The 123,081-nt window shown below is 44.8% G+C and overlaps 3 protein-coding genes and 1 long non-coding RNA gene across 4 annotated transcripts; 2 read left to right on the top strand and 2 right to left on the bottom strand.

Moving 5' to 3' along the window:
• Positions 1 to 40,025: 40,025 nt before the first annotated feature.
• On the top strand, positions 40,026 to 49,499 carry bphl (biphenyl hydrolase like). Its single transcript, XM_035763406.2, has 7 exons — positions 40,026 to 40,385; positions 41,061 to 41,164; positions 45,779 to 45,945; positions 48,285 to 48,438; positions 48,551 to 48,682; positions 48,808 to 48,931; positions 49,123 to 49,499. Exons 1-7 carry the CDS (start codon positions 40,309 to 40,311, stop codon positions 49,211 to 49,213), a joined length of 849 nt encoding a protein of 282 aa, XP_035619299.1. The 5' UTR covers positions 40,026 to 40,308; the 3' UTR covers positions 49,214 to 49,499.
• Positions 49,500 to 49,666: 167 nt separating this feature from the next.
• Positions 49,667 to 53,352, bottom strand: LOC118376665 (oocyte zinc finger protein XlCOF6-like). The gene is made up of 2 exons (XM_035763404.2): positions 52,979 to 53,352; positions 49,667 to 52,602 (listed from the first exon to the last, which is right to left on the bottom strand). Exons 1-2 carry the CDS (start codon positions 53,202 to 53,204, stop codon positions 50,555 to 50,557), a joined length of 2,274 nt encoding a protein of 757 aa, XP_035619297.1. The 5' UTR covers positions 53,205 to 53,352; the 3' UTR covers positions 49,667 to 50,554.
• A 43-nt stretch (positions 53,353 to 53,395) lies between these two features.
• Positions 53,396 to 55,506, top strand: LOC118376667 (uncharacterized). Its single transcript, XR_008063916.1, has 3 exons — positions 53,396 to 53,736; positions 53,874 to 53,949; positions 55,326 to 55,506. It is a non-coding gene; the product is annotated as an uncharacterized LOC118376667 (long non-coding RNA).
• Positions 55,507 to 55,643: 137 nt separating this feature from the next.
• LOC118376664 (solute carrier family 22 member 23-like) lies at positions 55,644 to 121,225 on the bottom strand. The gene is made up of 11 exons (XM_052461474.1): positions 120,398 to 121,225; positions 119,736 to 120,279; positions 117,479 to 117,582; positions 116,810 to 116,964; positions 78,784 to 78,970; positions 78,182 to 78,309; positions 67,458 to 67,560; positions 60,590 to 60,816; positions 60,102 to 60,134; positions 59,069 to 59,192; positions 55,644 to 58,608 (listed from the first exon to the last, which is right to left on the bottom strand). Exons 1-11 carry the CDS (start codon positions 120,556 to 120,558, stop codon positions 58,170 to 58,172), a joined length of 2,205 nt encoding a protein of 734 aa, XP_052317434.1. The 5' UTR covers positions 120,559 to 121,225; the 3' UTR covers positions 55,644 to 58,169.
• Between the last annotated feature and the right edge of the window lie 1,856 nt (positions 121,226 to 123,081).

The following is a 123,081-nucleotide window of genomic DNA, read 5'->3' on the forward strand; positions in this document are numbered from 1 at the left end:
GGACCCCACTCCATTAAAGTCATAGTTCCTCCCCTTCGCGTCCTGGGATAATCCACCCTCGCCGCCGACCATCGCCTAATAGTCCTCACCCAGAACCCCACTGAACTGAGGAGCAGCTCGTGACTGAGGGGAAGCTCGGGACTGAGGGGCAGCTCGGGACTGAGGGGCAGCTCGGGACTGAGGGGCAGCCCGGGACTGAGGGGCAGCCCGGAACTGTGGGGCAGCCCGGAACTGAGGGGAAGCCCAGTACTGAGAGGAAGCCCACTACTGAGATGAAGCTCAGGCAGGTAGTAGGCTCCGGTAGATCCTGGCTGGCTGGCGGATCTGGAAGAGACTGGTTGACTAACAGCTCTGGCTGCTCCATGCAGGCTGACAGCACCCTGCAGACTGGCAGCTCCTTGCAGACTGACAGCTCCTTGCAGACTGGCAGCTCTTTGCAGACTGACAGCTCTGGCTGTGTCATGCAGACTGACAGCTCTGACTGCTACATGCAGGCTGACAGCATCCTGCAGACTGGCAGCTCCTTGCAGACTGACAGCTCCTTGCAGACTGACAGCTCTGGCTGCTTCATGCAGACTGACAGCACCTTGCAGACTGACAGCTCTGGCTGCTTCATGCAGACTGACAGCACCTTGCAGACTGACAGCTCTGGCTGCTTCATGCAGACTGACAGCACCTTGCAGACTGACATCTCTGGCTGCTTCATGCAGACTGACAGCACCTTGCAGACTGACAGCTCTGGCTGCTTCATGCAGACTGACAGCACCTTGCAGACTGACAGCTCCCTGCAGACTGGCAGCTCAGGCTGCTCCGAACAGGTAGGAGGCTCCGGCAGCGCTGTAGAGGAGGAAGGCTCTGGCTGTGCTGAACAGGCGAGGCGCACTGAAGGCCTGGTGCGTGGTGCTGGAACTGGTGCTACAGGATCGAGGACACGCACAGGAAGCCTGGTGCAGGGAGCTGCTACCGGAGGACTGGTGTGTGGAGGTGGCTCTGGATAGACCGGACCGTGCAGGCGCACTGGAGCTCTTGAGCACCGAGCCTGCCCAAGCGGGCTATGCACCCGCACTGGAAACACCATGCGCTCCATAGCATAACACGGTGTCTGCCCGGTCTCTCTAGCCCACCGGTAAGCACAGGGAGTTTGCGCAGGTCTCCTACCTGGCATAGCCATACTCCCTTTAAGCCCCCCCCAATAATTTTTTTTGGCTGCTTTTCGGGCTTCCATCCGCGTCGCCGTGCTGCCTCCTCATACCAGCGCCTCTCCGCTTTAGCCGCCTCTAGTTCTTCCTTGGGACAGCGATATTCTCCAGGCTGAGCCCAGGGTCCTTTTCCGTCTAATATCTCCTCCCAAGACCAGAAGTCCTTATATCGCTGCTCCTCACAATTAACAGGGAGAGTAGGCTCAGGTCTGACTCCTGACTCTGCTACTCTCTCCCTGAGCCCTCCCCCAATAAATATTTTGGGGTGACTTTCGGGTTTCGCTCTGAGCCGCCGTGTCTTTCTTTTCGACTCCATTCTCCTATAGCCCTCTTCGCACTGCTCCAGAGAATCCCAGGCGGGCTCCGGCATTCTCTCTGGGTCGGCCACCCACTTGTCTATTTCTTCCCACGTCGTATACTCCAAGCCTCTGCTGTCCATAACGTCCTCCCTTCGCTGCTGCCTGTTAACACGCTGCTCGGTCCGAGTGTGGTGGGTGATTCTGTAACGGCGTTCTTCGTTTGTAGAAAGAGAGTCGGACCGAAATGCAGCGTGGTGGTTACTCATGACTTTAATGAAAAAAGTGACACATGAAATAACTATACATATACAAAAACAACAAACGGAACGTGAAACCTAATTACAGCCTATCTGGTGAAACTACACAGAGACAGGAACAATCACCCACGAAATACACAGTGAAACCCCGGCTACCTAAATACAGTTCCCAATCAGAGACAACGAGAATCACCTGACTCTGATTGAGAACCGCCTCAGGCAGCCAAGCCTATACAACACCCCTACTCAGCCGCGATCCCAAATACTACAAACCCCAATACGACAATACAATAACCCCATGTCACACCCTGGCCTGAACAAATAATAAAGAAAACACAAAATACTAAGACCAAGGCGTGACAACCAAATAATAAAGAAAACAAAGATAACTAAGGTCAGGGCGTGACATTAATGAGGGGGGGAAACAATTTAATCCATTTTAAAATAACTTCATAACGTAACAAAATGTGTAAAAAGTCAAGGGGTCTGAATACTTTCTTAAGGCACTGTATACTGAGAACAGAGAGAGAGACAGAAGGAAAGAGTGTCACAAGAAAGGACGAGTCTCAAGAGATGGATAGTTGAAAGGAAGCAGAGAGAGACCACGAGGTGGAGATTGATAGAGAGAAGAACCAGGGAGAGTGGAGGACAGTCAACACTCGGGAAGGTGAGAGAGAGATAAAGATGAGCGGAGGAGAGCGAAGGCTCAATAGGTGAGGGAAAGAGAGAAGAAAGAGAGAAAAGACTTTGACCAGCTAGTCCTCTAGCTGGTGTAGGAACACAATGTCAGATGAAATGTTATTTGTCACATACACGTGTTTCATAGATGTTATTGCGGGTATAGTGAAATGCTTGTGTTTCTAGCGCCAACAGTGCAGTAATAACTAACAAGTAATATCTAACAATACACACAAAGCACACGGCTGCACCATGCTCAACGCAGATAACGATGCCACCCAGCCCCGCCCAGTAACAGTCATGATGTACACCACCACCAATGCAACACTACAGGAAACACCTGCCACACTGGGAACACATCAGTCAATCAATGAATGATCAAGTCATCAATACAGTACATCAATCATCATTCATATATTCAAATACCAGCGAACCAGTCATCCCTTCCCTTTGAGGCTGGACTCGTGGATGAATATGATGTGGTCCTTAAAGAACTGGTTTCTGGGGACGGAAAGGAGATAGAAACCCAAACTTTGAGTTTGGTTTAATGTAAACCGTTTAGGGATTATACTGTAATAAACGTAATGTATATGTAAACTACCCACACACACGAGCGTGAGCACACACACACAGAACACACACTTACAGGCTTTGTTTGGAGGCATCAGCAGCAGGAAGACGGAGGAGAATGACGAGCTGAAACACAAGTCAACAATAGACCCAATTATACATTTAACTATAAGCAATGTGTCAGAATGTTAGCCAACCTGCCTAGTGATAAGGCTCTTTATCATAGTTAGAAGTGTGTGTGTGTGTGTGTGTGTGTGTGTGTGTGTGTGTGTGTGTGTGTGTGTGTGTGTGTGTGGTGAATGTGCACCTGACAGCTGATGGTGAGCCCATGGCCCCAGCGAGCAGAAACTACTCTGTCCCGATATGACTGCACCTCCGCAAAAACCCCTCGGCCCTCTGGGACAGACTGAGCCGCAGGAGTCCTCCAACAGGACAGTTCAGTCAGTCACATGTGCACACACCACCAACGGACAGAGGGACGCATGCATTTAGCTATTGTATCTATGGAACTGGGAACTGTCTAATGTTAGAGAAGATGTCCTACCATGTATACTGTATATACATACAACTGATGACTGATGGGACTTCTTTCTGCTGACATTCATTCAGAAATATCCTTATGACATTTTCTAATTAACCTTCTCAACTGGTCATCACAATAATGAGTCATCATAATCAGCATAGTTAACTACAATACAACACAGTCAACACCAATCATCATCATAGCAACTGCTGATATCCTGGTCATAACCACAAGTTACCACACAATCCTAACCAAAACTGTGTGCAGTGAATTAAAGGGTGGTGAAAAACACACTGCAGTGAAAAAAGATCAGATTCATATTCATATTGATAAGCGTAATCAATTTCTTCTAAAATTGCCGATGTAAACTTGACCAGGTTGCGAGCTAACCTCTACCCTATCCAAAACCACAGAGCCATCTTCCCTGAAATCAATCAGTCAGTCTACCCGTTGACTGTTGAGTATGCAAATAAACCCTCCAGCTGACTGGCTATTAGCTTGCAGGACGACAAACAGACATCTGAGTCATTACGCTATTGCTTCTCAACTGTTCATCAGTTGATTAATAGGTACAATGGTAAAGTATTTTATAATAGTGTGACGACTTGCCAACGATTTATAGTTGATGGTTGTAATTATCGTTATATTTATTGGCCCAAGTGGGATTAGGACGTTAGCTGTGTTATAGCTGTCATAAACCATTCATAGTTCTGTTGTAACTTTATCATAAGCCAGTCTTAGTTCTGCTGTAACTATATCATAAGCCATTCTTAGTTATGTTGTAACCATATCATAAGCCATTCATAGTTCTGTTGTAACTTTATCATAAGCCATTCTTAGTTCTGTTGTAACTTTATCAAAAGCCATTCTTAGTTCTGTTGTAACTATATCATAAGCCATTCTTAGTTCTGTTGTAACTATATCATAAGCCATTCTTAGTTCTGTTGTAACTTTATCATAAGCCAGTCTTAGTTCTGCTGTAACTATATCATAAGCCATTCTTAGTTATGTTGTAACTTTATCATAAGCCAGTCTTAGTTCTGCTGTAACTATATCATAAGCCATTCTTAGTTATGTTGTAACTATATCATAAGCCTTTCTTAGTTCTGTTGTAACTATATCATAAGCCATTCTTAGTTCTGTTGTAACTATATCATAAGCCTTTCTTAGTTCTGTTGTAACTATATCATAAGCCATTCTTAGTTCTGTTGTAACTATATCATAAGCCATTCTTAGTTCTGTTGTAACTATATCATAAGCCATTCATAGTTCTGTTGTAACTATATCATAAGCCTTTCTTAGTTCTGTTGTAACTATATCATAAGCCATTCTTAGTTCTGTTGTAACTATATCATAAGCCTTTCTTAGTTCTGTTGTAACTATATCATAAGCCATTCTTAGTTCTGTTGTAACTATATCATAAGCCATTCTTAGTTCTGTTGTAACTATATCATAAGCCATTCTTAGTTCTGTTGTAACTATATCATAAGCCATTCTTAGCGCATCAACTATGGATGAGAAAGGGTTAGTGAAAGGCGATAGCAGCATTGTTTTGAGTCTTTGTGTTTAACATGTGCTTTTAATATAAGTTGTTGGCTGATCAGACTGGGTCGTGATACTGTATTAGAAGTTCTCTCTTCAGCGTAATAGTAGTGAAAACACACTAGTGTACACACAACAACTAACTGACATGCTGTCACAGACTGAGAAAGTGTACAGAGATCGGGACGTGGTTTTCATGCTGGCTTTCAATGAGAAAAGATGAAAGTTCTGAGGCAATAGGGAAAGGGGGATACCTTGTCAATTGTACAACTGAATGTCGTGTGTGTACGTGTGTTTGTACACAAATATGTTATAGTCTGTGCAACTTAAACAGCTGTAGTCAACAGCACTGAATGAAAACTAGTTGCTAACCACACAGCTCATTTTGGCATTCTCAGTTCGAGATTGGTTGTCTCTCTATCTTTTTTTTCTCACACACACGCACGCACACACACATTTCCCGCTCTTTCATATACATAATTGAACATCTGAATTTAGCCCTATCTGAAAAACCAGAGTAACATTTAATAGAGTTACACTTTCATGTCATGAATAAATATAGAAAATAATAAAATGCAAATAACAATATACCTAACTGACCACATTCAGCTGCAAATGAAATGACATATATTTTGTTGAAAAGCTGTTAAATAATTCAAACACAGTAACATGCAGTATCAAATCAAACAGAAATTCACAGTGTTTTGGCAGCTGCACCTTCAATTACATAACTTTTTGTCGAACCCCGTTGTCTTGTGAGTGATACCAGAAGTCAGTACTACTTTCCATATAACAATTGAAAATGGGGATAAGAAAGTTTGACTTTCACAACAATTTCAGTGTTCTATTTTAGGAGTCGTAACAGAGAAGTGTGTGTTGTTGACATGATCCGGTCATAAATACTATACCATGTAAGTTGCGTTTGACTCAAAGTTTATTTACGTATTATTATTTACGTATTGTTTTCTTCCACAGATGTCGTAAAATCTCTATTGTATAGTATACACACAAGTTTACATAATCCTACTGTTTAATTATGCAATAAGACATGAGGGGTGTGGTATAAGGCCAACGCGGAGTGCCTTGATAGAGCCATGGTATATTGGCCATATACCACAAAATGATTACCAAAGTAATTAAAACAGTAAAAAGTATTGTTTTTGTCATAGTCATAGTATTCGGCCTGATATACCACAGCTTTCAGCCAATCAGCATTCAGGACTTAAACCACCCAGTTTATAATGTAGAATAACCTTTTCCCTGTTAAAGTAACCATTTTACTCATGGTTATATCAAGTTGAGAGAGATAGATCATGGCTGGCCTACGACTAGGGTCAAGTGACTATTTGTTGTTCAAGGACAGTCTGAGATATAAGCAGAGTAGGATCTAGATTGATCTCTACTACTTCTCATTGCATTAGCCTGCTGAAACCACATATTCTTCCATACCAACATAACACACAGTGAGGCGGTAGCATCTAGATTGACCAAGTAACACTGCTGATCTAGCCTATCACACAGCACGAGGCCGTGAACCTAGAAGCTTTAACTGCAGGGCCACGTTCAGTTAACATACGTTCTTGAATGTTCTAGATAGAAATGCCATGAGTAGAGCTGATGTGATTCCTAATTCTACATGTTAGAGATACGGGTTTGTTCTACATAGTCTATTTCTATCGGAACGTTCCAAAACTTTGCGTCCTGCTGAACATGCCCTAGGTCAGGGGTCTGGTCACCATGGTAACAGGGTGAGGCGTGACAGATGTGGTCTCCTCTTTAGGATGAGTGCAGCTGTTTCATGGATGGACAGGATGTGGGTGATATTGTGTTTCGCCAAGAGCTCCCTGTCCCACACATCTGCAGAGGATAGAAACTACAGAAAATTACATAAGAAAAATATACTTTTATCCAAAGTGACTTACAGTACAGGAAGTGATAACATTTTGAGTATATGTACATGATCCCTGAAGGAATCTAACCCATGGCCACGACCCTAGAGTTGCTAGCGCCATGCACTTACCAACTGAGAAAAATCACATAGGCCCTGTCCTCCAATCACAAAGACCCCATGTACTCCAGTCCTAAATAAAGAGTTTTCTGCTCAACAACAACAATCAACTCCCCAAGGATCTCCAAGCAAACAAGCTCTCACAAACAGGCTTTTCTTTATTTGAACTGAAAGAAAAACCGGAAAACCAATGTTTCTAAAACAGGCCAACACCTTGGCCCAAAAGCAAGAAACAGTAAATGTTCTAATCAAATTCAGTCTTTAAAAGGAAGCTTAAGGTTCTCTACCTAGGACAGATGTGCCCAGAGCATGTTTTCTCACACTGGGGAGGTCTGATGGGCCATGAGGTGATATATAGAAGGACTACATAGGACTAAACTCACTCTGAGAGAATTAGGCCCAAGCCTGATTATAAAATGGGGCCCAAACCATGCACAGTGTAGGAGTCAGTCAATTGATATTGGCTGGTGTAATCAATTATATAATATTGATCATCAAACAAATGATTTAGAAGCAAAATATGTTCACAGGGACATTCCTTAAGATAAAAATAACAGACATATTACATGAAGATACCCTTATAACTGTGCTTGAGCTGGTCTATGGAAAGAGCTGGTGAACTGAAGTGTGTTGTGTGTAAGGGACACCCCCATAAAGGGACACCCCCTGCTACACACATGCCTACGCCACACACACACACAGTGAGGGGAATGACTTTCCTCTGAAGTTTTCCAGCTAGGCATCAGGAAGTACCTAGAATGCACCAAGAGTGTGGTTACATTTTTATTCTCAAATTATTCTATAGCCTATAATAAAGAGATTCCGTTAATTGTAGTTTATTTATTACAGTAGGCTATCTCTTTGATCATTGCAATAGCAGGCTATTTAACTGAAGTCCATGTAGCCAATTTTCTGCCAATCAAAGGCAGATGACACACGTGCTCCAATCACATTACCGCTACCTTGTTGATTCCATTTCTCACTTCCTGGGAAGGAAATCTCCCGCTGCCAGCTCCGTCATTCAAAGGCATCAGGTTGGGCAAAACTAAACATAGCGGTGTTCGCCTTAGCAATCTCACTGGAATAAAAAACTCCTCCATTCCGGCCATAATTGAAAGAGATTGTGATGCCTCAAAATAGGGCTACTTAATGTTAGATCCCTCACTTCCAAGGATCTTCATGTTTTTCCTCATAATCCTGGACTATCGGACCACCATTTTATTACGTTTGCAATCCCAACAAATAATCTATTCTTATTTTCAATGATGGCCTAGGAACAGTGGGTTAACTGCCTTGTTCGGGGCAAAACGACAGATTTTTACCTTGTCAGCTCGGGGATTCGATCTTGCAACCTTTCGTTACTAGTCCAACACTCTAACCACTAGGCTACCTGTCGCCCGGGACACAGAAAATCCCCGAACTCTGAAACAAGCTTCCAGAAAATTGGAGCGGCAATGGCGCTACACCAAACTGGAAGTCTTCCGACTAGCTTGGAAAGACGGTACCGTGCAGTACCGAAAGCCTTCACTGATCATCCTATTTTTCCAATTTAATTGAGGAAAATAAGAGAGCAGCATTCCCCAAGAGTGGATGGCTTTCACTTCGGCAGTGATAAATTCATGAACTAATTTGAGGAAAAGATCATGATCATTAGAAAGCAAATTACGGACTCCTCTTTAATATCTGCGTATTCCTCCAAAGTCCAGTTGTCCTGAGTCTGCACAACTCTGTCAGGACCTAGGATCAAGGGAGACACTCAAGTTTTTTAGTACTATATCTCTTGACACATTGATGAAAATAATCATGGCCTCTAAACCTTCAAGCTGCATACTGGACCCTATTCCAACTAGATTATGCTACCTGTTTGGCCCTGTCCGAGGGTATCGTTGGAGGGGACCACAGTGTCTCCTGACCCTTCCTGTCTCAGTCTCCAGTATTTATGCTGCAGTAGTTTATGTGTTGGGGGGCTGGTTCAGTCTGTTATATCCAGAGTATTTCTCCTGCCTTATCTGGTGTCCTGTGTGAATTTAAGTATTGGTTCCTCTCTAGGTTTCTTCCTAGGTTCTGTCCCTTCTAGGGAGTTTTTCCTAGCCACCGTGCTTCTACACCTTGGGGTTTTAGGCTGGGTTTCTGTGCAGCACTTTGTGACATCAGCTGATGTAAGAAGGGCTTTATAAATACATTTGATTGATTGATCAATGTATTATATACTGATACAAAAATATAAAGCAACAATTTTACTGAGTTGCAGTTCATATATAGAAATAAGTCAATTGAAATAAATTAATTAGGCCCTAATCATGTGTGGGCCTGGGGGGGGATAGGTCCACCCACTTGGGGGCCAGGCCCACCCACTGGGGAGCTGGACCAGCCAATCAGAATATTTTTTTCCCCACAAAAGGCATTTAATTGCAGACAGAAATACTCCTCAGTTCCATCAGCTGTCCAGGTGGTTGGTCTCAGATGATACAGGTGAAGAAGCCAGATGTGGAGGTTAGTTTTATTTGATTTACACAGACAGGGGCACGGTCCAACACAGACATCATTTACAAATGCAGTATTTGTGTATAGTGAATCCGCCAGATCAGAGGTAGTAGGGTTGGCAATGAGTTACAGTGTAATGATTGGTGGGTGAATTGGACTGTAATCCTGTCCTGCATGAGCATTCAACATGCAATGAATAGGAGTAAAAAGTACATATTTTCTTTAGAAATGTAGTAGAGTAAAAGTAAAAGTAGTCAAAAATAGAAATAAAGTAATGTACAGATACCCCCAAAAACAACAAGTATTCTTACTTAAGTACTTCACAACACTGCTAATTTTAGTGTCCCGGATTTTCATTTACTATGTTACTTTTTGTCTATGAGACCAGTCTGGATAGACAGAGAGACCCACCCGGATCCACCGGGACTAGAACAGAACCCAATAATCCATATCCTTCCTCAATTGTGCTGGATTTTTAACCATCTGCTGCATATATTTACATAAGTGAAGGCTACAAGTGTAACAAAGAATGAATCCTGACCAGATGGAGGATTTACTACAAGTAGCCTACCAAACAAATGGATCATATTTTGGGATGTCCAGTATGGTTTGGACATTCATTGGGGTTGAGATAACTAGAGATTATTTTCTGCTGTTGCTGTTGTTATTGTTGTAGACTATTCTAGGGAAGTCATCGTCGTGTCATTTACAGTAACCTAACCTTTGCCTTCAATGTTGTTACACCTCCACTGTTCTGTGATGTATTTTTAGCAGGGCTTTGTGTCTAGCCTCAATGTGTTCCTGTGTGTGGTTACTGTGTACGGCATGCGTTGGAGGGCTACCGAGAGCGGAGGCGTTTACAATAAGAGAGAGAGTTTCTTAAAGAAGAATGGCCTTTATAGAGATGTGTGTGAGAGAGAGAAAGAGAGCGAGAGATAGAAATGATGTGTGTGTTGGATTCAGTGGTACTTGGGGAGAAGAAATGCACTGTATGTAGGCCTGGCCTACACTGCTGAAAGTAAGAGGGAGGGGGTTTGAGGGAGGTCACAGAGGTGAGTAGGCAGAAACGGGTAGTGGGTTCATATTATTTGAGGAAATGGCTCTGAAACAAGGAAGAGGGGGGATTTTCTCTAAAAGGTGGAGGGGAATGGAGAAAGGAGGTAAATAACATAGGAGTGCGTTTCAGAGAGCTCAAAATACATATACAGAAAAGCATGTGAGAGAGGAGTGTATGACAGATCTATAGGCTACGAGTCGTATATGAAGGTCCTGTAATGAAGGCTCATTGACACTAATGGTGTGGCTTGACTAACATTTAATGTTAAAAATGCATTATATTTTGTCAAGCAATATAAACATACACAGACAATAGACAGCAGACAGACCCACACAAACAACGACAACACCCCTGCCTTGCTCCCACCTCCTCCATGGCCTACAAGACTCTACTACATGTAAACTCAAACTGCCTTCATGGCCTGCAAGACTCTACTACACGTGAACTTAAACTGCCTTCATGGCCTGCAAGACTCTACTACACGTGAACTCAAACTGCCTTCATGGCCTGTAAGACTCTACTACACGTGAACTCAAACTGCCTTCATGGCCTGCAAGACTCTACTACATGTGAACTCAAACTGCCTTCATGGCCTGCAAGACTCTACTACATGTGAACTCAAGTTGCCTTCATGGCCTGCAAGACTCTACTACACGTGAACTCAAACTGCCTTCATGGCCTGCAAGACTCTACTACATGTGAACTTAAACTGCCTTCATGGCCTGCAAGACTCTACTACACGTAAACTCAAACTACCTTCATGGCCTGCAAGACTCTATTACACATGAACTCAAACTGCCTTCATGGCCTGCAAGACTCTACTACACGTGAACTCAAACTGCCTTCATGGCCTGTAAGACTCTACTACACGTGAACTCAAACTGCCTTCATGGCCTGCAAGACTCTACTACACGTGAACTCAAACTGCCTTCATGGCCTGCAAGACTCTACTACATGTGAACTCAAACTGCCTTCATGGCCTGCAAGACTCTACTACATGTGAATTCAAACTGCCTTCATGGCCTGCAAGACTCTACTACATGTGAATTCAAACTGCCTTCATGGCCTGCAAGACTCTACTACACGTAAACTCAAACTACCTTCATGGCCTGCAAGACTCTATTACACATGAACTCAAACTGCCTTCATGGCCTGCAAGACTCTACTACACGTGAACTCAAACTGCCTTCATGGCCTGCAAGACTCTACTACACGTGAACTCAAACTGCCTTCATGGCCTGCAAGACTCTACTACACGTGAACTCAAACTGCCTTCATGGCCTGCAAGACTCTACTACATGTGAATTCAAACTGCCTTCATGGCCTGCAAGACTCTACTACATGTGAACTCAAACTGCCTTCATGGCCTGCAAGACTCTACTACATGTGAATTCAAGTTGCCTTCATGGCCTGCAAGACTCTACTACACGTGAACTCAAACTGCCTTCATGGCCTGCAAGACTCTACTACATGTGAATTCAAACTGCCTTCATGGCCTGCAAGACTCTACTACATGTGAATTCAAACTGCCTTCATGGCCTGCAAGACTCTACTACATGTGAATTCAAACTGCCTTCATGGCCTGCAAGACTCTACTACACGTAAACTCAAACTACCTTCATGGCCTGCAAGACTCTATTACACATGAACTCAAACTGCCTTCATGGCCTGCAAGACTCTACTACACGTGAAATCAAACTGCCTTCATGGCCTGCAAGACTCTACTACACGTGAACTCAAACTGCCTTCATGGCCTGCAAGACTCTACTACATGTGAATTCAAACTGCCTTCATGGCCTGCAAGACTCTACTACATGTGAACTCAAACTGCCTTCATGGCCTGCAAGACTCTACTACATGTGAACTCAAGTTGCCTTCATGGCCTGCAAGACTCTACTACACGTGAACTCAAACTGCCTTCATGGCCTGCAAGACTCTACTACATGTGAATTCAAACTGCCTTCATGGCCTGCAAGACTCTACTACATGTGAATTAAAACTGCCTTCATGGCCTGCAAGACTCTACTACATGTGAATTCAAGCTGCCTTCATGGCCTGCAAGACTCTACTACACGTGAACTCAAACTGCCTTCATGGCCTGCAAGACTCTACTACATGTGAATTCAAACTGCCTTCATGGCCTGCAAGACTCTACTACATGTGAATTAAAACTGCCTTCATGGCCTGCAAGACTCTACTACATGTGAATTCAAACTGCCTTCATGGCCTGCAAGACTCTATTACACATGAACTCAAACTGCCTTCATGGCCTGCAAGACTCTACTACATGTGAATTCAAACTGCCTTCATGGCCTGCAAGACTCTACTACATGTGAATTCAAACTGCCTTCATGGCCTGCAAGACTCTACTACATGTGAATTCAAACTGCCTTCATGGCCTGCAAGACTCTACTACATGTGAATTCAAACTGCCTTCATGGCCTGCAAGACTCTATTACACATGAACTCAAACTGCCTTCATGGCCTGCAAGACTCTACTACATGTGAATTCAAACTGCCTTCATGGCCTGCAAGACTCTACTACATGTGAATTCAAACTGCCTTCATGGCCTGCAAGACTCTACTACATGTTAATTCAAACTGCCTTCATGGCCTGCAAGACTCTACTACACGTGAACTCAAACTGCCTTCATGGCCTGCAAGACTCTATTACACATGAACTCAAACTGCCTTCATGGCCTGCAAGACTCTATTACACATGAACTCAAACTGCCTTCATGGCCTGCAAGACTCTACTACATGTGAACTCAAACTGCCTTCATGGCCTGCAAGACTCTACTACATGTGAATTCAAACTGCCTTCATGGCCTGCAAGACTCTATTACACGTGAACTCAAACTGCCTTCATGGCCTGCAAGACTCTACTACATGTGAATTCAAACTGCCTTCATGGCCTGCAAGACTCTACTACATGTGAATTCAAACTGCCTTCATGGCCTGCAAGACTCTACTACATGTGAATTCAAACTGCCTTCATGGCCTGCAAGACTCTACTACATGTGAATTCAAACTGCCTTCATGGCCTGCAAGACTCTATTACACATGAACTCAAACTGCCTTCATGGCCTGCAAGACTCTACTACATGTGAATTCAAACTGCCTTCATGGCCTGCAAGACTCTACTACATGTGAATTCAAACTGCCTTCATGGCCTGCAAGACTCTACTACATGTTAATTCAAACTGCCTTCATGGCCTGCAAGACTCTACTACACGTGAACTCAAACTGCCTTCATGGCCTGCAAGACTCTATTACACATGAACTCAAACTGCCTTCATGGCCTGCAAGACTCTATTACACATGAACTCAAACTGCCTTCATGGCCTGCAAGACTCTACTACATGTGAACTCAAACTGCCTTCATGGCCTGCAAGACTCTACTACATGTGAACTCAAACTGCCCTCATGGCCTGCGAGACTCTACTACATGTGAACTCAAACTGCCTTCATGGCCTGCAAGACTCTACTACATGTGAACTCAAACTGCCTTCATGGCCTGCAAGACTCTACTACATGTGAACTCAAACTGCCTTCATGGCCTGCAAGACTCTACTACATGTGAACTCAAACTGCCTTCATGGCCAAACTGCCTTCAAGACTCTACTACATGTGAATTCAAACTGCCTTCATGGCCTGCAAGACTCTACTACATGTGAATTCAAACTGCCTTCATGGCCTGCAAGACTCTACTACATGTGAACTCAAACTGCCTTCATGGCCTGCAAGACTCTACTACATGTGAATTCAAACTGCCTTCATGGCCTGCAAGACTCTACTACACGTGAACTCAAACTGCCTTCATGGCCTGCAAGACTCTACTACATGTGAATTCAAACTGCCTTCATGGCCTGCAAGACTCTACTACATGTGAATTCAAACTGCCTTCATGGCCTGCAAGACTCTACTACATGTGAATTCAAACTGCCTTCATGGCCTGCAAGACTCTACTACACATGAACTCAAATTGCCTTCATGGCCTGCAAGACTCTACTACACATGAACTCAAATTGCCTTCATGGCCTGCAAGACTCTACTACATGTGAATTCAAACTGCCTTCATGGCCTGCAAGACTCTACTACATGTGAATTCAAACTGCCTTCATGGCCTGCAAGACTCTACTACACGTGAATTCAAACTGCCTTCATGGCCTGCAAGACTCTACTACATGTGAATTCAAACTGCCTTCATGGCATGCAAGACTCTACTACACGTGAACTCAAACTGCCTTCATGGCCTGCAAGACTCTACTACATGTGAATTCAAACTGCCTTCATGGCCTGCAAGACTCTACTACATGTGAATTCAAACTGCCTTCATGGCCTGCAAGACTCTACTACACGTAAACTCAAACTACCTTCATGGCCTGCAAGACTCTATTACACATGAACTCAAACTGCCTTCATGGCCTGCAAGACTCTACTACACGTGAACTCAAACTGCCTTCATGGCCTGCAAGACTCTACTACACGTGAACTCAAACTGCCTTCATCGCCTGCAAGACTCTACTACACGTGAAATCAAACTGCCTTCATGGCCTGCAAGACTCTACTACACGTGAACTCAAACTGCCTTCATGGCCTGCAAGACTCTACTACATGTGAATTCAAACTGCCTTCATGGCCTGCAAGACTCTACTACATGTGAACTCAAACTGCCTTCATGGCCTGCAAGACTCTACTACATGTGAACTCAAGTTGCCTTCATGGCCTGCAAGACTCTACTACACGTGAACTCAAACTGCCTTCATGGCCTGCAAGACTCTACTACATGTGAATTCAAACTGCCTTCATGGCCTGCAAGACTCTACTACATGTGAATTAAAACTGCCTTCATGGCCTGCAAGACTCTACTACATGTGAATTCAAACTGCCTTCATGGCCTGCAAGACTCTACTACATGTGAATTCAAACTGCCTTCATGGCCTGCAAGACTCTATTACACATGAACTCAAACTGCCTTCATGGCCTGCAAGACTCTACTACATGTGAATTCAAACTGCCTTCATGGCCTGCAAGACTCTACTACATGTGAATTCAAACTGCCTTCATGGCCTGCAAGACTCTACTACATGTGAATTCAAACTGCCTTCATGGCCTGCAAGACTCTACTACATGTGAATTCAAACTGCCTTCATGGCCTGCAAGACTCTACTACATGTGAATTCAAACTGCCTTCATGGCCTGCAAGACTCTATTACACGTGAACTCAAACTGCCTTCATGGCCTGCAAGACTCTACTACATGTGAATTCAAACTGCCTTCATGGCCTGCAAGACTCTACTACATGTGAATTCAAACTGCCTTCATGGCCTGCAAGACTCTATTACACATGAACTCAAACTGCCTTCATGGCCTGCAAGACTCTACTACATGTGAATTCAAACTGCCTTCATGGCCTGCAAGACTCTACTACATGTGAATTCAAACTGCCTTCATGGCCTGCAAGACTCTATTACACATGAACACAAACTGCCTTCATGGCCTGCAAGACTCTATTACACATGAATTCAAACTGCCTTCATGGCCTGCAAGACTCTACTACATGTGAACTCAAACTGCCTTCATGGCCTGCAAGACTCTACTACATGTGAACTCAAACTGCCTTCATGGCCTGCAAGACTCTACTACATGTGAACTCAAACTGCCTTCATGGCCTGCAAGACTCTACTACATGTGAACTCAAACTGCCTTCATGGCCTGCAAGACTCTACTACATGTGAACTCAAACTGCCTTCATGGCCTGCAAGACTCTACTACATGTGAACTCAAACTGCCTTCATGGCCTGCAAGACTCTACTACATGTGAACTCAAACTGCCTTCATGGCCTGCAAGACTCTACTACATGTGAACTCAAACTGCCTTCATGGCCTGCAAGACTCTACTACATGTGAATTCAAACTGCCTTCATGGCCTGCAAGACTCTACTACATGTGAATTCAAACTGCCTTCATGGCCTGCAAGACTCTACTACATGTGAACTCAAACTGCCTTCATGGCCTGCAAGACTCTACTACATGTGAATTCAAACTGCCTTCATGGCCTGCAAGACTCTACTACATGTCAATTCAAACTGCCTTCATGGCCTGCAAGACTCTACTACACATGAACTCAAATTGCCTTCATGGCCTGCAAGACTCTACTACACATGAACTCAAATTGCCTTCATGGCCTGCAAGACTCTACTACATGTGAATTCAAACTGCCTTCATGGCCTGCAAGACTCTACTACATGTGAATTCAAACTGCCTTCATGGCCTGCAAGACTCTACTACACATGAACTCAAATTGCCTTCATGGCCTGCAAGACTCTACTACATGTGAATTCAAACTGCCTTCATGGCCTGCAAGACTCTACTACACGTGAACTCAAACTGCCTTCATGGCCTGCAAGACTCTACTACATGTGAATTCAAACTGCCTTCATGGCCTGCAAGACTCTACTACACGTGAATTCAAACTGCCTTCATGGCCTGCAAGACTCTACTACATGTGAATTCAAACTGCCTTCATGGCCTGCAAGACTCTACTACATGTGAATTCAAACTGCCTTCATGGCCTGCAAGACTCTACTACATGTGAATTCAAACTGCCTTCATGGCCTGCAAGACTCTACTACATGTGAATTCAAACTGCCTTCATGGCCTGCAAGACTCTATTACACATGAACTCAAATTGCCTTCATGGCCTGCAAGACTCTACTACACGTGAACTCAAACTGCCTTCATGGCCTGCAAGACTCTACTACATGTGAATTCAAACTGCCTTCATGGCCTGCAAGACTCTATTACACATGAACTCAAACTGCCTTCATGGCCTGCAAGACTCTACTACATGTGAATTCAAACTGCCTTCATGGCCTGCAAGACTCTACTACATGTGAATTCAAACTGCCTTCATGGCCTGCAAGACTCTACTACATGTGAATTCAAACTGCCTTCATGGCCTGCAAGACTCTACTACATGTGAATTCAAACTGCCTTCATGGCCTGCAAGACTCTATTACACGTGAACTCAAACTGCCTTCATGGCCTGCAAGACTCTACTACATGTGAATTCAAACTGCCTTCATGGCCTGCAAGACTCTACTACATGTGAATTCAAACTGCCTTCATGGCCTGCAAGACTCTATTACACATGAACTCAAACTGCCTTCATGGCCTGCAAGACTCTACTACATGTGAATTCAAACTGCCTTCATGGCCTGCAAGACTCTACTACATGTGAATTCAAACTGCCTTCATGGCCTGCAAGACTCTATTACACATGAACTCAAACTGCCTTCATGGCCTGCAAGACTCTATTACACATGAATTCAAACTGCCTTCATGGCCTGCAAGACTCTACTACATGTGAACTCAAACTGCCTTCATGGCCTGCAAGACTCTACTACATGTGAACTCAAACTGCCTTCATGGCCTGCAAGACTCTACTACATGTGAACTCAAACTGCCTTCATGGCCTGCAAGACTCTACTACATGTGAACTCAAACTGCCTTCATGGCCTGCAAGACTCTACTACATGTGAACTCAAACTGCCTTCATGGCCTGCAAGACTCTACTACATGTGAACTCAAACTGCCTTCATGGCCTGCAAGACTCTACTACATGTGAACTCAAACTGCCTTCATGGCCTGCAAGACTCTACTACATGTGAACTCAAACTGCCTTCATGGCCTGCAAGACTCTACTACATGTGAACTCAAACTGCCTTCATGGCCTGCAAGACTCTACTACATGTGAACTCAAACTGCCTTCATGGCCTGCAAGACTCTACTACACATGAACTCAAACTGCCTTCATGGCCTGCAAGACTCTACTACACGTGAACTCAAACTGCCTTCATGGCCTGCATGACTCTACTACATGTGAATTCAAACTGCCTTCATGGCCTGCAAGACTCTACTACATGTGAATTCAAACTGCCTTCATGGCCTGCAAGACTCTACTACATGTGAACTCAAACTGCCTTCATGGCCTGCAAGACTCTACTACATGTGAATTCAAACTGCCTTCATGGCCTGCAAGACTCTACTACATGTGAATTCAAACTGCCTTCATGGCCTGCAAGACTCTACTACACATGAACTCAAATTGCCTTCATGGCCTGCAAGACTCTACTACACCTGAACTCAAATTGCCTTCATGGCCTGCAAGACTCTACTACATGTGAATTCAAACTGCCTTCATGGCCTGCAAGACTCTACTACATGTGAATTCAAACTGCCTTCATGGCCTGCAAGACTCTACTACACATGAACTCAAATTGCCTTCATGGCCTGCAAGACTCTACTACATGTGAATTCAAACTGCCTTCATGGCCTGCAAGACTCTACTACACGTGAACTCAAACTGCCTTCATGGCCTGCAAGACTCTACTACATGTGAATTCAAACTGCCTTCATGGCCTGCAAGACTCTACTACACGTGAATTCAAACTGCCTTCATGGCCTGCAAGACTCTACTACATGTGAATTCAAACTGCCTTCATGGCCTGCAAGACTCTACTACATGTGAATTCAAACTGCCTTCATGGCCTGCAAGACTCTACTACATGTGAATTCAAACTGCCTTCATGGCCTGCAAGACTCTACTACATGTGAATTCAAACTGCCTTCATGGCCTGCAAGACTCTATTACACATGAACTCAAATTGCCTTCATGGCCTGCAAGACTCTACTACACGTGAACTCAAACTGCCTTCATGGCCTGCAAGACTCTACTACATGTGAATTCAAACTGCCTTCATGGCCTGCAAGACTCTATTACACATGAACTCAAACTGCCTTCATGGCCTGCAAGACTCTACTACATGTGAATTCAAACTGCCTTCATGGCCTGCAAGACTCTACTACATGTGAATTCAAACTGCCTTCATGGCCTGCAAGACTCTACTACATGTGAATTCAAACTGCCTTCATGGCCTGCAAGACTCTACTACATGTGAATTCAAACTGCCTTCATGGCCTGCAAGACTCTACTACATGTGAATTCAAACTGCCTTCATGGCCTGCAAGACTCTATTACACGTGAACTCAAACTGCCTTCATGGCCTGCAAGACTCTACTACATGTGAATTCAAACTGCCTTCATGGCCTGCAAGACTCTACTACATGTGAATTCAAACTGCCTTCATGGCCTGCAAGACTCTATTACACATGAACTCAAACTGCCTTCATGGCCTGCAAGACTCTACTACATGTGAATTCAAACTGCCTTCATGGCCTGCAAGACTCTACTACATGTGAATTCAAACTGCCTTCATGGCCTGCAAGACTCTATTACACATGAACACAAACTGCCTTCATGGCCTGCAAGACTCTATTACACATGAATTCAAACTGCCTTCATGGCCTGCAAGACTCTACTACATGTGAACTCAAACTGCCTTCATGGCCTGCAAGACTCTACTACATGTGAACTCAAACTGCCTTCATGGCCTGCAAGACTCTACTACATGTGAACTCAAACTGCCTTCATGGCCTGCAAGACTCTACTACATGTGAACTCAAACTGCCTTCATGGCCTGCAAGACTCTACTACATGTGAACTCAAACTGCCTTCATGGCCTGCAAGACTCTACTACATGTGAACTCAAACTGCCTTCATGGCCTGCAAGACTCTACTACATGTGAACTCAAACTGCCTTCATGGCCTGCAAGACTCTACTACATGTGAACTCAAACTGCCTTCATGGCCTGCAAGACTCTACTACATGTGAACTCAAACTGCCTTCATGGCCTGCAAGACTCTACTACATGTGAACTCAAACTGCCTTCATGGCCTGCAAGACTCTACTACACATGAACTCAAACTGCCTTCATGGCCTGCAAGACTCTACTACACGTGAACTCAAACTGCCTTCATGGCCTGCATGACTCTACTACATGTGAATTCAAACTGCCTTCATGGCCTGCAAGACTCTACTACATGTGAATTCAAACTGCCTTCATGGCCTGCAAGACTCTACTACATGTGAACTCAAACTGCCTTCATGGCCTGCAAGACTCTACTACATGTGAATTCAAACTGCCTTCATGGCCTGCAAGACTCTACTACATGTGAATTCAAACTGCCTTCATGGCCTGCAAGACTCTACTACACATGAACTCAAATTGCCTTCATGGCCTGCAAGACTCTACTACACATGAACTCAAATTGCCTTCATGGCCTGCAAGACTCTACTACATGTGAATTCAAACTGCCTTCATGGCCTGCAAGACTCTACTACATGTGAATTCAAACTGCCTTCATGGCCTGCAAGACTCTACTACACATGAACTCAAATTGCCTTCATGGCCTGCAAGACTCTACTACATGTGAATTCAAACTGCCTTCATGGCCTGCAAGACTCTACTACACGTGAACTCAAACTGCCTTCATGGCCTGCAAGACTCTACTACATGTGAATTCAAACTGCCTTCATGGCCTGCAAGACTCTACTACATGTGAATTCAAACTGCCTTCATGGCCTGCAAGACTCTACTACATGTGAATTCAAACTGCCTTCATGGCCTGCAAGACTCTACTACATGTGAATTCAAACTGCCTTCATGGCCTGCAAGACTCTACTACATGTGAATTCAAACTGCCTTCATGGCCTGCAAGACTCTACTACATGTGAATTCAAACTGCCTTCATGGCCTGCAAGACTCTATTACACATGAACTCAAATTGCCTTCATGGCCTGCAAGACTCTACTACACGTGAACTCAAACTGCCTTCATGGCCTGCAAGACTCTACTACATGTGAATTCAAACTGCCTTCATGGCCTGCAAGACTCTACTACATGTGAATTCAAACTGCCTTCATGGCCTGCAAGACTCTACTACATGTGAATTCAAACTGCCTTCATGGCCTGCAAGACTCTACTACATGTGAATTCAAACTGCCTTCATGGCCTGCAAGACTCTACTACATGTGAATTCAAACTGCCTTCATGGCCTGCAAGACTCTACTACATGTGAATTCAAACTGCCTTCATGGCCTGCAAGACTCTACTACATGTGAATTCAAACTGCCTTCATGGCCTGCAAGACTCTATTACACATGAACTCAAATTGCACCACTCTGCGCTTTTTTGTCACTCACACTGTTTCAATATTAAAATAATAATACATTTCATTCTTCCACTGTCCCAATGATGGAGGATCATTTGATTTCCAGTTTTTAAGCAAAACATTTTTCAGAATGATTAATTAAGGAGAAAAGTGCGATGCACACACTCATATGCCGTGGCTTGAAATATGCAGATAGATGGATTAAAAGTATTTTTATATTGTAACACTTTTGACAGACAACTTTCTGACTTCGCTCATAACTTTCAGACTTTTTAGCACTCCCAGAAGGCATGAATCATTGAGTCACGGTTAGTTTTGTACTTTAGACATGACTCATTCTGTACATTAGTAATACTTAAGTGTATATTTTAGTTAACAGTAATTTAGTTTGTTATGTTCCAACATTCCCTCCATCTTGAGCCAACATCAGTTCTTTTCAGGTCTTGGTTCCAATAGTTAATATTTGTTTTCTAAGAGATTGTCAGTTGAATAGGCTCTCTGCAAGGTTTTGTATATCTTACCCATCATATGACCTATAATTTTCTGACCCAAATAGAATTCCCTCAATTTTGCTCTGATGTCCAAAAGATTTCAGATTGAAATGTTGTGCTCTACGTTGGCCAGTCCAAAATGTATTTTTAATTATGTAATGGAAATAATTGTATTTCCTTTTACCAAGTAATTTAGTCACTATGCCTTTAATTTGAAATCTGGGCCAATTTACCAGGTGAATTCTAAAAAGCTACGGATTGTTCCATAGGGGTGTGATATTGGTTCTTGTAGAATCCATTTAATGTTCTTCCATATTGTTATGGTGTTCTTAACTATGAAGTTGTTAATGTTCTTCCATATTGGTATGGTGTTCTTAACTATGAAGTTGTTAATGTTCTTCCATATTGTTATGAGGTTCTTAACTATGAAGTTGTTAATGTTCTTCCATATTGTTATGGTGTTCATAACTATGAAGTTGTTAATGTTCTTCCATATTGTTATGGTGTTCATAACTATGAAGTTGTTAATGTTCTTCCATATTGTTATGGTGTTCATAACTATGAAGTTGTTAATGTTCTTCCATGTTGTTATGGTGTTCTTAACTATGAAGTTGTTAATGTTCTTCCATATTGTTGTGAGGTTCTTAACTATGAAGTTGTTAATGTTCTTCCATATTGTTATGGTGTTCTTAACTATGAAGTTGTTAATGTTCTTCCATATTGTTATGAGGTTCTTAACTATGAAGTTGTTAATGTTCTTCCATATTGTTATGGTGTTCATAACTATGAAGTTGTTAATGTTCTTCCATGTTGTTATGGTGTTCTTAACTATGAAGTTGTTAATGTTCTTCCATATTGTTATGAGGTTCTTAACTATGAAGTTGTTAATGTTCTTCCATATTGTTATGAGGTTCTTAACTATGAAGTTGTTAATGTTCTTCCATATTGTTATGGTGTTCATAACTATGAAGTTGTTAATGTTCTTCCATATTGTTATGGTGTTCTTAACTATGAAGTTGTTAATGTTCTTCCATATTGTTATGAGGTTCTTAACTATGAAGTTGTTAATGTTCTTCCATATTGTTATGGTGTTCTTAACTATGAAGTTGTTAATGTTCTTCCATATTGTTATGAGGTTCTTAACTATGAAGTTGTTAATGTTCTTCCATATTGTTATGAGGTTCTTAACTATGAAGTTGTTAATGTTCTTCCATATTGTTGTGAGGTTCTTAACTATGAAGTTGTTAATGTTCTTCCATATTGTTATGAGGTTCTTAACTATGAAGTTGTTAATGTTCTTCCATATTGTTATGAGGTTCTTAACTATGAAGTTGTTAATGTTCTTCCATATTTTTATGGTGTTCTTAACTATGAAGTTGTTAATGTTCTTCCATATTGTTATGAGGTTCTTAACTATGAAGTTGTTAATGTTCTTCCATATCGTTATGAGGTTCTTAACTATGGAGTTGTTAATGTTCTTCCATATTTTTATGGTGTTCTTAACTATGAAGTTGTTAATGTTCTTCCATATTGTTATGAGGTTCTTAACTATGAAGTTGTTAATGTTCTTCCATATTGTTATGGTGTTCATAACTATGAAGTTGTTAATGTTCTTCCGTGGTCCTTCTGTGGCTCAGTTGGTAGAGCATGGCGCTTGTAACGCCAGGGTAGTGGGTTCGATTCCGGGACCACCCATACATAGAATGTATGCACACATGACTGTAAGTCGCTTTGGATAAAAGCGTCAGCTAAATGGCATATATTATATTATATTATGTTGTTATGGTGTTCTTAACTATGAAGTTGTTAATGTTCTTCCATATTGTTGTGAGGTTCTTAACTATGAAGTTGTTAATGTTCTTCCATATTGTTATGAGGTTCTTAACTATGAAGTTGTTAATGTTCTTCCATATTGTTATGAGGTTCTTAACTATGAAGTTGTTAATGTTCTTCCATATTGTTATGGTGTTCATAACTATGAAGTTGTTAATGTTCTTCCATGTTGTTATGGTGTTCTTAACTATGAAGTTGTTAATGTTCTTCCATATTGTTGTGAGGTTCTTAACTATGAAGTTGTTAATGTTCTTCCATATTGTTATGAGGTTCTTAACTATGAAGTTGTTAATGTTCTTCCATATTGTTATGGTGTTCATAACTATGAAGTTGTTAATGTTCTTCCATATTGTTATGGTGTTCTTAACTATGAAGTTGTTAATGTTCTTCCATATTGTTATGAGGTTCTTAACTATGAAGTTGTTAATGTTCTTCCATATTGTTATGAGGTTCTTAACTATGAAGTTGTTAATGTTCTTCCATATCGTTATGAGGTTCTTAACTATGGAGTTGTTAATGTTCTTCCATATTTTTATGGTGTTCTTAACTATGAAGTTGTTAATGTTCTTCCATATTGTTATGAGGTTCTTAACTATGAAGTTGTTAATGTTCTTCCATATCGTTATGAGGTTCTTAACTATGGAGTTGTTAATGTTCTTCCATATTTTTATGGTGTTCTTAACTATGAAGTTGTTAATGTTCTTCCATATTGTTATGAGGTTCTTAACTATGAAGTTGTTAATGTTCTTCCATATTGTTATGGTGTTCTTAACTATGAAGTTGTTAATGTTCTTCCATGTTGTTGTGAGGTTCTTAACTATGAAGTTGTTAATGTTCTTCCATATTGTTATGAGGTTCTTAACTATGAAGTTGTTAATGTTCTTCCATATTGTTGTGAGGTTCTTAACTATGAAGTTGTTAATGTTCTTCCATGTTGTTGTGAGGTTCTTAACTATGAAGTTGTTAATGTTCTTCCATATTGTTGTGAGGTTCTTAACTATGAAGTTGTTAATGTTCTTCCATATTGTTGTGAGGTTCTTAACTATGAAGTTGTTAATGTTCTTCCATGTTGTTGTGAGGTTCTTAACTATGAAGTTGTTAATGTTCTTCCATATTCTTGTGAGGTTCTTAACTATGAAGTTGTTAATGTTCTTCCATATTGTTGTGAGGTTCTTAACTATGAAGTTGTTAATGTTCTTCCATGTTGTTGTGAGGTTCTTAACTATGAAGTTGTTAATGTTCTTCCATATTGTTATGAGGTTCTTAACTATGAAGTTGTTAATGTTCTTCCATATTGTTATGAGGTTCTTAACTATGAAGTTGTTAATGTTCTTCCATATTGTTATGGTGTTCTTAACTATGAAGTTGTTAATGTTCTTCCATATTGTTATGAGGTTCTTAACTATGAAGTTGTTAATGTTCTTCCATATTGTTATGAGGTTCTTAACTATGAAGTTGTTAATGTTCTTCCATATCGTTATGAGGTTCTTAACTATGGAGTTGTTAATGTTCTTCCATATTTTTATGGTGTTCTTAACTATGAAGTTGTTAATGTTCTTCCATATTGTTGTGAGGTTCTTAACTATGAAGTTGTTAATGTTCTTCCATATTGTTATGAGGTTCTTAACTATGAAGTTGTTAATGTTCTTCCATATTGTTATGGTGTTCTTAACTATGGAGTTGTTAATGTTCTTCCATATTGTTATGGTGTTCTTAACTATGAAGTTGTTAATGTTCTTCCATATTTTTATGGTGTTCTTAACTATGAAGTTGTTAATGTTCTTCCATATTGTTATGAGGTTCTTAACTATGAAGTTGTTAATGTTCTTCCATATTGTTATGGTGTTCTTAACTATGAAGTTGTTAATGTTCTTCCATGTTGTTGTGAGGTTCTTAACTATGAAGTTGTTAATGTTCTTCCATATTGTTGTGAGGTTCTTAACTATGAAGTTGTTAATGTTCTTCCATATTGTTGTGAGGTTCTTAACTATGAAGTTGTTAATGTTCTTCCATATTGTTGTGAGGTTCTTAACTATGAAGTTGTTAATGTTCTTCCATGTTGTTGTGAGGTTCTTAACTATGAAGTTGTTAATGTTCTTCCATATTGTTGTGAGGTTCTTAACTATGAAGTTGTTAATGTTCTTCCATATTGTTGTGAGGTTCTTAACTATGAAGTTGTTAATGTTCTTCCATGTTGTTGTGAGGTTCTTAACTATGAAGTTGTTAATGTTCTTCCATATTCTTGTGAGGTTCTTAACTATGAAGTTGTTAATGTTCTTCCATATTGTTGTGAGGTTCTTAACTATGAAGTTGTTAATGTTCTTCCATGTTGTTGTGAGGTTCTTAACTATGAAGTTGTTAATGTTCTTCCATATTGTTATGAGGTTCTTAACTATGAAGTTGTTAATGTTCTTCCATATTGTTATGAGGTTCTTAACTATGAAGTTGTTAATGTTCTTCCATATTGTTATGGTGTTCTTAACTATGAAGTTGTTAATGTTCTTCCATATTGTTATGAGGTACTTAACTATGAAGTTGTTAATGTTCTTCCATATTGTTATGAGGTTCTTAACTATGAAGTTGTTAATGTTCTTCCATATTGTTATGAGGTTCTTAACTATGAAGTTGTTAATGTTCTTCCATATCGTTATGAGGTTCTTAACTATGGAGTTGTTAATGTTCTTCCATATTTTTATGGTGTTCTTAACTATGAAGTTGTTAATGTTCTTCCATATTGTTATGAGGTTCTTAACTATGAAGTTGTTAATGTTCTTCCATATCGTTATGAGGTTCTTAACTATGGAGTTGTTAATGTTCTTCCATATTTTTATGGTGTTCTTAACTATGAAGTTGTTAATGTTCTTCCATATTGTTATGAGGTTCTTAACTATGAAGTTGTTAATGTTCTTCCATATTGTTATGGTGTTCTTAACTATGAAGTTGTTAATGTTCTTCCATGTTGTTGTGAGGTTCTTAACTATGAAGTTGTTAATGTTCTTCCATATTGTTATGAGGTTCTTAACTATGAAGTTGTTAATGTTCTTCCATATTGTTGTGAGGTTCTTAACTATGAAGTTGTTAATGTTCTTCCATGTTGTTGTGAGGTTCTTAACTATGAAGTTGTTAATGTTCTTCCATATTGTTGTGAGGTTCTTAACTATGAAGTTGTTAATGTTCTTCCATATTGTTGTGAGGTTCTTAACTATGAAGTTGTTAATGTTCTTCCATGTTGTTGTGAGGTTCTTAACTATGAAGTTGTTAATGTTCTTCCATATTCTTGTGAGGTTCTTAACTATGAAGTTGTTAATGTTCTTCCATATTGTTGTGAGGTTCTTAACTATGAAGTTGTTAATGTTCTTCCATGTTGTTGTGAGGTTCTTAACTATGAAGTTGTTAATGTTCTTCCATATTGTTATGAGGTTCTTAACTATGAAGTTGTTAATGTTCTTCCATATTGTTATGAGGTTCTTAACTATGAAGTTGTTAATGTTCTTCCATATTGTTATGGTGTTCTTAACTATGAAGTTGTTAATGTTCTTCCATATTGTTATGAGGTTCTTAACTATGAAGTTGTTAATGTTCTTCCATATTGTTATGAGGTTCTTAACTATGAAGTTGTTAATGTTCTTCCATATCGTTATGAGGTTCTTAACTATGGAGTTGTTAATGTTCTTCCATATTTTTATGGTGTTCTTAACTATGAAGTTGTTAATGTTCTTCCATATTGTTGTGAGGTTCTTAACTATGAAGTTGTTAATGTTCTTCCATATTGTTATGAGGTTCTTAACTATGAAGTTGTTAATGTTCTTCCATATTGTTATGGTGTTCTTAACTATGGAGTTGTTAATGTTCTTCCATATTGTTATGGTGTTCTTAACTATGAAGTTGTTAATGTTCTTCCATATTTTTATGGTGTTCTTAACTATGAAGTTGTTAATGTTCTTCCATATTGTTATGAGGTTCTTAACTATGAAGTTGTTAATGTTCTTCCATATTGTTATGGTGTTCTTAACTATGAAGTTGTTAATGTTCTTCCATGTTGTTGTGAGGTTCTTAACTATGAAGTTGTTAATGTTCTTCCATATTGTTGTGAGGTTCTTAACTATGAAGTTGTTAATGTTCTTCCATATTGTTGTGAGGTTCTTAACTATGAAGTTGTTAATGTTCTTCCATATTGTTGTGAGGTTCTTAACTATGAAGTTGTTAATGTTCTTCCATGTTGTTGTGAGGTTCTTAACTATGAAGTTGTTAATGTTCTTCCATATTGTTGTGAGGTTCTTAACTATGAAGTTGTTAATGTTCTTCCATATTGTTGTGAGGTTCTTAACTATGAAGTTGTTAATGTTCTTCCATGTTGTTGTGAGGTTCTTAACTATGAAGTTGTTAATGTTCTTCCATATTCTTGTGAGGTTCTTAACTATGAAGTTGTTAATGTTCTTCCATATTGTTGTGAGGTTCTTAACTATGAAGTTGTTAATGTTCTTCCATGTTGTTGTGAGGTTCTTAACTATGAAGTTGTTAATGTTCTTCCATATTGTTATGAGGTTCTTAACTATGAAGTTGTTAATGTTCTTCCATATTGTTATGAGGTTCTTAACTATGAAGTTGTTAATGTTCTTCCATATTGTTATGGTGTTCTTAACTATGAAGTTGTTAATGTTCTTCCATATTGTTATGAGGTTCTTAACTATGAAGTTGTTAATGTTCTTCCATATTGTTATGAGGTTCTTAACTATGAAGTTGTTAATGTTCTTCCATATCGTTATGAGGTTCTTAACTATGGAGTTGTTAATGTTCTTCCATATTTTTATGGTGTTCTTAACTATGAAGTTGTTAATGTTCTTCCATATTGTTGTGAGGTTCTTAACTATGAAGTTGTTAATGTTCTTCCATATTGTTATGAGGTTCTTAACTATGAAGTTGTTAATGTTCTTCCATATTGTTATGGTGTTCTTAACTATGAAGTTGTTAATGTTCTTCCATATTGTTATGGTGTTCTTAACTATGAAGTTGTTAATGTTCTTCCATATTGGTATGAGGTTCATAACTATGGAGTTGTTAATGTTCTTACATATTGTTATGAGGTTCTTTGGGAGGAGTCATGTCATTCTGAAGAGGTTTATTCTACCTGTTAGAATAAATATAAACTTTGGGAGGAGTCATGCCATTCTGAAGAGGTTTATTCTACCTGTTAGAATAAATATAAACTTTGGGAGGAGTCATGTCATTCTGAAGAGGTTTATTCTACCTAGATTTATGGGAATAAGTATTTAATATTTTTTGTGGTCCACTTAAAGGATTGCTGTAGATCATGAGTTATTTTTTATTTTTTTCCACATCCTGAGATTTTAGAGTATTCTGAAAATATTTTTTAACAAAAGGGGCATTGAGTTTTCAATATTAGTCAGGTATGTCAGGCTAAATTATTTTAGCTGTAAAGTTGAAGGCTTCCAAAGTTTTGAAAAGAAAAGGCCATGCCTTTTCGGCATTAACAGCAGTTATTCATAAATCTAAATCATGTATTTTAGCAGTATTAAATTATACTGAAACATGTTTTTGTATTTGTTTGTAAGTGTGTATTGAATAAAACCTGTTTGATTAATATGTCTCAAGTCTGGTAAGACTTTTACCATTGTGTTACATATGAGTTTTATTATTATTTTATTGTCACAATATATGGGTCTGTAATGGGTCTGCAGGGGACTCTCCAGATTTTTCTGATTTTAATATAACTTAAATAACTTTTTGGAAGCACTGAATTGAGTGACGTGTGTTGTCCTTCTGTGGCTCAGTTGGTAGAGCATGGCGCTTGTAACGCCAGGGTAGTGGGTTCGTTTCCCGGGACCACCCATACGTAGAATGTATGCACACATGACTGTAAGTCGCTTTGGATAAAAGCGTCAGCTAAATGGCATATATTATTATATTATTGTCATTTGAGTAAATAGAGGCACTACTTTGTCCCAGAATGTCAAACAAAAATCTATGTGAAACCCGTCCCACAGCTGTTACTTTTCTCCACGGTAATGTTTTAACAGTGAATATTTATTTTTGATTGATTCTATTTTTAGTGATGATTTTTTGTCTGCTTTAGGGTTTTTGAGTCTAAGAAAGATGTAGGATCAGTCCAATTGCAAAAACTATTAGGACAGTGACCATTTTTTTTATTGTTTTGTACTCAGAATTATACCATGCTGAAATGATACAATGACTATTAGGTTACAGTGCAGACTGTCAGCTTTAATTGTTGTGTATTTTCATCCATATCGGGGGAACCGCTTAGAAATTACACCAATTTTAGGGGACAAAAAGTACAGTGCATTCGTAAAGTATGCAGAACCCTTGACTTTTTCCACATTTTGTCATGTTACAACCTTATTCTATTCCTAATTCTTTCCTCATCAATCTCCACACAATACCCCATAATGACAAAGCAAAAACTGTTTTTTAGAAATGTTTGTACATAAGTATTCATACCCTTTACTCAGCACTTTTGGCAGCAATTACAGCCTCCAGTCTTCCTGGGTATGATGTTACAAGCTTGGCACACATGTATTTGGGGACTTTCTCCCAATTTTCTCTGCAGATCTTCTCAAGCTCTGTCAGGTTGGATGGGGAGTGTCACTGCACAGATATTTTCAGGTTTCTCTAGAGATGTTTGATCGAGTTCAGGTCCGGGTTCTGGCTGAGCCACTCAAGGACATTCACAGACTTGTCCCGAAGCCACTCCTGTGTTGTGTTGCCTGTGTGCTTAGGGTCGTTGTCCTGTTGGAAGGTGAACCTTCACCCCAGTCTGAGGTCCTGAGTGCTCTGGAGCTGGTTTTCACCAAGGATCTCTCTGTACTTTGCTCCATTCATCTTTGCCTCGATCTGACTAGTCTCCCAGTCCCTGCCACTGAAAAATATCACCACAGTATAATGGAGGCCACGGTGTTCATGGGAACCTTCAATTCTGCAGACATTTTTGGTACCCTTCCCCAGATTTGTGCCTCGACACAATCCTGTCTCGGAGCTCTACGGACAATTCCTTCTAAATCATGGCTTTGTTTTTCTCTGACATGCACTGTCATCTGTGGGACCTTGTATAGACAGGGGTGTGCCTTTCCAAATCATGTCCAATAAATTGAATTTACCACAAGTGGACTCCAATCAAGTTGTAGAAACATCTCAAGGATGACCAAAGAAACAGGATGCACCTGAGCTCAATTTTGAGTCTCATAGAAAAGGGTCTGAATACTTATGTAAATAAGGTATTTAGGTTTTTTATTTGTAAGACATTTTCCTGTTTTCTTTTAGTCATTATGAGGTATTATGTGTAGATTGATGAGGAAAGAAATGTGTTTCATCCATTTTAGAATAAGGCTCGAACATAGCAAAATGTGGAAAAAGTCAAGGGGTCTGAATACTTTCTGAATACACTGATTAGGTGAATCCAGGAAAAAAAGCTATGATCCCTTATTGGTGTCACTTTGACCCCTTATTAAATCCACTTCAATCAGTGTAGAATGAATGGGAGGAGACAGTGGGAGGATACAGGTTAAATAAGGATTTTTAAGCCTTGAAACAATTGCAACATGGACTGTGTATGTGTGCCATTCAGAGGGTGAATGGGCAAGGCAAAATATTTAAGTGCCTTTGAACGGGGTAGAGTAGTAGGTGCCAGGTGCACTGGTTTGTGTCAATAACTACAACACTCCTGTGTTTTTCATGCTACAACTACAACACTCCATGTGTATCAAAAATGATCCACCACCCAAAGGACATCTAGACAACTTGACACAACTGTGGGAAGTATTGGAGTCAACATAAGCCAGCATCCCTGTGGAAAGCTTTCGATGCCATGTAGAGTCCACGCCCTGACAAATTGAGGCTGTTCTGAGGTAAAAAGAGGAGGTGCAACTCAATATTAGGAAGGTGTTCTTAAATGTTTTGTACACATGTAACGGATGTGAAACGGCTAGCTTAGTTAGCGGTGTGCGCTAAATAGCGTTTCAATTGGTGACGTCACTTGCTTTGAGACCTTGAAGTAGTAGTTCCCCTTGCTCTGCAAGGGCCGCGACTTTCGTGGAGCGATCGGTAACGATGCTTCGAGGGTGACTTGTTGATGTGTGCAGAAGGTCCCTGGTTCGCGCCCGGGTATGGGCGAGGGGACGGTTTAAAATTATACTGTTACACACACAGTGTGTATGTTGTTGAGGGTGGGGCTCAAGCCAATTTTAACTGCACACTTGTTAGTGTACATTGATTTAATACATGTCATATGTTCTTCCCCCAACACCACTTTCCATCAATTTGTATAGCAGATCCTCACGCCAAATTGAGTGAAACGTTTTTTTGAAATCAACAAAGCATGAGAAGACTTTGTTTTGTTTGACAGTTAGCGTGTGCATGGTGTATATGTGGTCTGTCGTACGGGATTTTGATAAGAAGACCATTTTACTTTTGCTCAGGACATTGTTTTCACTGAGGGAGTCTGCTGTTGATAATACTGCAGAGGGTTTTTCCGAGATTGCTGTTGGCGCAGATTCCACTGTAATTATTGGGGTGAAATTTGTTTGTGTATTGGGGTGATCAGTCCTTGGTTCCAAATATTGGGGAATATGCCAGAGCTGAGGATGATGTTAAAGAGTTTAAGTATAGTCAATTGGAATTTGTGGTCTGTATGTTTTATCATTTTTGCTTAGGATACCATCAACACCACAGGCCTTTTTGGGTTGGAGGGGTTGTAATTTGTCCTGTAGTTCATTCAATGTAATTGAAGAATCCAGTGCGTTCTGGTAATCTTTAATAGCTGATTCTATGATTTGTAGTTGATCATGTACACTGAACAAAAATATAAATGCAACATGCAACAATTTCAAAGTTTTTACTGAGTTAAGTCAATTGAATTCATTACACCCTAATCTATAGATTTCACATGACTGGGAATACTGATGCAGCATCACAAACATGCTCAATGGGTGACATGTCTGGTGAGTATGCAGGCCATGGAAGAACTGGGACATTATCAGCTTCCAGGAATTGTGTACAGATCCTTTGAGAATGGGGTCGTGTATTATCATGCTGAAACATGAGGTGATGGTGGCGGATGAATGGCACGACAATGGGCCTCAGGATCTCGCCACGGTATCTCTGTGCATTCAAATTGCCATCAATAAAATGCAATTGTGTTTGTTGTCCGTAGCACCAGATGAGCTTCCCAGTTTCTGACAGTTTGTGCAGAAATTCTTTGATTGTGCAAAACCAAAGTTTAATCTGCTGTCCGAGGGGCTGGTCTCAGACGATCCTACAGGTGAAGAAGCCGGATGTGGACGTCCTGGGCAGGCGTGGTTACACCTGGTTTGCGGTTGTGAGGTCGGTTGGACGTACTGCCAAATTCTCCAAAATTATGTTGGAGGCAGATTATGGTAGAGAAATAAACATTAAATTCAGTTCTGATGGACATTCCTGCAGTCATCCAATTGCATGCTCCTTCAAAACATGAGACATCTGTGGAATTGTGTGGTGTGACAAAATTGCACATTTTAGAGTGGCCTTTCTATTGTCCCCAGCACAAGGTGCACCTGTGTAATTAGCATGCTGATTCGTCAGCTTTTTGATATCCAACACCTGTTGGTGGATTATCTTGGCAAAGGAGAAATGCTCACCAACAGGGATGTAAACAAATTTGTGTGCAGAATTTGAGCTAAATAAGCTTTTTGTGTGTATGGAACATTTCTGGGATCTTTTATTTCAGCTCATGAAACATGGTTTTGTGTGTTCCAATATTCCCAGAAGTGGTTAGATTCAATAGATTCTTCAATTGCCTTGAGCTGATTTTTGATGTGTTGTTCCTTATTTTTTCTTAGTGTATTTCTGTACTGTTTTAGTGTTTCACCATAGTGAAGATGTAGGCTCAGGTTTTCTGGGTCTCTGGGTTTTTGGTTGGATATGTTACAAAATTTCTTTATTAGGGTTTTGTATTCATCAAAATGTTTTCATTGTTGTTAATTCTCCCGCCCTCCCTGCTGCCATCTTTCTGTCACAGGAGGAACTAAGGTCTGACACTCAGTCCTGTAATGTACACTGGAGTAATATACACTGTAGTAATATATCTGTCTTTTCTTCTGCCTCGCAGTCCATTTGGCATAAGCAAAACAATCTCGACATAATCAAATGATTTAGACACTGAATAGGGCAGTTTTACATGCACACACACAGACAGAGAGAGAGATCAATAGACACCCCGCCCAGACAAGTGGGACCCCGACCCCAACCAATCAACACTCCCCCAAGTCAACCAAGTCAACACCCCATTTAGGCCCCCTCAGATCAGACCTATGCCCCTCCTGCTCACCCCATGCCTCCCACTCCCGCAAAGAAGGCCTCAACATGGAAGTCACACATACGCCCAGGCCGTGAGCAGGCAAACAGGCCCAACCCCAACCCCCACTCTTACACTAACCCAAGCCAATAGCATGTACCAGATGCTCAGCAGGCTCTGCTCACACTTACTGGCCTGAGGCCAAACCACATGACCAACAACATTGGACACTTTATGGAACACAAAGCCTTCACTATCTCATCCTGGAATATCCAATGTCATCTGCATTTGGCCTAAAGAGCAGGAACCTGGACTTCACCAAAGAAATCAGAATACAGACATTGTCATCCTGCAAGAAACATGGTATAGAGGTTGCCCTCTAGGTTACAGAGATCTGGTAGTCCCATCCTGTCACGTGTGCTCCCTCTCCGGCCTCGAGGTCACCAGGCTGCTCGTTATGGCACACACCTGTCACCATCGTTATGTGCACCTGCACGTCATCACTCACCTTGACTCCATCACTTCCCTGATTACCTTCCCTATATATGTCACTCCCTTCGGTTCCTCCCCTATATATGTCACTCCCTTCGGTTCCTTCCCTATATATGTCACTCCCTTTGGTTCCTTCCCTATATATGTCACTCCCTTCGGTTCCTTCCCTATATATATCTCTCCCTTTGGTTCCTTCCCTATATATGTCACTCCCTTCGGTTCCTCCCTATATATGTCACTCCCTTCGGTTCCTTCCCTATATATGTCACTCCCTTTGGTTCCTTCCCTATATATGTCACTCCCTTCGGTTCCTTCCCAAAGGGAGGGACATATATAGGAAGGAACCGAAACCTATTACAGGGACTGAATAAACCCAGGCTACAGGGAAGGAATATAGGTATAGTATATACGGTTCCCAATCAGAGACAACGAGAATCATCTGACTCTGATTGAGAACCGCCTCAGGCAGCCAAGCCTATACAACACCCCTACACAGCCGCGATCCCAAATACTACAAAACCCCATACGAAAATACAATAACCCCATGTCACACCCTGGCCTGAACAAATAATTAAAGAAAACACAAAATACTAAGACCAAGGCGTGACAGTATTCACCCTGCATACCCTAATTCACAAACAAACAAACCAAAAGAAAGGCAAAGTCTTCTCATGCCTTATTGATTTAAAAAAAGCCTTTGACTCAAGCTGTGAACGAGCTCAAGCTGTGAACGAGCTGAGAGACAAGGCAAGAAGGGCCTTCTATGCCATCAAAAGGAACATAAAATTTGACATACATATTAGAATCTGGCAAAAAATACTTGAATCAGTTATAGAACCCATTGCCTTTTGTGGTTGTGAGGTCTGTGGTCCGCTCACCAACCAAGAATTCACAAAATTGGACAAACACCAAATGGAGAGACTGCATGCAGAATTCTGCAAAAATATCCACTGTGTACAATGTAAAACACCAAATAATGCATGCAGAGCAGAATTGGGGCGATAACCGATGATTATCAAAATCCAGAAAAGAGCCCTTAAATTCTAAGGGATTCCCAAACCTTCCAAAACAAAGCCATCACCTACAGAGAGATGAACCTGGAGAAGAGTCCCCTAAGCAAACTGGTCCTGGGCCTCTGTTCACAAACACAAACAGACCCCACAGAGCCCCAGGACAGCATCACAACTAGACCCAACCAAATCATGAGGAAGAAAAAAGATTATTACTTGACACATTGGAAAGAATTAACAAAACAAATGAGGAAACTAGAATGCTATTTGGCCCTAAACAGAGAGTACACAGAGGCAGAATACCTGACCACTGTGACTGACACAGTCGTAAAGAGGGCACGACAAAGCCTATTCCCCCTCAGGAAACTAAAAAGATTTGGCATGGGTCCTGAGATCCTCAAAAGGTTCTACAGCTGCAACATCGAGAGCATCCTGACTGGTTGCATCACTGCCTGTACGGCAACTGCTCGGCCTCTGACCGCAAGGCACTACAGAGGGTAGTTCGTACGGCCCAGTACATCACTGGGGCTAAGCTGCCTGCTATCCAGGTCCTCTACACCAGGCGGTGTCAGAGGAAGGCCCTAAAAATTGTCAAAGACCCCAGCCACCCCAGTCATAGACTGTTCTCTCTACTATCGCATGGCAAGCGGTACCGGAGTGCCAAGTCTAGGACAAAAAGGCTTCTCAACAGTTTTTACCCCCAAGCCATAAGACTCCTGAACAGGTAATCAAATGGCTACCCGGACTATTTGCATTGTGTGCCCCCCAACCCCTCTTTTTATGCTGCTGCTACTCTCTGTTTATCATATATGCATAGTCACTTTAACTATACATCCATGTACATACTACCTCAATTGGGTCGACCAACCAGTGCTCCCGCACATTGGCTAACCGGGCTATCTGCATTGTGTCCCACCCACCACCCGCCAACCCCTCTTTTACACTACTGCTACTCTGTTCATCATATATGCATAGTCACTTTAAACATATCTACATGCACATACTACTTCAATCAGGCTGACTAACCGGTGCCTGTATGTAGCCTCGCTACTTTTATAGCCTCGCTACTGTATATAGCCTGTCTTTTTACTGTTGTTTTATTTATTTACCTACCTATTGTTCACCTAATACCTTTTTTTGCACTACTGGTTAGAGCCTGTAAGTAAGCATTTCACTGTTGTATTCAGCGCACGTGACAAATAAACTTTGATTTGACCCAAACTTAAGGAAAGCTTTGACTATGTACAAACTCAGTGAGCATAGCCTTGCTATTGAGAAAGGCAGCTGTAGGCAGACCTGGCTCTCAAGAGAAGACAGGCTATGTGCACACTGCCCACAAAATGAGATGGAAACTGAGCTGCACTTCCTAACTTCCTGCCGAATCGTATTAGAGACACATATTTCCCTCAGATTACAAAGACCCACAAAAAAATTGAAAACAAACTCAATTTTGATAAACTCCCATATCTACTGGGTGAAATACCACAATGTGCCATCGCAGCAGCAAGATTTGTGACCTGTTGCCACAAGAAAAGGGCAACCAGAGAAGAACAAACACCATTGTAAATACAAGCCATATTTATGTTTATTTATTTTTCGTTTTGTAGTTTAATTATTTGCACTTCGTTACAACACTGTATGTAGACATAATATGACATTTGGAATCAGAGCGCAGGTAAACCTAGCCAATGGGGTGTTAAGGGGAACACACAACACAGAAAGCATTCTGCTCTCATCTCGCATAAAGCAGCTCGTATAATCACACATCACACTATGCCCAGGGCATGTTATCTTCAGCCTTGATCAGGTATTCCCAAACTGGGGTACGCCCAATGCCGTCGGGAGTACACCAACAAAAATGTGATTAAATTAATATATATATATATATATATATATATCATCATTATTTATTTATGAGAAAAAAAACATCTTCACATAAACAGTACATTTCTTTTTATTTTTTCTTTATTTAACCAGGCAAGTCAGTTAAGAACATATTCTTATTTTCAATGACGGCCTGGGAACAGTGGGTTAACTGCCTGTTCAGGGGCAGAACGACAGATTTGTACCTTGTCAGCTCAGGGGATTGAACTCGCAACCTTCCGGTTACTAGTCCAACGCTCTAACCACTAGGCTACGCTGCCACCCTACCAGGAGATACATTTGGGTGAGGTTTTCTTCTCGCCTGAGTAACCTCTTTTCCCTGCCAAAAATAAAATTAAATCATCTAGTGTTCAGCGAAATAACAGCACAATGTCAAATACAGGTAGCCTAGTCAAATAATTAACATCCAATCACATTAACTGTTACTCTCTCGCGGGAAACCTTCACTCTTGCGCAGACATTTAGAAACGCAACATGACAATTTGAAAAATAAGCCAAGGTAGTTTTTTGAGTGAGAATAAAGACAACTTTCGAGTAGTAAGACATGTATAAAAGCAACAGATATCATTACGGTAATAATAAGGGGCTAGAAGCATCTTATATGGTGAGCGACTGAGTGGCTAGGACAGGCAAGCCCCATACTATTGTGGAGGACTTAATTCTTCCTGCTGCCGCGGATATGGCTGGGATAATGCTTGGGGAAAGGCCTCAAACAACTATACAGACAATGCCTTCATCAAACAACACTGTTTCACAACGCATCAGTGACATGGCAGGAGATGTTTTGAAACAATTACTGCATCGCATACAAGCCCGGGAATTATATGCATTACAGTTGGATGAGTCGACAGACGTGGCGGGCCTGGCACAGCTCCTGGTATATGTCTATTATGTTTATAGGGGGCCAATTAAGGAAGACATCCTCTTCTGCAAACCACTGGAAACCAGGACAACATGAAAGGATATTTCTAAAGTACTGGACAGCTTTGTGACATCAAATTACTTTGGTGGTCAGGATGTGTTGGAATCTGTACTGATGGTACCATGACAGGGAGACATAGTGGAGTGGTAACGCACATGCAAGCTGTTGCTCACGACACCACTTGGGTGCATTGCAGCATCCACCAAGAGGCTCTTGCTGCGAAGGAAATGCCTGACAGCTTGAAAGATGTTATGGAAACTACAGTGAAAATGGTTAACTTTGTTAAAGCAAGGCTCCTGAACTCTTGTGTATTTTCTGCATTATGTAATGATATTGGGCAGCGACCATGTACTGCTTTTACAACATATGTGCGCTGGTTATCAAGGGGCAAAGTATTGACGCGTTTTTTTTTTTAATTGAGAGAGTAGCTTAAAGTTTTCTTTACTGACCATAATTTTCACTTGTCTGACCGCTTGCATGATGGCGAGTTTCTCAGACGACTGGCCTATCTGGGTGAAGTTTTTTCACACCTGAATGATCTGAATCTAGGATTATTAGTCCTCTCAGCACCTATATTCAATGTGCAGGACAACATTGAGGCTATGATTAAGAAGTTGGAGACCTTTTCTGTTTGCATTAACAAGGACAACACACAGGTCTTTCCATCACTGTATGTTTTTTTGTGTACAAATGAACTCAAGCTTACAGGACAATGTCAAATGTGATATAGCGAAGCACCTGAGTGAGATGGGTGCACAATTACGCATGTACTTTCCCGAAACGGATGACACAAACAACTGGATTCCTTATCCCTTTCATGCCCTGCCTCCAGTCCACTTACCGATATCTGAACAAGAGAGCCTCGTCGAATTTGCAACAAGCGGTTCTGTGAAAATGTAATTTATTCAGAAGCCACTGCCAGATTTCTGGATAAGGCTGCGCTCAAGAGTTTCTTGCCTTGGCAAATTGGCTGTTAAGACACTGATGCCCTTTGCAACCACGTACCTATGTGAGAGTGGATTCTCGGCCCTCACGAGCATGAAAACGAAATACAGGCGGGCACAGACTGTGTGTGGAAAATTATTTAAGACTGAGACTCTCCAATATTTGAAGGGGTACGGGACTATAAAAAGTTTGGGAACCACTGGCCTAGATGGGGGCTGTAGTGATACTATATCATTTAACTGTACCACTGTATAATTAAATAGTATACTTAGAGAAATAAGGACATGTAATATCCATTAGAGCGGTCACTTGACTATCTTGTCACTACAATAGACCATTTTTTGCTAAGGTGATGGCTAGAAGAGATCGAGGTTTGGTCAAAACATCAGATTTTACTTTTCGTAGCAGGCTAGAACTTAAACAGCATGTTAGGATAATTTGGCTACGGTAAGGAAAAACGGTAAACATTTCAATTTTTGACGTTAATTTAACAAGAGCTGTATCCCATCTAGCCATGACCCTTTGGCTAATATGAGCGAGTGAAAGATTTGCCTCCGTACTTTCGCCAAAACGCACACTTGTGTCGAAATTGTCGGCAGGTTCTTCAAGCTATTCATTCACCAAAACAAACTTTGCTTTACACGTTTACCTGTCAATATAGTTCAGCTGTGACACAGTCAAATGAGAAATTGTGCGAGGTGAAACCCATTTAGAAACGTTTTGTCAACGAAATGGCGATGTTATTCTGGGAAAGAGGACTTCGCAACGCTGTTACCAAAAAGGCTATGCAAGGAGTCCAGCTCTACTGGTAATACATGCAGTTCAAGTGTCCGTAAATACGATGTGCATTCTACGGTAGCTAGCTAGCGAATTATTTGCAAATATTACAACAATGGTTCGTGTTTAGCAATGAAAATACTTAGAATAGTCTTTGCCTCCAATACAGCTGTCATGCATGTTGTCTGGCTATCAGTGCAGTTTAATATATTCACAGACGATGGCGCTATTTACCAATCTCAGGCTCCAGTTGCAGTGTATGAAATTTAATATGCATTTGGTTTGAGACCAATCAAATTTCAATCAAATGTATTTATGAAGCCCTTTTTACGCCAGCCGATGTCACCAAAATGCTGTACAGAAACCCAGCCTAAAACGCCAAACCGCAAGCAATGCAGATGTAGAAGCACGGTGGCTAGGAAATACTCCCTAGGAAGAAACCTAGCGAGTAACCAGGCTCTGAGGGGTGGCAAAGCCTCTTCTGGCTGTGCCGGGTGGAGATTTTAACAGTACATGGCTAAGATGTTTAAACGTTCATGGTTGTCGAGGGTGCAACAGGTCAGCACCCCAGGAGAAAATGTCAGTTGGCTTTTCATAGCCGATCATGATACTGTATGTCACAGATTATCAGTTAAAATAGGCATGAATTGTCAGTATTTATTCATCAAGTAGATCATCTGTCTAATTGTGTTTGTTTTCCCCTCAGTACGTCAGTGGTATCAGGCAGAGAGCGTGTGAATGGGGTGGATCTGTTCTACCAGCAGACTGGAAAAGGAGACCATGCTGTTTTACTACTGCCTGGAGCTCTGGGTAGGTAACAACACTCGTAACATGGTCCCCAGGCTTTCAGTGTCTGGTGCACAACACTACCGACCTTTGTCACTTCCCCAAGCCTTGTCGAGTGACTGTCTAAAGTTGTAGATGATGGTCTCTTTCAAATATAGAGTAGCCTAAATCATATGTCACACTACTGATTAAGGCCTCTGCCCATCAGAGCATCAACATTAGTAATTGTGACTTTGATATTGAGAGGAGACTGAGGACTTCAAGCGGCAGTGGTTCCCAAACTTGTTATAGTCCCGTACCCCTTCAAACATTCAACCTCCAGCTGCGTACCCCCTCTAGCACCAGGGTCAGTGCAATCTCAAATGTTGTTTTTTGCCATCATTGTAAGCCTGCCACACACATACTATACGATAAATGTATTAAACATAAGAATGAGTGTGAGTTTTTGTCACAACCTGGCTCATGGGAAGTTGCAAAGAGCTCTTATAGGACCAGGGCGCAAATAATATAATAATAATCATTCATTTTTCTCTTTATTTAGCCATCTTACATATAAAACCTTATTTGTTCATCAAAAATTGTGAATAACTCATCACAGGTTAATGAGAAGGGTGTGCTTGAAAGGATGCACATAACTGCATGTAGAGAGTCTGTCTTAAATAATTTTCCACAGTCTGTGCCTGTATTTAGTTTTCATGCTAGTGAGGGCCGAGAATCAACTCTCACGTAGGGACGTGGTTGCAACGGGCATCAGTGTCTTAACAGCCAATTTGCCAAGGCAAGAAACTCTGAGTGCAGCCTTATCCAGAAATCTGGCAGTGGCTTCTGATTAAATTTTCACAGAACCACCGATGAGGCTCTCTTGTTCAGATATTGGTAAGTGGACTGGAGGCAGGGCATGAAAGGGATAACGAATCCAGTTGTTTGTTTCGTCCGTTTCGGGAAAGTACATGTGTAATTGTGCACCCATCTCACTCAGGTGCTTCGCTATATCATATTTGACATTGTCTGTAAGCTTGAGTTCATTTGCACACAAAAAAATCATACAATGATGGAAAGAACAGTGTGTTGTCCATGTTAATGCAGACATAGAAGAGCTCCAACTTCTTAATCATAGCCTCAATGTTGTCCTGCACATTGAATATAGTTGCGGAGAGTCCCTTTAATCCTAGATTCAGATCATTCAGGCGAGGAAACACTTCACCCAGATAGGCCAGTCATTTGAGATGCTCGTCATCATGCAAGCGGTCAGACAAGTGAAAATGACAGTGGCAAGAAAAAGTATGTGAACCCTTTGGAATTACCTGGATTTCTGCAGAAATTAGGGAAAACATTTGATTTGATCCTCATCTTAGTCACAACAATAGACGAATACAGTGTGCTTAAACTAATAAAACAAAAAAATGATTGTATTTGTCTTGTCTATATTGAATACATAATTTAAACATTCACAGTGTAGGTTGGTAAAAGTATGTGAACCCCTAGGCTAAGGACTTTTCCAAAAGCTAATTGGAGTCAGGAGTCAGCTAACCTGGAGTCCAATTAATGAGACAAGATTGGAGATGTTGGTTAGAGCTCCCTATAAAAAAAAAATCAGAAAATTTGAGTTTGCTATTCACAAGAAGCATTGCCTGATGTGAACCATGCCTCGAACAAAAGAGATCTCAGAAGACCTAAGATTAAGAATTGTTGACTTGCATAAAGCTGGAAAGGGTTCGAAAAGTATCTCTAAAAGCCTTGATGTTCATCAGTCCACAGTAAGACAAATTGTCTATAAATGGAGTAAGTTCAACGTTGTTGCTACTCTCTCTTGGAGTGGACGTCCTGCAAAGATAACTGCAAGAGCACAGTGCAGAATGCTCAATGAGGTTACGAAGAATCCTAGAGTGTCAGCTTAAGATGTACAGAAATCTCTGGAACATTCTAACATCTCTGTTGACAAGTCTACGATACGTAAAACACTAAACAAGAAAGGTGTTCATGGGAGGACACCGCGGAAGAAGCCAATGCTGTCCAAAAAAACATAGCTGCATGTCTTAAGTTCATAAAAAAGCACCTGGATAATTAAAACATTTTTTTTCACCTTTATTTAACCAGGTTAGCCAGTTGAGAACAAGTTCTCATTTACAACTGCGACCTGGCCAAGATCGAGCAAAGCAGTGTGACACAAACAACAGAGTTACACATACACATGGGATAAACAAACGTACAGTCAATAACACAATAGAAAAAGTCTATATACAGTGTGTGCAAATGTAGTAACATTAGGGAGGTAAGGCAATAAATAGGACATTGTGGCGAAATAATTACAATTTAGCAATTAAACACTGGAGTGATAGATGTGCAGAAGATGAATGTGCAAGTAGACATACTGGAGTGCAAAGGAGCAAAAAAAAGAATAACAATATGGGGATTAGGTAGTTGGGTGGGCAATTTACAGATGGGCTATATACAAATGCAGTGATCGGTAAGCAGCTCTGACAGCTGATGCTTAAAGTTTGTAAGGGAGATATGTCTCCAGCTTCAGTGATTTTTGCAATTTGTTCCGGTCATTGGCAGCAGAGAACTGGAAGGAAAGGTGGCCAAAGGAGGAGTTGGTTTTGTGGGTGACCAGTAAAATATACCTGCTGGAGCGCGTGCTACGGGTGGATGCTGCAATGGTGACCAGTGAGCTGAGATAAGGCAGGGCTTTACCTAGCAAAGACTTATAGATGGCCTGGAGCCAGCGGGTTTGGCGACGTATATGAAGCGAGTACCAGCCAACGAGAGCATACAGGTTGCAGTGGTGGGTAGTACATGGGGCTTTGGTGACAACTGATGGCGCTGTGATCGACTACATCCAATTTGCTGAGTAGAGTGATGGAGGCTATTATGTAAATGACATCGCCGAAGTCAAGGATCGGTAGGATAGTCAGTTTTCCAGGGTATGATTGACAGCATGAGTGAAGGAGGCTTTGTTGCGAAATAGGAAGCCGATTATAGATATATTTTTAGATTGGAGATGCTTAATGTGAGCCTGGAAGGAGAGTTTACAGTCTAACCAGACACCTAGGTGTTTGTAGTTGTCCACATATTCTAAGTCAGAACTGTCCAGAGTAGAGATGCTAGACGAGCGGGCGCGGGCAGCGATCGGGTTGAAGAGCATGCATTTAGTTTTGCTTGCATTTAAGAGCCGTTGGAGGCTACGGAAGGAGTGTGGTATGGAATTGAAGCTTGTCTGGAGGTTTGTTAACACAGTGTCCAAAGAAGGGCCAGAAGTATATAGAATGGAGTCGTCTGCGTAGAGGTGGATCAGAGAATAACCCGCAGCAAGAGCGACATCATTGATGTATACAGAGAAAAGAGTCGGCTCGAGAATTGAACCCTGTGGCACCCCCATAGAGACTGCCAGATGTCCGGACAACAGGCCCTCCGATTTGACACACTGAACTCTATCTGAAAAGTAGTTGATTAACCAGGCGAGGCAGTCATTTGAGAAACCAAGGCTGTTGAGACTGCCTATAAGAATGTGGTGATTGACAGAGTCGAAAGCCTTGGCCAGCTCGATGAATACGGCTGCACAGTATTGTCTTTTATCGATGTAGGTTATAATATCGTTTAAGACCTTGAGCGTGCCTGAGGTGCACCCATGGCCAGCTCATTAACCAGATTGCATAGCGGAGAAGTTATGGTGGGATTCGAAATGGTTGGTGATCTGTTTGTTAACTTGGCTTTCGAAGACTTTAGAAAGGCAGGGTAGGATAGAAATAGGTCTGTAACAGATTGGGTCTAGAGCGTCACCCCCTTTGAAGAGGGGGAAGACCGCGGCAGCTTTCCAATCTTTAGGGATCTCAGACGATACAAATGAGAGGTTGAACAGGCTAGTAATAGGGGTTGCAACAATTGCGGCGGATAATTTTAGAAAGAGATGGTCTAGATTGTCTAGCCCAGCTGATTTGTAGGGGTCCAGATTTTACAGCACTTTCAGAACATTAGCTATCCTCTGGCAAAATATTCTGTGGACAGACTAAACTAAAGTTGAGTTGTTTGGAATGAACACACAACACTACAGTGGGGTAAAAAAGTATTTAGTCAGCCACCAATTGTGCAAGTTCTCCCACTTAAAAAGATGAGAGAGGCCTGTAATTCATTCATCATAGGTACACTTCAATTATGACAGACAAAATGAGAAAAAGAAATCCAGAAAATTACATTGTAGGATTTTTTAATTTATTTATTTGCAAATTATGGTGGAAAATAAGTATTTGGTCACCTACAAACAAGCAAGATTTCTGGCTCTCACACACCTGTAACTTCTTCTTTAAGAGGCTCCTCTGTCCTCCACTCGTTACCTGTATTAATGGCACCTGTTTGAACTTGTTATCAGTATAAAAGACACCTGTCCACAACCTCAAACAGTCACACTCCAAACTCCACTTTGGCCAAGACCATACAATTTAAAAAAATATTTTTTTAACGTGAATCACATTTTTATTTGGCTTCCCCCCGACGGCATTGCACATACCCCAGTTTGGGAATACCTGGCCTACGGTATAGAAAACTTCATAAAAACACATAGTAAGTTGTTTTGGGTCCTCATCAGAACAGACATAGACCCTCTATAAGGTTGGTTACCAGCAGTGTGTGTTCCTGTAACAGGAAGTGCTCAGACTGACTTTGGGCCGCAGCTGAAGTCTTTGAGTAAGGACCGCTTCACTGTGATTGGTTGGGACCCTCGCGGGTACGGAAACTCCCGCCCCCCGGAGAGAGACTTCCCACTGGACTTCTTTGAGAGGGACGCCAAGGACGCTGTGGACCTGATGCAGGTCAGAGTTAAACCAATCAGGAATCGCATTGGGAAGATGCTTTAAAATGTTGCTGTATAGTGTGCCTCTCAATATTGCAAGTCAGCACACAAGATGACTTTCTCCGCAACACAGAGAAACAGGACTACTCTGGAGAACATGAACTACACAGTTGCCTCTCTCTTGCTCTTTGTATGTGAGGACAGTCAGCCAAGTATATTTCCTTATTTATCTGTGAATGTGTGTATGTCTTTCCCTCGTTGTTTATCTGTGAATGTGTGTATGTCTTTCCCTCGTTGTTTTTCTGTGAACGTGTGTACAGTTGTGGCAAAAGTTGAGAATGACACCAATATACATTTTCACAAGGTCTACTGCCTCAGTTTGTATGATGGCAGTTTGCATATACTCCAGAATGTTATGAAGAGTGATCAGATGAATTGCAATTAATTGCAAAGTCCCTCTTTGCCATGCAAATGAACTGAATGGATATTGCTGCCAGTAAGATTGCACCTAAATCAACCATTTATCGGATCATCAAGAACTTCGAGAGCGGTTCAATTGTTGTGAAGAAGGCTTCAGGGCACCCAAGAAAGTCCAGCAAGCGTCAGGACCGTCTCCTAAAGTTGATTCAGCTGCGGGATCAGGGCACCACCAGTACAGAGTTTGCTCAGGAATGGCAGCAGGCAGGTGTGAGTAAATCTGCACGCACAGTGAGGCGAAGACTTTTGGAGGATGGCCTGGTGTCAAGAAGGGCAGCAAAGAAGCCACTTCTCTCCAGGACAAACATCAGGGACAGACGGATATTCTGCAAAAGGTACAGGGATTGGACTGCTAAGGACTGGGGTAAAGTCATTTTCTCTGATGAATCCCCTTTCCGATTGTTTGGGGCATCTGGGAAAAAAAGCTTGTCCGGAGAAGACAAGGTGAGCGCTACCATCAGTCCTGTGTCATGCCAACAGTAAAGCATCCTGAGACCATGCATGTGTGGGTTTGCTTCTCAGCCAAGGGAGTGGGCTCACTCACAATTTTGCCTAAACACAGCCATGAATAAAGAATGGTACCAACACATCCTCCGACAGCAACTTCTCCCAGCCATCCAGGAACAGTTTGGTGACGAACAATGCCTTTTCCGGCATGATGGAGCACCTTGCCATAAGGCAAAAGTGATAACCAAGTGGCTCGGGGAACAAAACATCTGTATTTTTGGTCCATGGCCAGGAAACTCTCCAGACCTTAATCCCATTGAGAACTTGTGGTCAATACTCAAGAGGCGGGTGGAAAAACAAAACCCCACAAATTCTGACAAACTCCAAGCATTGATTATGCAAGAATGGGCTGCAATCAGTCAGGGTGTGGCCCAGAAGTTAATTGACAGCATGCCAGGGCGGTTTGCAGAGGTCGTGAAAAAGAAGGTTCAACATTGCAAATATTGACTCTTTGCATCAACTTCATATAATTGTCAATAAAAGCATTTGACACTTATGAAATGCTTGTAATTATACTTCAGTATTCCATAGTAACATCTGACAATAATATCTAAAGATGCTGAAGCAGCAAACGTTGTGAAAATGTATATTTGTGTCATTCTCTTTTGGCCACGACTGTATGCTTTTCCCATCATTGCTTATCTGTGAACGTGTGTATGCCTTTTCCCTCATTGCTTATCTGTGAACGTGTGTATGCCTTTTCCCTCATTGCTTATCTGTGAACGTGTGTATGCCTTTTCCCTCATTGCTTATCTGTGAACGTGTGTATGCCTTTTCCCTCATTGCTTATCTGTGAACGTGTGTATGCCTTTTCCCTCATTGCTTATCTGTGAACGTGTGTATGCCTTTTCCCTCATTGCTTATCTGTGAACGTGTGTATGCCTTTTCCCTCATTGCTTATCTGTGAACGTGTGTATGCCTTTTCCCTCATTGCTTATCTGTGAACGTGTGTATGCCTTTTCCCTCATTGCTTATCTGTGAACGTGTGTATGCCTTTTCCCTCATTGCTTATCTGTGAACGTGTGTATGCCTTTTCCCTCATTGCTTATCTGTGAACGTGTGTATGCCTTTTCCCTCATTGCTTATCTGTGAACGTGTGTATGCCTTTTCCCTCATTGCTTATCTGTGAACGTGTGTATGCCTTTTCCCTCATTGCTTATCTGTGAACGTGTGTATGCCTTTTCCCTCATTGCTTATCTGTGAACGTGTGTATGCCTTTTCCCATCATTGCTTATCTGTGAACGTGTGTATGCCTTTTCCCTCATTGCTTATCTGTGAACGTGTGTATGCCTTTTCCCTCATTGCTTATCTGTGAATGTGTGTCTTTTCCTTCATTGCTTATCTGTGAGCGTGTGTGTATCTTTCCCATGGTAGGCGTTGAGATTTCCAAGGTTCTCTCTGCTGGGCTGGAGTGACGGAGGCATTACTGCTCTGATTGCAGCAGCCAGGAACCCCTCCCTGGTCAATAAGATGGTGGTGTGGGGCTCCAACGCATATGTCTCACCACAAGATGTAAAGATCTACAATGGTGAGGTCCTCTTATTGGTGTGTGCGAGCATGCTTTGGAGAGACTGGATGAGGCAGCTCTGCATGTGTTAGGGTTTGTGTAATACAGCTTGTGTGTGTCCATGTGTCTTCAGCGATCCGTGATGTGTCTCAGTGGAGTGAGAGGATGAGGAGGCCCATGGAGGAAGTGTATGGGGCAGAGCTCTTCATTAAGACCTGGGAAGGATGGGTGGACGGGATTGGACAGTTCGCCCAGAGACCAGAAGGTAAGGGCAGCAACATCTTTGCAGCAAAGATTCCAATTTTCCAGTTCCACTTGTCAGTTCCTGTGTTAGGGAGTATCTGTATAGATCCTTACTTGTTTGTTTTCTGTCTGTCCTGTATTGTTCAGGAAGCATCTGTATGGAGCTGTTGCCTCAGATCAGCTGTCCCTCTCTCATCATCCACGGAGAGAAGGATCCCATGGTGCCCAGCTTCCACCCTCAGTATCTCCTCAAACACATCAAGGGTTCAAGGTGAGCTGATTCCCCCATTACATTCCTTCTCTTTTGTTTTCCTATCCTCCCTTCTGTATGTTTTTCTCTCTTATAGAGAGAGGCATTGTATGAAAGAAATGATGTACAGTCAGAATGTATTATGTCAATGTTTAACTACAACCACTATTGATACGTACAACCTCCACTGTAACATCTTCTTTGGTGTCCAGGTTGCATCTGATGCCGGAAGGGAAACACAACCTGCATCTGAGGTTTGCTGCCAAGTTCAACAAGCTGGTTGAAGACTTCCTGAACCAGTGATGGACATAGGAATAGGGTGCCATTTGGGACGCAGCCTAACATTTTGCAGTATGTAGGGATTAGGGTACCAATTCGGTTACACAAATCCTGCACCCACAGGAAATGAGAAGCTTTCAGGCCTGGGTCTGTGTTCAAGAGTGGACAATATTGAAGGAGCACTATAGAAAGCAACAGTAATAATCAATCGGAGTCTGGTCCATTAATTAACTGACTTATCACTGAATTACTGGTATATGAGCCAAAATAAATACCCATCCACATGACTATTGCAAATGTTATGTATTAATTCCTTGTGTAATAAGTTTTTGTTTAACTTTTTGCATCATTTGTATTGTTGTGTCCAGTCCTCTTTTGTACTGTTGTGTGTCATATATGGCATGTTATGTAAATGTTGCATTTGCACTAACTGTTATGCCATGTAAAACAAAGCAAAAGAAAAGTTGGAAAATGATAGTAATTCAATTACAATTTTAATCAGACATTTAGTAAACAGCAGGGGTGAAAGTAAGGTGGTGTGGTACGGCGTCCCAGCACAATAAATAGTTTGGGTACGCCGTACCAGTTAAGCATGAACCTATCACAATGATTAAAACAAAATGTCAAGAAAATTAGCAAATGGACTTAAACTGGTGGTATAGACTATGCTCCAATATGCGATGTGGTCAGATGAGAACACTGACATTTTGCCAAGGTAGAGATGAGTGGCTGACACAGATGCGTGCGGACAGCAGTGAATGGTTCAATTCTGGCCTAATGACAATCACCAAATGTCATTAGACTTTTTGGTGTTTTGTGTTACAGATGACTGGAAAGGGTCACCACTGTTTGCAACAAGGGCTCGACTTGGACTGAAATAGGTTCCGGTACTTTTGAGCTAATATTTTATAAGAGGAACAGGAGCTCAAGCAGTAGAAGATTTGAAGTACCAGTACTCAGTTCATGTGAGGTCCTGCCCAAGTCAACCACTGGTTTGGAGGCTGGAAATATGTTGAGTGAATGAGCTTGGAGCCCTTTGAAGTGATTGTTTGATAATCAGATAAAAACATAATGACTGGTTGTGTTTATACCACAATACTAGTTAATACATTTTAAAAGTTATGAAAAATCTTCTAGGTCCACACACATCCTTTTGAATGAATAGTAATTCTATGATTAGGCCAATACATTTATTGGGTCTATAGGCACAAGCGTATGTTGGTCCCGTAGTGGGAAGAAATGAATTGTACTTTCACCGCTGGTAAAGTCTTTATATGTACAGTGTGTTCTCTGACAGGCACAACAGTGGCAGTTACAATGAGCCTAGCCATCTTTTGATGGACACATTTTATACCTGACCGAGAACTACATGCTCTCCCTCTTGTGAATGTTATTCATGTGTGATTTCAGGGAACTCATCTGATTGAAGCATTTATCGCAATAGTTACAGCGAAACGGTTTCTCGCCAGTGTGAATTCTCTGATGGCGTTTAAGATCACTTGTTGATAAAAAGCATTTACCACACGAAGGACACATGTATGGTTTCTCCCCTGAATGAGTCCTCATGTGACCATTCAGGTGTTCCTTCCTGCTAAAGCTTTTCCCACAAGTGTTACACAGGTACGGTTTCTCTCCAGTGTGAATTCTCTCGTGGAGTTTGAGTTGGCTTTCTTTTGGAAAAGCTTTTTCACACATAGTGCACTGCAGCATTGCCTTCTGTTTGTGACTCTTCATATGCTGCTTAAGGTTTCGCATCTGATGGAAGCTTTTGCCGCAATCGCTGCAGAGATATGCTGGAGGCTCCTCTCCTTCCTCTCCTGTCTCCCCTGTGTGTACCCTCATATGGCTTAGCAAATTACCCTCGTAGTTGAAGCATTTGTTACATTCAACACACCTGTATGGTTCCTCACCTGTGTGAATTCTCTCATGCTTTTTCAAATCGCTCGAATAGATAAAGCATTTCCCGCAGACATCACACTTGTACGGCTGCTCCCCTGTGTGGCTCCTCATGTGGTCTGTCAGTCTAGTATTGTGGAGGAAGCATTTGCCACATTCATGGCAGCAGTAGGGTTTCCGTGTTGTGTGTATCTTCATGTGCGTTTTCAGACCTCCCTTAAGAGTGAAGCTTTTGTCGCATTCCTTGCAGCTGTATGGTTTCTCACCAGTGTGGATCCGCTGGTGGCGTTTTAAATCACAGTCTGATATAAAGCATTTCTCACATAGAAGGCACCGGAATAATCTCTCTCCTGTATGAGTGCGCATATGCCCGATCAAGTCCGATTTACGGCTGAAACTTTGACTGCAATCGCTGCACACGTATGGTGTCTCTCTATTGTGAGTTTTTAGGTGTTGTCTTAGACCTGCTTTAAATGTGAAACATTTTTCACACATAGGACACTGAAGTCGTTGCCCTGTGTGGCTCCTCATATGCTCTTTTAGTGTTGCCTTCAGACTGTAGCTTTTTCCGCACTCCTGGCAGCTGCATGGTTTCACTCCGGTGTGAATTAGCTGATGGCGTTTTAGAACCACGGCTGATATACAAGATTTCTCACACACAGGACATTTAAATAGGCTCTCCCCTCCTGTGTGGGATCTCATATGCTCTGTCAGATGTCCCTGGCGTGTGAAGCCTTTGTCACACTCAAAACATTGATAAGGTTTCTCTCCATTGTGAGTCTTCATATGCCTGACCAGAGCTCCCTTGCCTTTGAAGGACCTGGAGCATTCTTTGCACTTATATGGCTTTTCATCTTTCTGATGAATTTTCCGGTGATTTCCTAAATGGCTTCTGCTAATGAAGCATTGACTGCACACAGGGCATTTGTATGGTGTCACTCCTGTGTGAGTGTTTATATGCCTGTCCAGGATTTCCTTGTGGTTGAATGATTTGCCACATTCAGTACAGCTGTATGGTTTCTCACCGATGTGAATAATTCTCTGATGTATTTTTAACTGGCCTGCCCTGGTGAAGCTTTTCCTGCACACAGTACACATGTGTAACCGCTTCTCTGTGTGAGCCCTCAACGGTGCTTTCAGCTCACTGGTTATCTTGGCCTCAGTGCAGACTTTAGAGTCTGGATGTAGACCAAGTTCAGAGAGGGGCTGAGAGTCAATGATTGGTTCTGATACTCCGTAGTCCTCTCCATCATCAGGTTCTGTTTTGATTCCGACAGTGGTGTTGGTGGGTAGAGGGTCCCTTTCACTGTCCTGATCACAGTCACGTTCCACATAGGGAGGAGGAAATATAAACTGTGTGACCTCTGTGGTATCCTGACTGGCCTTGAGTTCCTCCTGTTGCTCTGTAATCAATGTGTGCTCTGTCTCCTCCTGTACCCGACTGGGGCTCCACTCCTGCTCACAGTGTGGTTGTTGATGCTGCTTAGGTGGAATCTCCCGAGTTAGCTGCTGGGGGTCTGGGGAGAAGGATGGGAAATAAGGTTCTACACATTCGATAAATAACTCAAACACAATTCACATCAATTCAAGTTGGCTACCTTCACAATTATTTAGGCCTATGCCCAGCTTCTTAACCTGGGGAAATACAGTTTGTTTGTCATGCTAATTTTTTGGGGCAATGACACCGAATACAAGGATTGGAATGTTAGCAGCAACAACAAAAAAAACAGGTTCTGACTCAGGCATGCTGGAGTGGCAAAGAGTGACATCATCGCTTTAAGACTGTCAGTCTACCGCCCTTCTACTACTGCGACGAATGCAACCGTGGATTAATATGTGCATTTAGCAGTGATCTGTATTGTTTTAATCGTATGCTGTTTACTAGTCACAAACCTGCTCCCAAATCCAGAATAATCCTCCGCAGACGACCATTCTCCTGCTTTGAGCTGGATATCTCTTCCAAGTACTCTATTATCGTCTTTTCCACTATCCTGAATATATCAACTGCCGCTGATTTTAATCGGTCATGGTACTCGGTTTTATTTTCTCCAAATAGCTCAACAGCTGCCTTTGTTAACCGTTCGGTGATAAACAGATTCAACAGCTGTATTTTGGACATTTTGAGAAAATATTAACGCTTTAACAACTTAAATTAAACCTAAAGACACTCGTCAACTTCTAACCACCTTAGCATTTTTCATGCCGAAATTCCGAGCCTGCAAAGATTTCCGGCTTCGAAAAGATGTTGACACTTTGAGGACCGAATGACATTCAAGCAAAGGCGGGAACAATACATAGCTAGCCAATCATGTTTATCATGACGTTCAGAATCACGTGCAAGTGCTTCTATCGATTGCTTACGCGTTCCAGAAACCAGGAAGTGACTTGATTTACGGGCGCACATGAGTAGGTTGAACAAATTCAAATGAATCGTCTCGTCGTAGCTACTTGTCTTCCTACAAACATCTATTCAAAATGAACATATCAGAAAATGGAGCAGTAGGCGATGCCATTACAGTGCACGATATCTCAGAGAAGATTCTGGAGCAAACGGTTCACTTTCACGTCATGAAATTCAATGTTTTTCTCTTCTTTGGTTCGGCTCGAACCCAGTCTTGTCCAACTTGGTTGTTTCAATGGAAAGTACATTTGTGAGTAGCCTACTGTACAACAAATACACGGTTACAAAGCAGACTAGCTAACAGAGATTGGAAGCTAGCTAGCTTCACTGTGTAATGTTTCTAGCTAGCTACGTTAAAGGTATTATATCAGGTGTGTGTGTATTCAGGATTCGATGCCGCTGTCTACCTTAGTCCTGGAGGACCCATCTGACACCACCCAGAATTCACTGGCGCAGAAATTGAGTAAGCACCCCTTTCTTCATCTTCCTGTCAATATCCTATCTCTCGGAAGATTGGCTGTATCCTCCACAGACTGTGAAGGGATTGTCCAGCTTCATTCTATCATGATGGTGCTGTCAAGACAACTGGGAATTTGGGAGAAAAAAATCATCAGGTCAGAAAGTCGGAGCTCTATAAAGACGGAGCTATATCGGTCCGCAAATACAGGACTACAAAATATATATTTTTGTATTAACTGTTTTTTTCTTCTTCAGATTTTCCAGGTGGTGCGGCAGCACCTCTACTTCCCGAGGCTATGGTCGGACCTCGTTTTTTTTCTGAATTCGCAGTTGTCTTGAACTCACTGAAGTTGGAATCAGTTCCCAGTTGTTTTGAACGGCAGCATAAGACAGGCCACATATTTACACACACGCACAAACTTATCCAAGATGCCACAACATTGTGCTTACAGTCAAATTTGTCTAACAATCAATTATACATGGATTTATACTGAACAAAAAAATAAACTCAACATGCAACAATTTTACTGAGTTACAGTTCATATAAGGAAGTCAGTCAATTTAAATAAATAAATGAGGCCCTAATCTATGGATGGGAGGGCATAGGCCCACCCACTGGGGAGCCAGGCCCAGCCATCTGAATGAGTTTCTCCCCACAAAAGGGCTTTAATACCAAAATAAATACTCCTCAGTTTCTTCAGGTGGCTAGTCTCAGACGATTTTGCAGGTGAAGAAGCTGGGTGTGGAGGTCCTGGGATGGGGTGGTTACATGTGGTCTGTGGTTGTGACGCTGGTTGGACGTACTGCCAAATTCTCTAAACGTTGGTAGAGAAATTAACCTTCAATTCTCTGGCAAGACTCTGGTGGACATTGATGCAGTCAGCATGCCAATTGCACACTCCCTCAACTTGAGACATCTGTGGCATTGTGTTGTGTGACAAAACTGCACATTTTCGAGTAGCTTTTTATTCTCACCAGTAGAAGTTGCACCTGTGTAATGATCATGCTGTTTAATTAGCTTCTTGATTAAATCCATCCACCTGACAGGTGTGGCATATCTTGGCAAAGGAAAAATGCTCACTAACAGGGATGTAAACAAATTTGTACACAACATTTGAGAAGCTTTTATGTGTATTGAACATTTGTGGATCTTTAATTTCAGCTCATGAAACATGGGAACAACACTTTATATGTTGCGTTTATATTTTTCTTCACTATAGTTGCTATATGTTATTCAGAATCAGAACATTTACAGAAAGCTAGACACTTAAACCACTAACCAGTATGATTCTCTTTTGTTGGTGTCAGCTTACACGATTTGAAACATCACTAACTAACTCGTCACTAATCCAGCTGTCCTCCTTATCCTTTGTTTTCCAGCTATGAGGACTAAGAAACGGGTGTTTGTGAGCTACAATCTGCCCATGACCGACTCCAACCTGTCTCTGCTGGTGGAGAATAGGATAAAGAAGGAGATGGAACTTCACATGGATACATTTTAATCTTTCCCCCATTTATATTGACTTTTTACCAAAATAATACAATGGAGAGAACAACATTACCTACCTGTCTAGACTGTTTGTCACTTGCTGTTTTAGCACTTGCTTGAGATCTAACCAGAGACTGTCTCTGTTTAGAGGCTGCAGACACACAACATTTCCTGTGCCCACTGCCCACCTACAAACTTAGACATCACATGTATCACCTCGATAGTGTTCATTTATTGACAAACAATACATTAAGTGGTTTATTATCAAAACAACATTTATGGTTTTAATATGTACAAGTGCATCATATAAAAAAAACATTTAGAAAATATTAGTGGTTGACAATCACTCATGGAATTTCATTTATTTTACCACAATATTTCATTGATAAACATTTACAAACTACCAAATAAACAATACAAGGTGTCCGTCAAAATATGTGCCATTTGCATCAACTATGGTTCATGGTAGAAATGTATAGAGTATACTTGGCCTTTAAGGTCCTCTATGTACATTGTGTGACAAAATTGCCCTATGAAAATAATTGATGATATGATAGTCCATACATCAGGGATCATTAACTAGATTCAGCAGCGGCTGATTTATTTTGGTTGAGTGGATGGTCAGGGGGCCAGGTCATACTTAAAAATAATTTGTAGACTGCAAATTGACAAAGAAGCCAAAATAGATATATTTGTCGAAAACAAATCATTTCAAACCTTGTTTACATTTGTATACGGTCACATATCTCTTATGCGTGGGAATACTTTGGAACAGACTTCTAAAATTAAAATCAGTTGGAGCTGATTTGCTGGTGTTTCTACGGTCTTTTCAGAAAACTTGGGGAGCCAAATAAAATCACCTGAGGTCGCCAATGTAAGGTGTGTATTAATAGTTTGTATGTTAGAGTAGAGTTTGTATACAAACACCCTGTAAGTCACAGCTGTTCGAACTAGATCACACTATTGTACTAACCTAATAAACTAGACACTAACCATTTCAAAACCCTGATAGACATTGTGCTTTGTGGCATGGCCAGCCATTATTTAACCGTGCTGAAGAGACGGGTTGAAACAAGTCCTAAAAACACTAATATACTAACATTATTTACCACAGTGTTGAGAACAGGGACAGTAAAGGTCAGAATTAGCTAAATTAAAGGTATTTCAAGCAAAAAGAATGCCCTTGGCAACATGACAAAAATAAATACTGAATTACTGAACGATTCTTTCAAAGTAGCCTGTCCCATTTTAATTTTATTTTTTAAACAAAATAACCATCATGATAAAGCCATTCAGAAACATGTTTCATAGTGGAGACAGGCTCAATCTCAAATTGTACCCTATTCCCTATGTAGTGCACCAAGTAGTGCACTATGTAGTAAACAGGGTGCTATTTGGGACATATTCTGCACATACTAGTAACTAACTAGTATTGTCCACTCAACACCATAGAATACGGAAATAAAAACACCATGAAAAGGTCAAGTTCAAATCCTTTTCCATCACAGTTTTTAGGTTTCCGACTGTCACTCACAGCATTGTGTTGACAACCATCATTCACCAACATTACATGGGGGAAGCAATACTCTGTTTTCTAAAGTCCTCATAGTGATTCCACTCCTACTAAGCATAAAGTGCCAACTTGGACTTTTGACGGGGGTGGGAGGCACAAATTCATAAATAAACCCATCAAGTAGGCAACAGTATATAGGCCTACCCTTTTATTCAATTTAGAGCGCAGCAGTTTCACCTAAAACAGGTTGGCTGACAAATATTGTATTACGTTTGATTTAGCTTTGAATTTTAGTGCAAAAAAAATCAGTAGAGGGAAATTAAATGCATAGAGCACACGCCACTGTTGAAAGCCATGACGTTTCAAATGAAATATAGAATACAGTGTCTGTTCTGCTGCTCTATACATTTGTCTCTATGCGGTTTGAGTACACTACTCTGCTGATAACTTACAGACACCATGGCATCCCTCCTCAGCATGGAACCATGCTGCTCATTCTACACACTGACAACCCTTGGCAACAACTACCCTATGGGCACTAATGCATGTAAGTCATTGTAATGAGTTTCAGTTAATTGCAAAGACATACTTTCCCATATTTTGTTCCAAGATCCTGTTCTATTGCAGGCCCTCAAAGTCTTACTAAATCATATTGAGTGTCCAAAATAGTACCCTATTCCCTATAGATAGGCCTCGGGTCATGAGTAGTGCACTATGCAGTCCCTGGTCAAAAGCAGTACACTATATAGGGAATATGGTGACATTTAGGACGCAGAGAATCACTACTCTACAGGCTAACCCATCACCATATTACATTACGACCCATTTAAATCCAACCATTGATGCCCTCCTGGGGCATCTGAATAGTCATTCGTTTTTTCTTTTGGCCAAATCTTGGATGTCCATGATTGGGGAAGCTCGATTTCCCCCTTTCAGACTAACACAACGTGGAGAGATCGCATCATGACTCTAATGAGAGGGATCATTTGTCCATTAAACCCACCAGAATGGGAATGTTTTAAAATTAAAGAGTTCCTCATGGAAGAATCTGACAAGCGGAATTATTCCATGTTCTCCTGACTGCATGATCACATCAGACCAGGCCAGTCATGACAGTGACCAGGAGTGGGACAGTTTATTTGGGACAGTCCCTGCCATCCCTACAGCACAGTCTCGTCCTATCCTCTGTCTGTGTGTGTCAGAGAGGAGTGTGTGTCTGCTGCTACGACGACCCTCCCACCCCATTTGACACCATAATATTACTGATCACCCCCCCTCCGGTAACATACAATGTCGGCACTGCTGCAAGAGCAGTCGCCGCTGCTGTTGTGGCGCCCCCGGTGGCCGTAAGATGCTGCGGCGTGTCGTGGACCCGGGAGTATAAGTCCCTATCCCCAGGCTTGGTGAGAAGGAGGTGCTGCTCTCCAGGCCGGTGGGTGAGGAGGGGCTGGCGAGTGTAGCTCTCCCCGTCCGCGAGGCTCTCTGGCAGGGGCTGGTTGCGCGGCTCGGGCAGCAGTAGGAGACAGATGATGCACAGCAGGGTGCAGGCAGCGAAGATCATGTGATGCAGGAAGTAGCCCTTCTGGTTGTGGAGCTCCATGATGGGGGCCGTCAGCATGCCGAAGCCAGCACTGGCCAGGACCAGGCCCAGACTACCACCCCTGAGGGAGGAAGAGAGACAGAGGGAGAGTCAGTTTTACACTTAATTTCCTGCAATTCTACACAGTTTACTATACTACTATCTGTGGGCCGCCAGTTGCCCGTCCCTGATCTACATTCTAGAACAGCAGTCTCTGTCAAATTGCATTTATATGACACATACAGACTACACCAAAAGATGGCGCTAGTAGGCCACTCTAACACAAACCTAAAACTTGGTGAGTAGCAGTGGAGGCTGCTGAGGGGAGGATGGCTCATAATGGCTGGAAGGGGCGAATGGAATGGTGTCCATGTGTTTGATGTTGTTGTTGATACCTTTCCACATGTTCCGCTCCAGCCATTACCACAAGCCCGTCCTCCCAATTAAGGTGTCACAAACCACCTGTAGTGTGTAGTTATAGGAATCAAATAACTAGGTGTGTGTGGGTGCAGTCAGAGCATACATAGGTGTGTGTGTGTTACCTGATGACGGTGGGAGTGATCTCAGCGCAGAAGAAGATGCTGAGGGTGCTGACGGCACGAGAGGAGAACATTCCAATGATGGAGAATGCCACAGAGAACTTCCTGTTTAGCGTGTCCCTCAGAACTAACCATACAAGAGGAGGAGGGACACGAGAGGAGGTGAGACACATACATCATAAGTATAAACATTTCACTTAATAAAAACCAAACACAGTGGTGTACTGACTCGCCATTCATTTTATTTAATGACTGTTTTGTATATTCTACAACACAAAATCAACAGATGGAGCCTGAGGCTGGCCTGTAGAGCACCTGACCGGCATATACTCTTAGAAAAATGGTTCCAAAAACAGTTATTTGGTTGTCCCAATAGGTCAACCCTTTTTGGTTCTAAGTAGAACCCCCTTTTTTTAACCTTTATTTAACTAGGCAAGTCAGTTAAGAACTAATTCCTTTTTACAATGACAGCCTAGGAACAGTGTGTTAACAGCTTTGTTCAGGGGCAGAAAGACAGATTTTTACCTTGTCTGCTCGGGGATTCAATCTAGCAACCTTTCAGTTACTGTCCCAACGCTCTAATCACTAGGCTGCCTGCCTCCCCAGGTTAAAAGGGTTTAACCTGGAACCTAAAGGGTTATACCTGGAACCTAAAGGGTTATACCTGGAACCCAAAGGGTTTACCCTGGAACCTAAAGGGTTATACATGGAAACAAAAGGGTTATACCTGGAACCTAAAGGGTTTAACATGGAACCTAATGGGTTTAACCTGGAACCTAAAGGGTTATACCTGGAACCTAAAGGGTTTAACCTGGAACCTAAAGGGTTATACCTGGAAACTAAAGGGTTATACCTGGAACCTAAAGGGTTTAACCTGGAACCGAAAGGGTTATACCTGGAACCTAAAGGGTTATACCTGGAACCTAAAGGGTTATACCTGGAACCTAAAGGGTTATACCTGGAACCTAAAGGGTTATACCTGGAACCAATGAGTGCATTCTTCCAATCAGTATGATTGTATAAAGTCAAACTGTACCTGTGTCATGGCGAAGGCTGTACTTGCCAATCACTATATTCAAACAAAGGCCAGGGTAGGGGGAATAAAAATAGAGAAAATTAGCATGAGCATAGCCATTAGAAGAGCTCATTATTTGTCTGAGTGATACTGTTGATCTGATATAATGAATGAAGAACAGAGGTAATGATGCAGAAAGTGACATTCTACGAGTAATGACTTCTCTGAAGCACTGTAAGTCCATTATCTGAGTATGACACTTGTCTATGACAAATTATAATTATAATGGGATGATTTTGCTTTGTGTTTACCCATGTAAAGAGCGATTTGTGAATGAAGAATTATGAGGGGGATGCCTGCATTGGTCACTTGTTAAAAGATCTGACAAAACATGGGCTTTCATAAACTGAAGGTTGACCTAAATGTTTACTACATAGAGATAAGATGTATATATCTGTGTTTCATCTGTGTGTGTGTGTGCATAACACGTGTGTGTGTCTCCAACTCACAGTTGAGCAGACCCAGCTGCAACAGTGATGCCAGGGCGGTGATGATCATGAAGGTGAGCAGTCCGCCCCGACGACCCATGAATGCCACGGCCGGGCACAGTGCCAGGCACGTCGCTACGGCGATGCCAGTCATAGTGTAGTAGTCAGCGTGAAACATGGCCGACACAGGAGCCTCCGGGTCCATCATACTGCGGGCAAAACAGTGGTGGATACCGTACCCAGTCAACCTGAGGAAAGAGAGATATGTAGGTGAGTTGGACTCTCTGGCAGAAGGGTATTCTCTCCTGGTCTAGGTGAGTTGGACTCTCTGGCAGAAGAGTATTCTCTGGACACTCTGGCAGAAGGGTATTCTCTCCTGGTCTAGGTGAGTTGGACTCTCTGGCAGAAGGGTATTCTCTCCTGGTCTAGGTGAGCTGGACTCTCTGGCAGAAGGGTATTCTCTCCTGGTCTAGGTGAGCTGGACTCTCTGGCAGAAGGGTATTCTCTCCTGGTCTAGGTGAGCTGGACTCTCTGGCAGAAGGGTATTCTCTCCTGGTCTAGGTGAGTTGGACTCTCTGGCAGAAGGGTATTCTCTCCTGGTCTAATCTCTCCTGGTCTAGGTGAGCTGGACACTCTGGCAGAAGGGTATTCTCTCCTGGTCTAGGTGAGTTGGACTCTCTGGCAGAAGGGTATTCTCTCCTGGTCTAGGTGAGCTGGACTCTCTGGCAGAAGGGTATTCTCTCCTGGTCTAGGTGAGCTGGACTCTCTGGCAGAAGGGTATTCTCTCCTGGTCTAGGTGAGTTGGACTCTCTGGCAGAAGGGTATTCTCTCCTGGTCTAGGTGAGTTGGACTCTCTGGCAGAAGGGTATTCTCTCCTGGTCTAGGTGAGCTGGACACTCTGGCAGAAGGGTATTCTCTCCTGGTCTAGGTGAGCTGGACTCTCTGGCAGAAGGGTATTCTCTCCTGGTCTAGGTGAGCTGGACTCTCTGGCAGAAGGGTATTCTCTCCTGGTCTAGGTGAGCTGGACTCTCTGGCAGAAGGGTATTCTCTCCTGGTCTAGGTGAGTTGGACTCTCTGGCAGAAGGGTATTCTCTCCTGGTCTAGGTGAGTTGGACTCTCTGGCAGAAGGGTATTCTCTCCTGGTCTAGGTGAGCTGGACTCTCTGGCAGAAGGGTATTCTCTCCTGGTCTAGGTGAGCTGGACTCTCTGGCAGAAGGGTATTCTCTCCTGGTCTAGGTGAGTTGGACTCTCTGGCAGAAGGGTATTCTCTCCTGGTCTAGGTGAGTTGGACTCTCTGGCAGAAGGGTATTCTCTCCTGGTCTAGGTGAGCTGGACACTCTGGCAGAAGGGTATTCTCTCCTGGTCTAGGTGAGCTGGACTCCCTGGCAGAAGGGTATTCTCTCCTGGTCTAGGTGAGTTGGACTCTCTGGCAGAAGGGTATTCTCTCCTGGTCTAGGTGAGCTGGACTCTCTGGCAGAAGGGTATTCTCTCCTGGTCTAGGTGAGTTGGACTCTCTGGCGGAAGGGTATTCTCTCATGGTCTAGGTGAGCTGGACACTCTGGCAGAAGGGTATTCTCTCCTGGTCTAGGTGAGCTGGACTCCCTGGCAGAAGGGTATTCTCTCCTGGTCTAGGTGAGTTGGACTCTCTGGCAGAAGGGTATTCTCTCCTGGTCTAGGTGAGCTGGACTCTCTGGCAGAAGGGTATTCTCTCCTGGTCTAGGTGAGCTGGACTCTCTGGCAGAAGGGTATTCTCTCCTGGTCTAGGTGAGCTGGACACTCTGGCAGAAGGGTATTCTCTCCTGGTCTAGGTGAGCTGGACTCTCTGGCAGAAGGGTATTCTCTCCTGGTCTAGGTGAGTTGGACTCTCTGGCAGAAGGGTATTCTCTCCTGGTCTAGGTGAGCTGGACACTCTGGCAGAAGGGTATTCTCTCCTGGTCTAGGTGAGCTGGACTCCTGGCAGAAGGGTATTCTCTCCTGGTCTAGGTGAGTTGGACTCTCTGGCAGAAGGGTATTCTCTCCTGGTCTAGGTGAGCTGGACTCTCTGGCAGAAGGGTATTCTCTCCTGGTCTGGGTGAGCTGGACTCTCTGGCAGAAGGGTATTCTCTCCTGGTCTAGGTGAGCTGGACACTCTGGCAGAAGGGTATTCTCTCCTGGTCTAGGTGAGCTGGACTCTCTGGCAGAAGGGTATTCTCTCCTGGTCTAGGTGAGTTGGACTCTCTGGCAGAAGGGTATTCTCTCCTGGTCTAATCTCTCCTGGTCTAGGTGAGCTGGACACTCTGGCAGAAGGGTATTCTCTCCTGGTCTAGGTGAGCTGGACTCTCTGGCAGAAGGGTATTCTCTCCTGGTCTAGGTGAGCTGGACTCTCTGGCAGAAGGGTATTCTCTCCTGGTCTAGGTGAGCTGGACTCTCTGGCAGAAGGGTATTCTCTCCTGGTCTAGGTGAGTTGGACTCTCTGGCAGAAGGGTATTCTCTCCTGGTCTAGGTGAGCTGGACTCTCTGGCAGAAGGGTATTCTCTCCTGGTTTAGGTGAGTTGGACTCTCTGGCAGAAGGGTATTCTCTCCTGGTCTAGGTGAGCTGGACTCTCTGGCAGAAGGGTATTCTCTCCTGGTCTAGGTGAGCTGGACTCTCTGGCAGAAGGGTATTCTCTCCTGGTCTAGGTGAGTTGGACTCTCTGGCAGAAGGGTATTCTCTCCTGGTCTAGGTGAGCTGGACTCTCTGGCAGAAGGGTATTCTCTCCTGGTCTAGGTGAGCTGGACTCTCTGGCAGAAGGGTATTCTCTCCTGGTCTAGGTGAGCTGGACTCTCTGGCAGAAGGGTATTCTCTCCTGGTCTAGGTGAGCTGGACTCTCTGGCAGAAGGGTATTCTCTCCTGGTCTAGGTGAGTTGGACTCTCTGGCAGAAGGGTATTCTCTCCTGGTCTAGGTGAGTTGGACTCTCTGGCAGAAGGGTATTCTCTCCTGGTCTAGGTGAGCTGGACTCTCTGGCAGAAGGGTATTCTCTCCTGGTCTAGGTGAGCTGGACTCTCTGGCAGAAGGGTATTCTCTCCTGGTCTAGGTGAGTTGGACTCTCTGGCAGAAGGGTATTCTCTCCTGGTCTAGGTGAGTTGGACTCTCTGGCAGAAGGGTATTCTCTCCTGGTCTAGGTGAGCTGGACACTCTGGCAGAAGGGTATTCTCTCCTGGTCTAGGTGAGCTGGACTCCCTGGCAGAAGGGTATTCTCTCCTGGTCTAGGTGAGTTGGACTCTCTGGCAGAAGGGTATTCTCTCCTGGTCTAGGTGAGCTGGACTCTCTGGCAGAAGGGTATTCTCTCCTGGTCTAGGTGAGTTGGACTCTCTGGCAGAAGGGTATTCTCTCCTGGTCTAGGTGAGCTGGACTCTCTGGCAGAAGGGTATTCTCTCCTGGTCTAGGTGAGCTGGACTCTCTGGCAGAAGGGTATTCTCTCCTGGTCTAGGTGAGCTGGACACTCTGGCAGAAGGGTATTCTCTCCTGGTCTAGGTGAGCTGGACTCCCTGGCAGAAGGGTATTCTCTCCTGGTCTAGGTGAGTTGGACTCTCTGGCAGAAGGGTATTCTCTCCTGGTCTAGGTGAGCTGGACTCTCTGGCAGAAGGGTATTCTCTCCTGGTCTAGGTGAGCTGGACTCTCTGGCAGAAGGGTATTCTCTCCTGGTCTAGGTGAGCTGGACACTCTGGCAGAAGGGTATTCTCTCCTGGTCTAGGTGAGCTGGACTCTCTGGCAGAAGGGTATTCTCTCCTGGTCTAGGTGAGTTGGACTCTCTGGCAGAAGGGTATTCTCTCCTGGTCTAGGTGAGCTGGACACTCTGGCAGAAGGGTATTCTCTCCTGGTCTAGGTGAGCTGGACTCCCTGGCAGAAGGGTATTCTCTCCTGGTCTAGGTGAGTTGGACTCTCTGGCAGAAGGGTATTCTCTCCTGGTCTAGGTGAGCTGGACTCTCTGGCAGAAGGGTATTCTCTCCTGGTCTAGGTGAGCTGGACTCTCTGGCAGAAGGGTATTCTCTCCTGGTCTAGGTGAGCTGGACTCTCTGGCAGAAGGGTATTCTCTCCTGGTCTAGGTGAGTTGGACTCTCTGGCAGAAGGGTATTCTCTCCTGGTCTAATCTCTCCTGGTCTAGGTGAGCTGGACACTCTGGCAGAAGGGTATTCTCTCCTGGTCTAGGTGAGCTGGACTCTCTGGCAGAAGGGTATTCTCTCCTGGTCTAGGTGAGCTGGACTCTCTGGCAGAAGGGTATTCTCTCCTGGTCTAGGTGAGCTGGACTCTCTGGCAGAAGGGTATTCTCTCCTGGTCTAGGTGAGTTGGACTCTCTGGCAGAAGGGTATTCTCTCCTGGTCTAGGTGAGCTGGACTCTCTGGCAGAAGGGTATTCTCTCCTGGTTTAGGTGAGTTGGACTCTCTGGCAGAAGGGTATTCTCTCCTGGTCTAGGTGAGCTGGACTCTCTGGCAGAAGGGTATTCTCTCCTGGTCTAGGTGAGCTGGACTCTCTGGCAGAAGGGTATTCTCTCCTGGTCTAGGTGAGTTGGACTCTCTGGCAGAAGGGTATTCTCTCCTGGTCTAGGTGAGTTGGACTCTCTGGCAGAAGGGTATTCTCTCCTGGTCTAGGTGAGCTGGACACTCTGGCAGAAGGGTATTCTCTCCTGGTCTAGGTGAGCTGGACTCTCTGGCAGAAGGGTATTCTCTCCTGGTCTAGGTGAGCTGGACTCTCTGGCAGAAGGGTATTCTCTCCTGGTCTAGGTGAGCTGGACTCTCTGGCAGAAGGGTATTCTCTCCTGGTCTAGGTGAGCTGGACTCTCTGGCAGAAGGGTATTCTCTCCAGGTCTAGGTGAGTTGGACTCTCTGGCAGAAGGGTATTCTCTCCTGGTCTAGGTGAGTTGGACTCTCTGGCAGAAGGGTATTCTCTCCTGGTCTAGGTGAGCTGGACTCTCTGGCAGAAGGGTATTCTCTCCTGGTCTAGGTGAGCTGGACTCTCTGGCAGAAGGGTATTCTCTCCTGGTCTAGGTGAGTTGGACTCTCTGGCAGAAGGGTATTCTCTCCTGGTCTAGGTGAGCTGGACACTCTGGCAGAAGGGTATTCTCTCCTGGTCTAGGTGAGCTGGACTCCCTGGCAGAAGGGTATTCTCTCCTGGTCTAGGTGAGTTGGACTCTCTGGCAGAAGGGTATTCTCTCCTGGTCTAGGTGAGCTGGACTCTCTGGCAGAGGGGTATTCTCTCCTGGTCTAGGTGAGTTGGACTCTCTGGCAGAAGGGTATTCTCTCCTGGTCTAGGTGAGCTGGACTCTCTGGCAGAAGGGTATTCTCTCCTGGTCTAATCTCTCCTGGTCTAGGTGAGCTGGACTCTCTGGCAGAAGGGTATTCTCTCCTGGTCTAGGTGAGTTGGACTCTCTGGCAGAAGGGTATTCTCTCCTGGTCTAGGTGAGTTGGACACTCTGGCAGAAGGGTATTCTCTCCTGGTCTAGGTGAGTTGGACTCTCTGGCAGAAGGGTATTCTCTCCTGGTCTAGGTGAGTTGGACTCTCTGGCAGAAGGGTATTCTCTCCTGGTCTAGGTGAGTTGGACTCTCTGGCAGAAGGGTATTCTCTCCTGGTCTAGGTGAGTTGGACTCTCTGGCAGAAGGGTATTCTCTCCTGGTCTAGGTGAGTTGGACTCTCTGGCAGAAGGGTATTCTCTCCTGGTCTAGGTGAGTTGGACTCTCTGGCAGAAGGGTATTCTCTCCTGGTCTAGGTGAGTTGGACTCTCTGGCAGAAGGGTATTCTCTCCTGGTCTAATCTCTCCTGGTCTAATCTCTCCTGGTCTAATGGTTAAGACATTGCACACTGGGCAAAGACGTCAATTTAATATCTATTTCACGTTGGTTGGAACAATGTTGATATAACCAGGTCATAGCCACAAACTGTACCGGCACACCACCATGTCATAGCCACAAAGTGTACCAGCAAACAGCCTTGTCATAGCCACAAACTATACCGGCAAACAGCCTTGTCATAGCCACAAACTATACCGGCAAACAGCCTTGTCATAGCCACAAACTATACCGGCAAACACCCTTGTCATAGCCACAAACTATACCAGCAAACAGCCTTGTCATAGCCACAAACTATACCGGCAAACAGCCTTGTCATAGCCACAAACTATACCGGCAAACAGCCTTGTCATAGCCACAAACTATACCGGCAAACAGCCTTGTCATAGCCACAAACTATACCGCAGCCTTGTCACAAACTATACCGGCAAACAGCCTTGTCATAGCCACAAACTATACCGGCAAACAGCCTTGTCATAGCCACAAACTATACCGGCAAACACCCTTGTCATAGCCACAAACTATACCAGCAGACAGCCTTGTCATAGCCACAATGGCTATTTTATTTATTGTTTATTTTCATTTTTTATTTTACCCCGTTTTTCTCCCCAATTTCATGGTATCCAATTGTTTTAGTAGCTACTATCTTGCCTCATCGCTACAACTCCCGTACGGGCTCGGGAGAGACGTCCTCCGATACACAACCCAACCAAGCCGCACTGCTTCTTAACACAGCGCGCATCCAACCCGGAAGCGAGCCGCACCAATGTGTCGGAGGAAACACCGTACACCTGGCAAGCTTGGTTAGAACGCACTGCGCCCGGCCCGCCACAGGAGTCGCTGGTGTGCGATGAGACAAGGATGTCCCTACCGGCCAAACCCTCCCTAACCCGGATGACGCTAAGCCAATTGTGCGTCGCCCCACGGACCTCCCAGTCGCGGACGGTTATAACAGAGCCTGGTCGCGAACCCAGAGTCTCTGGTGGCACAGCTGGCGCTGCAGTACAGCCCCCTTAACCACTGCGCCACCCGGGAGGCCAATGTACTGTTTCTCAATGGGAAACCTACAGACACAGACAGACTTACGAGTTGACACAGAGCACAACAATGTTCTTCCACAGGTTTCTGGTGCTGGTCATCTTGACGATGCAGGTCCTCTTTGGCTTCTTATGCAGCTCATGCTCCAGCTCTGATGGTGAGATAGAACACAGTGTGAGACCTTTACACTGGCAAGGAAACAACACACACGCACGCACAGCCTCCACACCACACAGATTATACAGTAATGGTCTTCTGTGGGTTGATGTGTGTGTATGAGATCCAGCTGTATTAATCTGCTCCCTGCGTTAAACTCATTTCTCATGGAGTGTATGTGTCTGGCATCAAGCCTTGCAGATATATTTCATCATATGAAACCAAATCCCTGCAGTTGCACATATAAAAATGAACGAGTGTTTGTGTGTCTGACAGTGTCTGACTGACTGAATCCATGGCAGACACATTTCATCACTGAAATCAGAGACCTGCAGTTACATGTTGTTTATAACAACAATGTGATCCGTGTAAATGCAATAGACAATGGTGTGTTGTTGTTGACTCTACGTGAGAGTTCCCATATGTATATACTGCACGATCAGCTGCTAACCCCTCTCTGTCTCTCTACCTCTCTACCTCTCCGTCTCTCTACCTCTCCCCTCTCCCCTCTCTGTCTCTCTACCTCTCCGTCTCTCTACCTCTCCCCTCTCTGTCTCTCTACCTCTCCCCTCTCTGTCTCTCTACCTCTCCCCTCTCTGTCTCTCTACCTCTCTACCTCTCTGTCTCTCTACCTCTCCCCTCTCTGTCTCTACCTCTCCGTCTCTCTACCTCTCCGTCTCTCTACCTCTCCGTCTCTCTACCTCTCCCCTCTGTCTCTCTGTCTCTCTACCTCTCTGTCTCTCTACCTCTCTGTCTCTCTACCTCTCCCCTCTCTGTCTCTCTACCTCTCCCCTCTCTGTCTCTCTACCTCTCTGTCTCTCCCCTCTCCGTCTCTCTACCTCTCCCCTCTCTACCTCTCCTTTTACTCTCTGTCTCTCTACCTCTCCTTTTACTCTCTGTCTCTCTCCCTCTCCATCTCTCCTTTTACTCTGTCTCTACCTCTCCCCTCCCTGCCTCTCTACCTCTCCTTTTACTATCTGTCTCTCTACCTCTCCCCTCTCTGTCTCTCTACCTCTCCCCTCCCTGCCTCTCTACCTCTCCTTTTACTCTCTGTCTCTCTACCTCTCCGTCTCTCTACCTCTCCCCTCTCTGTCTCTACCTCTCCCCTCTCTGTCTCTACCTCTCCCCTCTCTGTCTCTCTACCTCTCTCTGTCTCTACCTCTCCCCTCTCTGTCTCTCTACCTCTCTCTGTCTCTACCTCTCCCCTCTCTGTCTCTACCTCTCCCCTCTCTGTCTCTCTACCTCTCCCCTCTCTGTCTCTCTACCTCTCCCCTCTCTGTCTCTCTACCTCTCTACCTCTCCCCTTGCTGTCTCTCTACCTCTCCCCTCTCTGTCTCTCTACCTCTCCCCTCTCTGTCTCTCTACCTCTCCCCCTCTGTCTCTCTACCTCTCCCCTCTCTGTCTCTCTCCCCTCTCTGTCTCTCTACCTCTCCCCTCTCTGTCTCTCTACCTCTCCCCTCTCTGTCTCTCTACCTCTCCCCCTCTGTCTCTCTACCTCTCCCCTCTCTGTCTCTCTCCCCTCTCTGTCTCTCTACCTCTCCCCTCTGTCTCTCTACCTCTCCCCTCTCTGTCTCTCTACCTCTCCCCTCTCTGTCTCTCTACCTCTCCCCTCTCTGTCTCTCTACCTCTCCCCTCTCTGTCTCCCTACCTCTCCCCTCTCTGTCTCCCTACCTCTCCCCTCTCCGTCTCCTTACCTCTCCCCTCTCTGTCTTTCTACCTCTCTTTTTACTCTCTGTCTCTACCTCTCCCCTCTACCTCTCCTTTTACTCTGTCTCTACCTCTCCCCTCTCTGTCTCTACCTCTCCCCTCTCTGTCTCTACCTCTCCCCTCTCTGTCTCTACCTCTCCCCTCTCTGTCTCTCTACCTGTCCCCTCTCTGTCTTTCTACCTCTCCCCTCTCTGTCTCTCTACCTCTCTACCTCTCCCTTGCTGTCTCTCTACCTCTCCCTCTCTGTCTCTCTACCTCTCCCCTCTCTGTCTCTCTACCTCTCCCCCTCTGTCTCTCTACCTCTCCCCTCTCTGTCTCTCTCCCCTCTCTGTCTCTCTACCTCTCCCTCTCTGTCTCTCTACCTCTCCCTCTCTGTCTCTCTACCTCTCCCCCTCTGTCTCTCTACCTCTCCCTCTCTGTCTCTCTCCCCTCTCTGTCTCTCTACCTCTCCCCTCTCTGTCTCTCTACCTCTCCCCTCTCTGTCTCTCTACCTCTCCCCTCTCTGTCTCTCTACCTCTCCCCTCTCTGTCTCCCTACCTCTCCCTCTCTGTCTCCCTACCTCTCCCCTCTCTGTCTCTACCTCTCCGTCTCCTTACCTCTCCCCTCTCTGTCTTTCTACCTCTCTTTTTACTCTCTGTCTCTACCTCTCCCCTCTACCTCTCCTTTTACTCTGTCTCTACCTCTCCCCTCTCTGTCTCTACCTCTCCCCTCTCTGTCTCTACCTCTCCCCTCTCTGTCTCTCTACCTGTCCCCTCTCTGTCTTTCTACCTCTCTTTTTACTCTTTGTATCTCTACCTCTCCCCTCTCTACCTCTCCTTTTACTCTCTGTCTCTCTACCTCTCCTTTTACTCTCTGTCTCTGTCTCTCTCCCTCTCCATCTCTCCTTTTACTCTGTCTCTACCTCTCCCCTCCCTGCCTCTCTACCTCTCCTTTTACTATCTGTCTCTCTACCTCTCCCCTCTCTGTCTCTCTACCTCTCCCCTCCCTGCCTCTCTACCTCTCCTTTTACTCTCTGTCTCTCCCCTCCCTGCCTCTCTACCTCTCCTTTTACTCTCTGTCTCTCTACCTCTCCCCTCCCTGCCTCTCTACCTCTCCTTTTACTCTCTGTCTCTCTACCTCTCCGTCTCTCTACCTCTCCCCTCTCTGTCTCTACCTCTCCCCTCTCTGTCTCTACCTCTCCCCTCTCTGTCTCTCTACCTCCCTCTGTCTCTACCTCTCCCCTCTCTGTCTCTCTACCTCTCCCCTCTCTGTCTCTCTACCTCTCCCCTCTCTGTCTCTCTACCTCTCCCCTCTCTGTCTCTCTACCTCTACCTCTCCCCTCTCTGTCTCTCTACCTCTCCCTCTCTGTCTCTACCTCTCCCCTCTCTGTCTCTACCTCTCCCTCTCTGTCTCTACCTCTCCCCTCTCTGTCTCTCTACCTCCCTCTGTCTCTACCTCTCCCCTCTCTGTCTCTCTACCTCTCCCCTCTCTGTCTCTCTACCTCTCCCTCTCTGTCTCTACCTCTCCCTCTCTGTCTCTCTACCTCTCTACCTCTCCCTCCCTGCCTCTCTACCTCTCCTTTTACTCTCTGTCTCTCTACCTCTCCCCTCCCTGCCTCTCTACCTCTCCTTTTTACTCTCTGTCTCTCTACCTCTCCGTCTCTCTACCTCTCCCTCTCTGTCTCTACCTCTCCCCTCTCTGTCTCTACCTCTCCCCTCTCTGTCTCTCTACCTCCCTCTGTCTCTACCTCTCCCCTCTCTGTCTCTCTACCTCTCCCCTCTCTGTCTCTCTACCTCTCCCCTCTCTGTCTCTCTACCTCCCCCTCTCTGTCTCTCTACCTCTCCCCTCTCTGTCTCTCTACCTCTCCCCTCTCTGTCTCTCTACCTCTCCCATCTCTGTCTCTCTACCTCTCTGTCTCTCTACCTCTCCCTCTCTGTCTCTCTACCTCTCCCATCTCTGTCTCTCTACCTATCTGTCTCTCTACCTCTCCCCTCTCTGTCTTTCTACCTCTCTTTTTACTCTCTGTCTCTACCTCTCCCCTCTACCTCTCCTTTTACTCTGTCTCTACCTCTCCCTCTCTGTCTCTACCTCTCCCCTCTCTGTCTCTACCTCTCCCCTCTCTGTCTCTACCTCTCCCTCTCTGTCTCTCTACCTCTCCCCTCTCTGTCTCTCTACCTCTCCCCTCTCTGTCTCTCTACCTCTCTACCTCTCCCCTTGCTGTCTCTCTACCTCTCCCTCTCTGTCTCTCTACCTCTCCCCTCTCTGTCTCTCTACCTCTCCCCCTCTGTCTCTCTACCTCTCCCTCTCTGTCTCTCTCCCTCTCTGTCTCTCTACCTCTCCCCTCTCTGTCTCTCTACCTCTCCCCTCTCTGTCTCTCTACCTCTCCCCCTCTGTCTCTCTACCTCTCCCCTCTCTGTCTCTCTCCCCTCTCTGTCTCTCTACCTCTCCCCTCTCTGTCTCTCTACCTCTCCCTCTCTGTCTCTACCTCTCCTCTCTGTCTCTCTACCTCTCCCCTCTCTGTCTCTCTACCTCTCCCCTCTCTGTCTCCCTACCTCTCCCCTCTCTGTCTCCCTACCTCTCCCCTCTCTGTCTCTCTACCTCTCCGTCTCCTTACCTCTCCCCTCTCTGTCTTTCTACCTCTCTTTTTACTCTCTGTCTCTACCTCTCCCCTCTACCTCTCCTTTTACTCTGTCTCTACCTCTCCCTCTCTGTCTCTACCTCTCCCTCTCTGTCTCTACCTCTCCCCTCTCTGTCTCTACCTCTCCCTATCTGTCTCTCTACCTCTCCCCTCTCTGTCTCTCTACCTCTCCCCTCTCTGTCTCTCTACCTCTCTACCTCTCCCCTTGCTGTCTCTCTACCTCTCCCCTCTCTGTCTCTCTACCTCTCCCTCTCTGTCTCTCTACCTCTCCCCCTCTGTCTCTCTACCTCTCCCCTCTCTGTCTCTCTCCCCTCTCTGTCTCTCTACCTCTCCCCTCTCTGTCTCTCTACCTCTCCCTCTCTGTCTCTCTACCTCTCCCCCCTCTGTCTCTCTACCTCTCCCCTCTCTGTCTCTCTCCCTCTCTGTCTCTCTACCTCTCCCTCTCTGTCTCTCTACCTCTCCCTCTCTGTCTCTCTACCTCTCCCCTCTCTGTCTCTCTACCTCTCCCCTCTCTGTCTCTCTACCTCTCCCCCTCTGTCTCCCCTACCTCTCCCTCTCTGTCTCCCTACCTCTCCCCTCTCTGTCTCTCTACCTCTCCGTCTCCTTACCTCTCCCCTCTCTGTCTTTCTACCTCTCTTTTTACTCTCTGTCTCTACCTCTCCCTCTACCACTCCTTTTACTCTGTCTCTACCTCTCCCCTCTCTGTCTCTACCTCTCCCCTCTCTGTCTCTACCTCTCCCCTCTCTGTCTCTCTACCTGTCCCCTCTCTGTCTTTCTACCTCTCTTTTTACTCTTTGTATCTCTACCTCTCCCCTCTCTACCTCTCCTTTTACTCTCTGTCTCTCTACCTCTCCTTTTACTCTCTGTCTCTGTCTCTCTCCCTCTCCATCTCTCCTTTTACTCTGTCTCTACCTCTCCCCTCCCTGCCTCTCTACCTCTCCTTTTACTATCTGTCTCTCTACCTCTCCCTCTCTGTCTCTCTACCTCTCCTTTTACTCTCTGTCTCTCTGTCCTCCCTGCCTCTCTACCTCTCCTTTTACTCTCTGTCTCTCTACCTCTCCCTCCCTGCCTCTCTACCTCTCCTTTACTCTCTGTCTCTCTACCTCTCCGTCTCTCTACCTCTCCCCTCTGTCTCTACCTCTCCCTCTCTGTCTCTACCTCTCCCCTCTCTGTCTCTCTACCTCCCTCTGTCTCTACCTCTCCCCTCTCTGTCTCTCTACCTCTCCCCTCTCTGTCTCTCTACCTCTCCCCTCTCTGTCTCTCTACCTCTCCCCTCTCTGTCTCTCTACCTCTCTACCTCTCCCCTCTCTGTCTCTCTACCTCTCCCCTCTCTGTCTCTCTACCTCTCCCATCTCTGTCTCTCTACCTCTCTGTCTCTCTACCTCTCCCCTCTCTGTCTCTCTACCTCTCCCATCTCTGTCTCTCTACCTCTCTGTCTCTCTACCTCTCCCCTCTCTGTCTCTCTACCTCTCCCCTCTCTGTCTCTCTACCTCTCCCCTCTCTGTCTCTCTACCTCTCCCCTCTCTGTCTCTCTACCTCTCCCCTCTCTGTCTTTCTACCTCTCTTTTACTCTCTGTCTCTCTACCTCTCCTTTTACTCTCTGTCTCTCTACCTCTCCATCTCTCCTTTTACTCTGTCTCTACCTCTCCCCTCTCTATCTCTCCTTTTACTCTGTCTCTACCTCTCCCCTCTCTACCTCTCCTTTTACTCTCTCTCTCTCCCTCTCCATCTCTCCTTTTACTCTGTCTCTACCTCTCCCCTCCCTGCCTCTCTACCTCTCATTTTACTCTCTGTCTCTCTACCTCTCCCCTCCCTGCCTCTCTACCTCTCATTTTACTCTCTGTCTCTCTACCTCTCCCCTCTCTACCTCTCCTTTTACTCTCTGTCTCTCTACCTCTCATTTTACTCTCTGTCTCTCTACCTCTCCCCTCTCTACCTCTCCTTTTACTCTCTGTCTCTCTACCTCTCATTTTACTCTCTGTCTCTCTACCTCTCCCCCTCTCATTTTACTCTTTGTCTCTCTACCTCTCCCCTCCCTGCCTCTCTACCTCTCCTTTTACTCTCTGTCTCTCTACCTCTCCCCTCCCTGCCTCTCTACATCTCATTTTACTCTCTGTCTCTCTACCTCTCCCCTCTCTGTCTCTCCATCTCACCTTTTACTCTCTGTCTCTCTACCTCTCCCCTCTCTATCTCTCCTTTTACTCTGTCTCTACCTCTCCCCTCTCTATCTCTCCTTTTACTCTGTCTCTACCTCTCCCCTCTCTACCTCTCCTTTTACTCTCTGTCTCTCTCCATCTCTCATTTTACTCTGTCTCTACCTCTCCCCTCCCTGCCTCTCTACCTCTCCTTTTACTCTCTGTCTCTCTCCCTCTCCATCTCTCATTTTACTCTGTCTCTACCTCTCCCCTCCCTGCCTCTCTACCTCTCCTTTTACTCTCTGTCTCTCTACCTCTCCTTTTACTCTCTGTCTCTCTACCTCTCATTTTACTCTCTGTCTCTCTACCTCTCCATCTCTCATTTTACTCTGTCTCTACCTCTCCCCTCTCTACCTCTCCTTTTACTCTCTGTCTCTCTCCATCTCTCATTTTACTCTGTCTCTACCTCTCCCCTCCCTGCCTCTCTACCTCTCCTTTTACTCTCTGTCTCTCTCCCTCTCCATCTCTCATTTTACTCTGTCTCTACCTCTCCCCTCCCTGCCTCTCTACCTCTCCTTTTACTCTCTGTCTCTCTACCTCTCCTTTTACTCTCTGTCTCTCTACCTCTCCATCTCTCCTTTTACTCTGTCTCTACCTCTCCCCTCCCTGTCTCTCCATATCTCCTTTTACTCTGTCTCTACCTCTCCCCTCCCTGTCTCTCTACCTCTCCTTTTACTCTGTCTCTCTACCTCTCCCCTCCCTGCCTCTCTACCTTTCATTTTACTCTCTGTCTCTCTACCTCTCCTTTTACTCTCTGTCTCTCTACCGCTCCCCTCCCTGCCTCTCTACCTCTCCCCTCCCTGCCTCTCTACCTCTCCCCTCCCTGCCTCTCTACCTCACCTTTTACTCTGTCTCTCTACCTCTCCCCTCCCTGCCTCTCTACCTCTCCTTTTACCCTGTCTCTCTACCTCTCCCCTCCCCGTCTCTGTACCTCTCCCCTCCCTGCCTCTCTACCTCTCCCCTCCCTGTCTCTCTACCTCTCCCCTCCCTGCCTCTCTACCTCTCCTTTTACCCTGTCTCTCTACCTCTCCCCTCTCTGTCTCTCTACCTCTCCTTTTACCCTGTCTCTCTACCTCTCCCCTCCCTGCCTCTCTACCTCTCCTTTTACCCTGCCTCTCTACCTCTCCCCTCCCTGTCTCTCTACCTCTCCCCTCCCTGTCTCTCTACCTCTCCCCTCCCTGCCTCTCCCCTCCCTGCCTCTCTACCTCTCCTTTTACTCTCTGTCTCTCTACCTCTCCCCTCCCTGCCTCTCTACCTCTCCCCTCCCTGCCTCTCTACCTCTCCCCTCCCTGCCTCTCTACCTCTCCTTTTACTCTCTGTCTCTCTACCTCTCCCCTCCCTGCCTCTCTACCTCTCCTTTTACTCTCTGTCTCTCTACCTCTCCCCTCCCTGCCTCTCTACCTCTCCTTTTACTCTCTGTCTCTCTACCTCTCCCTCCCTGCCTCTCTACCTCTCCCCTCCCTGCCTCTCTACCTCTCCTTTTACTCTCTGTCTCTCTACCTCTCCCCTCCCTGCCTCTCTACCGCTCCTTTTACTCTCTGTCTCTCTACCTCTCCCCTCCCTGCCTCTCTACCTCTCATTTTACTCTCTGTCTCTCTACCTCTCCCCTCCCTGCCTCTCTACCTCTCCTTTTACTCTCTGTCTCTCTACCTCTCCTTTTACTCTCTGTCTCTCTACCTCTCCTTTTACTCTCTGTCTCTCCCCTCCCTGCCTCTCTACCTCTCCTTTTACTCTGTCTCTCTACCTCTCCTTTTACTCTCTGTCTCTCCCCTCTCTGTCTCTCTACCTCTCCTTTTACTCTCTGTCTCTCCCCTCCCTGCCTCTCTACCTCTCCTTTTACTCTGTCTCTCTACCTCTCCTTTTACTCTCTGTCTCTCTACCTCTCCTTTTACTCTCTGTCTCTCTACCTCTCCTTTTACTCTCTGTCTCTCTACCTCTCCTTTTACTCTCTGTCTCTCTACCTCTCCCCTCCCTGCCTCTCTACCTCTCCTTTTACTCTCTGTCTCTCTACCTCTCCTTTTACTCTCTGTCTCTCCCCTCTCTGTCTCTCTACCTCTCCTTTTACTCTCTGTCTCTCCCCTCCCTGCCTCTCTACCTCTCCTTTTACTCTCTGTCTCTCTACCTCTCCTTTTACTCTCTGTCTCTCTACCTCTCCCCTCCCTGCCTCTCTACCTCTCCTTTTACCGAAAAGTTGCAAGTTCGAATCCCCGAGCTGACAAGGTACAAATCTGTCGTTCTGCCCCTGGACAGGCAGTTAACCCACTGTTCCTAGGCCGTCATTGAAAATAAGAATTTGTTCTTAACTGACTTGCCTAGTAAAATAAAGGTAAAATATATATATATTTTTTAAAATTACTCTTTGTCTCTCTACCTCTCCCCTCCCTGCCTCTCTACCTCTCCTTTTACTCTCTGTCTCTCTACCTCTCCCCTCCCTGCCTCTCTGTCTCTCTACCTCTCCCCTCTCTACCTCTCCTTTTACTCTGTCTCTCTCCCTCTCCATCTCTCATTTTACTCTGTCTCTACCTCTCCCCTCCCTGCCTCTCTACCTCTCCCCTTCCTGCCTCTCTCCTTCCTGCCTCTCTACCTCTCCCCTTCCTGCCTCTCTACCTCTCCTTTTACTCTCTGTCTCTCTACCTCTCCCCTCTCTGTCTCTCTACCTCTCCCCTTCCTGCCTCTCTACCTCTCCTTTTACTCTCTGTCTCTCTACCTCTCCCCTCCCTGCCTCTCTGTCTCTCTACCTCTCCCCTCCCTGCCTCTCTACCTCTCCTTTTACTCTCTGTCTCTCTACCTCTCCCCTCCCTGCCTCACTACCTCTCCCCTTCCTGCCTCTCTACCTCTCCCTTCCTGCCTCTCTACCTCTCCCCTTCCTGTCTCTCTCCTTCCTGCCTCTCTACCTCTCCCCCCTCCTGCCTCTCTCTGTCTCTCTACCTCTCTTTTACTCTCTGTCTCTCTCTCTCTCCCTCTCCCTGCCTCTTTTACCTCTCTCTCTACCTCCCCCTCCCTGCCTCTCTACCTCTCCTTTTACTCTCTGTCTCTCTACCTCTCCCCTCCCTGCCTCTCTACCTCTCCTTTTACTCTCTGTCTCTCTACCTCTCCCCTCCCTGCCTCTCTACCTCTCCTTTTACTCTCTGTCTCTCTACCTCTCCCCTCCCTGCCTCTCTACCTCTCCTTTTACTCTCTGTCTCTCTACCTCTCCCCTCCCTGCCTCTCTACCTCTCCTTTTACTCTCTGTCTCTCTACCTCTCCTTTTACTCTCTGTCTCTCTACCTCTCCTTTTACTCTCTGTCTCTCTACCTCTCCCCTCCCTGCCTCTCTACCTCTCCTTTTACTCTCTGTCTCTCTACCTCTCCTTTTACTCTCTGTCTCTCTACCTCTCCTTTTACTCTCTGTCTCTCCCCTCTCTGTCTCTCTACCTCTCCTTTTACTCTCTGTCTCTCCCCTCCCTGCCTCTCTACCTCTCCTTTTACTCTCTGTCTCTCTACCTCTCCTTTTACTCTCTGTCTCTCTACCTCTCCTTTTACTCTCTGTCTCTCTACCTCTCCTTTTACTCTCTGTCTCTCTACCTCTCCTTTTACTCTCTGTCTCTCTACCTCTCCTTTTACTCTCTGTCTCTCTACCTCTCCCCTCCCTGCCTCTCTACCTCTCCTTTTACTCTCTGTCTCTCTACCTCTCCTTTTACTCTCTGTCTCTCTACCTCTCCCCTCCCTGCCTCTCTACCTCTCCTTTTACCGAAAGGTTGCAAGTTCGAATCCCCGAGCTGACAAGGTACAAATCTGTCGTTCTGCCCCTGAACAGGCAGTTAACCCAGTGTTCCTAGGCCGTCATTGAAAATAAGTTTGTACCTCTCCTTTTACTCTCTGTCTCTCTACCTCTCATTTTACTCTCTGTCTCTCTACCTCTCCCCTCTCTGTCTCTCTACCTCTCCCCTCCCTGTCTCTCTACCTCTCCCCTCTCTGTCTCTCTACCTCTCCTTTTACTATCTGTCTCTCTACCTCTCCCCTCTCTGTCTCTCTACCTCTCCCCTCCCTGCCTCTCTACCTCTCCTTTTACTCTTTGTCTCTCTACCGCTCCCCTCCCTGTCTCTCCATCTCCTTCACCTGTTAGAACGCCACTGTGCTCGGTTGTCATGTCGACCTGGTTCTTCCTGGCGATGCAGAGCATCATAGCTTTAGAGCGGTGGTAGTGCTGGGTGGCCAGGAGCCAACGCAGGGACTCAGGGAAGATCCTGCAGAGAGAAAGGGGGGGAGTCAGAGAGCCAGAGAACGGGTAGGGGAGATGGGAGGGGAGTAGGGAGAGAAACATAATAAGTTGTGAGGGAATGAGTAGAGGAGAGAGAGAAAGAAAGGAAGGAAGGGAGAGAGAAGTAAACATGACAAAGAGAGAAAGAATGACAGAAGGGAAGTGAGAGAAAGAGAGTATTGTCTAAAGATCTGAACAGAGCATGCAGTGTGTAATGTACTGTACAAGCCGAAGCCTGGTCCTGATGACCAAGTCTTTAACCTCTAACCCCACAGCATGGCGGACTCCCTCAGTGGGCTGAGGTACTTCATTAGTGGGAGGGGCCACTCTCTAAGTGGGTGTGGCTATCCCCTCAGTGGGTGGGACTACATGGTGATTCAAATTTTCAACCTCTAACTCTAGGATGAATGTCTCAACAGAATAGTGGTGACATGGAAGACATTTGGGCATGTCTCCTTACCAGATGTAGGGCAGCATGAGGACGAAGGGGCAGATTATGAAAATCTGCAGGACCTGCCAATCATCCCGGGCGGGCCAATCACGACACAGAGCCGCCACCCCGGGCATCACCAGCTGCCCGCCCACCATGAGGAAACTGGCCACCATGGTCATGGAGAAACGCCAGCCTGGCAGGCACAACTCAATCCCTGTAAAGAGGGAGAAGGGGGGAGGGATAGGGGGCGAGAAGGGGGAAGTAGAGAAAAAGAGAGAGGGAGGGAGGCGAGGTTAGACATATAGACACCATGGTCATAGAGAACCGCCAGTTCAATCCATGTAGAGAGAGAGACAGAAGTTCCAGACAGATACATTGGTTCAATTAGTGCATTCTAAGAGGTTTTTGTATATTCCTTCTAATAAGGGCTTTTTACACTACTGAGCTGAACCAAATCAAACTGGGCAAAATCAAACTGTGCTGAGCCTGGTTATGCATTCACTATAGTTGCTGGAAATGTGCTGAAAAGGAAAATGTGAAAAGAATATTGTGAAAAGGGTATAATTGTATATCACTCGGTACTGGCTGGTATCTCTGTCTTTGGTGTATGTGTGTTTAAAGACTAAACAGTGAAACCTACATCTCATTCAATTAATAATTTAACACCTCTTGATGGCTGACCATTCCCTGGAGAAACTCCCAGTTAACCACCAGTGAACCACCACACAACCTATCTGTCAGACCTCAACACTATAGCCATTGTCAAGGGTTCAGTCAGTTCAGTAAGTGAGCGTTTCACACTAACCGTCCCCTTCTTCCCTGAATGGGCTCTCGTCTCACCCCCCTACTGGCTACCCTGTGGTACAGTCCAGATGGTCTGCCCCAGATGGCAAGGTCTATTTGAAGGTGACCAGTAAGGGTGTGTAGGAGAGGGTGGCTGTATACTGTATGCTCACTAACCAGGGTTCTTGTACTGCCACTTCCCATAGAAAGAAAGAATGAAAGAGAGAGAGAGAGAGAGAGAGAGAGAGAAGGAGACTTTGACTTTTGGTCTTTCTTTATTGAAACATTCTTAATTCATTTAAAACTCACCCCCCACTCCTAAAATAAAAATAAATAAAAATATATCCTATACTGCATACATGTACCATACTCACCTTTCCATCTACCACATGATACAAATCACCATACACAAAAACCCTCTCCTACAACCGTATATCCAAAACATCTTCCCCAGCAATACAGACAGCCCCCCAACACACCATATCTCCTCAAACATCTCCACACATTTGATCATTTTATAGAACTCAAACTCAACCCTAAGGTGCGCAGAGACCATCCCATTAAACAGTAGTAAAGGGTCTGTTATCCCCCACCTTTGACCCTGTTCCTCCTTGTTAGCCAAATAGCTAACTTTGCCTGAGCAAACAGAAAATTCAACAAAACACATTTTTCTTTCTCCTTACTCGAATACCTGTATCCCATTATAAACATCCCAACAGCAAAAACCACCCCCAACCTGTCACACAGACATTCCAACAGAGACATTAATGGCATTAACCTGGTGCACACAGAAAACACATGAATTACAGTTTCTTTCATTTGACAGAAAGGACACCCCTGCCCAATTCCCGGATCAACCCGTGCCAACCAGCTGTTAGTGGCCAGGGCTCCATGAAGAACCCTCCACTGGAGGTCCCCTGACCTCTTTGGTACTGGGGGTTTGTAGAGCGCCCTCCATCTAAAACCCACCATACTCTCCGCCCCACATACCCCCTGCCACTGATGTGCCTTCACTCCTGTTAGGCTTCTAATGCTCCTAACCTTAACGCAGAGGTTGTAGAGGGCTTTACCTCCCACCCCCTCAAACTCCCCCAGGCTCGGAGTGTTAACCTGTTAGTCCTATAGGGGCAGTATTTCATTTTTGGATAAAAAGACGTGCCCGTTTTAAGCGCAATATTTTGTCACGAAAAGATGCTCGACTATGCTCTTATGTTTCCAGAACTGCAAAGATTTTCACTGTGAGTGCCCTAGAACAAATGCTTCAGGCAAAACCAAGATGTTTGACCGACCAGGAAATGAACAGGATTTCTGAGGCTACGTTTTCCATGATCACCTTATATGGCTGTGAATGCGACAGGAATGAACGGACAGTTTCATGTCTGCAGCATTGTGACGTATTTGTAGGCATATCATTGGAAGATTGACCATAAGAGACTACAATTGCCAAGTGTCCCGCACGGTGTCTGCGTGGAAATTGGTGCGCAAAAGTCAGCTACCAGTATTTTTCCATCCGAATCAGAGAAGAATGCAGGCTTCCAGGGACGGCATTTCAATGAAGAGATATATGACAAAACACCTTGAGGATTGATTCAAACAACGTTTTCCATGTTTCAGTCGATATTATGGAGTTAATTCGGAAAAAAGTTTGACGTGTAGGTGACTGAATTTTCGGTTAGTTTCGGTAGCCAAATGCATAGTAACAAAACGGAACGTTGTGTCCTACACAAGAATCTTTCAGGAAAAACTGGACATCTGCTATGTAACTGAGTCTCCTCATTGAAACATCTGAAGTTTTTCAAAGGTAAATTATTTTATTTGATCCCTTTGCTGGTTTTTGTGAATATGTTGCGTGCTAAATGCTAACGCTAAATGCTAAGCTAGCTATCACCACTCTTACACAAATTATTGATTTTCTCTGGTTCTAAAGCATATTTTGAAAATCTGAGACGACAGGATTGTTAAGAAAATGATAAGCTTGAGAGCAGGCATATTTATTTCATTTCATTTGCGATTTTTAGAAATCGCTAACGTTGCGTTATGGTAATGAGCTTGAGGCTGTAGTAACGCGACCGCATGCGGGATGGGGCGGACTATGAGGTTAAAATCTAACAAGTCCTCCAGACCCCCTTGCCAGTCTCCAGTCTCTGCCGTCACCTGCAGTGGCGGGAACATTGGTGGCCCCTCTCCCTTTGGCCTCTCAAACACCCCCCTTACCGGCTCAGACAGTGCCTCCTGGACCTCCTCCAGGAATCTCTCCAGCAGCCTAAGAGACGTTATTCCTGTTTGTTGCGCCAAGACCTCCGGGGTTTTCCACCCCTCCTCTCCCAGCAGTCTCAGGTCACCCAGCCTTTGTAAACCCCCTGCCATCAGTTGCCTCTGCAGGGTGGCCGACTGAACCGATCTCAAAGGGATGGCTGGGTTGTGGAAGATGGGCTCCTCCCACACCCACTGCCCAGGCTCCACACCCCCTTCTCGTGCTCAGCTACCCCACCATCTCTAGCCTGACTAGACCCAGCCTCTGCTTCTCCACCATCTCTAGCCTGACTAGACCCAGCCTCCACTACCCTACCATCTCTAGCCTGACTAGACCCAGCCTCTGCTTCTCCACCATCTCTAGCCTGACTAGACCCAGCCTCATCTACACCACCATCTCTAGACTGACTAGGCCCAGCCTCTGCTGTCTGCATCTCCTTACCCCCTGCATGTTGACCTCGATTTCCCCCCCTTGCGCTCGTACCCTCCCCTTGTCTATGGCCTTTATGTGGGCACGCAAAGCTCTTGTGCCCCAAATCCCCACATTCAAAACACCGTAGACTATCTGTGCTGGCAAAACCTGCATAGAGCCCCTCCCCATGCCTCACTTTAAAATGCACATTTAGCTGTTGCTCATTATTGTTCAGAAACATAAACACTTGCCTCCTGAATGAAACAACGTGCTTAACGGCATCTGCCTGAAAACCTGCTGACAGTACACGGAAACCGCTAGCAAACTTACCAAAACGACTCAGCTCTTTCCTAATTTGATCATCCGTAATAAACGGAGGCAAATTTGCCACTACAACTCTTGTTGAAGGGGTAGAGAGAGGTGAAATTGACACCAACACATCCCTTACAAATATTCCGCTAGCAATTAGCCTACCGACCAAATTAGCCCTTTTCATGAACACAACCACAGCTTTGTTCATTCTAGAAGCAGAATGTATAAACTCAGCTCCTACCTGTTCACCGACCGCGAGCAGAACCTCCTCCACCTTAACTCCGTTCTCAGGAACACACCTGAATCCATGCTGTATCGACAGCGTCTCCTCCGCGCTAGGCTGAGAAGCCATTGCGCACACTACACCTTCCAACCCCCAGGAAAGTTACTCTGTCCTCTTCCACCCTAACTTTGAAAAAAAAAAACCACTTTGGATACCGCTAAAAACAAATATTGCATTAACCCTCCACCATAGAAAATAACATGTAAAGAAAATAATCAAGAAAGTTAGTTAGGATAGAGCTTTCCACACCAAACACTCAAACTCCAAAAACACCCAGCATGCACCGAGAGAGAGAGAGAGAGAGAGAGAGAGAGAGAGAGAGAGAGGGAGGGAGGGAGAGGGAGAGAAAAAGAAAGAGAGAGAGAGAAAGAGAGAGATGCACACAAATGGATGGAAGTGGTGAGTCAGGGATGCAGCTTAAGCCCCACCCTCTTCAATATATATATCAACGAATTGGCTACTACAATCCGAAGTCATTTGTTTGCTGATGATCTGGTGCTTCTGTCACCAACCAAGGAGGCCCTAAAGCAGCACCTAGATCTTCTGCACAGATTCTGCCAGATATGGGCCCTGACAGTAAATCTCAGTATGACCAAAATAATGGTGTTCCAAAAAAGGTCCAGTGGTCATGACCACAAATTCCAACTAGACACCGTTGCCCTAGAGCACACAAAAAACGATACATACCTTGGCCTAAACATCAACGCCACAGGTAACTTCCACAAAGCTGTGAGACAAGGCAAGAAGGGTCTTCTATGCCATCAAAAGGAACATAAAATTCAACATACAAATTAGGACCTGGCTAAATATACTTGAATCAGTTATAGAACCCAATGCCCTTCATGGTTGACAGTAGGGCTGTTGCGGTGACCGTATTACCGCCACACCGGCGGTCACGAGTCATGAAGGTAGTCAAATTCGGTAGTTAGGCTTCTCCAAGCTCTGATGCTGCTGCTGGTCATTAGTACCTACCAAAAGTTCTAACTGCCTGGTACTCAGCACTCTACTGTCCCTCTAAATCACCCTACTGTCCCTATAAATCACCCTACTGTCCCTATAAATCACTTTACTGTCCCTCTAAATCCCTCTACTGTAACTATAAATCACTCTACTGTCCCTCTAAATCACTCTACTGTCCCTCTAAATCACCCTACTGTCCCTCTAAATCACCCTACTGTCCCTATAAATCACCCTACTGTCCCTCTAAATCCCTCTACTGTAACTATAAATCACTTTACTGTCCCTCTAAATCCCTCTACTGTAACTATAAATCACTTTACTGTCCCTCTAAATCCCTCTACTGTAACTATAAATCACTTTACTGTCCCTCTAAATCCCTCTACTGTAACTATAAATCACTTTACTGTCCCTCTAAATCCCTCTACTGTAACTATAAATCACTCTACTGTCCCTCTAAATCACCCTACTGTCCCTATAAATCACTCTACTGACCCTCTAAATCACCCTACTGTCCCTATAAATCACCCGACTGTCCCTCTAAATCACTCTACTGTCCCTCTAAATCACCCTACTGTCCCTCTAAATCACTATACTCTCCCTCTAAATCACTCTACTGTCCCTCTAAATCACCCTACTGTCCCTCTAAATCACCCTACTGTCCCTGTAAATCACTTTACTGTCCCTCTAAATCCCTCTACTGTAACTATAAATCACTCTACTGTCCCTCTAAATCACTCTACTGTCCCTCTAAATCACCCTACTGTCCCTCTAAATCCCTCTACTGTAACTATACATCACTCTACTGTCCCTCTAAATCACTCTACTGTCCCTCTAAATTACCATACTGTCCGTATAAATCACCCTACTGTCCCTATAAATCACTTTACTGTCCCTCTAAATCCCTCTACTGTACCTCTCATCACTCTACTCTTCCTCTAAATATGTCTACTGTCTCTCTAAATCACTCTACTGTCCCTCTAAATCACTCTACTGTACCTCTAAATCACTATACTCTCCCTCTAAATCACTCTACTGTCTCTCTCATCACTCTACTGTTCCTTTAAATATGTCTACTGTCCCTATAAATCACTTTACTGTCCCTCTAAATCACTCCACTGTCCCTCTAAATCACTCCACTGTCCCTCTAAATCACTCCACTGTCCCTCTAAATCACTCCACTGTCCCTCTAAATCACTCCACTGTCCCTCTAAATCACTCTACTGTCCCTCTAAATCACTCTACTGTCCCTCTAAATCACTCTACTGTCCTTCTAAATCACCCTAATGTCCCTCTAAATCACTCTACTGTCCCTCTAAATATGTCTACTGTTCCTCTAAATCACTCTACTGTCCCTCTCATCACTCTATTGTCCCTCTAAATCACTACTGTCCCTCTACTGTCCCTCTAAATCACTCTACTGTCCCTCTCATCACTCCACTGTCCCTCTAAATATCTACTGTCCCTCTAATTCACTCTACTGTCCTTCTAAATCACCCTACTGTCCATCTAATTCACTCTACTGTCCTTCTAAATCACTCCACTGTCCCTCTAAATCACTTTACTGTCCCTCTAAATCCCTCTACTGTAACTATAAATCACTTTACTGTCCCTCTAAATCCCTCTACTGTAACTATAAATCACTCTACTGTCCCTCTAAATCACCCTACTGTCCCTATAAATCACTCTACTGTCCCTCTAAATCCCTCTACTGTAACTATAAATCACTCGACTGTACCTATAAATCACTATACTCTCCCTCTAAATCACTCTACTGTCCCTCTAAATCACCCTACTGTCCCTGTAAATCACTCTACTGTCCCTCTAAATCACTCTACTGTCCCTCTAAATCACTCGACTGTCCCTCTCATCACACTACCGTCCCTATCATCACTCTACTGTCACTATCATCACTCTACTGTCCCTCTAAATCCCCCTACTGTCCCTCTACTGTCCCTCTAAATCCCTCTACTGTCCCTCTAAATCACTCTACTGTCCCTCTCATCACTCTACTGTCCCTCACATCACTCTACTTTCCCTATAAATCACTACTAAATCACTACTGTGATTTAGGATCGAACATAAGGACAACTCAGAGTATGCTATTCTGTTCTTTTGAAATAGACTACATTTTCTTCATATCATGCTTCTTTAGACCTGTCTAAAATAAATAATATATTTAATGTGAAGGTGTGGGCTATATTAAATGGATTCATTAGACTCTTTAACATGTAGATGTTCCAAAGGTCTACATCAGTGGCATGTAGGTGTCACGCCCTGGTCGAAGTATGTGTTTGTCTTAATTTATTTGGTCAGGCCAGGGTATGACATGGGTTATTGTGGTACGTTTTTGTCATGGGGTGTTTATGGGGTGTCTAGCATAGTCTATGGCTGCCTGAGGCGGTTCTCAATCAGAGTCAGGTGATTATCGTTGTCTCTGATTGGGAACCATATTTAGGCAGCCATATTCTTTGAGTATTTTGTGGGTGATTGTTCCTGTCTCTGTGTTCACCAGATAGGCTGTATAGGTTTTCACGTTCCGTTTGTTATTTTTGTTTGTTCGTGTTTTCATTATTAAAGATGTATCGAACTAACCACGCTGCATTTTGATCTGACTCTCCTCCTTCAACGGAAGAAAACCGTTACAGAATCACCCACCACACCGGGACCAAGCAGCGTGGTGACAGGCAGCGGCAGCAGGAGCAACCAAGGTTGGAATATACGACTTGGGAGGAAATAGACAGGTGGGCGGTCGACCCAGAGAGAGTGCCGGAGCCCGCCTGGGATTCGCTGGAGCAGTGCGGAGCAGGTTATCGGAGAATGGAGTTGGCGAAGCAGGCATGGCGGCGCGGACGGAAGACCGAGAGTCAGCCCCAAAAATTTCTTGGGGGGGGGGGCTCAGGGAGAGTGTGGCAGAGTCAGGGTTCAGACCTGAGCCAACTCCCCCTGTTTACCGTAAGGAGCCATGGATGTTATTGGAGCTATCGGCGAAGCTGAGGGCTGAGTCTGAGAGGGTCGAGGAATTATTGGACAGAATGGAGGAGAGTGAACAGATGGGAGATGAGGAGAGACACTCGAGGAGTTGTTAATAGAATTGGAGGAGAGTGGAGAGAGAGAGAGCAGTTGATTTGGCGTAGTATGCAAGATAGTCGCCCGACGGAGCGTGTCGTGGATTTGATGGCACCTGGATCAGCGTGCCATCAAATACCATACTCGTCCTGAGGTGCATGTTAGTCGGCTAGTGAAGATTGTGCCAGTCTCACGCATCAGGCCTCCTGTGCACCTCCCTAGCCTTGCATGTCCTGTGCCAGTCCTGCTCTCAGGCTCTCCAGTACGCCTTCACGGTCCGGTCCATCCTGTGCCACCTTCACACACCAGTCCTCCGGTAGCAGCTCCCCGCACCAGTCTTCCTGTGCGGTGCGTGTCCTCAGTACAGTACCACCAGTACCAGCACCACGCACCAGGCCTTCAGTGCGTCCCGCCTGTTTAGCGCTGCCAGAGCCTTTCTCCTCTCCTGTGCTGTCGGAGCCTCCCGCCTGTTCAGCGCTGTCGGAGCCTTTCTCCTCTCCTGCGCTGCCGGAGTCTCCTGCCTGTTCAGCGCAGCCAGAGCCTTCCTCCTCTACAGCACTGCTGGAGTCTCCCGCTTCTTTAGCGCAGCCAGAGCCTTCCTCCTCTACAGCACTGCCGGAGCCTCCCGCCTGTTCAGCACAGCCAGAGTCTTCCTCCTCTACAGCACTGCCGGAGCCTCCCGCCTGTTTAGCGCAGCCAGAGCCTTCCTCCTCTACAGCACTGCCGGAGCCTCCCGCCTGTTCAGCGCAGCCAGAGCCTTCCTCCTCTACAGCGCTGCTGGAGTCTCCTGCCTGTTCAGCGCAGCCAGAGCTGCCAGGCTGCATGGAGCAGCCTGAGCTGTCAGTCTGCATGGAGCAGCCAGAGCTGCCAGTCTGCATGGAACAGCCAGAGCTGCCAGTCTGCATGGAGCTGCCAGTCTGCATGGAGCAGCCAAAGCTGTCAGTCTGCATGGAGCAGCCTGAGCTGTCAGTCTGCATGGAGTAGCCAGAGCTGCCAGTCTGCATGGAGCTGCCAGTCTGCATGGAGCAGCCAAAGCTGTCAGTCTGCATGGAGCAGCCTGAGATGTCAGTCTGCATGGAGCAGCCAGAGCTGTCAGTCAGCATGAAGCAGCCAGAGCTGCCAGTTTGCATGGAGCAGCCAGAGCTGCCAGTCTGCATGGAGCAGCCAGAGCTGCCAGTCTGCATGGAACAGCCAGAGCAGCTAGATCCGCCAGTCAGCCAGGATCCGCCAGTCAGCCATGATCTGCCAGTCAACCAGACTCTTCCAGATCTGCCAGTCAACCAGACTCTTCCAGATCTGCAAGTCAACCAGACTCTTCCAGATCTGCAAGTCAACCAGACTCTTCCAGATCTGCAAGTCAACCAGACTCTTCCAGATCTGCCAGTCAACCAGACACTTCCAGATCCGCCAGTCAACCAGACACTTCCAGATCCGCCAGTCAACCAGACTCTTCCAGATCTGCCAGCCAGCCAGGATCTGCCGGAGCCAACTACCTGCCTGAGCTTCCTCTCAGTGCTGAGCTTCCTCTCAGTGCTAAGCTTCCTCTCAGTGCTAAGCTTCCTCTCAGTGCTAAGCTTCCCCTCAGTGCTGAGCTTCCCCTCAGTGCTAAGCTTCCCCTCAGTGCTGAGCTTCCCCTCAGTGCTGAGCTTCCCCTCAGTGCTGAGCTTCCCCTCAGTGCCGAGCTTCCCCTCAGTCCCGAGCTTCCCCTCAGTCCCGAGCTTCCCCTCAGTCCCGAGCTACCCTCAGTCCCGAGCTACCCCTCAGTCCCGAGCTACCCCTCAGTCCCGAGCTGCCCCTCAGTCCCGAGCTGCCCCTCAGTCCCGAGCTGCCCCTCAGTCCCGAGCTGCCCCTCAGTCCCGAGCTGCCCCTCAGTCCAGTGGGGTTCTGGGTGAGGACTACTAGGCCATGGTCGGCAGCGAGGGTGGACTATCCTAGGACGCGAGGGGGAGGAACTAAGACATTGATGGAGTGGGGTCCACGTCCCGAGCCGGAGCCGCCACCATGGACAGACGCCCACCTGGACCCTCCCTATTGTTTTGATGTGCGTCCGGGAGTCCGCACCTTAGGGGGGGGGGGGTTCTGTCACGCCCTGGTCGAAGTATGTGTTTGTCTTAATTTATTTGGTCAGGCCAGGGTATGACATGGGTTATTGTGGTACGTTTTTGTCATGGGGTGTTTATGGGGTGTCTAGCATAGTCTATGGCTGCCTGAGGCGGTTCTCAATCAGAGGCAGGTGATTATTGTTGTCTCTGATTGGGAACCATATTTAGGCAGCCATATTCTTTGAGTATTTTGTGGGTGATTGTTCCTGTCTCTGTGTTCACCAGATAGGCTGTATAGGTTTTCACGTTCCGTTTGTTGGTTTTGTTTGTTCGTGTTTTCATTATTAAAGATGTATCGAACTAACCACGCTGCATTTTGATCTGACTCTCCTCCTTCAACGGAAGAAAACCGTAACAGTAGGCTACGTGTGGAAGCGGTAAATTAATGGTCAATTACCGCGAGACCGATAGTTATTTGCTTGACAATCACCAGCTGACGAAATTCCATGACCGCCACAGCCCTAGTTGTGAGGTCTGGGGTCCGCTCACCAATCAATAATTCACAAAATGGGAAAAACACCAAATTGAGACTCTGCATTCAGAATTCTGCAAAAATACAATCTGTGTACAACGTAAAACACCAAATAATACATGCAGAGCAGAATTAGGCCAAGACCCACTAATGATCAAAATCCAGAAAAGAGCTGTTCAATTCTACAACCATCTAAAAGGAAGCAATTCCCAAACCTTCCATAACAAAGCCATCACCTACAGAGAGATGAACCTGGAGAAGAGTCCCCTAAGCAAGCTGGTCCTGGGGCTCTATTCACAAGCACAAACAGACTCCACAGAGCCCCAGGACAGCAACACAATTAGACCCAACCAAATCATGAGAAAACAAAAATAGAATTACTTATAAAGAATTAACAAAAAAAACTGAGCAAACTAGAATGCTATTTGGCCCTAAACAGAGAGTACACAGTGGCAGAATACCTGACCACTGTGACTGATGCAAACTTAAGGAAAGCTTTGACTATGTACAAACTCAGTGAGCATAGCCTTGCTATTGAGAAAGGCCACCGTAGGCAGACCTGGCTCGCAAGAGAAGACAGGCAATGTGCACACAGACCATAAAATGAGGTGGAAACTGAGCTGCACTCACTCCCTGACCTCCTGCCAAATATATGACCATATTAGAGACACATATTTCCCTCAGATTACAAGACCCACAAAGAATTCGAAAACAAATCCAATTTGAATAAATTACCATATCTATTGGGTGAAATACAGGTGTGCCATCACAGCAGCAAGATTTGTGACCTGTTGCCACAAGAAAAAGGCAACCAGTGAAGAACAAACACCATTGTAAATACAACCTATATTTATGTTTATTTATTTTCCCTTTTGTACAACACTGTACATAGCCATAATATGACATTTGAAATGTCTCTATTCTTTTGAAACTTTTGTGAGTATAATGTTTACGGATCATTTCTGATTGTTTATTTCACTTTTGTTTATTATCACTTGCTTTGGCAATGTAATATATTTCCTGTGCCAATAAAGCCCTTTGAATTGAGAGAGATAGAAGTCAGCTGATGCCTGGAGATGGAGAACATCCCCTCCGACCTCCTGTAGTGAGCTTCTCTCCCCTGGAGCCCAAACACACAGCAAGGAAATTATACTGACCCCAGGTTGACTCACCCTTAAGCCCTTTCTCTCTCCCTCTCTATCTCTCTCTGTGTGCATATGTGATGAAAGTCTGTGCCCAGTCAGCACAGCCCGCTTTGTTCAAACAGAATCAGACCCAGAGCCCAAACCTCCTCCTCATTAGACAGATACTGTAGCAGGCTGTATGAAACTAATGTAATGTACTGCTCACAATGAAGATACCTCTGCCAGAGCTTGGTATATAATCCCTGGCAAAATATAGCGGGGGTTGTTAATGCTGTTTCCCCCCAAAACATAACCCCTTGTGGAGGTAGTGTCTGCTTACAGACTGTTCTGGGAATCGCACACACACACACACACACACACACACACACACACACACACACACACACACACACACACACACACACACACACACACACACACACACACACACACACACACACACACACACACACACACACACAGCTGTGAGTCAGGAACCTTTTGTTCGAACTGAGCAGGAGAAAGACTTCTCTTGTGTTGATTACCTCACTGAACCCCCTCTCCTCCCTCTCCCCTCCTCCTCTGCTCTCCATCCCTTTTTCTCTCCCCTCTGCTCTCCACACAGCTGACCCCTCCTCCCTCCCACGCCCCTCCCTATGCCCACTCCTCTCCCACTGCTCTCAACTCAGCTGACACGTCCCTCAAAAGTTGTATGTTACATGCACCCACCAGTACAGTGAAATGCTTAACTTGCAAGCCCTTCCCAACAGTGCACTATTCAAGATCAAAATATTATATATATATAAAACAACTCAATTAAATAAGAAATAAGAGAGGTGAAAAAAAAGGAAGGTAAACTATATACTATATTGTACACGGTCAGTGCCAGTACCACAATCCACAATGTGAAGGGATACTGGGTAGTTGGTGTAGATGAAATCAAATCAAATATTTGTCACATGTGCTGAATACAACAAGTGTATACCTTATTGTGAAATGCTTACTTACAAGCCCTTAACCAACAATGCAGTTCAAGATATAGAGTTAATAAAATATTTACTAAATAAACTAAAGTAAAAAATATAAAATCATAACAATAACGAGGCTATATACAAGGGGTACCGGTACCGAGTCAATGTGCGGGTGTACAGAATAGTCAAGGTAATTTGTAAAGTGACTATGCATAGATAATAAACAGCGAGTAGCAGCAGTGTAAAAACAAAGGGGGTGGGGGGGTCAACGTAAATAGTCCGGGTGGACATTTGATCAATTGTTGTTAAGGATTGGGGATAGAAGCTGTTATGGAGCCTTTTGGTCCTAGACTTGGCGCTTCGGTACCACTTGCCGTACGGTAGCAGAGAGAACAGTCTATGACTTGGGTGGCTGGAGTCTTCCTCTGGCACCGCCTAGTATATACAGTTGAAGTCGGAAGTTTATATACACTTAGGTTGGAGTCATTAAACTCGTTTTTCAACCACAAATTTCTTGTTAACAAACTATAGTTTTGGCAAATCGGTTAGTACATCTACTTTGTGCATGACACAAGTAATTTTTACAACAATTGTTTACAGACATATTATTTAACTTATAATTCACTATATCACAATTCCAGTGGGTCAGAAGTTTACACACACTAAGCTGATTGTGCCTTTGAACAGCTTGGACAATTCCAGAAAATTATGTCATGGCTTTAGAAGCTTCTGATAGGCTAATTGACATCATTTGAGTCAATTGGAGGTTTACCTGTGGATGTATTTCAAGGCCTACCTTCAAACTCAGTGCCACTTTGCTTGACATCATGGGAAAATCAAAATAAATTAGCCAAGACCTCTGAAAAAAAATGGTATACCTCCACAAGTCTGATTCATCCTTGGTGGCAATTTCCAAATACCTGAAGGTGGCACGTTCATCTGTACAAACAATAGTATTCAAGTATAAACACCATGGGACCACGCAGCCGTCATACTGCTCAAGAAGGAGACGCATTCTGTCTCCTAGAGATGAACATACTTTGGTGCGAAAAGGGCAAATCAATCCCAGAACAACAGCAAAGGACCTTATGAAGATGCTGGAGGAAACAGGTAAAAAAGTATCTACATACAAAGTAAAACGAGTCCTATATCGACATAACCTGAAAGGCCGCTCAGCAAGGAAGAAGCCACTGCTCCAAAACCGCCATTAAAAAGCCAGACTGCACATGTGGACAAGATGGTGCAGCAGTAAAACGTGTTTGTTTTCATCCCATGTAAATATTCAGTCTTTTTACGTAAATATCCCAACCAGAAACCATGGATTACAGGCAACATCTGCACCGAGTTAAAGGCTAGAGGGCTTGTCAGTAAGCATTTCACTGTAAGGTCTACTACACCTGTTGAATTTGGAGCATTTGACAAATACAATTTGATTTGATTTAGAGCTGCCGCTTTCAAGGAGCGGGACACTAATCTGGACGTTTATAAGAAATCTTGCTATGCTATGTATTTCTACTCCCGCATCCTCATCTGCACATATATCACTCCAGTGTAAATTACTCCATTTTAATTACTTTGCCTATTTATTGCCTCCTTACTACATTTGCACACACACTGTGTACATATTTTTCTATCGTGTTATTGACTGTATGTTTGTTTATCCCATGTGTAACTCTGTGTTGTTGTTTTTGTCGCACTGCTTTGCTTTATCTTGGCCAGGTCAGAGTTGTAAATGAGAACTTGTTCTCGACTGGCCTACCTGGTTAAATAAAGGTTAAATACATTTTTAAAAAGAGTGGGTCTCGGGTTTCCTGTTGATGTGAGCCATGACGAGCCTTTCAAAGCACTTCATGGCTACCGACGTGAGTACTACGGGGCGGTAATCATTTAGGCAGGTTAATGTCGCTTTCTTGGGCACAAGGACTATGGTGGTCTGTTCGAAACATGTAGGTATTACAGACTCGGTAAAGGAGAGGTTGAAAATGTCAGTGAAGACACTTGCCAGTTGGTCTGCGCATGCTTTGAGTAAACATCCTGGTAATCCCTTCTGGCCACGGGGCTTTGTGAATGTTGACCTGTTTAAATGTCTTGCTCACATCAGCTACGTAGAGCGTGATCACACACTCGTCTGGAACAGCTGGTGCTCTCATGCATGCTTCATTGTTTCTTGCCACGTCCAGATTAGTGTCCCGCTCCTTGAAAGCGGCCGCTCTAAATCAAATCAAATTGTATTTGTCACATGCCCTCTAGCCTTTAGCTCGGTGCAGATGTTGCCTGTAATCCATGGCTTCTGGTTGGAATATGTACGTACGGTCACTGTGGGGACGACGTCGTCGATGCACTTATTATTATTTTTTTGACACCTTTTTCTCCCCAATTTCGTGATATCCAATTGTTAGTAGCTACTATTTTGTCTCATCGCTACAGCTCCCGTACGGGCTCAGGAGAAACGAAGGTTGAAAGTCATGCGTCCTCCGATACACAACCCAACCAAGCCGCACTGCTTCTTAAAACAGCGCGCATCCAACCCGGAAGCCAACCGCACCAATGTGTCGGAGGAAACACCGTACACCTGGCAACCTTAGTTAGCGCGCACTGCACCCGACCCGCCACAGGAGTCACTGGTGCGCGATGAGACAAAGACATCCCTACCGGCCAAGCCCTCCCTAACCCGGACGACGCTAGGCCCCACGGACCTCCCGGTCGCGGCCGGTTATGACAGAGCCTGGGCGCGAACCCAGAGTCTCTGACGGCACTGCGCCACCCGGGAGGCCCTCTTCGATGCACTTATTGATGATGCCGGTGACTACGGTGGTATACTCAATGCCATTAGATGAATCCCGGAACATATTCCAGTCTGTGCTAGCAAAACAGTCGTGTAGCATAGCATCCGTGTCATCTGACCACTTCCGTATTGAGCGAGTCACTGGTACTTCCTGCTTTAGTTTTTGCTTGTAAACAGGAATCAGGAGGATAGAATTATGGTTAGATTTGCCAGATGGAGGGTGAGGGAGAGCTTTGTACACGTCTCTGTGTGTGGAGTAAATGTTGTCTAGATATGTACATGTAGGCAGGGATTAGGAGAAAGTGACTGGTAGCAGGATTAATAGTAATAATAATAATCAATAATAGTAAACAATATGGCAGCAGCATAGAAAAGCTGTCCCCCCCGCCCCCTACTCCCCACCCCCTGTTCTCTACTCCCTCCCTTATCCTCTACCCCCTCCCCCACCCCATACCCCCTGTCCTCTACCCCCTCCCCTGTTCTCTACTCCCTCCCTTATCCTGTACCCCCTCCCCCACCCCATACCCCCTGTCCTCTACCCCCTCCCCTGCCCTCTACCCCCTCCCCTGTCCCCCCCATGTCCTCTACCCCCTCCCCTGCCCTCTACCCCCTCCCCTGTCCTCTACCCCCTCCCCTGCCCTCTACCCCCTCCCCTGTCCTCTACCCCCTCCCCTGTCCTCTACCCCCTCCCCTGTCCCTACCCATGCCCTCTACCCCCTCCCCTGTCCCCCATGTCCTCTACCCCCTCCCCTGCCCTCTACCCCCTCCCCTGTCCTCTACCCCCTCCCCTGTCCTCTACCCCCTCCCCTGTCCTCTACCCCCTCCCCTGTCCTCTACCCCCTCCCCTGTCCTCTACCCCCTCCCCTGTCCCACTCCTGTTCCCTGCTTCTCCTTTCACAAGGAGGCAATCCTCTGACTAGGGCTGAAAGTGATCAGCTGCAGAGAGAAAGGAAAGAGAAAGAAAAGAGAGAGAAAACACTGTGATTGTGGCTGAAGAAATCTGTCATAACAAAAGGCTTGACCCCCACACCCACTCACTGAGTGTGGAAGGTCTGAGGGATAGCGGGGGTGATAAGGCAGCTGTCATGGATAACAGGCACCTGTGAGAGAGGAAGAGAGGAAGAGAGGAGGATGGAGGACAGGGAGGGAAGGACGTGGGGTGATTGTTCTTCTTTCCGGCTGAGTCAGTAATTTAACTGTATCCTTCTATTCCCTCTATCACTAATACTCTACTCCTCTCCACTTTGTCAATCCTTTCTTTTTTCCTCTTCATCCTACATTCTCTATGGAGGAAGAAATGGAGGGAATTGAAGGGGAGACATGGAGAAATAGAGACATTTTATGGAGGGAGAGCAACAGGGGAAGAAGAGAGAGGAAGGGAATGGAGAGAGGGAGAAAGAAAGAAGGGAGAAATGGAGAGAGGGATCACAACATTTAACCCTGTAGAATGATTGAGTACATATAAAACCTAACAGTGCTTCTGGCCCCTAGCAGACTCATGGCCCCTCAGGAATAAGACTGAATATACAGTAAATACACACACACACAACCAGAAGCTTGTGACCTCTTGTTCTGAAATAATGTATTGAATAAGCACTGTTCTCTCATTGTGTGTGTGTGTGGAACAGTGAGATAAAAGGGAGATCAGAGATTCGAAATAAGCCTAGAAAGAATCCCACACAAGCTTGGGGATGAGTTGGAGGGAGAGAGAATGAGAGGAGGAGGGTTGGAATGGATAGGGAAAGAGAACAGAGAGAGGAATTGGACAAAGACAAGGAAATGTGGAGAGAATAAGCAGGGAGGGAGGGAAGGGGGAAGGGTAGGACAGAAAGAAAAGAAGGGGAGTGTTTCTCTGGCTGCAAACCCCACAGACACACCCATATAATTTCCATTTCCCTGTGTGTTCGTTTATGTTTTGCTGTGTGCACGTGTGTGTGCACGTGTGTGCCATGCTGGTCCCATGTTCTCACAAAAAGCTTATTTCTCTCAACTTGTGTGCACAAATTTGTTTACATCCCTGTTAGTGAGTATTTCTCATTTGCCAAGATAATCCATCCACCTGACAGATGTGGCATATCAAGAAGCTGATTAAACAGCATGACACAGGTGCACCTTGTGTTGGGGACAATAAAAGGCCACTCTAAAATGTACTATTTTGTCATACAACCCAATGCCACAGATGTCTCAACTTTGAGGGAGTGTGCAATTGGCATGCTGACTGCAGGAATGTCCACCCGAGCTGTTGCAAGATAATTTAATGTTAATTTCTCAAGCATGTCGTTTTAGAGAATTTGGCAGTGCGTCCAACCGGCCTTACAACCACTGACCATGTGTATGGCATTGTGTGGGTGACAAGTTTGCTGATGTCAACAGTGGGAACAAAGTGCCCCATGGTGGCAGTGGGGTTAAAGTATGGGCAGACATAAGGTATGGAGAACAAACAAAATTGCATCTATGGCAATTTGAATGCACAGAGATACCTTGACGAGATCGTGACGACAATTGTCGTGCCATTCATCCCCCGCCATCACCTCATGTTTCAGCATGATAATGCATGGCCCTATATTGCAAGCATCTGTACACAATTCCTGAAAGCTGAAAATGTCCCAGTTCTTCCATGGCCTGCATCCTCACCAGACATGTTACCCATTTAGCATGTTTGGGATGCTCTGTATCAACGTGTGCGACAGCATGTTCCAGTTCCTGCCAATATCCAGCAACTTCGCAAAGCCATTGAAGAGGAGTGGGACAACATTCCACAGGCCAAAATCAACAGCCTGATCAACTGCGCAGGAGATGTGTCCCGCTGCATGAGGAAAATGGTGGTCACACCAGGTATCTGTGACCAACAGATGCATATCTGTATTCCCAGTCATATGAAATCCATTGATTAGGGCCTAATATATTTATTTAAATTGACTGATTACCTTATATGAACTGTAACTCAGTAAAATCTTTGAAATTATTGCATGTTACGTTTATGTTTTGTTCTGTATAACTATATCTTTGAGCATTTCGATTAAGGCAGCTGCCCGCAGCTCTGATTAAGAGGGGTTGGGTTAAATGCGGAAGACACATTTTGGTTGAATGCATTTAGTTGTGCAGCTGACTAAGTATGCCCTTTCCCACCCCAAAATCTTACCAAATTGGTTCCCACTAGAGCCTATTAAATCAAATAAAATTGTAATAGTCACATGCGCAGAATACAACAGGTCATAGACCTTACAGTGAAATGCTTACCTACAAGCCCCTAACCAACAATGCAGTTTGGCCCCACTGATGTACTGGGCCGTTTGCACTACCCTCTGTAGTGCTTTGCGGTGAGAGGCCCGAGCAGTTGCAGTGATGCAACCAATCAGGATGCTCTTGATGGTGCAGCTGTAGAACCTTTTGAGGATCTCAGGACCCATGCCAAATATTTTCAGTCTCCTGAGGGGCAATAGGTTTTGTCGTGCCCTCTTCACGACCGTTATTGATGTGCTTGGACCACGTTAGTTTATTGGTGATGAGGACATCAAGGAACTTGAAGCTCTTAACTTGCTCCACAGCAGCCCCATCGATGTGAATGGGGGCGTGCTCAGTCCTCTTTTTCCTGTAGTCCACAATCATCTGACCTCCTCCCTATAGGCTGTCTCATCGTTGTCGGTGATTACGCCTACCTTTGTTGTGTCATCAGAAGACTTAATGATGGTGTTGGAGTCGTACCTGGCAATGCAGTCATGAGTGAATAGGGAGTACAGGAGGGAACTGAGCAAACACCCCCGAGGGGACCCTGTGTTGAGGATCAGCTTGGCGGATGTGTTGTTATCTACACTTATCACCTAGAGGGCGGCCTGTCAGGAAGTCCAGGATCCAGTTGCAGAGGGAGGTGTTTAGTCCCAGGGTCCTTAGCTTAGTGATGAGCTTTGAAGGCACTATGATGTTAAACGCTGAGCTGTAGTCAATGAATAGCATTCTCACATAGGTGTTCCTTTTGTCCAGGTGGGAAAGGGCCGTGTGGAGTGTGAATGAGATTGCATCATCTGTGGATCTATTGGGGCGGTATTCAAATTGGAGTGGGTCGAGGGTTTCTGGGATAATGGTGTTGATGTGAGCAATGACCAGCCTTTCAAAGCACTTCATGGCTACAGACGTGAGTGCTACGGGTCGGTAGTAATTTAGGCAGGTTACCTTAGTGTTCTTGGGCACAGGCATGATGGTGGTCTGCTTAAAACATGTTGGTATTACAGACTCGGACAGGGAGAGGTTGAAAATGTCAGTGAAGACACTTGCGAGTTGGTCAACATGTCCTGGTAATCCGTCCGGCCCTGCAGCCTTGTGAACGTTACTTACTCACATCGGCTGCAGAGAGCGTGATCACACAGTCTTCCGGAACAGCTGATGCACTCATGCATGTTTCAGTGTTATTTGCCTCAAAGCGAGCATAGAAGTAGTTTAGCTGATCTGGTAGGCTCGTGTCACTGGGCAGCATGCGGCTGTGCTTCCCTTCATAGTCTGTAATGGTTTGCAAGCCCTGCCACATGCGACGAGTGTAAGAGCCGGTGTAGCATGATTCGAACTTAGTCCTGTATTGACACTTTGCCTGTTTGATGGTTCGCCTGAGGGCATAGAGTCCCACTCCTTGAAAGCGGCAGCTCTAGCCTTTAGCTCAGTGCGGATGTTGCCTGTAATCCATGGCTTCTGGTTGGGGAATGTACATACGGTCACTGAGGGGACGACATCATCGATGCACTTATTGATGAAGCCAATGACTGATGTGGTGTACTCCTCAATGCCATCTGTGGAATCCCAGAACATATTCCAGTCTGTGCTAGCAAAACAGTCCTGTAGCTTAGCATCTGCTTCATCTGACCACTTTTTTATTGATCTAGTCACTGGTGTATTCTGCTTTAATTTTTGCTTGTAAGCAGGAATCAGGAGGATAGAATTATGGTCAGATTTGCCAAATGGATGGCGAGGGAGAGCTGTGTATGTGTCTCTGTGTGTGCAGTAAAGGTGGTCCAGAGATGTTTTCCCTCTGGTTGCACATCTAAAATGCTGATAGAAATGTTGTAAAACAGATTGCATTATAGTCCCCGGCTACTCGGAGCGCCGCCTCTGGTTGAGCATACAGCTCGTTCAATGTTGTCTTAGTGCCAGCCTCCGTCTGTGGTGGTATGTAAACAGCTACGAAGAATACAGATGTAAACTCTCTAGGTAGGTACTACAGCTTATCATGAGATACTTATCATGAGATACTCTACCTCAGGCGAGCAATAGCTTGAGACGTCCTTAGATATTGTGCACCAGCTATTATTTACAAGAATACATAGACCGCCGCCCCTTGTTTTACCAGACGCCGCTGTTCTATCCTGCCGTTACATCGTATAACCAGCCAGCTGTATGTTGATATTGTTGTCGTTCAGCCACGACTCTGTGATACGTAAAATATTACAGTTTTGAATGTCCCGTTGGTAGTTTATTCTTCCGCGTAGGTCATTGATTTTATTCTCCAAAGATTGCACGTTTGCTAGCAGAATGGAAGAAGTGGGGGTTTATTCGATCGCTACAAATTCTCAGATGGCAGCCTGCCCTCTGGCCCCTTTTTCTCAGCCTCCTCTTCACGCAAGTCACGGGGATCTGGGCCTGTTCCCGAGAAAGCAGTATATCATTCACGTTGGGGTCGTCAGTCTCGTTAGAGGAAAAAAAGGATTCTGCCAGTCCGTGGTGAGTAACAGCAGTCCTGATGTCCAGAAGTTATGTTCGTTCATGAGAGACAGTAGCGGCAACATTACGTACAAAAAAAGTAATGAAAATAAGTGACAAACAACGCAAATAAAAAAAATAAAACACAATCGGTTGGGGACACGTAAAACGTCAGCCTTCTTCTCCGGTGCCATTGTTGGTCATACCATGACCATACCATGACTACCATAGCGGCCTCGGAATAACGATATGCTATTATTTTCTATTAACATGAATCTTTTTGAGCATGTCTACTGGGGTGTGGCAAAATGCTATAGTACGACTCCTTACTCTCTGAGACAAACAATAATAACAACAACAAGAACAACGATAAGTTACTTCCGGCGCCGACAGAGATGGCCGCCTCGCTTCGCGTTCCTAGGAAACTATGCAGTTTTTTGTTTTTTTACGTGTTATTTCTTACATTAGTACCCCAGGTCATCTTAGGTTTCATTACATACAGTCGAGAAGAACTACTGAATATAAGATCAGCGTCAACTCACCATCAGTACGACCAAGAATATGTTTTCCGCGACGCGGATCCTGTGTTCTGCCTTACAAACAGGACAACGGAATGGATCGCATGCAGCGACCCAAGAAAACGACTCAGAAAAAGAGGGAAACGTAGCGGTCTTCTGGTCAGACTCCGGACAAGGGCACATCGCGCACCACTCCCCAGCATTCTTCTTGCCAATGTCCAGTCTCTTGACAACAAGGTTGATGAAATCCGAGCAAGGGTAGCATTCCAGAGGGACATCAGAGACTGCAACGTTCTCTGCTTCACGGAAACATGGCTTACTGGGAAGACGCTATCCGATGCGGTGCAGCCAACGGGTTTCTCCACGCATCGCGCCGACAGAGACAAACATCTTTCTGGTAAGAAGAGTGGCGGGGGCGTATGCCTCATGACTAACGAGACATGGTGTGATGAAGGAAACATACAGGAACTCAAATCCTTCTGTTCACCTGATTTAGAATTCCTCACAATCAAATGTAGACCGCATTATCTTCCAAGAGAATTCTCTTCGATTATAATCACAGCCGTATATATCCCCCCCCCCAAGCAGACACATCGATGGCTCTGAACGAACTTTATTTAACTCTTTGCAAACTGGAAACCATTTATCCGGAGGCTGCATTCATTGTAGCTGGGGATTTTAACAAAGCTAATCTGAAAACAAGACTCCCTAAATTTTATCAGCATATCGATTGCGCAACCAGGGGTGGTAAAACCTTGGATCATTGTTACTCTAACTTCCGCGACGCATATAAGGCCCTGCCCCGCCCCCCTTTCGGAAAAGCTGACCACGACTCCATTTTGTTGAAAAAAAAGCCTACAGGCAGAAACTTAAACAAGAGGCTCCCACGCTGAGGTCTGTCCAACGCTGGTCAGAACAAGCTGACTCCACACTCCAAGACTGCTTCCATCACGTGGACTGGGACATGTTTCGTATTGCGTCAGATAAAAATATTGACGAATACGCTGATTCGGTGTGCGAGTTCATTAGAACGTGCGTCGAATATGTCGTTCCCATAGCAACGATAAAAACATTCCCTAACCAGAAACCGTGGATTGATGGCAGCATTCGCGTGAAACTGAAAGCGCGAACCACTGCTTTTAATCAGGGCAAGGTGTCTGGCAACATGACCGAATACAAACAGTGCAGCTATTCCCTCCGCAAGGCTATTAAACAAGCTAAGCGTCAGTACAGAGACAAAGTAGAATCTCAATTCAACGGCTCAGACACAAGAGGCATGTGGCAGGGTCTACAGTCAATCACGGACTACAAGAAGAAACCCAGCCCAGTCACGGACCAGGATGTCTTGCTCCCAGGCAGACTAAATAACTTTTTTGCCCGCTTTGAGGACAATACAGTGCCACTGACACGGCCTGCAACGAAAACATGCGGTCTCTCCTTCACTGCAGCCGAGGTGAGTAAGACATTTAAACGTGTTAACCCTCGCAAGGCTGCAGGCCCACACGGCATCCCCAGCCGCGCCCTCAGAGCATGCGCAGACCAGCTGGCCAGTGTGTTTACGGACATATTCAATCAATCCCTATACCAGTCTGCTGTTCCCACATGCTTCAAGAGGGCCACCATTGTTCCTGTTCCCAAGAAAGCTAAGGTAACTGAGCTAAACGACTACCGCCCCGTAGCACTCACTTCCGTCATCATGAAGTGCTTTGAGAGACTAGTCAAGGACCATATCACCTCCACCCTACCTGACACCCTAGACCCACTCCAATTTGCTTACCGCCCAAATAGGTCCACAGACGATGCAATCTCAACCACACTGCACACTGCCCTAACCCACCTGGACAAGAGGAATACCTATGTGAGAATGCTGTTCATCGACTACAGCTCGGCATTCAACACCATAGTACCCTCCAAGCTCGTCATCAAGCTCGAGACCCTGGGTCTCGACCCCGCCCTGTGCAACTGGGTACTGGACTTCCTGACGGGCCGCCCCAGGTGGTGAGGGTATGCAACAACATCTCCTCCCCGCTGATCCTCAACACGGGGCCCCACAAGGGTGCGTTCTGAGCCCTCTCCTGTACTCCCTGTTCACCCACGACTGCGTGGCCACGCACGCCTCCAACTCAATCATCAAGTTTGAGGACGACACAACAGTGGTAGGCTTGATTACCAACAACGACGAGACGGCCTACAGGGAGGAGGTGAGGGCCCTCTGAGTGTGGTGTCAGGAAAATAACCTCACACTCAACGTCAACAAAACTAAGGAGATGATTGTGGACTTCAGGAAACAGCAGAGGGAACAACCCCTATCCACATCGATGGAACAGTAGTGGAGAGGGTAGCAAGTTAAGTTCCTCGGCATACACATCACAGACAAACTGAATTGGTCCACTCACACTGACAGCGTCGTGAAGAAGGCGCAGCAGCGCCTCTTCAACCTCAGGAGGCTGAAGAAATTCGTCTTGTCACCAAAAGCACTCACAAACTTCTACAGATGCACAATCGAGAGCATCCTGGCGGGCTTCCTGGCGGGCCTGGTACGGCAACTGCTCCGCCCTCAACCGTAAGGCTCTCCAGAGGGTAGTGAGGTCTGCACAACGCATCACCGGGGGCAAACTATCTGCCCTCCAGGACACCTACACCACCCGATGTTACAGGAAGGCCATAAAGATCATCAAGGACATCAACCACCCGAACCACTGCCTGTTCACCCCGCTATCATTACAGGTCAGTACAGGTGCATCAAAGCTGGGACCGAGAGACTGAAAAACAGCTTCTATCTCAAGGCCATCAGACTGTTAAACAGCCACCACTAACATTGAGTGGCTGCTGCCAACACACTGTCATTGACACTGACCCAACTCCAGCCACTTTAATAATGGGAATTGATGGGAAATGATGTAAATATATCACTAGCCACTTTAAACAATGCTACCTTATATAATGTTACTTACCCTACATTATTCATCTCATATGCATACGTATATACTGTACTCTACATCATCGACTGCATCCTTATGTAATACATGTATCACTAGCCACTTTAACTATGCCACTTTGTTTACTTTGTCTACATACTCATATGTATATACTGTACTCGATACCATCTACTGTATGCTGCTCTGTACCATCACTCATTCATATATCCTTATGTACATATTCTTTATCCCCTTACACTGTGTATAAGACAGTAGTTTTGGAATTGTTAGTTAGATTACTTGTTGGTTATCACTGCATTGTCGGAACTAGAAGCACAAGCATTTCGCTACACTCGCATTAACATCTGCTAACCATGTGTATGTGACAAATACAATTTGATTTGATTTGATTTTGAACAATGCAGCTTTATGCTACCAGCTCTGACAGTATACAGTGGGGCAAACAAGTATTTAGTCAGCCACCAATTGTGCAAGTTCTCCCACTTAAAAAGACGAGAGGTCTGTAAGTTTCATCATAGGTACACTTCAACTATGACAGACAAAATGAGGAAAAAAAATCCAGAAAATCACATTGTAGGATTTTCAATGTATTTATTTGCAAATTATGGTGGAAAATAGGTTTAAGAACTTGCACAATTGGTGGCTGACTAAATACTTTTTTGCCCCACTGTATATCATGTGACAGAAGACAATGAGGTTCAAGTAACAATAAAGCTCAGTAAATGTACATAAATGGGTCATCAATGGAGTATTTAAATATTGGAGGTTGTCACTATACTGTAAATGATAACACATGCAGCTCATGCAAGCAGTGAAATACATGTTTTTATTGTCACAACATAACATAAGTACCATGGCAACCCACTGCATAGCTACAGTAGCTATATTCTCTGTCCACTCTGTACACTCTCTTCTGAATACCTATTTACACAATAAAGCACAGACAACATAGGACTTAACACACATTCTCTCTTTCTCTCTCTCTCTCTCCACACACACACACTATCTTATTCTATCCTTGTGGGGACCAAACATTTATTTCCATTTAAAATCATATTTTCCCTAACCCCTGACCCTTACCATAACCCTAAATTTAACCCATAACCCTAACCCAAAACCTAACTCTTAACCACTAACTCTTACCATAATCATAACTGTAACCCTAACCCTAAACCGAACCCCTAAGCTTAAAATAGTCTCTGTCCTCATTGGGATGTGGGAAATGTCCCCACGAGGGAGAATTTTCCTTGTTTTACTATCCTTGTGGTGACTTTTGGGGATTTTAGGTCCCCACAAGAATAGACGAACCAACCCACACACACACCCTGTATAATTACAGTGAGAGAACAGTGCCTATTCAAAGCATTATTTCAGATCAAGGTCACAAGCTGCTAGTTGTGTGTGGGTGAATATCTACTGTATAATCAGTCTTATTCCCGAGGGGCCATGTCTCTGCCAGGGCCCGAAGGACTGTTAGGTCTCAGGTGTAAAGCAACACTTAGACATGTGTCAAGTGAAATGGATCCCATTTAAATGACTTTTCTATTTAGGCTGACAAACAGTAGTATACGGGTTGTCTTTTGCCAGCATAGGTAGCTGTGTGTGTGCGTACGTGCATGCGTGAGCCGAGGAGCCTGTGTATGTGTGTGTGCGGTCTTTGTTTGTGACACACCACAATGTCAGCTGGTCTTATACATGATTACTGAATGTGAACATTAAGAAATTATGATTTTAGACACAGAACCTGATCGGTGAAAAAATGGGAAGGCATGATGGGGAAACAGCTTTGTCAGCCTCCCTTCTAGTATGGCCTGGTAACAATGACCTCACACAAACAAAACATGACTCCGAGTTTGTAGACAGTCTGTTTGATTAACAAACACCCAAACAACACCATACAGCACCATACAGCATTCATCTGGCTAATGTGAGACCACACATTCACCAGCACAAAAACCCATAACCTATTTCTCAAAAAACACATCCGTAGTACACCACAAAAAATGGAGGAATTCTATATTCATCCAGTTAGCATCAAACCATTTCCCCAGGATCACCTCCATAGAAGCGTAAAATCCCCTGCATTTATCTGGACAGGCATTATAAAGCATAGTGAGAGTCTCTATAACAACAGTAACAACAGGAACAGTTAAGGTTCTACAGTATCAACAGCTCAGCGATTAAACCCCCGTATTACTCACCACAGCTCTAAGAGGCGTCCATTTTGTTTGTTTGTTTTTAGTGAAGCTTAGAAGACATTTATCAGCTACCCCCTGCTGTGTTGAACAATACCGCTGCAGACCTAACACAGCAGCACCCCCCTCCCCCGCCCCCCACCCTCAAGCTGACTGACTAATCTCTCTAGTGAGAAAAGTCCAAAAAGCCTAGGTGACAAGGGAGAGGGGTTGGAGGTTTTATGGTAAAAGGGCAGGAGGATAGTATGCCAAACATAGCTGTAGATAAAGGACAAGCTAGAATATACTGATGTCCCCATCAAGGGGGAGGGGAACAGTGGTTAGGGGGTTGGGCATCAGTATGGCAGTCAGCCATAGCTTTAGATAAAGGACAAAGCAAAACAAGACATTGTCAGGTCCCCCACCAAATACTGTAAAGTGAATCATGCTAATCATCTTATTCATGCAGTGTATCTAATCGAACTAGACAGAGACCATTGAGGTTTAACAATGCTGTGAATATAATCAACACCCATAGTCTAATGTTGTTGTTTATCACTTCAGGTAGACAGACACAGAGACTGAGAGCATTATCTCAACAGGGGAAAATGTCCTCCTGTGTGCTACCTATATCCCCCCCAATAGAACACCCATGCTTTAATGAAGACAGCTTCTCCATCCTGGAGGAGGAAATCAACCATTTCCAGGCCCATAGACATGTACTAGTCTGTGGTGACCTAAATGCCAGAACTGGTCAAGAACCTGACACCCTCTGCATACAGGGGGACAAACACCTGCCTGGAGGTGACAGCATTCCCTTCCCCATATGCCCCCCAAGGTACAACTACGACAACATAAACAACAAAAACGGGTCACAACTCCAGCAGCTCTGTCGAACGCTGGGTATGTACATAGTCAATGGTAGGCCTCGAGGGGCCTCCTATGGTAGGTACACCTACAGTGGGGAGAACAAGTATTTGATACTGACACTGCCGATTTTGCAGGTTTTCCTACTTATAAAGCATGTAGAGGTCTGTAATTGTTATCATAGGTACACTTCAACTGTAAGAGTTAGAATCGAAAACAAAAACCCAGAAAATCACATTGTATGATTTTTAAGTAATTCATTTGCATTTTATTGCGTGACATAAGTATTTGATCACCTACCAACCAGTAAGAGTTCCGGCTCTCACAGACCTGTTAGTTTTTCTTTAAGAATCCCACCTGTCCACACACTTTTTATTTTATTTTATTTCACCTTTATTTAACCAGGTAGGCTAGTTGAGAACAAGTTCTCATTTGCAACTGCGACCTGGCCAAGATAAAGCATAGCAGTGTGAGCAGACAACACAGAATTACACATGGAGTAAACAATTAACAAGTCAATAACACAATAGGAAGAAAAAAGGGGGAGTCTATATACATTGTGTGCAAAAGGCATGAGGTAGGCAAATAATTACAATTTTGCAGATTAACACTGGAGTGATAAATGATCAGATGGTCATGTACAGGTAGAGATATTGGTGTGCAAAAGAGCAGAAAAGTAAATAAATAAAAACAGTATGGGGATGAGGTAGGTAAAAATGGGTGGGCTATTTGCCGATAGACTATGTACAGCTGCAGCGATAGGTTAGCTGCTCAGATAGCAGATGTTTGAAGTTGGTGAGGGAGATAAAAGTCTCCAACTTCAGCGATTTTTGCAATTCGTTCCAGTCACAGGCAGCAGAGAACTGGAACGAAAGGCGGCCAAATGAGGTGTTGGCTTTAGGGATGATCAGTGAGATACACCTGCTAGAGCGCGTGCTACGGGTGGGTGTTGCCATCGTGACCAGTGAACTGAGATAAGGCGGAGCTTTACCTAGCATGGACTTGTAGATGACCTGGAGCCAGTGGGTCTGACGACGAATATGTAGCGAGGGCCAGCCGACTAGAGCATACAAGTCGCAGTGGTGGGTGGTATAAGGTGCTTTAGTGACAAAACGGATGGCACTGTGATAAACTGCATCCAGTTTGCTGAGTAGAGTGTTGGAAGCAATTTTGTAGATGACATCGCCGAAGTCGAGGATCGGTAGGATAGTCAGTTTTACTAGGGTAAGTTTGGCGGCGTGAGTGAAGGAGGCTTTGTTGCGGAATAGAAAGCCGACTCTTGATTTGATTTTCGATTGGAGATGATTGATATGAGTCTGGAAGGAGAGTTTACAGTCTAGCCAGACACCTAGGTACTTATAGATGTCCACATATTCAAGGTTGGAACCATCCAGGGTGGTGATGCTGGTCAGGCGTGCGGGTGCAGGCAGCGAACGGTTGAAAAGGATGCATTTGGTTTTACTAGCGTTTAAGAGCAGTTGGAGGCCACGGAAGGAGTGTTGTATGGCATTGAAGCTCGTTTGGAGGTTAGATAGCACAGTGTCCAAGGACGGGCCGGAAGTATATAGAATGGTGTCGTCTGCGTAGAGGTGGATCAGGGAATCGCCCGCAGCAAGAGCAACATCATTGATGTATACAGAGAAAAGAGTCGGCAAAGTAATTGGTGAACCAGGCAAGGCAGTCATCCGAAAAACCGAGGCTACTGAGTCTGCCGATAAGAATATGGTGATTGACCGAGTCGAAAGCCTTGGCAAGGTCGATGAAGACGGCTGCACAGTACTGTCTTTTTATCGATGGCGGTTATGATATCGTTTAGTTCCTTGAGCGTGGCTGAGGTGCACCCGTGACCGGCTCGGAAACCAGATTGCACAGCGGAGAAGGTACGGTGGGATTCGAGATGGTCAGTGACCTGTTTGTTGACTTGGCTTTCGAAGACCTTAGATAGGCAGGGCAGGATGGATATAGGTCTGTAACAGTTTGGGTCCAGGGTGTCTCCCCCTTTGAAGAGGGGGATGACTGCGGCAGCTTTCCAGTCCTTGGGGATCTCAGACGATATGAAAGAGAGGTTGAACAGGCTGGTAATAGGGGTTGCGACAGTGGCGGCGGATAGTTTCAGAAATAGAGGGTCCAGATTGTCAAGCCCAGCTGATTTATACGGGTCCAGGTTTTGCAGATCTTTCAGAACATCTGCTATCTGGATTTGGGTAAAGGAGAACCTGGAGAGGCTTGGGCGAGTAGCTGCGGGGGGGGCGGAGCTGTTGGCCAAGGTTGGAGTAGCCAGGCGGAAGGCATGGCCAGCCGTTGAGAAATGCTTGTTGAAGTTTTCGATAATCATGGATTTATCGGTGGTGACCATGTTACCTAGCCTCAGTGCAGTGGGCAGCTGGGAGGAGGTGCTCTTGTTCTCCATGGACTTCACAGTGTCCCAGAACTTTTTGGAGTTGGAGCTACAGGATGCAAACTTCTTCCTGAAGATGCTGGCCTTAGCTTTCCTGACTGACTGCGTGTATTGGTTCCTGACTTCCCTGAACATTTGCTTATCGCGGGGACTGTTCGATGCTATTGCAGTCCGCCACAGGATGTTTTTGTGCTGGTCGAGGGCAGTCAGGTCTGGAGTGAACCAAGGGCTATATCTGTTCTTAGTTCTGCATTTTTTGAACGGAGCATGCTTATCTAAAATGGTGAGGAAGTTACTTTTAAAGAATGACCAGGCATCCTCAACTGACGGGATGAGGTCAATGTCCTTCCAGGATACCCGGGCCAGGTCGATTATAAAGGCCTGCTCACAGAAGTGTTTTAGGGAGCGTTTGCCAGTGATGAGGGGTGGTCGTTTGACTGCGGCTCCGTAGCGGATACAGGCAATGAGGCAGTGATCGCTGAGATCCTGGTTGAAGACAGCGGAGGTATATTTGGAGGGCCAGTTGGTCAGGATGACGTCTATGAGGGTGCCCTTGTTTACAGATTTAGGGTTGTACCTGGTGGGTTCCTTGATGATTTGTGTGAGATTGAGGGCATCTAGCTTAGATTGTAGGACTGCCGGGGTGTTAAGAATATCCCAGTTTAGGTCACCTAACAGAACAAACTCTGAAGCTAGATGGGGGGCAATCAATTCACAAATGGTGTCCAGGGCACAGCTGGGTGCTGAGGGGGGTCGGTAGCAGGCGGCAACAGTGAGAGACTTATTTCTGGAGAGAGTCATTTTCAAGATTAGTAGTTCGAACTGTTTGGGTATGGACCTGGAAAGTATGACATTACTTTGCAGGCTATCTCTGCAGTAGACTGCATCTCCTCCCCTTTGGCAGTTCTATCTTGACGGAAGATGTTATAGTTGGGTATGGAAATCTCAGAATTTTTGGTGGCCTTCCTGAGCCAGGATTCAGACACGGCAAGGACATCAGGGTTAGCAGAGTGTGCTAAAGCAGTGAGTAAAACAAACTTAGGGAGGAGGCTTCTGATGTTGACATGCATGAAACCAAGGCTTTTTCGATCACAGAAGTCAACAAATGAGGGTGCCTGGGGACATGCAGGGCCTGGATTTACCTCCACATCACCCGCGGAACAGAGGAGGAGTAGTATGAGGGTGCGGCTAAAGGCTATCAAAACTGGTCGCTTAGAGCGTTGGGGACAGAGAATGAAAGGAGCAGATTTCTGGGCATGGTACAATATATTCAGGGCATAATGCGCAGACAGGGGTATGCGGGTGCGGGTACAGCGGAGGTAAGCCCAGGCACTGGGTGATGATGAGAGAGGTTGTATCTCTGGACAAGCTGGTTGTAATGGGTGAGGTCACCGCATGTGTGGGAGGTGGGACAAAGGAGGTATAAGGGGTATGAAGAGTGGAACTAGGGGCTCCATTGTAAACTAAAACAATGATAACTAACCTGAACAACAGTATACAAGGCATATTGACATTTGAGAGAGACATACAGTAATCACAGGTGTTGAATTGGGAGAGGTAGCTAAAACAGTAGCTAAAACAGTAGGTGAGACAACAACAGCTAATCAGCTAGCACAACAACAGCAGGTAAAATGGCGTAGGCTAGGCAGGGGGGGGGTCGGATTAACTACACACAGAGCCTGAGTGCGGCTGGGGCCGACAGATAAAACATAAACAAGCAGAATGGAGTACCGTGATTAATGGACAGTCTAGCATGCATCAGCTATGTAGCCAAGTGATCGGTGTCCAGGGGGGCAGCGGTGGATGGGGCAGGGAAGCTGGACTGGCGAGTGTTATCCAGGTTAAAAAACAGTTAGCAGTGGCTAACAATGACTAAATAGCTAGTTAGCTGGTTAGCTTCTGGAGGTTCTTGAGTGTGTTCTAAAAATTAAAAATAATGGCGATTCCGTATCACATTGGGTGAGGCAGGTCAAATCAAATCAAATCAAATGTATTTATATAGCCCTTCGTACATCAGCTGATATCTCAAAGTGCTGTACAGAATCCCAGCCTAAAACCCCAAACAGCAAGCAATGCAGGTGTAGAAGCACGGTGGCTAGGAAAAACTCCCTAGAAAGGCCAAAAGGTCAACACTCAATCAAACAGACTCCAACCTCTCCACAATGGCCAAGACCAGAGAGCTGTGTAAGGACGTCAGGGATAAAATTGTAGACCTGCACAAGGATGGGATGGGCTACAGGCAAGCAGCTTGGTGAGAAGGAAACTGTTTGCGCAATTATTAGAAAATGGAAGAAGTTCAAGATGACGGTCAATCACCCTCGGTCTGGGGCTCCATGCAAGATCTCACCACGTGGGGCATCAATGATCATGAGGAAGGTGAGGGATCAGCCCAGAACTACACGGCAGGACCTGGTCAATGACCTGAAGAGAGCTGGGACCACAGTCTCAAGGGAAGCCATTAGTAACACACTACGCCGTCATGGATTAAAATCCTGCAGTGCACGCAAAGTCCCCCTGCTCAAGCCAGCGCATGTCCAGGCCCGTCTGAAGTTTGCCAATGACCATCTGGATGATCCAGAGGAGGAATGGGAGAAGGTCACGTGGTCTGATGAGACAAAAATAGAGCTTTCTGGTCTAAACTCCACTCGCCGTGTTTGGAGGAAGAAGAAGGATGAGTACAGCCCCAAGAACACCATCCCAACTGTGAAGCATGGAGGTGGAAACATCATTCTTTGGGGATGCTTTTCTGCAAAGGGGACAGGACGACTGCACCGTATTGAGGGGAGGATAGATGGAGCCATGTATTGCGAGATCTTGGCCAACAACCTCCTTCCCTCAGTAAGAGCATTGAAGATGGGTCGTTGCTGGGTCTTCCAGCAAGACAACGACCCGAAACACATAGCCAGGGCAACTAAGGAGTGGCTCCGTAAGAAGCATCTCAAGGTCCTGGAGTGGCGTAGCCAGACCTGAACCCAATAGAAAATCTTTGGAGGGAGCTGAAAGTCCGTATTGCCCAGCGACAGCCCCGAAACCTGAAGGATCTGGAGAAGGTCTGTATGGGCCAAAATCCCTGCTGCAGTGTGTGCAAACCTGGTCAAGAACTACAGGAAACATATGATCTCTGTAATTGCAAACAAAGGTTTCTGTACCAAATATTAAGTTCTGCTTTTCTGATGTATCAAATACTTATGTCATGCAATAAAATGCAAATTAATTACTTAAAAATCATTACAATATGATTTTCTGGATTTTTGTTTTAGATTCCGTCTCTCACAGTTGAAGTGTACCTATGATTAAAAAAAATGTTCTCCCCAATGTATAGCTCATCTCTTGGCAGTAGTACTGTAGACTACTTTATCACTGACTTCAACCCAGAGTCTCTCAGAGCGTTCACAGTCAACCCACTGACACCCCTATCAAAATCATAGCAAAATCACTGTCTACTTGAACAGAGCAATATTCAATCGTGGGGCATCAAACCAAAGGAACTGAATAATATTAAGAAATGCTATAGATGGAAGGAAAGTATTGTGGAAATCTACCAAAAAACAATTAGGCAACAACAAATTCAATTCCTTTTACACAACTTCCTAATAGTGAAGGTGTTAACTTGGCAGTAGAAAACCTAAACAGTATATTTGACCTCTCAGCTTCCCTATCAAATCTAAAAATTTCAAACAGAAAACCGAAGAAAATTAACAACAATGACAAATGGTTTGATGAAGAATGCAAAAACTTAAGAAAGAAATTGAGAAACCTACCCAACCTAAAAATTAGAGACCCAGAAAACCATGAGCCTTCGCCTTCACAATGGTGAATCACTAAAACAATAAATAAATAGACTACGGAAAAAGAAGGAACAGCACGTCAGAAATCAGCTCAATGTAATTGAAGAATCCATAAACTCTAACCAATCCTGGAAAGATTGGAAAACACTAACCAAACAACAACAAGAGTTATCTATAGGGATGTGACATTTTTGGCCGACACCGATATCCAATATTTTCCTTGACAAAAAAACCCGATACCGATACTGAAAACAAATCATGGTTTTTTTGCGGCCTTTTAAGCATTCTAGTGCAGTTAAATAGTTGAAACACACACCCACACACACACACACACACACACACTGACCCAAAAGCAATTTTTGGGGTATTTACGTGTGCTCGACCAGTCGGTGAAAGCCAACATCATCTATCAATCTACGGTTGATTGTCAAGGGCAATGAATTCCATTATCTTGGCGTTAATGGATTTCGCCTTTGAGTTGTCTCGCAAAAATGTACTTACTCTTTCAAATGACTGCTCGACTTGAACTTGTTTAGTTGTTGGAAGTGTGCGTGCGCTTAGTAATTTCGGCTTTTTTTCTGTGTAGTGCTGTATTTTTCGTGGAGTCATTAAGTCATCTACCTACGTTATATAGGTATGCACGTCATCTAGAGCGTCTGCTAAATGACTTAAATGTAATGTAAAATCTATCTAGGTTATATAGGTCTGCACGTCATCCATCTACGTTATATAGGTATGCACGTCATCCATCTACGTTATATAGGTATGCACGTCATCTATCTACGTTATATAGGTATGCACGTCATCTATCTACGTTATATAGGTATGCACGTCATCTATCTACGTTATATAGGTATGCACGTCATCTATCTACGTTATATAGGTATGCACGTCATCTATCTACGTTATATAGGTATGCACGTCATCTACCTATGTTATATAGGTATGCACGTCATCTACCTATGTTATATAGGTATGGCACGTCATCTACCTATGTTATATAGGTATGGCACGTCATCTACCTATGTTATATAGGTATGGCACGTCATCTACTTATGTTATATAGGTATGCACGTCATCTATCTACGTTATAAAGGTATGCACGTCATCTACCTACGTTATATAGGTATGCACGTCATCTACCTACGTTATATAGGTATGCACGTCATCTACCTACGTTATATAGGTATGCACGTCATCTATCTACGTTATATAGGTATGCACGTCATCTATCTATGTTATATAGGTATGCACGTCATCTATCTACATTATATAGGTATGCACGTCATCTATCTACGTTATATAGGTATGCACGTCATCTACCTACGTATGGCACGTCATCTATCTACGTTATATAGGTATGCACGTCATCTATCTATGTTATATAGGTATGCACGTCATCTATCTACATTATATAGGTATGCACGTCATCTATCTACGTTATATAGGTATGCACGTCATCTATCTACATTATATAGGTATGCACGTCAGCTTTGACATCGGTTTTGAACATCGGCTTTAAACTAGACATCGGGCCAATGTTGGTATTTTTAGCTAATATCGGCCAATATCGGCCATATCGGCCAATTCCTATAATATTGTGCATCCCTAGTTATCTATCCAAAACGGAGATGTAAGGGGAAACCACTTTTCCAATATTTTTGTCCCTATAACAAAGAAAAAACTGCAAAAAAAATATACATGATCAAATACAAATCTTAGAATCAACTATTAAAGACTACCACAACCTATAGGATTCTCCAATGTAAATTGAATGAACAACAGGACAAAATACAAACCCTCCAATCCAAAAAGGCCTGTGGTGTTGATGGTATCCTCAATGAAATTATAAAATAGACAGACCACAAATTCCAATTGGCTATATTAAAACTCTTTAACATCATCCTTAGCTCTGGCATCTTCCCCAATATTTGGAACCAAGGACTGATCACCCCAATCCACAATAGTGGAGACAAATTTGACCCCTTTAACTACCATGGGATATGCGTCATCAGCAGCCTCGGGAAAATCCTCTGCATTATAATTAACAGCAGACTAATTCATTTCCTCAGTGAAAACAATGTACTGAGCAAATGTCAAATTGGCTTTAAAACAAATTACCATACGACAGACCACGTATTCACCCTGCACACCCTAATTGACAAACAATCCAACCAAAACAAAGTCTTCGCATGCCTTATTGATTTCAAAAAAGCTTTTGACTCAATTTGGCATGAGGGTCTGCTATACAAATTGATGGAAAGTGGTGTTGGGGGAAAAACATACAACATCATGTAATCCATGTACACAAACAACAAGTGTGCGGTTAAAATTGGCAAAAAACACAAACATTTCTTTCCACAGGCCCGTTGGGTGAGACAGGGATGCAGCTTAAGCCCCACCCTCTTCAACATTATATATCAACGAATTAGCAAGGGCACTAGAACAGTCTGCAACGCCCAGCCTCACCCTACTAGAATCTGAAGTCAAATGCCTACTGTTTGTTGATGATCTGGTGCTTCTGTCACCAAACAAGGAGGGCCTAGAGCAGCACCTAGATCTTCTGTCAGACCTGGGCCCTGACAGTAAATCTCAATAAGACAAAAATAACGGTGTTCCAAAAAAGGTCCAGTCGCCAGGACCACAAATACAAATTCCATCTAGACACCGTTGCCCTAGAGCACACAAACAACTATACATACCTCGGTCTAAACATCAGCGCCACAGGTAACTTCCACAAAGCTGTGAACGATCTCAGAGACAAGGCAAGAAGGGCTTCTATGCCATCAAAAATAACATAAAATTTGACATACCAATTAGGAACTGGCTAAAAATACTTGAATCAGTTATAGAACCCATAGCCCTTTGTGGTTGTGAGGTCTGGGGTCTGCTCACCAATCAATAATTCACAAAATGGGACAAACACCAAATGGAGAGACTGCATAAATGATTCTGCAAAAATATCCTCAGTGTACAACGTAAAACACCAAATAATGCATGCAGAGCAGAACTAGGCTGATACCAGCTAATTATGAAAATCCAAAAAAGAGTTGTTTAAATTCTACAACCACCTAAAAGGAAGCGATTCCCAGACCTTCCATAACAAAGCCATCACCTACAGAGAGATGAACCTGGAGAAGAGTCCCCTAAGCAAGCTGGTCCTGGGGCTCTGTTCACATACAGACCCCACAGAGCCCCAGGACAGAAACACAATTAGACCCAACCGAATCATGAGAAAACGAAAACAGAATAACTTATAAAGAATTAACAAAAAAACTCAGCAAACTAGAATTCTATTTGGTCCTAAACAAAGAGTATACAGTGGTAGAATACCTGACCACTGTAACTGACCCAAACTTAAGGAAAGCTTTGACTATGTACAGACTCAGTGAGCATAGCCTTGCCATTGAGAAAGGCTGCCGTAGGCAGACCTGGCTCTCAAGAGAAGACAGGCTATGTGCACATTGCCCACAAAATGAGGTGGAAACTGAGCTGCGCTTCCTAACCTCCTGCCAAATGTATGACCATATTAGAGACACATATTTCCCTCAGATTACACAGATCCGAAAACAAACCCCATTTTGATAAAGTCCCATATCTACTGGGTGAAAAACCCGTGTGCAATCACAGCAACAAGAAAAGGGCAACCAATGAAGAACAAACACCATTGTAAATGCAACCCATATTTATGTTGATTTTTTCCCCCCTTTTGTACTTTAACTATTTGTACATCAACACTGCAAATATATGTACAACACTGTACATATAGACATAATATGACATTTGAAATGTCTTAATTATTTTGGAACTTCTGTGAGTGTAATGTTTACTGTTAATTTGTATTGCTTATTGTTTATTTCACTTTTGTTTATTACCTACTTCACTTGCTTTGGCAATGTTAACATGTTTTCCCCATGCTAATAAAGCCCTTAGCAACACACCAGAGAAGGTTTGTTGAGTGGAGAGAGGTGAAGGAATAGTGTGAAAAAGCTGAGTGAGAGAGAAGTGAGGTACTACCTTCGAGGTGGAGTGATGTGGGGGAAGAGGAAAAGGAAGTTTGTGGAGTAGAGCCCTACGTTCTAGAAAGACCATGCATTGTGCTTCCTGGGCAGTCTTTGACAGACAACAGAAGTAGATACCAGGAAGTGGAGGTGTACTTACTCAGTATGTAGAGGGAGAGAGTGAGGCCAGCCAGACAGAAGCCCTCAAAGAAACGTAATGTGCTGAACATGGTCACGTTGAAGGAGAACGCTACACTCAAACCAAACACCAACATGAACAGCACCGAGACTATCAGGACAGGGTGTCGACCGAACCTGAGAGAGAGAGCGAGAGATAGAGAGAGAGAATTAGACAAAGAGAGAGAGAGCGAATGGGAGAGAAAGAAAATTAGAAATGGAAAGAGAAATTAGTCCAATGGTCTACAACCTGATCCTGGGTTAGAGGTCAGCAGATCATTGGGTCAGAGTAGTCTCTGTTGCTATAGCTACAGCTAATCCCACAGACAACTCAACAGGGAGATCTGTGGGTGTTTTTCATAAGACACTGTCTATTCTCGGATGCCTGGGGGAGTGGGGATGCAGACACAGACATGAGAACACATGTAGCAGATGGCTAAGTGCATCACTACTACCTTGCTGAGACCTAGAAGTACTGTCACCCCAGATCCAGATATGCCTTGGCTTTTTATGGGTCATTGGTATTGACACTGTTTCTGAAGTATGTTTTGTTACGTTGGGGGGAGTTGTGAGGTACCGCCCCGGTTGGAGCGGATTTCCACTGTCACACACAAAGACACAAAATGGAGAAGGAGAATGCTGGATCACGTACCAGTCGGCCAGGATGCCCATCACCAGGTAGCCGAAGATAGATCCCACTAAGAGAGAGAACTTGGCGATGTGAACCTTCCAGGCCGAATCACACACCAGGTTCCACTGCAGAGAGAGAAGTGGGAAATATATGTATAAAATAAACTCAGCATGAAAAGAAACATCCTCTCACTGTCAACTGTGTTTATTTTCAGCAAACTTAACATGTGTAAATATATGTATGAACATAACAAGATTCAACAACGGAGACATAAACTGAACAAGTTCCACAGACATGTGACTAACAGAAATTGAATAATGTGTTCCTGAACAAAAGGGGGGGGGTCAAAATCAAAAATCAGTCTCTGGTATGGCCACCAGCTGCATTAAGTACTGCAGTGCATCTCCTCCTCATGGACTGCACCAGATTTGCCTGTTCTTGCTGTGAGATATTACCCCACTCTTCCACTAAAGCACCTACAAGTTCCAGGACATTTCTGGGGGGAGTGGGATTGAGATGGGATTGAGATATTCGCTGGCCATGGCAGAACACTGACATTTCTGTCTTGCAGGAAATCATGCACAGAACGAGCAGTATGGCTGATGGCATTGTCATGCTGGAGGGTCATGTCAGGATGAGCCTGCAGGAGGGGTACCACATGAGGGAGGAGGATGTCTTCCCTGTAACTCACAGCATTGAGAATGCCTGCAATGACAACAAGCTCAGTCCGATGATGCTGTGACACACCACCCCAGACCATGACGGACCCTCCACCTCCAAATCGATCCCGCCCAGAGTACAAGCCTCGGTGTAATGCTCATTCCTTCGACGATAAACGTGAATCCGACCATCACCCCTCATGCAACAAAACCGCGACTCTTCAGTGAAGAGCATTTTTGCCAGTCCTGTCTGGTCCAGCGATGGTGGGTTTGTGCCCATAGGCGACGTTGTTGCTGGTGATGTCTGGTGAGGACCTGCCTTTCAACAGGCCTACAAGCCCTCAGTCCAGCCTCTCTCAGCCTATTGCGGACAGTCTGAGCACTGATGGAGGGATTGTGCTTTCCTGGTGTAACTCGGGCAGTTGTTGTTGCCATCCTGTACCTGTCACACAGGTGTGATGTTCGGATGTACCGATCCTGTTTAGGTGTTACACGTGGTCTGCCACTGCGAGGACGATCAGCTGTCCGCCCTGTCTCCCTGTAGCGCTGTCTTAGGCGTCTCACAGTACGAACATGGCAATTTATTGCCCTGGCCACATCTGCAGTCCTCATCCCTCCTTGCAGCATGCATAAGGCATTGCTGAGGTTATAAGTAATAATACACCAAATAACAGGAGAGAAAGAGAATGAGAGGGACATAAATGCTGTACATGTTTATCAACAACATGATACAGTATCACACAGCAAACTACATGAGAGAAAGAGTAAGAGTTGTTAGGGATAAAACTAAAAGATCCTGAAGCACAACTTGGTTGGAGAGAGTAAGGAAGAGCTAGGGAGAGAGAGAAAGAGGGAAGAGAGAGATTGAAGGAGAGTAAAAGGGCAAGAGAGAAGAGAGAGATGAGTATCGGGTATGATTGATAAGTCTACTGTAATAGGTTTATCAATGGGCTATTTAAACCCAGCATTATCTGAAAAAGCAGATGTCTGGCACTGAACACACGCACACACACAATAAAACACTAAGAAAGGATCCCACATACTAACACACACAGTTAAACTTAATCTCATATAAGAATGTACCTGTTTTAGATTGAATTGTTATTTTGTCAAACCTGCTCAGATGCAGGTCAATGCGTTGGGGGTCAAAAGAGACTACCTGCTACACCTACTCTTCTTCTATGATGGATTGTACAATAAGCACATCCTCTGCTCTCATCAGTATCACAGAGTGGCCTAATAGGCAACACCACAGTAGGATTCATTCAATTAGCTGGCATGGATTGTTATACTCCAAAGTGTAGTGTGTTTTGATCATGCCAACTGGGGTCAGCTGAGATATGAAAGTGGTTTGAAAATGAGTGGGCACCAGATACTGTATGCTCTGAGGGCAAACTGTGCTCTGTCTTACAGTAGGCCTATGGCACAGAATGTACAGAATGGAACATTGGCAGAGTGTATGTACTGTCCATGGTGCTGGGTAGACTAAACTCCACTGAGACCAACTTGTGCCCCATAGCTGCATAGGATGTGCTGTTAGTGATGCTGATGATTGTTCAGCTTTTTCAGATGCTGAAACAGTCAGAGGGAAGGTATGGCAACTGGTGCACACTTGTTACCTTGGTTACCACGTTCTGACTGAGTCCAGTCTGCAGTTCCAGCTTCCACTCCTTACACGCGCATTGCATGCCACCGCTGTCACCGACACCGTCTCTTGTGCCATTGTCTAGGGGGAGGTAAGGCACGGGTGTACCAATGCCACCATTCGTTACGGTCACCGGTAACATTAAAGATCCCATGGTCCAATTACTCCCGTTGACCAGAGGCTGTACGCACGTGCCGTTCGGTTGGGCCAAAAGGAAATAATCCGAAAACTGGCTTAATCCGATAAATAAAGCCGGTATCCACGTCAGGATCACGAGCTGCTTTTGGTGTTTCCCAAACCCCCCGAGAGACGGTAGAACTGAGCCGTCTACGTGCGGCAGCAGCCTGGGGGCCTGTGTCTGCTCCAGCGACACGAAGCCGTTCTCAATTGGCAGTTGGTCCCGCTCCTGCTGCTGAGCCTCTGCCACCGGCCGCTCTGGTCCCGCTGCCATCTCGACAACAAAGAACTGCCAAAACCCTGGAGCTCTGCTGCCCTGTCCACTCGGCTCTGCGTAAACCCTGTGTTACAAAGGAAACCCAGAGCGCAGGCAGACAAAATGTATACAACAAAGACTGGGGAAGAATGAGAGTTGAATGAGGGTCCTCTGGAAGATTACCGAGTGGTTGCTCGTCTCACCATGGTGCTCCGGTTAGAACAGGCTGACCGAATGACGGTTTCAGGTGGAGCCTGGGACTCAGGGCGAAGTTGCGGCGAGGGCACCGGCAAGGTGTGGGCTCCGAGAGGCAGGCATGCTCACCATGCTGAAGGTCTTTGTGTTCCAACGGGATAGCATCCATCCATGTGGGGTTAAACTAGACACACGGGCAAAGAGGTGTGGGTGACTGATCGTCACATTTGCTAGCCCCTCCACGCGCTCCACAGGTAACACACCTGCCAAGTCCTTGACCCCTCGCAGGTATAGTGGTGGTTGTGGTGGTCATTGCTGCAGTTTGCAGACAGAACCAGCCGTTAGGTCTATCCTACATATTATACGGCTCTCATCCAATATGAGATCACCGTTTGATTTCAATGAATATTCGTCCAGGTCTCTCCGTTCGGATACACTTGGCTTTGAACAAGTCGACCACACACTCCAATCCCGCTTCGTTTCGCTGGTAATCGGTGTAGGCTAAACTGTGCTGTGCACTCAGTCTCTGAGAATCAAGCCCCGCCCTTCACCGTTGTTCGGCGCGCTGTGATTGGTCCGTGTTCACGGGGCGATCGATTGCACCACTGACGCGCAATTGGAAATCGGTGCCGTAGCCTACCGAAACCGCGACAAAGATATCCTTTGTTTACCACCTGCCCCCTTTCCCTCAAAATAATAACACAGGTTTGTGAGAAATACTACACAGTTCATGTTTATCGTCAATTAGGTGAGATTTAGAGATTAACTCGAGATGTGTTGGAGGCAATAAGGATTTGTGTCCCCCCCCACACTCACACACTCCATACAGCTGCGTGTATTATGTATGTAAGAATGTCTGACTCATAAATAGATAATAACGTTTGCATTTCTGGAGATGACAATAGCCTGTCACACAGATGGGTTGCAGCTGCAGCCTATTGTACAATTATGACATTGTCTCCTCCGCAGGGTGATGTGTGGGTAGTCCTTCGCCAGAGGGCGTCAAATGATCAAAATCTGTTAAAGAGTCCTTGCATTGCTCAACGTTTGACAAGAAGTATGGTAATCTGTTGTTTTAGAATTCATCTGATGCATCACTTTCTCTCCTCTAATTTGTTCCCGGTGTGAAATGTTATTTGCTCAAATGTCAGAGAGACATGGATGAGTTGAACGTGACACCCAGGCTTGAATTTGGCAAAGTTCTGGGGAATTGACTAATGTAGGGCTCCTGGTCACCATAGCTCAGGTGTGCCAGGAAGTGATGATTATTAGAGGTCATATAACAGATGTACTTGAGGAAAACACCAGTTTTCTCCACATGATCTGCTTCACAATCCGACTGCACGATATCTAGGTCATTTAATGTGAAACAACACACCCTTTTATGATTTGATGACATGTCAAGTCATATGGCATATTCTATTTCCCCATCCTGCACTGCAGCGCTGTAAAGATGCAGTATTACTGTAGTGAACATGGAGGCAGTAGAACCTCATAATAACCTTCACTAATTAGGATACAGCAGTAACAGTAGGCTAGTAGCACAGCTAAACAGAACCATATGGCTCTCCAGCAAGGTAGTGTCTTCTCTCTCACACATTCTCAATCTCACAATCATTGCATTGGTACATTATTAGAATATACATTTCTTCATAGCTTTATGGGGCAAAACTTGACCCGATATTGAAAACTTGTGAATTGCTTCTGAATGCCTGACTATTGCTCAGCGCTGGAAAAAAACTACATCAGCCAGCCGGTAGTCAGTGACTTTTTGACAGCATGTGTATGTAATGATGTTATGAATAAAAAACAACAGACTGATCTGATTCGTCATTTATTGGTGTCGGCATGACATCGCTATGACATCGAGGTGGTATCCGGAGTGTGATTGGCTCTATCACAGCTAGATGAGAACATGTGCTCAGCCCTCACTCATTTCTCACCTACACACAAGCACCTCGCCTCTGCTCGGCCGCTGGCTTACCCAGACATTCCTTCAGGGGGTTAGAGACAGAGGGAGGGAGGAGGGTGGGAAGCGGAGAAGGAGAAGTGTGTGTCACATATCACTGTCTCCCAACCACACCCTTGTATACCTTCACTCCTGACACACGCACACACACACATTGTCAGGAATCGTGAATTTGCCCAAGGTGTGGAAATTGCTGAATGAAAAAATAAGGTGAAATACTTTTATATTTAAAGGTTCAATAGACAAACAATAGACAGACATATGATTATGGGAAGACAGACACGCTCCTCTGAGAGGTTCGTAGCAATCTTCCAACCTCCTCAAAGGCAGGCAGGCCTCATACTTATCTGTTCCAGGCCCCTGATCAAAACATGAATCAAGGTTGTCGAGACCACTTGGGTCAGAGTGAGCCGTATATTAGATGTCTTTATCATCTGAAACCACTGATGGCTGAATTTACAGCAATTGGCCCTCGGCCTCAGGAAGGTCACCTAGGATACAAGGTTCTCCTTCATGGTGATTCCTAACCTCTTGGAAGTCACTCAGTGGCTGAGTTCAGATTTAAGGGGGGCCAAGAATTGAGATTTTAACGACACGCTCTCACACACACACTCTCACTCACACACACACACACACACACACGCTCTCACTCACACACACACACGCTCACACACACACACACACACACACACACACACACACACACACACACACACACACACA

This window comes from Oncorhynchus keta, chromosome 1, assembly GCF_023373465.1.
Source record: "Oncorhynchus keta strain PuntledgeMale-10-30-2019 chromosome 1, Oket_V2, whole genome shotgun sequence".
Classification (NCBI taxonomy): Eukaryota; Metazoa; Chordata; class Actinopteri; order Salmoniformes; family Salmonidae; genus Oncorhynchus; species Oncorhynchus keta.

Coding starts and splice junctions, on each gene's coding strand:
- LOC118376664 (XM_052461474.1), bottom strand. CDS start 120,558: ATGGATGCTATCCCGTTGGAACACAAAGACCTTCAGCATGGTGAGCAT. Junction 78,971..116,809: donor TCTCTCCCTCTACATACTGA/GTAAGTACACCT, acceptor CCCTCTTTACAG/GGATTGAGTTGTGCCTGCCA. Junction 67,561..78,181: donor GCACAGTGGCGTTCTAACAG/GTGAAGGAGATG, acceptor TCTCACCATCAG/AGCTGGAGCATGAGCTGCAT.
- LOC118376665 (XM_035763404.2), bottom strand. CDS start 53,204: ATGTCCAAAATACAGCTGTTGAATCTGTTTATCACCGAACGGTTAACA. Junction 52,603..52,978: donor TATTCTGGATTTGGGAGCAG/GTTTGTGACTAG, acceptor CCTTCTCCCCAG/ACCCCCAGCAGCTAACTCGG.
- bphl (XM_035763406.2), top strand. CDS start 40,309: ATGGCGATGTTATTCTGGGAAAGAGGACTTCGCAACGCTGTTACCAAA. Junction 41,165..45,778: donor ACTACTGCCTGGAGCTCTGG/GTAGGTAACAAC, acceptor TTCCTGTAACAG/GAAGTGCTCAGACTGACTTT. Junction 48,439..48,550: donor AGATGTAAAGATCTACAATG/GTGAGGTCCTCT, acceptor ATGTGTCTTCAG/CGATCCGTGATGTGTCTCAG.